Source organism: Phocoena phocoena, chromosome 17, assembly GCF_963924675.1.
Source record: "Phocoena phocoena chromosome 17, mPhoPho1.1, whole genome shotgun sequence".
Classification (NCBI taxonomy): Eukaryota; Metazoa; Chordata; class Mammalia; order Artiodactyla; family Phocoenidae; genus Phocoena; species Phocoena phocoena.
In genome coordinates, this window is record NC_089235.1 from 38,134,184 (window position 1) to 38,278,362 (window position 144,179).

General features: G+C 34.7%; 1 protein-coding gene across 1 annotated transcript; it reads right to left on the reverse strand.

Moving 5' to 3' along the window:
• Positions 1–37,199: 37,199 nt before the first annotated feature.
• TRIQK (triple QxxK/R motif containing) lies at positions 37,200–76,060 on the reverse strand. Its single transcript, XM_065895672.1, has 3 exons — positions 76,000–76,060; positions 42,500–42,585; positions 37,200–37,313 (listed from the first exon to the last, which is right to left on the reverse strand). Exons 1-3 carry the CDS (start codon positions 76,058–76,060, stop codon positions 37,200–37,202), a joined length of 261 nt encoding a protein of 86 aa, XP_065751744.1.
• Positions 76,061–144,179: the final 68,119 nt, after the last annotated feature.

Here is a 144,179-nt window from a genome sequence, read left to right on the forward strand (position 1 = left end):
GGTGTTGCATGCTGATATAAGCTTTTTAATGAAGAAAGGGAATTAACATTCATTGTGCCAGGTCTTTTGCAGGAATTTGCTTTCGTGATCCTAAAAGAACTTTATGGGAGGGTATAGTAGGTCCATTTTATGGATGAGGAATTAAAATCTCACAGAGGACATGTCAGTTGCCATAGAACATAGAGAAAGACAGTAGTCCAGCTCTCTTGAACACAGAATAGTGATAACACAGACACAGAAGGAATGAGACAGACCTAGGGTCCAGTCCTGGCAGAGTTCCTAACAATAACCTTGCCAGCCTCTGGACTAGGCATAGGGATATCAAGAAAGAATAAATTTCTCTCATTTATTTTGCTTATGGGTAGCAGTCTCTTCAATGACCTAGTTCTGCAGTGTGGCTTTTCAGAGTCATTCTTGAGAGCTCTACTGAGTGTATATTTCCTAAACTCTCAGGATGACTTTTTAACCCATCTAATTTCCTGTAGAAAGTCCCTCCCTGCTTAAAGAAAGTGTAGTGGGTTGGTGCTCTGTTAGATAATTCTTATTGATACCCTTGCGAATACAATGGGTTAGTGGAATTTATGAATCAGCCCGCATCATTTATACCTTAGTATTCATTAATATTTTAGACTTTAGGCATTACAATTCAGGAAAATGTGGACCCTTATAGTTTGTTTACTGGAGTGCCTCATCTCTTTGCCCTGTGTGTGAAAGAGAAAGTGAAAAGAGAAAGACTAAGGAAGAAAGTGGGGAAGTCTTTCTTTAAACAGAATAAAAATAAAGAATAACCACCAAGAGCTTCCCTGGTGGCGCAGTGGCTGAGTCCGCCTGCCGATGCAGGGGACACGGGTTCCTGCCCCAGTCCGGGAAGATCCCACATGCTGCGGAGCGGCTGGGCCCGTGAGCCATGGCCGCTGAGCCTGCACGTCCGGAGCCTGTGCTCCACAACGGGAGAGGCCACAACAGTGAGAGGCCCGCGTACAGCAAAAAATATATATAAATAAAATAAATAAAAATAAAATTTAAAAAGAATAACCACCACGAAGTATTAGAGAGCAGATCACACAGAAAGATTAAATAGTGTTTAAAAGTTATTTCTTGATATCAGTTCAAGACTTACAAATGGATTATGAAGTTTGGAACATGCTGGTCTAAAGAGGTTGTGTCCTAAGGGGTTCTAATTCCTCCACCATCTTTGAGAGACGTTTCTCTTCCCCGCCCCCAACTTTCTAGTCTTCCACGTTTTTTCCAGAGGAAGTTTTAAGTGTGTCTTAGTAGTTGGAGTTTTGCCACTAAAATCAACCCTTATTTCTAGCCCTATCCCCAACTACCCAACCATTTAAACTTGTTGACTTTGACTTACCTCCAAGATGTCGAGAAACCAAATTATTAAAATAAATCGAGTCGAAACTCAACAAAGCAGCAATTCTTTTTACAATATCCCTGAAGTACAGACATTAAACCTCTGTCTGAATAGTTATGTTAATACTTTTGTTGCCTAATTAATTAAGAGAAGGAATTCAGGTCAGATGTGAAGAAAAGTCAGGTATTCTTCCCTAAAAGCAATAAGCCACTTGGTTTTAACATTAATGTTCCTTGAAAACATTATGGTTATTTACATTGTGTTTCCTCCCCTACCACCCCAATTCAGGTGTAAACAAAATGATAAAGTGCTAGCCTTTTCTGGTGCATCTGTTAACACAATATAAGCTTCTAACATCTGAGGATGGCTGGACTTTCACCTCTACTTTATTTCCTCAATTGTCAGATGAATACATACAGGCATGACTATATAAGTAAAACCTCAGAAATAAACATATTCAGAGACTCATATGCTCAAACTAAAATATCTTAACACCACTCAATCAACTGATGTTTTAGTCTTTTCAAGTTCAAGTGATGATCAAAGATTTAATCTGATGCAGGTTGGTGTGGTCATCCACATGCAACTACAACATTGCTGGGAGCCCTTGAGTGTTAAGGTATGCTAAAAAGACGTAAAATCGTTTGTCTAGATTTGGAACAGGAGTCACAAACTCAAAAGCCTACAGCAACCTAAATGTCCATCGACAGACGAATGGATAAAGAAGATGTGGTACATATATACAATGGAATATTACTCAGCCATAAGAAGGAATGAAATTGGGTCATTTGTTGAGACATGGATGGATCTAGAGACTGTCATACAGAGTGAAGTAAGTCAGAAAGAGAAAAACAATATCATATATTAACGCATATATGTGGAACCTAGAAAAATGGTACAGATGAACTGGTTTGCAGGGCAGAAATAGAGACACAGATGTAGAGAACAAATGTATGGACACCAAGGGGGAAAAGCCACGGAGAGGTGGGGGTGGTGCCATGATGAATTGGGCAATTGGGATTGACATGTATACACTGATGTGTATAAAATTGATGACTAATAAGAAGTTGCTGTATAAAAAAAATAAATAAAATAAAATTCAAAAAAAAAAAAAAGAAAAGAAAAGCCTACAGAGACCAGGCAGATGACAGAAATGCCTGAAGTTGTGAAAAAACTCAACCTCTTGGAGAACCTGTGCCCACCTTAAGGAAGTCCCCACTAATCAGCACTAGCAAAGGTTTTCCGCCAAAAGTGTTGGCTCAGTGTTCTAGATTTTTCTATCTTTTAAGAGAATCCAGACAATTTTTTTAAAAAGATAATCTCTTTATTTTTAAACGTTGGACACTAGTACAATTAAAAATACAAAAGCAAACTATAGACTGGCCAAACAAAATATATCTGTAGGTTCACATGTCTCCAGTTTGGTAAATTTGTTTTAGGCAGGTGGGCTATTTTCAGCTCCTTTCCTAAAATTCAATATTTATATTAATTTATTTATATACTCAGACATGACTAAGTTATTTCTCTAATGTTTTTAAAGTGCTTAAGGTAAACCAGATAGAAAATATCTTTGAGACAAATCATCTTAGATCAATGGCTATTAGTAAGGTAGAGGCAGTTCTGCAAGACTAGGGTGTAAGGGGGGAGCCAGAAAGAAAAGAAATATTTCCTTGTAGAAATTATTGTTAAAGATAGTCTTAGGGTCACTGTGCCATAGAAGTTTCTGCAATGATGGAAATGTTCTATACCTGCTCTGTCCAATATGTTAGCTACTTGCTGCCATGATATGATAGACACTTGCCACTAGCACTTGAAATGTGGCTAGTACAAGAAGAGAATTTTAAATTTTATTTAACTTAATTTAAATTTAAACTTAAATAGCTGCATGTGGTTAGTGGCTACTGTATTGCACAGCACGGATCTAGATGTACATGTCAGAATAGAACATCTGTTTCAAAAGCTACCAATCCTATGTACATCCTTATTAGATATTCAACAGTTAAATTGTCAAAATTTTAAATTGGAGTAGTCAGATAAATAATAATGGTAGCTCTTGATTAGTTTACTATTAATCTTCCTGCTTATTAGTGACATTTATCATCTTATAACATTAAACATTTGAATTTCCATTTTAAGTATCCTGTTCATGTACTTTGATAATTTTTCTATTGAGTTGCTTTTCTTTCTCCCTCTCTCTTTCTGTCTCTACCTCTTCTTCCCTTCTTTCCTTCCTTCCTTCTTTCCTTCCTCCCTCCCTTCTTTTTTTCCTCCCTCCCTCCCTGCCTTCCTTCTTTCCTTCATAATTTGTAGAAGTAATTTATAAGTTCTCAGTTTTAATCTTTTGCATTTTATATGAATCACGAATATCTTCTCCCAATCTATGCATTGTGTCTTCACTTTGTTTATAGTGTCTTATTTGATCTGAAGTTTAAAAATTTTAATGTAGTTGATGTATCTAGCACTTTATTGTTTATGCAGTTTGTGCTTTATTGAAGAAATTCTTTTGGAACTAAAGTGTATTTTATCTGATATTAATATGGCTAGATTAACATTCTTTTCATTTAGGTTTGCCAGATTTAGTAAATGAAATTATAGGACACACCATTAAATTTGACGTCCAGATAAACAATGAACTTTTTTTCACCTTGGTATAAGTTTGCCCATGCGATATTGGGACATATTTGTCATAATAAAAAATATTCATTGTTTATCTGAAATCAAAATTTAACTGGTCATCTTGTATTTATTTCATCAGGCAACTCTATTTTGTTTCGAAAATACCTAGTATATAATTTTCTCCCATTTTTCTTCCAAACTTTCAAGATCCTTGTGCATTAGGTGCGTTTTCCATAAATAGCATTTAAATGACATTTGGTTCCTTACCCAACATGAGGATCTGCCTTTCAAAAGGCAAATTAAATCCATTTACATTTATTATAATTATTTTCTTTTAATATTTACCATGGTTTTACTATGCTTATTTTTTCTCTTTCTCTGCTTTTTCCTATATTGACTGGGTTTTCTTTATTCCTGGTTTCACACTCTACTAACTTGAATGATATGACTCTGTTATTTTAATTGTTGACTTTAATATTTATTTATTTATTGGCTGCATTGGGTATTAGTTGCAGCACACAGGCTCTTTGTGGTGTGCAGGCTTCTCCCTAGTTGTGGCGTGCAGGCTCCAGAGTGTGTGAGTTCTGTAGTTGTGGCATGTGTGCTCTCCAGTTGCGGCACACAGGCTCTCTACTTGTGGCACACGGGCTTAGTTGTCCCGCAGCATGTGGGATCTTAGTTCCCCTACCAGGGATCAAACTGACATCCCCTGCAATGCAAGACGGATTCTTAACCACTGGACCACCAGGGAAGTTTTGATTAAAGCTGAGAAGTTTTGATTAAAGCTGAGAAAATGAAGACAGGTGATGAGAAAAGCAAATGAGAGGAAGAGAGAGAAGGAAGGAAGAGGAGGAGAAGGTGAAGGAGAAGGAGAAGAGAGAAAAGAGAAGAGAAAAATGGTGAGATTGGAGCTCAAGGATCCAATTTTTCCCTGGAAATTTAACTATATCCCTAATCATCCCTCAATTTTGTGAGGAAATAAATTGTTCTTGTTGCCCAAGTTAATATGAATGCTTATTACTTTCAGTCCAGATCCCTAACTGATACTAATAGTAAACTGTAGCTGGACAGAGCTGCTAGATAATTATTATCTACCTACCTCTATCCAGCTGAATGGGCTCCACCACCTACTCTGAGAATCCCATAGCTGACTGGTGTCTGCATCGTAATCCTTACATGCCTTTGGACATCAAGTCTTGCCTTCAGCTGTGAGCTTCTGTTGTTCTATCTGTCCCAATCCAGCACCTTTACTTGGTGTTATCACACTCCAAGCTCCAATGACCCCTCAGTTATGTTCACAGAAGTTGCACAAGGTCTTTTTTGCTTTTCACTAATATGCTCCGATCCTTTTATTTTTAGCAAAGTTTTTGAAGCAAGGCAATATAATGGTTACTTCTGTGCTTTAAAAAGATAACATCACAACAGTGTGAAGAATAAGTGATGGACAAGGGCTGCACTTGAGGGCAAGGAGACAAGAAACTAATGAGAGTGGAGGAAGGTCTGATGAGAGGAAGAAGCAATAAGCATAAGAGGATGTGAAATGCACAGTAGAGGAACTGAAGAGAGTGTATCACCCAATTTACTGAGTTATTAGTGTAAGGAACAGGACCAAGAAACGGGGGAGAGCTTAAACAAGCATTATTTGGGAACGCTCCCGGGCGAGGTTCACTGGTCCGAGAGAAAGGGACCAGAGAAGTCGTGCCCAAGTGAGGGTTTGGGCAGAATTTATAGGGGAAGAAGGGAAAGGGGTGTGGTGAATCCGGGAGGGCGCAGGGTATTCCTTATTTGGTGGTCTCTTCAGGTATCGTGGCAATATCTGGTGCCGGTCGCATCAGTCTTGGGACTGTTAGTCCCACCCCTCGAAAGGCGGGAAGGCTGGGCCGGGTGGAAAGTCCCCAGGTCAGTTCCTGGAACTGGGTGGTCCAGAAAGTTTCCGTCTGATGCAACCTGTGAGTCTGATTGCGTTCCCCTGCCTCGGGCCAGTTGGCCTTACAATTAGATGTGAAATTCTAGATTTCGTCACTTGTATAATTATTCAAATGAGAGTTTTAAGGAAATAGCACCTTACATATTTTTTTAAAAATAAACAACAGAAAATTCAAGATTTAACAATGCAAAAATAGTTTGGAGAAAATGAAAATGGTAAGGGGTGGATTGCAAAGTAAACAGTTTTGGCTATAGCTGATGTCATGAGGAAAAAGTTATCATTGGCTAGGTTTGCGGGGAGGGGGTGGTGGTGGTCATGTAGAGAGTGGTGGTAGGTTCAGAGCAGAGTGAGAAGGCTTCTAGGGCGCAATGTTGGAAGTAACTTTTCTTACACTGAAAACAAATAAAACAACAATGATAAATATTTTTTTTCCCATTCTGAGGGTTGTCTTTTTGTTTTGTTTATGGTTTCCTTTGCAGTGTAAAAGCTTTCAAGTTTCATTAGGTCCCATTTGTTTATTTTTGTTTTTATTTTCATTACTCTAGAAGGTGGATCAGAAAAGATCTTGCTGTGATTTATGTCAAAGAGTGTTCTGCCTATGTTTTCCTCTAAGAGTTTTATAGTATCCGGCCTTACATTTAGGTCTTTAATCCATTTTGAGTTTATTTGTGTGTATGGTGTTAGGGAGTGTTCTAATTTCATTCTTTTACATGTAGCTCTCCAGTTTTCCCAGCACCACTTATTGAAGAGACTGCCTTTTCTCTGTTGTATATTCTTGCCTCCTATTTCATAGATTAGGTGACCATAGGTGTGTGGGTTTATCTCTGGAATTTCTATCCTGTTCCATTGAGTTATATTTCTGTTTTTGTGCCAGTGCCATACTGTTTTGATTACTGTAGCTTTGTAGTATAGTATGAAGTCAGGGAGCCTGATTCCTCTATCTCTGTTTTTCTTTCTCAAGATTGTTTGGCTCTTCATGGTCTTTTATGTCTTCATACAAAATGTAAACATTTTTATTCTAATACTGTGAAAAATGTCATTGGTATTTGTTGGGGATTGCATTGAATCTGTAGATTGCTTTGGGTAGTATAGTCATTTTGACAATATTCCAACCAAGAAAATGGTATATCTCTCCATCTGTTTGTGTCATCTTTGATTTTTTTCATCAGTATCTTATAGTTTTCTGAGTACCAGTCTTAAGCAACCAACAAGGATTAATCTCCAAAATATACAAACAGTTCATACAGCTCAATATCAAAAAAATGAAAAAAAATCAAAAAATGGGCAGAAGATCTAAATAGACATTTCTCCAAAGAATACATACAGATGGCTAAAAAGTACATGGAATGATGCCCAACATCACTAATTATTAGAGAAATGTAAATCAAAACTACAATGAGTATAACCTCACACTGGTCAGAATGGCCATCATCAAAAAATCTACAAACAATAAATGCTGGAGAGGGTGTGTAGAAAAAGGAACCCTCCTACAGTGTTGGTGGCACAGCACCAACTGTACCAGCACCAACTGGTACAGCCACTATGGAGAACAGTATGGAGGTTCCTTGAAAAGCTAAAAATAGAGCTACCATATGATCTAGCAATCCCACTCCTAGGCATATATCTGGAGAAAACCATAATTTGAACATATACATGCACCCCAATGTTCATTGCAGCACTATTTACAATAGCCAGAACATGGAAGCAACCTAAATGTCCATCAACAGAAGAATGGATAAAGAAGATGTGGTACATATATACAATGGAATATTACTCAGCCATAAAAAAGAGTGAAAAATGCCATTTGCAGCAACACATATGTGCCTAGCGATTGTCATACTGAGTGAAGTAAGTCAGATAGAGAAAGACAAATATCATATGATATCATTTATATGTGGAATCTGAAAAAAAAAGGGTACAAATGAACTTATCTACAAAACAGAAATAGAGTTACAGACGTAGAAAACAAACTTATGGTTACTAGGAGGTAAGGGGGTGGGGAGGGATAAATTGGAAGATTGGGATTGAAATATACACACTACTATGTATAAAATAGATAATTAATAAGGACCTACTGTATAGCACAGGGAACTCTACTCAATACTCTGTAATGGCCTATAAGGAAAAGGAATATAAAAAAGAGTGGACATATGTATATGTATAACTGATTCACTTTGCTGTACACCTGAAAGTAACACAACATTGTAAATCAACTATACTCCAATAAAAATTAAAAATAACAACAGCAAAAATCAACAATGACAAAAATCCTCATGGGGAGAGTTAAATATATGGCCAACAGAAGAGGCTTATCTCTGAAAAATCACTTGGTCCTCTACCAAGAGCAGTAGTGATAAAGAGAACTGAGAAGAAAAAAGAGAAACTGAGAAGCCCAGAAAAGAGAACTGAGAAGCTTGCACTTCAAGGCCAAATGTGAAGTCCTGATCTCCATCTCTATCTTCCTCTCCCTTTGGACTTTGCCTTCACACCTATTTATTATTTGTTAAGTATTTATATGTAATCTTCATATCTAGAACCAGTTGTATCTATATTGTCTTGAGGACCTAGTGTTTAGAACCCATGCTTCTTCTTTATAGCAGATCAACTGAGAAATTTTGAAAAAGAGAATGAATTGCAAGAAGAAAATGTTTTAGTTAACAATCTCAGGAATCTCAAGCAAAGGATATGACTGACATGAACCAAGAGGGATAGTCTTTTACAGTAATGCCTTTGACCAAAATACAGAATGAAGGAAGAGAAGTAGACACTTCCTGTTGCACAGAGCAAGATAATATAAGCTTTTTGAGGAGACCTACATCACATTCTTTTGGTACTATCTTCACTGCTTCATATCAAACAAGTTTTTAATAAAAGGTGTTAGTTTTCAATATTTGCTTATTTTTGAATTTCTATTGCTAGAATTAGAAGAATGATGAGATAGAGTTGTCTCTCTTTCTCATTATACAGCCCAGAGTTTACTTTGATATGAATTTGTGCAGGCACTAAATACATCTAGGGAAATGATGGTAACCCAGTATCTATTGGTCCTCTGATCCATCCCTCTTGTCCTTTTCTGGAATGAAGAACAGGGACAGCTGCTTTTAGCACAAACTTGGCAGTTCCCCCAGAAGAGGTTCAATTAGCAAAGGTGATTTTCTCTGCTGAGCTGCTGCTCCCCCAAGAGCAATGGCAGCATTTCAGCTGATTTAGGTTATGACTGATGGGGACTGTCAGGTTCTGTCAGTTCATTGTATCAATAAGACTGAGCTTTCATTTGGGGTATCCAAGACAGTGGGTGTAGCATGGATCTTCCATCCTTTTCTATGAAGAAGAAACACCACATCCAAATTCCAGATTTCCTTGTTCCATTTTTTCATGGTCCTCAGAGATCTGGGAATCCAAATGTAAGTTTATTCTGCACACTGAAAGTAGAAAGCCAACACAATGAATATAAGCTGATTCCTTCCTTAAAAATTGGTGTATCTTTTTAACAAGACAGTGAAAATAAAAACCTTACTAACAGAAAAATAAACCTATGTGTAGGCTATAATCTAGATAGAAATCAAAGTTTAAGTTTATATCAGCTACATATTTTTAAATAGGAAAAGTGACTGATCAGGAGGCTGTAAACTTCTGAAACATCCTGAAGAAGCCAAACTATAACTTGCCAAAGACACAGTAGTTAGTTTTGCTGGAGCTTCACCTGCTTTGCTTCCGCAACGTAGCCAACTGTGTCAACTTCCCTGCAGGCTGATGTCCTTTTACTGCAAACACCTGCATCTCCTTGCCCTAGGGCTTTCTTTGACCTCAGGAGAATTCTCATATCACAGACAGGGCAGGTTGGATGTGCTGGGTAATGATAATGGGCAGCAGTTGGAGGATGAATAACCCCACTTTCTCAGCCCTCAGGTGGGATAGCCCTGAGGAATGCTCTGTGTAGTTTTCTAACCGTCCCCAGGAGGATTGAGTCCCAGTTGCCCACAATGGTAATTTGTTCATGAACACCCTTTGTGGGCACCAGTCTCTTTCCTGTCTCCTTTCTGCCTTCCCTACTAGTGTTTCCAGTGGTTACCTCCCAAATAAACTACTTGTGCTCAAATCCTTATTTAAAGTTTACTGCTGGGAGAACCAACCAGTGAAAAATAAGAATATTTTTATGTTGTTACTGTTTACTGATTGTAAAAATAACACCCACTGAAGGTAATTTGGAAAATATGAGGTACAAAGAAAAAGACAAAAACTGTCAGAACATAACTATAGTAGATATTATTAAAATTATTAAAATTTTTATGTATTTCAGTCCATATAAATAAAGTATTTGAGTTGTGTTAACTATCTAAGTTTGTATCCTGACACCACCACCAAGATGCATAATTTAGTAATAGACATTTCACTTTTAGTAGTCCCAATTTTCTTATTGGTAAAATGTGTACACACACACACACACACACACACACACACACACACACACACACCAGGATTGTTACAAAGATTATATGCAGTAAAACATGTCAAAGCGTCTGGTGCTAAGCCAGTGCCCAATATCGTCATTATTGTTGTTCTCCATTTCAGGGATTTTCAGTGAAATAGACGGTCTACCTCTGCTTCTCCCAGCCTACTTGATAAGTGCTCCTCAGATCCAAACTTTCTAATAGTTAGAAATATATAAATCAATGTTTCCCAAAGTGTGATTGAAAAAAATCCTTGAGCACCAGAATTACCTAGGGAGCTTGTTGGAAAGGGAAATTCCTAGAGTCTACCAAGTCAAACTTTGCAAAAAGGTCCAGGAATATGCATTTCAATAAAGCACCTCATGTGATTCTTGTTCCTGTTAAAGCACAAGAAGCAATTATTTAGGTGAAGCTAGTGAAAATGACCTGGGAGGCCTGAGACAGTGCTATGGGCTTTCCCCTTTGTAGGAGACAAACACACTGGTGAACAGACCTGGATTGAGACTTTGCCTACTCTGAAAGATCATAGCTGTTAAGAGTCTGGGCTTTGAAGCCAGAAAGACTTGAACTCAAATCTGGGCTTTGCCCCTTACTTACTGTTGCATCTTGAGCTGGTGACTTGGTCACTGTGAACCTCAGTTTCTTCCTATGTAAAATATGGGTAATGATGGTAACCACCTCAGAGGGCTTGGGGATGATTAAAAGAAATAATAATGCAAGTAAAGTACAAAACATAGCACCTGGCACAGAGCAAGTGCTCAGTGAATGGTTGCCTTCTTGACAACTATTATCTACTCCTGGGAAAGCATGGGAAGTATACGACTAATAAAACGTTTCCTGTAAACTTCCAACCGCTAAGCTGTGGAAGTATTGGTTCCTCAATGGGACAATATAACTAGAAGATAAATCTTTGACTTAAAATTGGGGTGCCATAAAATTTACAATCAAGCTGGGTCATTTTTGTCCAGAACAAATGCTAAAACTAATCGAATGCCTAGATAGCAGCTGAAAACTGGGATCTGCTCAGGTAAATCAGAAGACTACACAGTCACCCTGCTTATAATCCAATATTCATACTACAAAGAGCCTGTCTTTGGAATGGAAAATCCCAATACTGCACAGAGTCTGTAATTTTCTGCTGGTATCTAAAAAAATTATGATCCTTATATCTCCCCAATTGTAGAATAAATCAGGGCTAACACTATGCTTTCCAATTTTGGATTAAATAAATTATTTCATTGTTTAGCAGGCTGTATTTGCCAGGAGTTACCTTTTAGGTTTGACTCCTATGCATATGTAACAGATAAAATTACAAAAATCATTTGTCAGCAGTTCATAATTTAATTTCTGTGACTGTAGAGTGAAGTATGATGCAATGGAGAACCATTATAAAAATTTAGGATAGCTAGATTATTTGGGTTGTCATCCTGGTGCCATCACAGCTGGCTGTGTGGTCACAGGGAAATTGCTAAACTCTGCTGTGTCACACAATTCCATCAGCTGCAAACTGAGAAAAATGCCACCTGCCCTAAGTCCATCAGAGATTGGTCATAAGATCAAATGAGATGTCAGAATAAGTGCTTTGAAAACGTATGACAAAAGAACACTTATTTTTAGTAAAGGATGGAGTCTCACTTCTTCAGCAGAAAACACCCATATCTCCTTTTAAGCCACCAAATTGAATCGAAAAAAGCAATGTATAATTATAATAGAGCTCAAAAGATCTGGTCTCATGGGCCTCATCTTCTTTTCCCTCCTATTGTTGTGGCAGATGATTAATCATCAGGTTCTTGACTTCCCTCTTTGCTGCCTGGCCACCCTAGGGTCATAGCTACTTTTCAAATCCGTCTTTGGGCTTTACAGCTATGCAGGGCAAAAAGCCTTCCCTAATGTTAGGGCATGCCAAAGCTGAACCCGGAACCCCCATTAGCCTAATTGACAGCATGACTTTCCCCTGGGGAGAAGAGTGATAATCTAGCTATTTATCTTGTCTGTAGGTTTATCACCACTGTGCTCAGGCAGAGATGTTTAAATATAAAAATGAGGTAAGGCATATTCTTGCCAGACTATGTGCCATTAAAGCCAGGTTGGGGGGTCAGAGCATGAAAGGGGAGCATCTGGGATTGTGGTCCTTTCTGTTGTTGCTTAATGTCTCAAGTGGCCTTGGAGTAAGGGGCTGCACATGAGGGCACTAAAGGACATCTCTTTGTAATTGGGAGCAGGCTGGAGCTGTGTGGCCAATGCTACCCATGGAGCTGCTGCCTGCAAGCAGCTGGACTGCTGCTTTACTGCGAGGCAGGAGAGGCCCATTAGAAACATGGAGGGGTGGTTGAATTCTGCCACGAGATGTGTACAAATGTGTGCCTCCTATTGAAACCCATGCAACAGCTTCCAAAATTAATTAAAAGCTAATTTTCTAATGAGGTGGCAACACTGGCAACAACATGCTATCAGTATGAGAGCTGCAGCCAGCAACCAGTGAGGGAACAGGCAACCTCCCTCTTACAGGATGGAACATCCTACATGTACCCATTAATTAGCCTCCAGCAGTATTGCTTTAATACTAGACACCAGTATAGACTGTCATAAAATCATAAATTGCTTTGGCATTGCCAAGATATTGTTGATATTTATTTTACAGTAGGACTCCTTCCAGCAGTAAGGTCACAAGCAATGAAATCCATTCCTGGAAATATTAAATCCAGGGGTCAGTGCCACAAACACTTTATTATGTCACATGACATGGACATTTTAATCCTTTGGGCAATTGTTAATTGTAAACCAGACTTGAAATTAACTTTAACAAATAGAAAGTATCTTAAATTAACTGTACTTATGTTGGTTTTGCCTCACATTTTGATTTCAGACACATAGCCAAGCAGGATGACTTGTGGTCATTATCCTAATGATATGGGTCTCTTGGCCATAGTCAGAATGTGCCAGACACCTGTGGCCATTCCTTGGCATTCTTCACAAGGAGTGTATAATGACATCATGCAAATAGATGCTGAGAACAACCAAAGAAAGTTTCTATAGAAACTCCAGGATATTGGATATTTAAGGTGTAAATGTTGGTTAAATTCTATCAATAAATAATTTGAAGACATACTTAGGGTCTCTAAGATAATCTAATAAATTGAATAAAATTTATTATATATTCATTCAATGCTAAGCAGCAGGTACAAAAATCTACTTCAGATATATTGCTTCTACAGGAAGCTTCTTGCTGCCAACTCAACGGAGACTAATTTTTTATTATTTGTTTATCCTCTTGGAAAATAGTATAGAGACAAGTCTTTTCAGTTAACTAGTCTTTATGTACACACTTCTTTTCCTTATTGCTGGACTCATTTTTTCTCTCTCATAGTCTCTCTTTTAGCTTCAGTCTCATTCTCTCATTAATTTCTTATTTTCTTTGTCTCTTATATTTCCATTGTTTCTCTTTCTCTTACATTCTTAGCAGATAGTATGTCCTTAGTAATGATTTTTTAATTTCAGAATTAAATCATCATCAGGCAAGTCAAATATTATATACTTTATTGATTCTTTCAATAAATATTCATTAAGCAACAACTATGTGCCCGGTGCTGTTCTGGACCAGTGCTGAGGAACCACAATTAACAAAACCAATGACATTTCTTCTGTTGGGGAGCTGACATCCCCATCTAATTCTCACCCATTAAAAAGCAAACAATCAATGAAATAAATCATAATCATATTTAGCACAGGGAAATACTGTAACAGAGATATTAAATACCTTGATTAATGTTATATACCAAAACCTTGTATTTTTCTATTATACACACTGCCTTAGTTGAATCAATAATACAAAATAGCTGTGGTGGAAAATGAAGGTGGTAAGCAAATCTTATGAAGACAGTCTTCAAAATATTCAGAGTAAAGACATGTATAAACCTGTGGTGTGAGACCCTAAAATAAATATTTTTATAATTAAATTATCTAAAAAGGACAAGTTACATCTGACACCACAGAAATACAAAGGACCATATGAGACTAATATGAACAGTTAAATACCAATAAAACAGACAACCTAGGAAAAATGACTGATTCCTAGATATGTACAATCTCCTAAGACTGAATCAGGAAGAAATAGAAAATATGAACAGACTGATTACCAGTAATGAAATTGAATCAATAATTTTTAAAACTCCCAACAAACAAAAGTCCAGGACCAGACAGTTTCACAGGTGAATTCTACCAAATATTTAGAGAAGAGTTAAAATCTATCCTTCTCAAACCATACCAAAAAATTGCAGAGGAAGGAACACTTCCTAATTCATTCTACAAGACCAGCATCACCCTGATACCCAAACCAGACAAAGATATTGCAAAAAAAGAAAAATTATAGGCCAATATCACTGATGAACATAGATGCAAAAATCCTCAAGAAAACATTAGCAGACCAAATTCAACAATACATTAAAAGGATCATACACCATAAACAAGTGGTATTTATCCCATGGATGCAAGGATGGTTCAATATCTGCAAATCAATCAATGTGATACACCACATTAAAAAAGTGAAGAATAAAAATTATATGAGTATCTCAATAGATTTGGAAAAAGATTTTGACAAAATTCAACATCTATTTGTGATAAAAACTCTCAACTAAATGAATATAGAGGGAACATACATCAACATAATAAAGGCCATATATGACAGATCCACAGCTAACATCATACTCAATGGCAAAAAGGTGAAAGAATTTCCTCTAAGATCAGGAACAAGACAATGATGCCTACTCTTGCCACTTTTATTTAATATACTATTGGAAGTCCTAGCAACAACAAGCAGACAAAGAAAAGAAATAAAAGTGTCAACTACAAATTGACACTTGCCATCTACCATCTAAGGATCAAATCACAAGCTGCTGTGACCGCTGGCCTTCAACACACCCTGAAAGGAGTCCAGGGTGGAGATCAGGAATGAGGCACTCTGTGCTCTGAAAAAACTAGCAGAACAGGCCTTCAGATAGTTAGATATTTTTAGGAGAAGATTTTATGAGCCCAATTCTTGTATATTCTCATATCTAGAAAAGAACTAAAAACTTTCATGATGACATCTGCTCCTTGTGACTAGCAGTAACCTTCACAAGACTAGCAGAAACCTTCTGCAAAAAATATGTGCCTGATTGCCTGTACTCCCCCTTCACCAAAATCACATATATACTGACCTTCCCGCCTCCCTCTTTGGAGCAGTTTCTCAGAGCTATCTGGAATGCTGTCTCCTGGGCTATAGTCCTCATTTTGCCTCAAATAAAATTTAACTCACAACTATTATCTTGTGCATTTTTTTCAGTCAAAAAAAGAAATCCAAATTGGAAAGGAAGAAGTAAAACTGTCATTGTTTGCAGGTGACATGATACTTTATATAGAAAATCCTAATGAAGCTGTCAAAAAAACAGAACTCATCAATGAATTCAGAAAAGGTTGCAGGATACAAAATTTATATACATAAATCTGTTGCATTTCTATACACTGGCAACAAAAGGAAAGAGAAATTAAGAAAATAATTCTATTTACAACTGCATCAAAAAGTACACAGGAATAAATCTAACTGAGGAGGAGGAGAACTGTATTTGGAAAACTATTAAGACACTGATGAAAGATGTTGAAGATGACACAAACAAATAGAACAATATACCCTGCTCATGAATTGGAAGAATTAATATTGTTTAAATGACCATATTCCCCAAGGCAATCTACAGATTCAGTGTAATCTCTATCAAAATACCAAGGGCATTTTCCACAGGACCTGAACAAATAATTCTAAAATTTGTATGGAAACACAAAAGACCCTCAACAACCAAAACAATCTTTAGTAAGAAGGATAAAGCTGAATGTATCATGCTCCCTGATTTCAAACTATACTACAAAGCTACAGTAATCAAAACATTATGGTACTAGCACAAAAATAGACACATAGATCAATGGAACAGAATACAGAGCCCAGAAGAAAATCTAAAAATTTATGGTCAATTAACCTAAAACAAAGGATGCAAAAATATACAGTGGGGAGAAGACAGTCGCTTCAATAATGGTGCTGGGTAAACTGGACAGCTACATGCAAAAGAATCAAACTGGATTACTTTTTCACACCATATACAAACATAAAATCAAAGTGGATGAAAAACTCAAATGTTAGTCCTGAAACCTTAAAACTCCTAGAAGAAAACACAGGCAGTATACTCTTTGACATTTCTTCAGCAATATTATTTTTGTATCTGTCTCCTCAGGCATGAGAAATGAAAGCAAAAATAAACAAATGAGACTACATCAAACTAAAAATATTCTGAAGAGCAAAGGAAACTACTGACAGAACCAAAAGGCCATCTACTGAATGGGGAAAGATATACGTAAATGACTTATCTGATAAAGGGTTAATATCCAGTTATACAAAGAATGTGTACAATTCAATATCAAACAAAAACCTGATTAAAAAATGGGCAGAGGGCCTGAATAGACATTTTCCCTGAAGGCATACAGATGACAACAGGCACAGGAAAAGATGCTCAACATCGCAAATCAAAACCACCATAAGATATCACCTCACACCTATCAGAAGGGCTATTATCAAAAAGATAAATAGCAAGTGTTGGTGAGGATGTGAAGAAAAGGGGACACTGGTGCACTCTTGGTGGGTATAAAAACTGGTGCAGCCACTATGGAAAACAGTATGGAGGTTCCTCAGAAAATTAAAAATAGACCTACCATATGATTCAGCAATGCTACTCCTGGGCATTGATCTGAAGAAAACAAAAAACATTAATTTGAAAAGATACATGCATCCCTATGTTTATAGCACTATTTACAATAGGCAAGATATGGAAGCAACCAAAGTGCCAATTGATAGATAAATGGATAAAGAAGATGTGGCATATGGATAAAGAAGATGTGTCATATATATATATATATATATATATATATATATATATATATATATGTATATTATGCACACATACATACACATGCACAGATATACAGACAGACACAATGGGATATTTCTCAGGCATAAAAAAATAATGAAATCTTGCTATTTGTGACAACATGCATGGACCTAGAGGATGTTATGCTAAGTAAAGTAAGTCAGACAGAGAAAGACAAATACTGAATAATTTCACTTATATGTGGGATCTAAAAAATAAAACAAATGAACAAACCCCTGGATACAGAGAACAGGTGGTTGCCAGGTGGGGAGGGGCTGAAGGAGATGAGAGAAATAAGTGAGGGAGATTAAGAGGTACAAACTTCCAGTTACAAAATAAATAAGTCAGGGGTAGGAAATATACAGTGTGGGAAATATAGCCAATAATAAAGTAATATCTTTGTATGGTAACAGATGGTAACTAGACTTAACATGGTTATCATTTGTAATGTATAGAAATATTGAATCACTATGTTATGTACCAGGAACTAACATAGTGTTGTAGGCCAATTATATTTCAAAATCAAACAAACTCTTATAAAAAAAGATCAGATTTGGGGTAACTGGAGGTGGGGTGGGGGAAGGGGGAATTGGAATAAGATGGTCAAAAGGTACAAACTTCTAGTTATAAGATAAATAAGTACTAGAGGTGTAATGTACAACATGATTAATATAATTTACACTGCTGTATGTTATTTGTGAAAGTTGTTAAGAGAGAAAACCCTGGGTTCTCATCACTAGAAAACATTTTTTTCTTTTTCTTTAATTTTGTATCTATCTGGGATGATAGGTGTTCACTAAACTTACTGTGATAATTATTTCATGATGTATGTAAGTTAAATCATTATGCTGTACACCTTAAACTTATACAGTGTTGTATGTCAATTAGAAGGAAAAACGTGAAAAAAGAAAAAAATTAAATTATTTATATTAAAATTTTAATTGCCTCAATACAACTGTGATAATACTAATGAAAGTAAGAATGAGAAAGTCTTTAATAATGGTGGCTCTAATCAGAATTTTTTCTATAAGGGTCCATAGATGAAAGCCATTGGTTTATAAATTCCCTGAACTTATAAGAAATTTGAATCTGTAGGTGCATTATTCAGGGGAGGGGTGCCCCGAGCTTTCATCAGATTCCCAAAGCTTGTTCAGTCAAATGGTCTAGAACCATCAACTTTAGAAGTTACATATACCCCTAAAGGGAGCTTTCTAATGGATTTCAATGTGTAAAAGGTGTATTAAAGAAGAACAAATACCAAAAATGTAGCAGAGATTTTAAAGAATTCCATCAGGAAGTCTTAGCCCCTAAATGAATTGAAGTGAGAGAAAATGATAAGGAAAAATACAAAAAAAGTTTCACTTACTTATATTCCAGATAAGAGCAGGGAAGGTCCAGGTTGCCTATTGCTCAGGTCTAACTGTACCGTACTGACAGATGACAAGTAGAGAACAGATCTGGTAAGGGCTGATGATTTTTCTGTCTTGGTTGTCAAAGGAGAGTGATCCTCAGATAGGAAAGCCAGGACAAATGCTGGTAAGAGGAAATCGAAGCCTGAAATCCATAAGAAGACTGGAAGAATTTCTGTCTCAACTACATTTGTCTCTTAGCTTTCAAACACCACTTATTTAGAACATTAAGGAAACAGTATCATTTCATCAATTTAATTGGATGTCCTAGGGAATCATGAAGATTTGAAATTTTGGAGGCTGGATTGGGCAAACTTAGCTCTGCTCTTCCAAAGCAGGTCAGAGAACTTGACTCTAGTCAAGAGTCTAGAAAGGGTTGTTTAAAAATACATTTTGTGAGCACTTAAAATGAAGCCAACATTGTATAATAAGAACCTGTTTCAGGTTCATTTTCTTTTCAGTTAATGTTTCTCAAAAAATTATGGAAATGCAGTAACCATACCTCATAGCATAATGTGTTTAACAAGTTCCCTATCTGGGAACATTTGGTTTTTCCTAGAGCAAAATACAGCATGACCTTACAGATGTTGAACACGAAAACTGGCAAACTCAGTAGAAGTGGTATTGTTTATACAATTATATGTCTTACTGAGAGCAAAGAGATTTAGAAGGTAAATAAGCTTGGGTTAAAGACTGGCTCTTAAATCAGACACTTTTATTATGAAAACTTAGATCCATTACTTCCAGTTAATGACCTCGAAAGTCACTTCACTTTCCTAAGCTTCAGTTTCAATGTAAAATGGGGATAACAATACGGTTTCCCTCTGAGGTTTCGTCAGGATCAAAGAAAATGATGCACATAAAGTGCTTACCAGTAGGCCTACACTGGCACAGTGCTCAGTAAATGGTAGCTTTTGTTGCTATTATTATTACTAGCTAATAAATGTCATAGTTTTGGGGCTTCCCTGGTGGTGCAGTGGTTGAGAGTCCGCCTGTCAATGCAGGGAAAATGGATTTGTGCCCCGGTCCGGGAAGATACCACATGCCGTGGAGCGGCTGGGCCTGTGAGCCATGGCCGCTGAGCCTGCGCGTCCGGAGCCTGTGCTCCGCATGGGAGAGGCCACAATAGTAAGAGGCCCGCGTACCGCAAAAAAAAAAAAAAAATGTCATAGTTTTGGTAGTTGTAAGCCCAAGCAATGCTTAAGGAAAAGGGGCCAATATAATGACATGACAAATTTTAAAACTGTTAAAGAAATTATCATATGAGGAATATTAATAATAAGTTGTAATAAGCCCTAATCTTCGTACATGTTAATATAATGCCCCATTAAATTGTTATTAATAATCATTACTGTTAATTTTATTTCAGAGTGAGCTCTGCCAAGGTACTCAGAGAACTGTGAAGTCATACATAATAAATGTCTAAAACATTATAAAAACATGAAATAGCAGTATTGATGTACATATAAATGATTCACTGAAAGTAAATGAAGAAAAGATAACCACTGTAATTTGCATATTTGTAAATGTGTTTCTATATTTTAATGTCCAGTTATTCAGAACTATGAAAAAGTTATCTACTGCTCAGTGAATCTGTGCCAAACCCACCGCTCATTGAGATGCTTTGTCAAGCACAGTAATTTCAACAGGACAGGAATTAGTTTGCTCACTTCTTAATTCACAGTGTGCTAGGTAATTCAGGAAGTTGCTAACTAAATGGCCTTTTCCTGGATACCATTATCATGTCATTGTAATATCAGCCCATTTATTGAGTTTCAGCTGTCTAAGGCCAATGTAGGAAAGGATGAATTAGACATGTAGCCAGCCTGCAGGGGGATGATAGGATACATGAATAATGCTAATGCTTGTTGGGCTGTGGAAAGCGCCTTATTAAAGGTACAGCTGAGGTGCTCTGGGGAGGAAAGGACAAGGTTATTTCAGTTAAGTCGTGAAGGATCAGTACTACAGATCTGATAGTGGGTTGATGGTGAAAGTAGGAAGAAAAATCTAGGAAGTAGGGACAGTGTGACCAAAGAGCAGAGAAGAAAAACGTAGGTGAGCATTGGGGAATGAATGAATTTAGTTCAATTTAATTAGATTGGAACAAGGGACTCATGTAGATTAAAGGCAGAGGTGTGCTGAGAGGACCACAGATTGACTTCTGAGGAACACTGACATTTTAAGGCTAGAGAGAGAAAAGGGAGGCTGCAAAGAATCAGAAGTGAAAAAGTAGGATATAATGTAGTATGACAGAAGCCATGAGAAGAAAAGGTGTCAAGTGGAAGAAAGCTTCCAACAATGTCTAGTGCCACAAATAGGCAAAGTAAGAACTGAAAAAGTTCACTTAAGTGGATAGTTAGGTGGTTGTTAGTAATACCAGCTGAAGCAGATGTGACAGAGATGTGAGAACAGTACAGTTAAAGTACAGTAGGTGAGGAATGAAAGGGGGTGACAAGGGGAGTTAGTGAATGCAGATGAACCTTAAGAGAGACAGCTTTGATGACACTTGGTTATGAAGAGAAGACAGAAACTGTAGTGTTAAGGGCCTGAAAGAAGATGCCCTTAGTAAGGAAGGAGCAAACAGGATGCAGTGAGAGCAACAGAGGCAACATAGGCAGGATACAAAACCAACACAGCTGGTCCCTTGGCTGGAAGGGAGGGAAGAGGAATCATGTAGAACAGTGAAGCTTTTACAGAAAGATGTGCCACATATGGGAGAAGAAATCATTAGAGGAGGAAGGGAACTGAGAAAGCAGGTGATGAGCCTCATTTGAATAAGCTCAACCTTAGGTCCCTTGGAGTGTTATTTTGCAGATGAATGGATTTCTAAAGGGAAGCCTGTGCATCTTAAGAGATTCAGGATACTTGCTGTTCGTTTACTGGGCCACCCTGCAGTTTATGTGCACGTATTGCCAGCAGCTAATTTTATAAAAACCAGAATATTTATAATACTTTGTAATGAAATTGAAGTGACAAAAAATTGTTTTTACTACTCAGAAATACAGAGCTTATCTTGCAGTGTAGTAGTTAAAAGAGTGGTAAAGATTAAGGTATATTGCATATATATCTTTTACAAAAAGACAAATATTCTAAATTTGTTGACGTTTTCTTTATTGAAGCATTTTCTTCCCTCATATGACAGGAAGCCAAGCACAAGTGGTTTTCCCCCTGCCTTACTACCCTCTTTTCTCAGCCTTCCTCCCTAGAGTGCCCCCATCTTGTTGATTCCTTAACATTTCTAAGGGCCTCTTCTCTATTGTTACTTATTCCCTAGGAGGTCTCATACAATGTTATGACTTAAAATGTCACCCTATATGACTCCCAAATTTGTATTTCTAGGCTGGATTTCTCTCCCCAGAATTGAGTCTTAGATATTCAACTGCTTATTCAACATCTCCACTTTAATCATCCAACAAATTTTTTTTTTTTTGCAGTACGTGGGCCTCTTACTGGTGTGGCCTCTCCCGTTGCGGAGCACAGGCTCCGGACGCGCAGGCTCAGCGGCCATGGCTCACAGGCCCAGCCGCTCCGCGGCATGTGGGATCTTCCCGGACCGGGGCATGAACCCGTGTTCCCCCGCATCGGCAGGCGGACTCTCAACCACTGCGCCACCAGGGAAGCCCCAACAAATATTTTTTGAACATTTATTTTGTACCAGATGCTAGTTTCAGCACCTGGAATACATTAGTGATCAGGCAAAAATCTCTACTCTTATGGACCTTCCATTCCAGTGGAGAGAGACTGAAAATAGACAATATGCTTAATAACTAAGTAAACTATGCAGAATGTTCATAAGTGATAAGCCTTAGGTAGTGACAAAATACGATGATGGCTTAGGAGTGCTGGTGAGGGCAGATGGCATCAGGTTGCAATTTTAAGTAGACTAGTTAGGGTTGGCCTCATTGAGAATGTATCATTTGAGCAAAGATTAGAAAGAGATGAAAGAGTGAGTCCAATAGAAAAAACAGTCAGTGCAAAGGCCCTCAGGTCAAAGCATGTCTGGTCAAATCAAGAACAGTCTGGGACTTCCCTGGTGGCACAGTGGTTCAGAATCCACCTGCCAATGCAGGGGACACAGGTTCAAGCCCTGGTCCACGAAGATCCCACATGGCACGGAGCAACTAAGCCTGAGCGCCACAACTACTGAGCCCATGTGTCACAATTACTGAAGCCCAGGCACCTAGAGACTGTGCTCTATAACAAGAGACCCATGCACCGCAACAAAGAGTGGCCCCCACTCACCACAATTAGAGAAAGTCCGTGCGCAGCAACGAAGACCCAACACAGCCATAAATAAATAAATAAATTAATTAATTTAAAAAAATAGTCTGAATTGTCTGGTAGAGCAAGCGGGGTGAAGAGACATTCATTTTCCACCTCCCTTACCTTCTTTTTCTCCATAGCACTTCTCATCACCTGGCATATTATGTTTATATATTTGTATTTTTTCATTTGTTTATTTTATATCTCTGCTCAGCTATTCTTCCAGAATACGAGCTCTGTGTGGACAGATTTCATTATTTTTGGTTCACTGCTATATTTCTAGTTGCTAAAAAGTGCCTTGCTTCTAGTGGAAATACAGTAAATATTTGTTGAGTGAATAAATAAATAAGAATATGACAATATGGTAGGCCTATATATGCCTACATTTGTGCATTTTTTGATTAAAGACAGCAAAAATTTGGGTATTACAGTAGTCACAGGCTATTGAGGCCTGGGAACAAATAAATTGCATACTTTTATAATAACATGAAAGTATAAAGTCTAGAAGGCTGAAAGCAAAATAATTAATGTATAAACATTATTAGGGAATATTTCTGGATAATATGATTTTGGTTATTTTTAATTCATTTTTGTATTTATTCTATAATTTTTTTCCTCTCTCTCTCTATATATATATCCTAAAGCTGTGGTATTTGCTGAATTAACTTGAACTTTTGAAATAGAGAGAGGAGGTCTGTGTATATTAAAGCTTTGCTTTGGGATCTTATTATAATTTTTGGTTCAATGGACTATAATTGTAGTATACCTCCAAAAGCTACAATTTAATGAAACTGGGGCTTCATTTCTAGGACCAAAGAGAATTGGGAAACCTGGAGCTCGATAATGCTGTTTTGTTTCATTAAATGTTCTCACTGTCTGTGTGGAAATAAATGTGACTCATCCCTGACAGATGATAAAAGGCAGCAGACATCATTAGTGTCCATCATATGACTCCTGACACCTTCTGGAGAGAGGGCTTCTGTTCGTTCATGATCAGAGGTAAAATCTTTCTACAGATTGATTTGAAATTACTTCTTAACTTTGGTGTTCAGATCTAGCCATGAAGCCAAGAGTAGCTTCCTATTCCAACATTCGAAACCTTCTTCTGAGGTTTTAAATCATTTTAGCTCTGTATTTCAGGATGTTTCAAGGGGCAACCATGCTCACAAAGAATGAGGGCTCTGTGGAATGCTTTATTAGAATTTCAAAAAAGTGCCATCTCTTGAACTGCTCATTACTAGGAACAACCTGGTACCAAGCAATTTATGATTAAAACATATAATTTGCATTTAAATTAAATGAATTAATAAATAGCAGAGATTACAATAATGTATTATATTTTCTTATTGTTTGCTGATTTAATTTTTACACATGTTAAAATGAACAAAGGTTATGGGTTTCCATTTTTTTTTTGCAGAGAAATTACTGAGAAAAATATGAATTGGAGAAACTACTTAGTCTATTATTTCCAGTTTTATCATGAGAACATGTTCTCATATTGGTGCTTCTCTTAAAATGTGGATTCTTTTTAAGAAACTGGACTACATTTTAATGGTTTTAGGAGATATTTCTCAATATTTATCTAAGTATGAAATCTTTTTAAAAAGATATATAAAGAACCCAAATATTTTGCTTACAATTTCTTACATAAAAAGTTTTAATAACTAATTAATATGTATTGAGAAGCTATTCTGTGTATGTTAGTATACCAGGTACTATGGTGAATATCAAAATTACAAGATCTCTCCCATCAAAGTGTGGAGTCCATTTAGGGATATACAAGTTAAAGACAAAAAACATTTTAAAGTTCAAAATATAATAAGGTCTATAGAAGGCAAATCCAAAGCAGCTTTATACATTTAACCTAGAAAATAAGCAATTTCAAAATCTATTTTAAAATTGTGGGACTGGAGATAACGATATCCTCCTGAACTTGAATCTCTCAAGTCCTCCACCCAATGATAATATCAAAATAAGAATGCAAATATAATCACAAATGGCTCAAGTGTTTAGCCTCATTAGGAAGTAGAAAACACCAAAATCAAGTTACCTGTAAATAGAGATATAAACACCACATTCCAACAAACATCTTAAGCCTGTAGGTGCCAAAATTAGGAAAGGGGACACTTAAGACACACCATTAAAAAGTGGAACACATCAACAAGTCAAAGACCCCAGAAAAAGGAAGTACAATACTAAGTGGCAAAATTTGAGGTCTGGTATTTGGCACTTCACAGTACCAGCTATAGGAAAAATATTTGAAAATGATTAATACTGAGGAAGTCAGCAGCCTCAAAGAGCATTGCTTCTTAGTGAGAATCATAAAAGTAGAGAAAAGAGTATGCTCTTGAGAATGTAGCAGAAATGAGAAAGAAGGTAAGGGAAAAACTGAGGATCTTTCAGAAATGAAAGAGACAAGGCATGCAATCCTTTGTGTCTCCCCTACCACTGAAAGCATTCATTAAAGAAACTGACTTCACTAAGCTTTTATAAGGGAGTAATCCTGAACTAGAGACTCAACCCCCAAAATGACTAGGAATAGAAAAAAATCAAACCAACTACATACAAAGTTAATGGAAGAAGAAAACAGAAAATTCAAATCAAAATACTTCAGCTGATGAAATGGTCCGTACCAAAAAGCAACAACAAAAACAAACAAACAAAAAAACCAAAAACCACAAACCAGAAGAATATGCTTACACAATTTTTAACTGAATTAAAAATCCTCAAATGAGCGTTTGAAAATTAGATATAGGTACATAGAGACACAGATATAGATACAGATATAAACTAGAAACAGAAATTTTAAAACTAAGGCCACAATGGGAAAAAAAAAAGCGGGAGTGATGGAGTAGAAGTTGATTGATCTCAGCAAAGAAACTGTTGAAAAAAACTAGCCCATCTCAGAAATAAAGAATAAATTGAGAGGTACCCAAGGTATAATAGATTCTAGTGAAATTTACTAAGGAACTTTGAAGGAAAGCATGATAAAAGGATAAAATGAGATAAAGTAGTAAGTAAAAGGGTCAAAGAGAAAATGGTTGAAATTGAAGACATGAAAAGAAAATTCAAAATACATATAATTGAAGTCTCTAAAGAAGGAAAACAAAATGTGCTATAACTGATATGTAAAAGTATAATCAAAGAAAACTTTTCAGAAGTAAGAAAAACCTTTTTTTACATATTCAAAGGGCCCACTGTGTGCCTAGAAAACTCAAAAATAATCAACTTAGAGACATGTTCTAGAAAAACAATTAGAATTCAGGGTATACTGGCAATAACATCAAGTTGCTTATGCAGAGAGGGGGTCTAGGAAAGACTGGCCATCAAGCTTTTCAAAGGCAACACAAAAACAAAAAAATTGCAGGCCAAGTATTCTGTAATCACCCAACTGTCCCTCAAGTGTCAAGGCAATAGAAAAACTATTTTAAAGGTTCATGAATCAAGGGAATAGTTTACACATGAGCTCTTCCTTGGTTGGATGACCTTCATTCAACTAGGAGATAACCTGGAAAATTTTGGCAAAATAAATGATGATAAGCATTTTATATATTTTTAATTTTTGAGTTTAATTTAAGTTTAATTTTTGAGAATTTTAAGAGTTAAATACCTAAAAGAAGGGTAGTGGCATGAGTAGAAGAATATACTCTAGAAAAGTAGAAAGAAAACAACTAGAAATGGAAGAAGGGAAAGACAAAGGAGAAAGCAGACTAAGATCATTGACTGTTTTATAGGTAATAGACGAAAGTCAAGGATATCATGTAAGACTGACAGTCTACTGAATAAAAGGTTATTTAAGAAAAGGTATATTAAGTGCACAAAAAAGGTATAAGTGAAATCTCTAAATAAAGATACCAATGTTCAAAAATACCAAAATAATTTTTTAGAAGCAAAGCCACATCAAATACAGAAACATAGTATATATAACTAAATATATTTGGTGACTGTAAAATAAAATTATAAAATTATATGCAGAGTTGATACCAATATATCAGCCACATTGGAAAATGTGAATAGGCTTAACTCATCTATTACAAAAAAAATCCAAATTGGCTCATAAAGCAAATCTGAACTCTGTGATTCTATGTAAGGGACACACCTAACATACAGTGTTTCAAAATGTTGAAATCATAGGTATGGGAAAGGACATATCAAAAAAGTGAAACTGGGCTTCCCTGGTGGCGCAGCGGTTGAGAGTCTGCCTGCCGATGCAAGGGACCCGGGTTCGTGACCCGGACAGGAAAGATCTCACATGCCGCGTAGCGGCTGGGCCCGTGAGCCATGGTCACTGAGCTTGCGCATCCGGAGCCTGTGCTCCGCAATGGGAGAGGCCACAACAGTGAGAGCCCTGTGTACAGCCAAAAAAAAAAAAGTGAAACTATAAGACAGCAGGAATTGTGATATTGATATAAAAAAGGTAGAATTCAGGCCTAAAAGCATCAAGGACACTCTATAATGCTAAAATCCAAAACTTATAATCAAGATATAATAACTATGAATATCAATACACCAAATAACAAGATACCAGATAACAAAGCAGCCATGTTCAAAATGCAAAAACCACAGAAGATATGAAAAAAAAAATACTAATAAAAGACTTTAACACACCAATCTCAGTAAAAGGCAAGTCAAATGAATGAAAAATTAGTAAGAGATGAGTAGATCTCTGCACCTGCTGTCAGAATCATAACATTTATATAGAGGCCTTAACAGTCACGTACACAGTCCAAATGATTTCCACAACACATTGCCTTCCAAAGGCTGTGTCCTTGAAAACGGTTCCCACTGTGGAAACAGTGGGCAGAATATACATCCCAGGGAAGGGGCAAGGAGCCTCCCATTGCCCTGGTCCAACTCATGGGTCAACCAGTTGTCACATCCTCTTGATGACCTCCTCCAACAATAACTGGGGCAGGAGGAGGTTCTACTGGCATCTAGTTGCATACTAGCATCTAAGTATGCTGCTAAGCATCCTCCAATGCACAGGACAGGGCCCCACAACAGAATTATCTAGCCCAAGGTGTCAATAGTGCCAATGTTGAGAAACCCTGTTCTAGGGAATGAGGTGTAGTATTTATTCACGCAAAAATATTTACTGTGGCAAATGCCATGGGTCTAGAGGAGTGCTTGACATTTGAGTTACGGCAATGAAACCCAGAGTTCTTTCCTGAAGGACCTCAGAGTCCAGTTGAAGAATTATATAAATGAATAATTGTCATGGAGTAAATTCTAGTCTTGGGTTGGAGGTGTTGGTGGCTGGAGTGGGGGAAGTCCAGGAAAATCTGAGAACAGATGGGTCTTAAAGGATAGATATGTAGGCATTTTCCAGATTAAATATAAGGAAATGGTTTTAGGCAAAGGAAAGAAAGGTGACAATAAGTACAAAGGGACATTAACAAACAACCTTCTCACTCCACTTTACCACATACACTCTGTGTTCCAGCCACTCTTGGCTGCAACAGGCCAAGCACTCAAGCACTAATATGTATTTGTACTCTTGTATTGGTTTTCTCTCACTTCAGAATACGCTTTTCATGCTTTTTTTCTGTTTGATGAAACCATCACCATCTTCATCTCTCAAGATCATATGTCATGAGAGCAAGGGTATTGTTTTTGTTTTTTAATGTTTATGGATATGTTGCAAGCACAAAAACAGTTCTGGCATGTAGTAAATGTTCAATTAAGTTATTTTTGAATGAACAAATGAATAAACCCAAATACTGTTACTGAGTCTAAGCTTATACCACTTGACATGTGACAGGCCAATAATTGAGCGATGAGTTGTTGGGACAAGGAATAATGATTTTATTTGGAAAGCTGGCAAACTAAAAAGATGGTGGGCATGCCCCAAAGAACCACATTGCCTGAGTTAGAATTCAGGCTTCTTTTATACTAAAAGGGGAGGGAGTAAAGTCAAACATTTTCTGATTCCCATCAGCCTCCAGAAGGGATGTGTTAATTTCTTCCTCCCTGCAGTCATTCACATGTGGGCCTGGTCAGGATGTTTCCTGTGAGCTAAACAAAGGTATTTTAGCTTAATGCTCATTACCTGGGAGTCAGGGTTCCCAGAGATGAGCCATTATGTATAATTTAAGCTCATAGGCAACATGCCTTGAGTTATTAGCTTGTAATAGGATACAAAAGTTCTTCCCTATTACAATATCAGTTCTTTTCTGAAGGATTCTTCAATTTCTCACTGTAAAACAAACAAAGAACCCAGAACTGCCTTTTCCCATACTTCTTACATTGAATATAGATGGGTAAATGTAAAAGATGACATTATAATACCTAATAGGTGCTTAATATTTATTAACTGAATGAAAAATGAAGAACATAATGGGAAAAAAAAAAACAAAACCCAAAACAGATAGATCTGCCAGGTGTCTGGACCCATGATGTAGCTCAGTAAAACATTTCCTTTCTAGTCTTTCCTGAAGAGCAGAGACTGAAGAATTCTCTCAATATAGAGAAGTAAAAATCACTTATAACTTAATATCCAAAGATAAATACTCTTTAATTCTTGCTAAATATTCTTCCAACACACTCATATAAACACACACATATACAACACATAGACATGTATATACATTCGAACAAAAGAGAACTGCATTACATGTAATCCTTTATGACTGATTTTTCACCTCTCTCCATGTCAGTTAAGTATAAATATGTTATTTTTATAAATACATCACATTTTACTTTATAGATGTAACATGACTCATTTAAAAAGACTCCTACATTGGGCATTTACATTGCTTTCATTTTGTTTGCTTGCTTGTTTGTTTTGATGTTACGAAGAATGCTGTGGTTAACTTTGTGTATTTACACACTATAGGCATTATTATCTTGAGATAAATTTCTAAAGTATATATGAAATTTAAGACTTTTATAGTACACTGCAAAAGTCCCTTCCATAAAGTGTGTAAGATTACCATTCCCCCAAGCAGTATATGAAAGAGACTGTTTTCTCACATCTTTAATTAACACTGGGTACCGGGTTATGTGTTAGATTTTAATTTAATGTGTTATAAACCAACAGTATTTCCTTTATGGTTTCTGACTCATGAATCAATGCCTAGAAATAATTTCCCTACTACAATTTTCTTAAAATGTCTACAATTTCTTCTAATACTTTTTATGGTTTCATATATTTTCATACAGAAATCAAATTCCATCAGAAATTAATCTTGTTTTCCGTCATGGTAGGCATCTTTTAATTTCAAAATGGACACTCAGTTGTTTCAATACATTTAATAAATAACCTATCTTTCCATCTTCATGACTTATAGGATACATTAAATGAATATCTACATTTGAATATATTTCTGGACATTGCACTTTTTCTATTTGTTTGTCTACTTTTCCTTGACAATGATATTATTTTCTGTATTATAACTTTATAATACACTTTAATATCTGATAAAGGTTCTATTTCCAGATTAGAAGAAAATTTATATTTGTACAATACTGAATCATCTCATTCAGGGAAATAGTTGGTCCCTTTTTATTAAAGTTTTATTACGTTCCTCTGTAAAGTTCTTTTTCCAATGAAGACTCTTCATATTTCTTGCTGATTTTTTCTAGATAATTCTATAGTTTTGATTGCAATTGTAAAAATATTTTTATGTTATGATATTTAGCTAATTATTGTATAGGTAGATAGATATTGATTTTCACAGATATTTTTCTAAAAGAGCATGTTATATAAAACTTACTCAGTATTTTCTTAGTTTTCTAGTCGATCATATAATATGAAAATATTATACATTTTCCCATATTTACTACTTATTTCTGTTGTTTTTAAAATCTGATAGGACTGGCTGTCACTTTCAGAATAACTTAAAATAGTGTAAAAGCATAAAATTTTCACAATTTTAATAATGTAAAGCATGATAATGGAATTCTCCTTTCAGTACTGAAAAGAACAAAGATTACAAAGGATTGAGCCACACCACATAGGTAAAATCTATGTCTTTATAATGATAATAAAAGAAACAACAGGAACAACAATGACACATCTTTATTGGCCACAGTTAGAGAGTGCTAAGCCATTACTCTGAAATTTGGATTTCAAGTATTTATGCTTCCTTCTTGTTATGAGCTGTGTAAGCTAACCAAATAGTTGATAAAATTGTTTTTAATAATTTCACTTAATATATGGTAAAGGAATGATGGAAAATCACGTTTGAAATGTCTAATGAGATAATGAACCGAGGAAACAATTATGGATGGATGCTAAAAGCTTTAGGTAAAATGTTGATGTAAAACCTTATTTTGGAGGGAATCAGGTTACTAGCACATGAATCCACTATTAAATTTCAGCACCACCATAAGTGAGACAACCAGATATCATGTGTCTCACTATGAAATACTCTTGCCTTAAAAACAAACAAATGACAACAACAAAACTGTCTGGATCTAATCTAACTTAAAAGTTAACTCCTAGTTTACAGAAAATAGGGAAAATAGAGGAATAAAATGAATAACAAAATGAAAAAGCCAAATCTAGAATGTTGAACATCCAAAAGGACAAACAACTTGGTTTCTTCAACAATCAATGGCATGAAAGAAAAAGGTTTGTTGCAGAATACAGTTGACTCCTGAACAACATGGGTTTGAACTGCATGGGTCCACTCATACGCAGATATCTTTCGATAGTAAATACTACAGTACTACTACATGATCGTGGTTGGTTGCATCTGCGGATGTGGAGCAACCAGGGATATGGAGGGCTGACTGAGTTATAAGGAGATTAATTCCCACATTGTTCAAGGGTCAACTTTAAAAGAAATTTAAGAGACATACAACCAAATGCAGTACAGATCTTGATTCAAAACTTATCTTAAATAGGTATCTTGGAGGCAGTTAAGGACATCTGAATATTGACTTGGTATTAAGTGATAACAAGAAATAATTAATTCTATTAGCTGTAATAGTAGCTTCCTAGTAACTCAAAAAATAATACTTAACAAATAACAAACAAACAAATATGAAATTTCCTTCAGGGATGCATAATGAGATATTTACAGGTAAAATGTCAGCATATTTGAGTTTTGCTTTAAAATACCTCAGGTTACAGAAAATGCATGGAGTATATAAAGCAGTGGCAACATATTGGTAATTGTTGAAACTAGGTGGTGGGTAGATTGAGGTTCATTGTACTATTCTCTCTAGTTTTGCGTAATGCCTGTGGTTAGTGACAGATTAAAAAGAAAGCAGGTAAGAAGTAAGAGACAGTAGAAAAAATAGGTGAGGATCAATGATGATTCTAAGTAAAACAGTAGATAGAGGCAGTTAATATAGTAAGCACAAAGTTAAGTATTACAAAGTACAAGTGAGGTTCACACAAACAGAGAAGGAATGTTCGAGATTGCTGAGAATTTAGAATTGAGGCACGTGGGTGAAGAGCAGAAGTGAGCAAGAGAACTCAAATAAGATGCCTAGAAGGGCACTCACCATCTGCATCACAAATGTTTAGGAACTAGTGTAATAGATGAGTTTTTAATGTCTGGATTATTTCTCTTTGGTTCACCAACTTCTTCCACACGTTTGTTTTATGTAAAGCATACTGATAAGGGCTAAGACTATGACCTCCATCTCATGGTCATTATAGCAAGAGTTATATTTGGCCATGTTTATCTATAAAATCTTCTTTTAAAAAACTGCAATTAAAGAGACTTTTAAAAATGTTTTTAACCTCACTTTATAAATATGAGAACAACAACAAAAAAACCCTCTGAATTTTGTATTATCCTAGGATGTACAGAGAAGGCAATCCAATAAGACCTGCCTTGTCACATTCAATAGAGCAACTGCAGTAGCAATTTGTTACAAGCAGATGGATAGTTGAACACTGAAAAGGATGATAAACTAGAACAAAATTAGATATTGAAATCAATTTCTTTTAGGCTCACCATGAAACTTCAGATTTACACAAACAATTGTATTTGAAGAAGTCAGAAAAAAATGCCATACTAAGATGGGTGCCCGTGAAAACAGAACTTTACACATGCTATAGCCTTTATAGCCATCATTTACTTGGTTGGTCCAAATATTTATAGTTCATTGTTATGACTGCCAAAACTGGCAACCACAAGGATTGTTGTCTCAATTAGGACAGTAAACAGATTGTCTCTTTTTTTAATGAAAAAATCTAAAATGTAATACTTCACAGTTTAACATGTTTATTCATCTAAACGAGCTAAAAAATAATGGTGCGACATCTGTTCGAGAGGCATTGGTACCTCAAATTTTGGCTGCCTCCCCACCATTTTGGTTGTTGTTTTAAAAAATGAAGAATAGGAGGGGGTACTGTCATCAAAAAATCTTCTGGCATGTAAAGTATCTTATTTTTCTTGAAATAAGGATCTCATGTCTGTTGCTAGGGATAAAAAAAAAATTGTCTAACAAAGAGGCACAATGCTGAACATGACAGCAGTTCAATTGTTTTAAATACATTTACTGACCCACTATAGATATTTCCACACGGATATAGTTCTTGAAGCGACTCTCCCAGTTCCCTCTATACTTACCTGTATAGCTAAAACCTATACAAAATAGTAAAGGGTTTCTGTAGGCACTGAATTCATCTGCTACAATTTTTACTGTAGGTTACACTGATTTTAGATATGGTGTCAGTGGAACAAAATCTAGCAAACATTCTATCCAGGCTGCATTGGAGCAATTCTAATAAAAGAAGGCAGTGCTGCTAAGGGAAAAGTGGTGAGAATCTCCCCAGAGAAGCCTCAGGTAAGTGTCTTCACCTAATTGTTGGTAAGAAAAAAATAAAAGTTTATCTTAGATAGTCTCTGACACAATAACCTTATGTTATGGATGAAATACATTAAAATTTAAGTTTAATTTCTAGAAGTTTATTTCTGAAGCTTATCTAAAGCATAACTTGATCTACTGAATTATCAATGACTATATAATTTAGATTCTGGAAAATATAACACTTTAGTTTTCACATAAATATAGCATTATAATGAAAATTTAGTTTTATTAACAATGGGAGTGAAGATTTAGACTAAGTTAAATTTAAAACAATGAGTCTGATTTTTAACAATACTAAGGTGAAAATAGCATATTTGATTTCCTAGAAAAGAGCAACGTTTCTGTTGTGTAGCAAATTTAATGCTAGTTGTCTTGATCTTAAAGAGAACCAGGATTAAATATATATGTGTCCCAATACTACCAAAGACCATAAATGCTAAATGCTGAGTTGATCAATATTGTGATTTTTAAGTTTTATTTATTAAATGCAAATAATTTTTGATCATCTGTTACATGCAAGAACTGTGCCAGGCTCTGAGAGGACTGAAAGAGATTAACTTAAATTCTAACATGCATTTATTAAAAATGTGCAGACCACTACACTACTGCAATTACAGAAATGAATAAGAACATATTCTCAGGATTTTGTAATCCTTGGTTGGAGTGGGAGTATTTCACCTACATTTACAAAAAATTGAAAAAGATTGGAAAATCTTCAAGTATTTTGCCACCTTAAAACAACAACAAAACCTCATTCTGGTACTAAAATAGGATTTTAGCACATTTGTTTTAAAAGAAATTATAGATGAGGTTATATTTTTACAACATCGCCTCTCAAATGAATTTACATATTCTGTATTTTTCATGCAATATAAGAACCAGCAACCATTCAAGCTTCATTCAAAGTGTTCTATAGGCTGTACGTTAAGTCCAGCTGCATTAGTTGAAATTTCTTCTGCAGAAAGAGTATGTTAACAGATAGATTCTAACATTCTGAAAAGTCATTATTTTTTTTTTTTTTTTTGTCTTCTGAATTACTCTGAGCAGTGAATTATTGGAGGGGAAAAACCCATGCCTAAAATTTGTATGGTGCCAGTCTCAGATTTATGCCAAATACCACTCACTATTTAAAAGTGTAGTCCCCTGAAACTGCAGACCGGATATCACCTCTCTGTCTTCAAAGATTCAAACCAGACTTCAACTTGGGATTTCTCTACAGAGGATTGGCTGCTTCCCAGTTAATGTGAGTTTGAAAATGTGCATTTCACGAAAACATTATTTTGTAAACATACATTGTCTCACTTTACCTGCTATTTATTAAAATCAGAGTTTAGCCTTTGGGACTTACCATAAGTTAATCAGCTAAGTTAGTTATGCTGTGTCTAGGCTAATATTCATTACTATCAGAAACAACAGTTTTCCTCCAAAGAATACCTCAAGAGTAGAACAGGATAATAAAGTTGTTTTTCTCCTTTTTTTCAGGGTAATGAATTTTCAAACATTTCCAAGAGTACAATCATCTATTTTAAATACTGTAAATTCTGTAATATCTCACTTGGATAGGTATCTAATAGACAATTATTACATATCCTTGCATTTAAATTACCACTGAAATTAGAAATAATCTTTATTTTATATGACTGTATTTAACACCAGATGGGAGGGGAAATAACTAAATGAAGATTGTTCACATAAATGTGATAGGAGTGGGGGAAAGCAGTATTTCTTGACATGTGGCATGTCACTCAGGAAAGTAAAAGACCCATCATATCCAAAATGCCAGCTTGGATATTCTCTTGCCACCCACTTCACAAACAGACATACCACATGGCATTAAATGCTGCAACCTTTCCTAAAAATGCCACTTGGATTTGTCCACTGTGGTGAATGTATAGGAACTCTTGGTCTGTCTCTTAAGTTTGTGATTTCAATGGGAAGAATCCAGGAAACAGCACTGGCTAAATTTTGCCCTCAGATGTTTGGCATAAATGATCTGTGAGGATACTGGAACTTTTGGCTGTTTTCACACTGATGAAATAAGTTATGCTACTTGAAAAAATTCTACAGAACATAATGCTACACAACCACATTCAACTATCTGCAAAAGTCTCAAAGACTATCTAGGATATTTACCAATACTTTCTTCTCTTGAAGAGTATGGAAACAATCTTAACATTTTATTTACTCTTTATAAATACAATGTATTTACTATGAAACACCTTATGCACATGTTGCAAGCTATTCATTTTCTATACATATTTATGTAAGGTAGTAACTAACAACTCTGCTGTGGACACATATTTTTCCATTTTCTAATCTTTATGTATTCATGTGTTATAAAATTATTTTAAAATTCCATTACCAGTAAAAAATACTGACTACATTAGTCATTATACTCCAACAAATGTAAAATACCTTGAAAAATCATATAAACAAAAAACTCCATATGTGAGTAATATAAGACATATATTTTCTTCTATTACTTTTCATGAAAGGGTTCTAATTGATTTAATTCCCAAGAGACAAAATACAATTTTGTAAAACAAGTTTGTATTGTTCAGATATAAGAGACAACCCAAGAAAATGACTCTGAGTAGGTAGGACTTCTGCTATTACCGTTGTGTGAAAAACACTGCACAATTAGACAACAGGTTGCTACATATCTCCTTAACAAGAGGGGCAAACTGATACTGCAAGCAGCCAGGACAACATAATTAAAATAGAATTCCAAGTTTATATTAATAGAGTAATAAGTTAATTAAAATCAAGATCAACTGAACTTTCTATTTACACCAGTTCAGACAGCCCAAGAGGAAAGCAACTCTATTTTAGAGACATATGTGACTCTTTGAGCTTCTGTCATCCAGGTGCCATTTCTGATGGAGCACATGTGCACTGAACAGTTGGCAAAGAAGGAAAAAGATTACTGTAGATGTATGTGCAGATTGTCTCTCTAATGATATAAACTACGTCTGGAAAGAAAGCAGGGCTTCTCTGTAAAATGAAAAATTTCCCATGAGTTTTCATTCCTTCTTAGGCTCTGAATGTGACTAGAGAATGTTTCTGTAAATGAGGATATATACTTTTACTTAGAATGTATATGGAACAAAAATAGATTTAGTAATCTGTAAGTGATGGAGTTATACACATAAATTGCCTAAGACATCTGAAGAATTTAGGATCTGTTTTTCACTTTATCTAAATGCACCATGAATAGGTTGCCTGTCAAAGTAGAAAGATTTATAAAAGTATCTGGTAGCACACATACTACATTACTAGGTAAGGTTCTTTTCTTGATATCCTATGCAACATTTTAAAAGATATTTTTGCAAACTGAAAATACCAGCAGAAAAAATTCAAGATCTTGCTGTCTCAGTACTTCAGAAAGTATTGGTCCCTAGAGGTGCTTTTATAAAATTATATCCTTTTCATGCATTGATTGCTGCTCAACTAATCTTCATCTGGTTCCAGATCAGGGTCAACATCTGTGGACAGTCTGAGATAAAAGAAAGCATAGAAAGCCAGTAGGAGGGCCAATATAGCTGCAAGTAGAAGGCCAACTTCCTGAGGAAGGAAAAAAAAAGTAGATTTGAAATTCATGAAATGAGGTTGGTTAACGTTATCAGCTTCATGAGATAAAAAAACACAGTCTAGAATTAATAATCACATTCTTTTTGTTTAACACTTTCTGTCATTAAGCAAAGAAACTTTTGTGCTTGACAATACCTAATATAATGGCAGGTACATCAGTGGGTATAATAATAGATGTGTATTATTATTGTTATTTAAATTTATGTTTTTCTAATAGTAAAATTAACATTTATAATTTTAATATATTTTCGTAGTTTGGATATCAAACTGTTGGATGTAAGCAATGTAGTTTGTGCCTACACAGTTTATCTTTCTCTATCTGAGAAAGAAATAACATTTGAGAAAGAAATAACATTATTTCTTGCTTCAATACGTTTATTATTAGCTATAGCATTTGGACACAGATTCTTTTTTAAATTATCATTCCTTTTCTAATAGGAAGAAACTATTATAACCAGTTTCTACATTATGTCTCTGTAAACATCCTTATTAAATATTATTTTTTAAAACTCATTTTTAAATTCTAAATTCTATAGTTTACAATGTGGTAGAACAAAACTAAGTACTCTTGGCTCATAAAGCATGATATGATATAATTAACACAACTATGAAGGATGGTCCTGGATACTTCATTTGGTGATTTGATATGGATTATATTAATCAATTATGCTGAAATAATAGCCAAAAAATTACCATATATACAATGGCAAAAATCATATTATTTTTCAAAAAGTCTATAAACTTATATATATATATATATACACACACACACACACACACACACACACACACACATATACCATGAAGGAATTTTCTCAATATTAACATATCATTTGGCTAAACAGAAAGAAGAATAAATAGTGCTAGTACAGTATCCTAAGGGGCTTAAATATTCCCTTGTAATTCTCACTTGCATATCACACCCCTTCCTGACATTATTTTATGGAGAAGCAATTTATTTGCACTTACACAAATGTAGTTTACATTTCAAAAGAATGCAAAATTAATAATTCAACATATGCCACCTAATAAACTTTAAAAACATTAAAATAAATTTGGTTTATAATCAACATGTAATTTTTACCTGGATGTTGCAATTACAAATGGACATTTTATACAGATTTTTAGCTTTATTATTAGATTTTTTTAGATTTGCAAACTATAAAAATAAATATTAATAAAATACATGGGGTTGAAAGATTTAGTGTCAACTATTTTTGTAAGATTTGATTTCTCAATCTACTCTATCAATATAATGTCAAATTAAAGTGAATTTTTCTCTGCTGCAGTTGGAATACTTTGGCATCTCAAAAGGGCATGGCAGCATCAGACAGGTTTCATTTATTTTCTTGTATCCACAGCTGTGCTCCCAGACCCATCTGGTTACACAGCTACTAATTTTAAGAGGATGTAATAAACAAGTGACACACAACTGCAAACTCCATCTGTTCTGTACAGTGGACAAAAAACTGTCCAACAGCAGTCACCATTCCCATAAGTTTAACACAAGACTAAAGTTTTTACTCTTGATTAGAGTCTGTGATTCTCATCTCATTGATAATCACCTCTAATTGCTGTTTTTCAACTCCTTCTTATCCTTTCAAACAGCTCTGTAACATCTTCATTGTACATTTTCAGAATATCCAGAGGCATGAAAAAGGGGTTTAAGGGTAGGAAGCAGAGAACATTCATAGAATACAACTTCAGAAGATCCATTAATTCAATTAAGTCTATTCAACATACTATGGTGTAGGGGGTGAGGCTTCCGAAGTATTGGACGAGGAGGTACAGCAAATCATTTGTTTCAGAATGTCCTTATTCTGCTAAGGAGATAAGTATTGTGGGGACTGCATGCTTGGAGGGTTAAAACTATGGTAAAATTTGAAAATACTGCTTTCAGAATTCTGGTCACACTAACCATAACTTAGAGACCTGCAGGCATTTATGACTCTCCCCACCCTTGGCCATTTTTAGTTTTAGATCAGGAATAACAAAGAGAACAAAAATAATGCTTCCAGCTGGCTCATCCCAAGGGGTTGTTAGCAGGATCTGGTTGCCATTTGAGTATTTTATTTATGTAACAGATAAATCAAATTTCTGATCCTTATTTTTTATTATAATTACTTGTTTCAAATAAACTACTTAATAAACAAATACAGATTATCTTTTTCCTTCTAAATACTAGGAAACACAGGTTATTTGCATTCTAAAAAAATTTTCCCTGATGTTGCAACTCTTGAAAAATAATCTTAAAATTGAACAGCAACCAAATAACAAATATTAGTTGTGCAAATAATTTTTAGGTGGTACTCATTACTGGGTCATAAATTATGACATTTGTTTATATTGGTAAAATACACAAACTAAAAATAGCTTCTCAATAGAAATAATTCCACATTTTGAAGAAGTGATATTCATATCTTATTCTGAATCATTACTGTTCCCTGAAATTTTCTATCACTAAACATACATTTATAAAAAAGCACTAGAAGCCCCTGAGGGTAAGTACCCTATTGTGTAATTTTTATATCTCTAATCCATGATTTCTCAATCATGTGATTTCTTGTAGAAATTCCTCCAAGATAATTGTGTCTTATTCATCTTTTTTTCCACAGGTTCTACAACATTGTAATGCTCATAGCAATTTCTAAATAAATGAAGGATTAAGTCAGATTTATATAATTTATGTACAAGGTATATTAAAATTATGTAATGTTTTGAAAACTTTACAGCAATAATATCTATAATACTATCTTCACAGCAACACTGAAAACATTTTGTAATATGTAGTATAGTAACACAAAGCAGACTTAGTTGAGTAGGGGATCTTTAGGCCAATGACAAACATCCAAGGACAGTCTTATTTACGCAAACCAGTAATAGCTAATTCAAAGAAATATTTATGTTAAGTGTATTATTTAACTCTTCTGACTATACTGTGAAGTAAATGGCATAAAATCCATTTTACAAATGTGCCAGTTTAGACTCAGCTAGATCATTTTAACAGTAAGAGGAGTCATGTGATTCTAGGCCTCTTTCGTGTTCAGTTTTATCATTGCTGTTATTTTTCTATTCCTTGCAGCTGTTCATATTTTCTGTAGATTTAAATTATTTTGAAAGCATAGCAATGATTCATTCTAAAAACTAAGTAGTAAAGTGATAAAATATTATAACATTATGGTCATCCTGTATTAACTAGATAAGAGTCAAACATGTTTGATGTTCATTAATCCTTAGTTGCTTCTCTGACATTATCAACATGGATAAAATCACTCACTGGGGAAATTAAATAGCATTAAATGGCAATTGCTGAAAGAAATTTCGTTATTTAAAATACTATGCTAAAATGACAAGGCAATCAAAGTTTGACAGGGCAAACTAATTAGTATGCCAGATTTGAAATGTAAAACACCTCCATGGTTCTGATTCTAAAAAGTTTCCTATTATTTTAATGGGCTCTTTACATAAATTTTCAAGCAAAGTAAACAGTGTTTAAAGATAAGGTTTTTGTTTTTCACAGGTTTACAGATCAAAATGATATGCTAGTTTATTAAAAAGGAGCTGTTTTTGATGTCAGAAACTTTTCTGTACATACTTTAAATCATAAATGAAACCTAAGAACAATTTTTTTCTCATAAAAGATAAACAAATTCTATATTGTTTTTAAAAAGACATTCGATTGCACTATAAGGTAGACTTATACTAGGAATATGGTTATTTCCTCAAGTTAAAACCATAGCAAAATGATAAGAGCAAATGAAATAGAGGATATATACAGGAAAGTGGTATATATCAATAAATGCATGGCTGCACTATTTTTCAAATTCTAATTTGCAGCTGCTCATTATACTGTGCCACAAGTGGATTGTGCTACCCCAATATTCTTCTAACAAGACAAAAACAAAGCCCTGTATTGTGAAAGATAAAAATAAGTGACATATTGCTTTCCTGGAAAATGACAGACAGTGCTCTCATTACAAGAGACAATCATCAGGTAACTAACTGCAAAATAAGAAACTAACCACTGGTTTTAGAAAGTTTGTGTCATGGAAATAATTTTAAAGATGAATGAAACTTCACATGAAATTAGAAGAAAACTTCAAAAGATTAATCATCTCTCTTTCAAACAAAAAGGCAATTCACTTTTTTTTTTTTTCTTCCGTTAAAAACTGACACACAGCACTAACTGAGGAGATTGTGCTGTGAAAACATACTGCAGCACACAGCAATGCTTGATCAAAATCAGTATCAGGAGTAAAAAGAAGGCAGTGTTTTGTGATCATAATAGCAAATTCTGGAAGACAACCAAATATATCATCTGGCAGTTCAACAGCTGTTACAGCTTGGTAGTAATACCTTGGCATTTGCTATAAGCTATAACTTAGAAAAATTGATTTTTCATCTGCCAGATAAAACCCAAAATCTCCTTTTAACATTTTAATATTTAAATAAAATATAGTTACTAGTCACTTTACTTTTGCACATTTGACAGTAGAGCCGTCAAATTAATTTTTCTATTTATAGTTTAATTTTACTCTAAACACTTGGCAGAGTTGACATGGGTAATAATGTAAATGTAATTTTGTTGAACTTCATTGTGCTAGCACATTGGATTAGCATCTGCTAACATCATTCTCAGCTGCTTTTATCCCTCTTAAGCAGTTAAAACACTGGTTTTCTAAAAGAACAAGTTTGGGAACATCATTAGAATTTCATCATAGAAAGTACTGACAACAAAAATAATACACGTGTAAAATTACATATATTAACGATCTAAGTATATACATTTATAATTAAAAGTTAAACAACCATAAAATGAAACTTATTGCAAGTGAGAAAAGTTTTTGATCCAGGCCACGTATATCGCTGAAGTGTTTGAACAATAAATACAGTAGCTAGAGAAAAAGTAAATTGCAACTTTAAGTGTAACTGTCTCTCTTAAGTGACATTAGGTCTTATTCTAAGACCTAATAAAATCTTAGAATGGGAAGGATGTTTCTCATTAAGTAAATTCTCTTTAAAAAAGCCTTTAATCCTGGCATTTGACTTATATTTTGAAATGTCATAAAACATTTAGAATTCAACATTTATGCAATCCAGTTTTAGAAAATGAGATGGCATGCAATATATCAAATTTTAAAGTTGTCAAATACAGGTACCTTTATGCCTATTGCTGTTTTCTTTGCTTCTGCTTTTAATTTGGTTGCTCGTAAAATAGGTTTGGTTTTTTTATAATCCTGTTTACCTAGAAAGAGATAATTTCAGACAATGAGCTATAATTTAAGTTTAACGGCCATCTGAAATGTCAGAGAACCTTTAAATAGAGTAAAACTGGGAGACAAAGTTGCAAAGTAATTCTCAGTTATGGAAACCATAAACTGGTCACCCTAAGGTCAATTTTTCCTTCTCTCTTACTTTTTCAGGAAGAAGATTTGACAGACATCTTTCATTTGGTGTGAGGTGAATATCAACAAAGATAAAAAATTCTTTTAGAGAATAAGATGTTTAAAGCAAAGAGAGTAAACTTTTAGAAGCATTTGGAGACAAATGCGGAAATAAATGAAATTACATAAGATCCCTTTAAACAAGTAAGGTTAACTCTGTCTTCATAATTGAAGAATAACAGTTCATTAGAAATTTATTTTATTATCGATATATTAAGTATTCAATAATCAATCTGTGAAGTATCTTCAAAGTAAGAAACTAAAGACTGATCTGTAAATATCTTTCAGTTGCTGAATTCTTTAGAAAAAAGTATTTAACTTTTGTTTGCTCTCTGTGGAGGACAGAATAAATATGGCTAGATAAATGATGAAGGATAGCTATATTTAGACATTAGTTTCAATGTTCTTTACCACATTTAACAACCAAAAATGAACAAAACTGAGCTAGTGTCACCAAATTTGTTTTTTGTGTGTGTGTATACCACCTGGTGACCCCACTAATGGGTAACAAAAGAGCTATTACACACTCTGTGAGGAAAACAGATTTAACAATAACAACAACAAAAGCACTGACTAGAATAATATACTCTTTTTGTTAACCAACCTGTTAGCTAAGAATTGGGTCCAATTAGTCTCAAATATAATCATATGTCATTCTGAGTGGGAGTTAACATTTGACCATATAATCTCTTCAACTATTTTATATTCTTCTATTTGGCCTTGTTGTTTCCATTTTATTCCCTTTCCTTTCAAAGATCAATTACTTTCCAAAACTTACCCCTGTAGTCTATCAAAATAATACAACTGCTAACTTTAATTTCCACATCTTCCTCACACTGAAATAAATCTGAAAGCAGTTTATCTAAAGTATACCATCAAAATTTAATGTGCAATATATTTTTTAATGTGTTTGCTAATGATTCAAAAGTACCTTTAAAATTCTATATAGATTTTTAGAATTAGAAATGCCAGGGAGAAGTGAGACAAATGAATGGGAGGATGAAGAAATGCTATATCTGTGTTCATTAGACACATAAAAGTATTTATTTGGCTGAAGATCTTTTTTTTTTTTTAAGAAGTCTGTATGCTATTTCCTTAACTGCAATGGTATAGCAGTCATTCTGGATCTATGAGCATGCAGCAGCTTAATAAATATTATTTGATGATGGGGTTTAATGATCCAGAAATGAGCCAATTGTAAAAATGTATATCAAATGATCTAAATTTAAATTATGGAATGAACAAATACAGAAAAATATTACTCTGACCCATTTTAAATTAGCAACATTTAATTTTGCTGAAAAAATCTTGACAAGTGTTCACTCTGATTTCACATGTCAACAGTCAAACTATTCATGTCATTATTCCTGCTGAGATATAAACAGTTCAGAGCAATGAAACTGGTGACACATCAAATGTTTCCACTCAGGGTTACAAAGCAAGTTTCTAATGAGAACCTAAAAAGAAATTTCAATATTATAGATTTGAAGCCAAGAAGTCATTTCTTATGTTATATATGCCCTATAATAAACTCTGGGTGCAACGGGGACAAAATAAACAACAAAAAAAAGATTATCTTAACCAATCTGCTTTTTGTAGACATATGCAGTATTCTGGATGATGTGTCTGTCATAAAGCAGATTCAAATATGCTTAAAAGAGTCAATGTTAAAGTGAGATTTTATCATTCTACTTCACTTGCCATTGGTTAAGTAATGTGTTCTATTTCAATTCAAGTCCTATAATCTCTTAAAAATAATACTTCTAAATTTATATTAAAGTTGATATGAACATTTGAAGCAGTATTTATAATAAATAGACAGTTTTAAAAATTATTACACACCTCATACTTCTCCAAAAAGTGCATCTGTCATTAATGTAGCATTCTCCTTGCTGACTGTGATATCCAAAAGTATATATTGCAAAACGTGGTTTCAGTCTACTAAGTGAAAACGTTTACAGGGGCGTTTGTTAAGTTCTTTATAACTAAAACCAGATCTCTCCATTATACCCAAAAAGATATTTAACATTTTAATTTTTTATGGCTTCATGAAAAATACCTATGCGCACATGATTGTAAAAAAAATATAAAATAAGAAGCTCCTGCCTTCTGAGTACTTACACCCAGGAAAAAACACATTTATGTAATCTAGATTTTATATGCAGACAGCTTTTAAAATACAATTGGATCTGATTTTGGTATATCAATAATACAATAACAAAAGTGGCAATTTAGCAATTGCTCATTACATTTTATATGAGAGAAATTCGAGCCTACAAAGCCAATATGGGACCTCAATCATCTCGTTTCTCTCTTCTCAATTACACCATTCATCACAGTTCTGTATTTTAATTTCCTATGACATAGTTTAAGTAACAAAAGCTTTCTCCCCCATCTCCACACTTTCTGCTGGACTGATTTATGCTTCTTCCCTCCAATATGATCCTATTATATTATTTCATTATATTTTATCTTTTACTTATCATACAGTGAATATAACATTTTTTTTCCTTTTGGTATACAGTTCTATGAATTTTAATGCCTATGTATATATCATGTAATTACTACTATAATCAGGATATAGAAAAGTTACATTATTTCAAAAAACTCCCTGGCACTAACTTTCTAAACTCATCCTCCTTCCTACCATAATTCCTGGCAACCACTGATATATTGTCCATTTCTATAGCTTTGTCTTTTCAATAATGCAGCAAAAATGTGACAAGGGCTCCTTTTATTCAGCTTAAGGCCTTTAAATTTCACCCAAGTTGTATGTATCAGCATTTTATTCTTCTCTATTGCTGGTTAGTATTCCATTATAGGAAGGTACCAGAACTTGTTTATCCATTCACTCATTGAAGTACATTTGGGTTATGTCCAGTGTTTGGCAAGTATGACAAGAGCTACTATAAACACAGGTATGCAGGTCTTTATGTGAACATAAGTTTTCATTTATCTAGGGTAAGATTGCTGAGTCATATGGTAAGTATATATTTAACTTTGTAAGAAATTGTCAAACCATTTGTCAGAGTGTTTGCATTCTCACCAGCAATGAATAAGAGTTCTGATAGCTTTGCATCATCACTAGCATTTGGTATTATTGTATCTAGATTATCTAATTTTTTAGTGTACAATTAATTATTCATAGTATTCTCTTATAATCCATGTTATATGTGTAAGGTTGATAGTAGTTACACTGTTTTGTTACTGGTATTAGTAATTTGTTCTTTTTTTTTCTTAGTCTTAACTACAGGTTTTTTCAATTTCATTGATCTTTCTAAATAACAAATTTTGGGTTTTGTCGATTTTTTTCTACCATTTTTCTGTTTTGTATTTTATTTGTTTCCACTCTAATCTTTCTTATTTCCTTCCCTCAGATAGCTTTGAGTTTAGTTTCCACTTTTTTTTCTAATTTTTTAGATAGAAATTTAAGTTATTGATTTGAAACCTTTCTTCTTTATTAATATAGTCATTAACAAGTATAAATCTCCATGTAAGTACTGCTTTATCATCATTTCATAAGTCAGCAAGGAGAAGAAGAAAGTTGTACACAAAAACACTTGTAGATATATTTACCTATGCAGTTATTTTTACTCGTGTTAACTTATTTTTTCTGTTTGTGGATTCTAGTAACTGCCTTATGTACTTTCATTTTAGCCTGGAGGACTTCTTTTAGTGTTTCTTATAGGGCAGGTGTACTACTGACAAATTTTCTGGTTTTGTTTATCCAAGAACATCTTGATTTCTCACTTTTTTGAAGGACAGTTGTGCTAGATGTAGAATTTTTGGTTGACGCTCTTTTGCTTTCATCACATCATATATAATGAATTACTTTTTACTTTCTGCTTTCAAGATTTACTCTTTATGTTTGACTTTCAGCAGTTTGACTATGATGTGGCCAGGTGTGGATCTCTGAGTTTATCCTCCTCAAAATTTTGTGAGGCTCTTGGATATACAAATTAAATTTTTTCATCATATTTCAAGAAGGTTTTTATCTTTTGAATATTCTTTTTGACACTCTCTCTTCCTCTTCTCATTCTGGAACTATTATTATGCATAGACTGGTATGCTAGATAGATTCCTATAGTATCTATGGCTGTGTTCATTTTTTGTCATATCTCATTCTTTATTTTTTATTCATGTTCCTCAGACTGGATAATCTCAATTAACCTCTCTTCATGTTCCCTGTTTCTCCTATAAGTTCAAATCTACTGCGAAGCCCCTCTAGTGAAATTTTTATATTGGTTATTATATTTTTTCAAGTCCAGAATTTCTATCTTTTATATACATAATTTACATTTATATAATAATATTTTCTATTTGTTGGTACATCATTCTCATACTTTAATTCTTTAGACATGGTTTTCTTTATTTTTTGAACATATTTTAAATGGCTGATTTAAAGTCTTTGTCTAGTAAGTCCAAGGTCTGAACTTGTCTAGGGATGCTTTCTATTCTTTCTCTGTGTATGGACCATAATTTGCTGATTTTTTTGTGTGTTTCATAATTTTTGTAGAGTACAGTTTTCTACAAAATAGTGTTATGTAGCAACAGTTAAATAACGTAATGTGGCAACTCTGCCAATCAGATCTCCCCTAGGGTTTGTTGTTGCTGCTCTTTGTTCTTCTTTTGTTGGTGTTACTGTTTGTTTGTTTAGTGACTTTTATGGTCTAATTCTGTAGAGTCTGTATTCTTTGTTATATGGAGTCACTTAGCTTAATGTTCATCTAATAACTAGACAGGTATTTTCTTAAATGTCTTTAACCAAGAAATCTTCCAGGTTTGTTGAACAGGTGTTCCATACTTTGACAGGACTTTATAGTTCTGAATTAGCCTTCACTTCCTGCTAGCTTCCTCAAGGTCAGCAAAAAGTGAGAGCTTATGACCTTTCCAGGTCTTTACTGGACATGGCATAGTCCTGCACAGGTTCATGACTTTCTAGATTCCCAAGAATCTATGTCAGGGATTTAAAAAGACACTATGAACATCTCATTGCCCAGTTTTAAAAACAATTTTAGGTCAGCCTTATGCTAGCCCCAACTAGTAATGCTGCCTCAGGTAGTCGTGATGTTAAATGCTTGCCACTGATTGTTTTTGCCAAATGCCATCAGGAAAGGACTCTTCACACAGAATGAGCTCTAAGTCAGGTCAAATAAAGACAACTTCTGAGAATGGGGATTTTCAGTAAGCTCCCAGGCATGCCAAATAGTGATAGTTCTCAGAGGATGGGATTTGGGGTAGCTCCAAACACATTTGGCCTCTCCAGTGACTGCAGGCTGCTGTTTTTCATGACTACTATTGTTGCAAAGCTGAGGAGAGGAAGATGGGATTAAGGCAAGTTGAACAAAACAAAGCTTGATGTTCTTACTCAGAGTTAGTTGTTTTTCTCAAATAAACACTCTTTGCACTGTTTTAAATATTTGAAAATTTGTAGATTTCTGAAAAATTTGATTTTGACAATTTTTTTGTCATTGTTCTTGCTTTTATAGAAGAGCAGACTTTTGAGGTCCTTACTTTCCATTCAAGAAGTGCTTCTCTTCCATCCTTTTACCTTTAATCTCATTATATTTGAAGTGAATTTCTTATCTACAGCCTATATTTACATCAGTTTATAAAATTTCAACCTGAAAATCCTCTGTCCTTTCATTGGTATGTTTACACATATACATTTAATGAAACTATTAATGTATTTTTATTTAGGTCTACCATTTTATCTTTGTTTCTTTTGATTTGTTTCTGTTTCACTTTTCATGCCTTTTTAAGTTATTTGCAAATTTTTTAATATTTTGTTTAAATCATATATTGTATTTTGATATATTTCTTAGAATAATGTTTCAATAGTTTCCCAAGAGATTACAAAATATACATTTAACTTTTAAGAGTCTAATTCAAATCAATATTTTATTCAATTTCCTGTTTTTAAAGATATTCTACATTAAAAAAAAATTTAACATGCACAATACAATACATTTCACATTCTAATATAATGGAAACAAGCAGTACATTGCTTTGTAGTGCTAGTTTTACTAGTTGTTGTTTATCTCTTTTGACTTTGCTGTACTTATATTTGATCTTCTTGGACATGTGTCATAGGTTAGGAAAGTTGTTTCTATACAGTTGACTTTTAATAATTCAGGACTTTAAGTGTCCACAGACAAAGAATTATACAAGTGAATATACTATTGTAGCACAGATGCATTTTCCTTAAAAATGATAGACAAGACACTGGTGTTCCTATTTGATGCATGTTCTTATTATAGCTTAACTGTTTTGCAATAAAAAGTGAGAGGCACATGCATAGTTAGAAGGACTATTATACTTTGGTTACTGAAACTTTATATTCATGATAAAAACTGCAGGTTGTCCTTAGATAATACCTGTGTTTTAGTTATGGAATAAAATTTCTAACTACTCATCTCTATTAGAGTTTTGTGTTCAGTTTAGTTGAAGAGTATCCTTAAATTGCTAGATCTGTACTATTAAAAAGTTACATTAATATTGTAACTATTTATTTGTATTAATAGAATTTTCTTGATACTGTAAAACCAAAACAAAGTACAGGAATAAAACAAAGTTCAGGTTGATAAATGATGACAAATGTCACTCTTAATCCTCAATCTCAATTATCTTCATCAAAACAGCCATAACATTCTGTTTCATTTTCTCTAAAATAACTACATATTATATCTTAAACTTATGAGACATATTTATAATAATGAAATGCCACCTTTTGTATGTTTAAAATAAAGTTGCAAAATTATTATTCTAGTAAAAATTCCATGATATGGAAAACTGTTTTTATGGCTTAGTAAGAATATGGATTCTATTATCCATTATGTATAGGACTTAACAATAAATATATATTTAGATGACTGCATTATTAATATTGCCAATACAAATAGAAAATTTCTCTGAAATCATGACATTGAAAGTTAAAATTCCTTCAATACAATCTGAGATTCTTAATAGAGAGTGTGTGTTTCTGTCAATATCTCATTATAAAGCTTCTCCCTTTGCATGTAAAATCCAAGATCATTTTGGGGAAGAAATATAAAAGGCCTTCCCCAAATATGCTAATGATACAGCTAACTAATGCACTTGGAACAATAAAACATATTAACTTTCATGTTAATGCCTGGACTTACCATAACTTATATAAGGGAAAAATACACTTAGAATGTATGAGCTTTGCTATTTATTCTATAATAGAATTTAGTAATTTTTTTGTTCAAAATTAATCTGGACTTAATGCTGAAAACTGGGCATTTCAAAATAAGAAACATTAAAGCTTGCATTTTCACACAGGAAACCTGTACTATAAAATTGCTCTTTGAACAAATATTAGCAACTGATTATCAAACCTCTATGAGTATATACACATAGCTATTGAGTACCTTGTGAAATGTACTCAATATATCTCTGACATAAGGTTACTTTGGCTAGCAAGTATCAAAATATTGTTATCCATAAGGAAACAAAAAAGTTATACCTATGTGTTTATATATCTATATATGGATATATTATTACTACTATTATTATTATTATTTTCACCTGTATCCAAGCTCTTAATTGCATGAGACATTATTATTATTATTTTTTTTTAAACATCTTTATTGGGGTATAATTGCTTTACAATGGTGTGTTAGTTTCTGCTTTATAACAAAGTGAATCAGCTACACATATACATATGTTCCCATATGTCTTCCCTCTTGCATCTCCCTCCCTCCCACTCTCCCCATCCCATCCTTCCAGGCTGTCACAAAGCACCGAGCTAATATCCCTGTGCCTTGCGGCTGCTTCCCCCCAGCTATCTACCTTACTACGTTTGTTAGTGTGTATATGTCCATGACTCTCTCTCGCCCTGTCAAAACTCACCCTTCCCCCTCCCCATATCTTCAAGTCCGTTCTCCAGTAGGTCTGCGTCTTTATTCCTGTCTTACCCCTAGGTTCTTCATGACATTTTTTTCCCTTAAATTCCATATATATGTGTTAGCATACGGTATTTGTCTTTTTCTTTCTGACTTACTTCACTCTGTATGACAGACTCTAGGTCTAACCATCTCATTACAAATAGCTCAATTTCATTTCTTTTTAAGGCTGAGTAATATTCCATTGTGTATATGTGCCACATCTTCTTTATCCATTCATCTGATGATGGGCGCTTAGGTTGTTTCCATGTCCTGGCTATTGTAAATAGAGCTGCAATGAACATTTTGGTACATGACTCTTTTTGAATTTTGGTTTTCTCAGGGTATATGCCCAGTAGTGGGATTGCTGGGTCATATGGTAATTCTATTTGTAGTTTCTTAAGGAACCTCCATATTGTTCTCCATAGTGGCTGAACCAATTCACATGCCCACCAGCAGTGCAAGAGTGTCCCCTTTTCTCCACACCCTCTCCAGCATTTATTGTTTATAGATTTTTTGATGATGGCCATTCTGACTGGTGTGAGATGATATCTCATTGTAGTTTTGATTTGCATTTCTCTAATGATTAATGATGTTGAGCATTCTTTCATGTGTTTGTTGGCATTCTGTATATCTTCTTTGGAGAAATGTCTATTTAGGTCTTCTGCCCATTTTTGGATGGGGTTGTTTGTTTTTTTGTTATTGAGCTGCATGAGCTGCTTGTAAATTTTGGGGGTTAATCCTTTGTCAGTTGCTTCATTTGCAAATGTTTTCTCCCATTCTGAGGGTTGTCTTTTGGTCTTGGTTATGGTTTCCTTTGCTGTGCAAAAGCTTTGAAGTTTCATTAGGTCCCATTTGTTTATTTTTGTTTTTATTTCCATTACTCTAGGAGGTGGGTCAGAAAGGATCTTGCTGTGATTTATGTCATAGAGTGTTCTTCCTATGTTTTCTTCTAAGAGTTTGATAGTTTCTGGCCTTACATTTAGGTCTTTAATCCATTTTGAGCTTATTTTTGTGTATGGTGTTAGGGAGTGATCTAATCTCATACTTTTACATGTACCTGTCCAGTTTTCCCAGCACCATTTATTGAAGAGGCTGTCCTTTCTCCACTGTACATTCCTGCCTCCTTTATCAAAGATAAGGTGTCCATATGTGCGTGGGTTTATCTCTGGGCTTTCTATCCTGTTCCACTGATCTATCTTTCTGTTTTTGTGCCAGTACCATACTGTCTTGATTACTGTTGCTTTGTAATATAGTCTGAAGTCAGGGAGCCTGATTCCTCCAGCTCCTTTTTTCGTTCTCAAGATTGCTTTGGCTATTCGGGGTCTTTTGTGTTTCCATACAAATTGCGAAATTTTTTGTTCTAGTTCTGTGAAAAATGCCAGTGGTAGTTTGATAGGGATTGCATTGAATCTGTAGATTGCTTTGGGTAGTAGAGTCATTTTCACAATGTTGATTCTTCCCATCCAAGAACATGGTATATCTCTCCATCTATTTGTATCATCTTTAATTTCTTTCATCAGTGTCTTATAATTTTCTGCATACAGGTCTTTCGTCTCCTTAGGTAGGTTTATTCCTAGATAGTTTATTCTTTTGGTTGCAATGGTAAATGGGAGTGTTTTCTTGATTTCACTTTCAGATTTTTCATCATTAGTATATAGGAATGCCAGAGATTTCTGTGCATTAATTTTGTATCCTGCTACTTTACCAAATTCATTGATTAGCTCTAGACATTATTTTTTATGGTTAGCAGATAGAGTTGCTAGAATCTCTGAGAATAGTATTGCAAATAGTGTAACATCAGGACATATCACCAATTATAATTTTTCTTAGTTAACCTTGTACCTAAGCATAACTGAAAATGTTCACTTATGGTCATAAGAATTTTTATATCTTATTTTCTTAAGCAGTGCTTTCATTCATTCATTAAAAATTATTGAGCACTTACACTATATAGAAACAGTGTTCAAGGTACTGAAAATAAAATAGTTTGGCAAAACAGACCAAATGCCTATTATCCTGAACCTTGTAAAAAGATGGATAATAAGCAAACAAAAATAATGGTTCAATTTGCTAGGTAATGAAAAGCACTAAAAAGAAGAATACATTTGGCAAGCAGCAGAAAACAAAGGAGGGAGATGTATTGTTTCAGATAGAGTGGTTAGGGAAGGGCTTCTTGGTAATATCACTTGACATTATCATTTGATGTCACTTAACCAGATACTTGAATGATGTCAGGGAGGAAGTCATGTGGATAACTGGTGGAAGCAATTCCAAATACTGGGAACATATTAAGTATAAAGATTCAGAAAACACTAACTTCCGGAGGAGGCCAAAATGTCACTGAAGTCTCCCAAGTCAGAAAGAGAGCTTAATAGGTAATAAAAGTAAAAAGTTCAATTTCTGATGTCAGGCTCAGTGGTCCAGAACCAACTGTCAATATCTGAGTATATAGGCTCAAATGATAACCTTGGAAATAGGCAGGATATTCAGCTTGGTTCCCTGATATGTGATGTAAGAGCTTTTGAAAGTAAGAGTGAAGTAGAAATATTAATCCCCTTGCTTACTAAAATGGTAAATCAAAGGGAATGCAAATTCCTGGAGAAGCTTCAGAAACTGAGTATATCATCAAAAACAAAATATGTGGGCTTCCCTGGTGGCACAGTGGTTGAGAATCTGCCTGATAATGCAGGGGACACAGGTTCAAGCCCTAGTCTGGGAAGATCCCACATGCCGCGGAGCAACTAGGCCCATGAGCCACAACTACTGAGCCTGTGCATCTGGAGCCTGTGCTCCACAAGAAGAGAGGCCACAATAGTGAAGCGACCTGCACACCGCAATGAAGAGTGGTCCCCACTTGCCACAACTAGAGAAAGCCCTCACACAGAAATGAAGACCTAACACAGCCAAAAATAAATATAAAAATAAATAAATAAAAGATTACTATAAAAAAAACACCAAAAAAACCCCAAAATATGCAGTTACACTGATTATTTTCACAGATCTATTTATTTCCTCACTGTGGCTAGTTGGTCTTGGAGACTGAGTACAACTAAATATTAACTTAATGTAGAATTTTTTTACTGTACTTACCGTAGCAGAATATAAATGTCCTTTGCACATGGTCACAACTAGCTAATTAATCTAGCCAATGCATTTTTCTAAATTCTGATCACAGATACCACAAGAGACTATCTGCCTTTACTGGAAGGGACAGCAGTATACTTACAAACCTGCTTTTAAACTATATCAACTCTCTATCTAATGCTATAATCTGATTCCAATAGACTAACTGCCTCACCAACCTGCAATATATCACAAGGACAATAAGACATAAGCCCTGGAGAAGATATGAAAACTGCCTGAGATGCCTCATTCATATCTATATCTATATCTATATCTATATCTATATCTATATCTATATCTATCTATATCTATCTATGTCTGTATCTGGGAGAAGAAAGAACATTGTGTCAAAAATACAGAGACTTATAAACTAAATCTGATTCATGGAAGTCCACTGATTTAGAGCATGTCAACATTATCTCCAAGAAGAAAAGGTCAACTTGCTGCGCTTTGTGCTCTATCTACCATTAAGAAGGGAACATAGGTACAACTTCTTAAGAAACTGGCATTACTTGATAATGTCACATATCCATACCTATAATCCAACATTTTTCTACTGGGTATATATTGTAGAGAAAAACTCTTGCACATGTGAACCAAAGAACAGACATGTCTGAAAATATTTATAGAATCGTCATAATAGCATTCATAGGAAAAAAACTGAGAATCATGCAATTGTCAAAATGAGTAGGATAGAAAAATATTGGTATAGTCATATAATGGAATGCTATAATGCATAGAAAATGAATGAACTATATCAACATTCATCAATAAGAATAAAACAAAAATATGTTCAATAAGAGCAAGATACATAACAACATATACAGCATGATTTCATTTATATAAAATTCATAAACTAAAAAATATATTGCTTAACACATATCTAGGTAGAAAATTCATAAAACGGAATTAATACAAAATCAAGATAGTGGTTATCTCTCACAGGTATAGAGGCATAGAGGGTGTAGCAATTGGGAAGATGCATAAAGAGGCATCTAAGCTACTGGTATATGTCTAATATTTAACCTAGATGATGGATACATGGTTGCTCATGTTGTTAATTTTTTTAATCTACATGCATATTTTATATATGTAAAGAACCTGAAAAGCTGCTAAGACATGGTACAATAAAAGGTTCTCCAGTAGATTGCTGTACAAGCTCTTCTACTTCTTAGAACTTATGACATGGCATAGTCAATGGAGCCTGCAGCGCTTTAAGCTAACTGAGACACAGAAACAAGTCTTTAGCAGGTCCCAATTAAAAAGAAGTGGCAGTCTCTAGGGTTTTGGAACAACACCATACATCCTTCAACAGGTAACAGCTGCTAAGAAACAACTCCTGGATTGCTACCAAGCTCTGATGAAGATGGACTACCTGGTCATGAGACTCAGGGACCATCTGGCCTGAGCTAGCAGTCATGAATTGGGGGTTATCTAATTCAACAAATCATAAAATAGTGTGTACTGTTTTAGTAGTTAAAAAATAATGTATGTGGATGGTTCATTATAATATGCTGCACCAGCTGGAAGTACACTGCTATCTTTGGAGGTGGTCCTAAAACACAATTTATAAGGGAAATCCTCCCAGTGCCCAAAGTTTAAGTAGTACATTTTGTTGTGTACTTTACCTAGAAAGAGAGGTAACCTAAAAAAAATACACAATATTAGTTTTCCTGAATTGGAAGCTGAGTCTGCTACCCAGTCAGTTTGGATTATTCATGCCTACGAGTAAACAGTAAAATGGGGACTCACAGTGTTGGCTGGGATAATTGATGTTGGCTATCAAGGAGAAAATGGTTTGTTAATACACAGTGAGGGCCAAAAGGAATATGGAAAGATGTGAAGGAACTCCTTGGTTAATCCCATGTACTACCATGACCAATGGTAGAATTTAATGAAATTTATATACAGTCAACTGTAATCTAGAAATGATTTAAAGTATACAGGAAGATGTGTGTAGGTTATACACAAATACCCTTGAAAATGCAGGGGTTGGGGCACTGACCCTCTGCACAGTCAAAAATCTAGTACAGGGCTTCCCTGGTGGCGCAGTGGTTGAGAGTCCGCCTGCCGATGCAGGGGACGCGGGTTCGTGCCCCGGTCCGGGAGGATCCCACATGCCGCGGAGCGGCTGGGCCCGTGAGCCATGGCCGCTGGGCCTGCGCGTCCGGAGCCTGTGCTCCGCGGCGGGAGAGGCCACAGCATTGAGAGGCCCGCGTAACGCAAAAAAAAAAAAAAAAAAAAAAAATCTAGTACAACTTTATAGTCAGCCTGCTGTATCTCCAGTTCCACATCCATGGATTCAGCTAACCCAGGATCTTGTAGTACTCTAGTATATATTTATTGGGAAAAAAAAGTGTGTATATAAGTGGGCCCGAGCAGTTCAAACTTATGTTGTTCAAGTGTCAACTGTATTTCACCATTTTACTTATATAAGGGACTTGAGAATCAGGATTTTGGTATCCATGGGGGTCCTGGAACCAATCTCCCATGGATATCAAGGGTCAACTGTGTGGTATGTAAATATACATCTAGAAGAAGCCCCATTGGAAGATGGCGGAAGAATAAGACATGGAGATCACCTTCCTACCCACAAATACATCAGAAATACATCTACATGTGGAACAACTCCTACAGAACACCTACTGAATGCTGGCAGAAGACCTCAGACTTCCCAAAAGGCAAGAAACTCCCCGTGTACCTGAGAAGGGCAAAAGAAAAAAGAAAAAACAGAGACAAAAGAATAGGGGAGGGACCTGCACCAGTGGGAGGGAGCTGTGAAGGAGGAAAGGTTTCCACACGCTAGGAAGCCCCTTCGTGGGCGGAGATTGCAGGTGGCGGAGGGGGGAAGCTTCGGAGCCGAGGAGGAAAGCACAGCAACAGGGGTGCAGAGGACAAAGCAGAGAGATTCCCGCACAGAGGATTGGTGCAGACCAGCACTCACCAGCCCGAGAGGCTTGTCTGCTCACTTGCCAGGACAGGTGGGGGCTGGGAGCTGAGGCTCCGGCTTCAGTTGGATCCCAGGGAGAGGACTGGGGTTGGCTGCATGAACACAGCCTGAAGGGGGCTAGTGTGCTACGGCTAGCTGGGAGGGAGTCCAGGAAAATGTCTGGAATGGCTGAAGAGGCAAGAGACTTTTTCTTGCCTCTTTGTTTCCTGGTGCACAAATAGAGGGGATTAAGAGCGCTGCTTAAAAGAACTCCAGAGACGGGTGTGTGCCACGGCTATCAACGCGGACCCCAGAGATGGGCATGAGATGCTAAAGCTGCTGCTGCCACCACCAAGAAGCCTGTGTGCAAGCACAGGTCACTATCCACACCTCCCCTACCGGGAGCCTGTGCAGCCCGCCACTGCCAGGGTCCCGTGATCCAAGAACAACTTCCCCAGGAGAACACACGGCACGCCTCAGGCTGGTGCAACGCCATGCTGGCCTCTGCCACCGCAGACTCACCCCGAACTCCGTACCACTGCCTCCCCCCCACCACTGGCCTCAGTGAGCCTGAGCCGCCGAAGCAGCTGCTCCTTTAACCCCTTCCTGTCTGAGTGAAGAACAGACACCCTCAGGCGACCTACACACAGAGGCAGGGCCAAATCCAAAGCTGAATCCCAGGAGCTGTGCAAACAAAGTAGAGAAAGGGAAATCTCTCCCAGCAGCCTCATTAAATCCAAGCAGTGGATTAAATCACCACACCCAACTTGATGTGCCCTGCATCTGAGGAATACCTGAATACACAACGAATCATCCCAAATTGAGGAGGTGGACTTTGGGAGCAATGATATATATATACTTTTTTTCCCCATTTTCTCTTTTTGTGAATATGTAGGCGTATGCTTCTGTGTTTGATTTTCTCTGTATAGCTTTGCTTTTCCCATTTGTCCTGGATTCTGTCTGTTTATTTTTGTTTGTTTGTTTCTTTTTTTGGTATAGTTTTCAGTGCTTGTTATCGTTGGTGGATTTGTTTTTTGGTTTGGTTGTTCTTTCTTTCTTTTTAATTACTTAAAAAATTTTTAATAATTAATTTTTGTTTTTATTTTAATAACATTTTTATTTATTCTACCTTATATTATTTTATTTTATTTATTTGATTTTATCTTTTTCTTTCTTTCTTTCTTTTTTTCTCCCTTTTATTCTGAGCCATGTGGAGGACAGGCTCTTGGTGCTCCAGCCAGGTGTCAGGGCTGTGCCTCTGAGGTGGGAGAGCCAAGTTCAGGACATTGGTCCACCAGAGACCTCTCAGCTCCACGTAATATCAAACAGTGGAAATCTCCCAGAGATGTCCATCTCAACGCCAAGACCCAGCTCCACTCTACGAACAGCAACCTACAGTGCTGGACACCCTATGCCAAACAACTAGTAAGACAGGAACACAAACCCACCTACTAGCAGAAAGGCTGCCTAAAATCATAATAAGGTCACAGACAGGCCAAAACACACCACCAGACGTGGACCTGCCCACCAGAAAGACGAGATCCAGCCTCATCCACCAGAACACAGGCACTAGTCCCCTCCACCAGGAAGCCTACACAACCCACTGAACCAACCTTAGCCACTGGGGGCAGACACCAAAAACAACGGGAACTATGAAACCTGCAGCCTGTGAAAAGGAGACCCCAAACACAGTAAGTGAAGCAAAATGAGAAGACAAAGAAACACACAGCAGATGAAGGAGCAAGGTAAAAACACATCAGGCCTAACAAATGAAGAGGAAATAGGCAGTCTACCTGAAAAAGAATTCAGAATAATGATAGCAAAGATGATCCAAAATCTTGGAAATAGAATGGGGAAAATATACAAAACGTTTAACAAGGACTTAGAAGAACTAAACAGCAAACAAACATTCATTAACAACACAATAAATGAAATTAAAAATTCTCTGGAAGGGATAAATAGCAGAATAACTGAGGCAGAAGAATGGATAAGTGACCTGAATGATAAAATAGTGGAAATAACTACTGCAGAGCAGAATAAAGAAAAAAGAAGGAAAAGAATTGAGGATAGCCTCAGATACCTCTGGGACAATACTAAATGCACCAACATTCGAATTAGGGGTCCAAGAAGGAGAAGAGAAAAAGAAAGGGACTGAGAAATATTTGAAGAGATTATAGTTGAAAACTTTCCTAATGTGGATCAGGAAATAGTTAATCAAGTCCAGGAAGCACAGAGAGTCCAATACAGGTTAAATCCAAGGAGAAACACGACAAGACACATATTAATCAAACTATCAAAAATTAAATACAAAGAACAAATATTAAAAGCAGCAAGGGAAAAGCAACAAATAACAAACAAAGGAATCCCCATAAGTTTAACAGCTGATCTTTCAGCAGAAACTCTGCAAGCCAGAAGTGGGTGGCAGGACATATTTAAAGTGATGAACGGGAAAAACCTACAACCAAGGTTACTCTATCCAGCAAGGATCTCATTCAGATTTGATGGAGAAATTAAAAACTATACAGACAAGCAAAAGCTAAGAGAATTCAGCACAACCAAACCAGCATTACAACAAATGCTAAATGAACTTCAATAGGCAGGAAACACAAGAGAAGGAAAAGACCTACAATAACAAACCCAAAACAACATACAGATCAATAATTACCTTAAATGTAAATGGATTAAATGCTCCAACCAAAAGACATAGACTGGCTGAATGGATACAAAAACAAGACCCATATATATGTTGTCTACAAGAGACCCACTTCAGACCTAGGGACACATACAGACTGAAAGTGAGGGGATGCAAAAAGATACTCAATGCAAATGGAAATCAAAACAAAGCTGGAGTAGCAATTCCCATATGAGACAAAATAGACTTTAAAATTGGGCTTCCCTGGTGGTGCAGTGGTTCAGCATCCACCTGCTGATGCAGGGGACACGGGTTCGTGCCCTGGTCCGGGAAGATCCCACATACTGCGGAGTGGCTGGGCCCGTGAGCCATGGATGCTGAGCCTGCACGTCCAGAGCCTGTTCTCTGCAATGGGAGAGGCCACAGCAGTGAGAGGCCTGCGTACCACAAAAAAATAAATAAATAAATAAAATAAAATAAAAATAAAGACTATTACAAGAGACAAAGAAGGACACTACATAACGATCAAGGGATCAATCCAAAAGAGGAAGAAGACTCAAATCAATATCATTAGAAATGAAAAAGGGGAAGTAACAACTGTCACTGCAGAAATATAAAGGATCATGAGAGATTACTACAAGCAAGTATAGGCCAATAAAATGGACAACCTGGAAGAAATGGACAAATTCTTAGAGAAGCACACGCTTCTGAGACGGAACCAGGAAGAAATAGAAAATATCAACAGACCAATCACAAGCAATGAAATTGAAAATGTGACTAAAAATCTTCCAACAAACAAAAGTCCAGGACCAGATGGCTTCACAGGTGAATTCTATCAAACATTTAGAGAAGCACTAACATCTATCCTTCTCAAACTCTCCCAAAATATAGCAGAGGGAGGAACACTCCCAAAATCATACTACATGGCCACTGTCACTCTGATACCAAAATCAGAAAAAGATGTCACAAAGAAAGAAAACTATAGGCCAATATCACTGATGAACATAAATGCAAAAATCCTCAACAGAATACTACCAAACAGATTCCAACAGCACATTAAAAGGATCATACACCATAATCAAGAGGGGTTTATCCTGGGATGCAACAATTCTTCAATATATGCAAATCAATCAATGATATACCATATTAACAAACTGAAGGAGAAAAAACATATGATCATCTCAATAGATGCAAAGTAAGTTTTCAACAAAATTCAACTCCCATTTATGATAAAAACCCTCCAGAAAGTAGGCATAGAGGGAACTTACCTCAACATAATAAAGGCCATATATGACAAACCCACAGCCAACATCGTCCTCAATGGTGAAAAACAAACTATTTCTACTAAGATCAGGAACAAGACAAGGTTGCCCACTCTCACCACTATTATTTAACATAGTTTTGGAAGTCTTAGCCACAGCAATCAGAGAAGAAAAAGAAATAAAAGGAATCCAAATCGGAAAAGAAGAAGTAAAGCTGTCACAGTTTGCAGATGACATGATACCCTAAATAGAGAATCCTAAAGATGCTACCAGAAAACTACTAGAGCTCATCAATGAATTTGGTAAAGTAGCAGGATACAAAATTAATTCAGAGAAATCTCTTTCATTCCTCTACACTAACAATGAAAAATCTGAAAGTAAAATTAAGAAAACACTCCCATTTACCATTGCAACAAAAAGAATAAAATACCTAGGAATTAATCAACCTAAGGAGACAAAAGACCTGTATGCAGAAAACTATAAGACACTGATGAAAGAAATTAAAGATGATACATATAGATGGAGAGATATACCATGTCCTTGGATTAGAAGAATCAACACTGTGAAAATTACTATACTACCTAAAGCAGTCTATAGATTCAATGCAATCCCTATCAAACTACCACTGGCATTTTTCACAGAACTAGAAAAAAAAATTTCACAATTTGTATGGAAACACAAAAGACCCTGAATAGTCAAAGCAATCTTGAGAAAGAAAAATAGAGCTGAAGGAATCAGGCTCCCAGACTTCAGACTATATGACAAAGCTAAAGTAATCAAGACAGTGTGGTACTGGCACCAAAATAGAAATATAGATCAATGGAGCAGGATAGAAAGCCCAGAGATAAACGCATATGCATATGTTCACCTTATCTTTGATAAAGGAGGCAAGAATATGCAATGGAGAAAAGCAGCCTCTTCAATAAGTGGTTCTCAGAAAACCAGACATCTACATGTAAAAGAATGAAATTAGAACACTATCCAGCACCACACACAAAAATAATCTCAAAATGGATTAAAGACCTAAATGTAAGGCCAGACACTATCAAACTCTTAGAGGAAAACCTAGGCAGAACACTCTATGAGAGAGTTCCACCTCCTAGAGAAATGAAAATAAAAATAAACAAATGGGACCGAATGAAACTTAAAAGCTTTTGCACACAAATGGAAACCATAAGACGAAAAGACAACCCTCAGAATGTGAGAAAATATTTGCAAATGAAGCAACTGACAAAGGATTTATCTCCAAAGTATACAAGCAACTCATGCAGCTCAATATCAAGAAAACAAACAACCCAATCCAAAAATGGGCAGAAGACCTAAATAGACATTTCTCCAAAGAAGATATACAGATTGCCAACAAACACATGAAAGAACGTTCAACATCATTAATCATTAGAGAAATGCAAATCAAAACTACAATGTGATATTACCTCACACCAGTCAGAATGGCCATCATGAAAAAATCTACAAACAATAAATGTTGGAGAGGTCGGGGAGAAGAGGGAACCCTCATACACTGTTGGTGGGAATGTAAATTGATACAGTTACTATTGAGAACAGTATGGAGGTTCCATAAAATACTAAAAATAGAACTACCATAGGACCCAGCAATCCCACTACTGGGCATATACCTTGAGAAAACCATAATTCAAAAAGAGTCATGTATCACAGTGTTCACTGCAGCTCTATTTACAATAACCAGGTCAGGGAAGCAACCTAAGTGTCCATCGACAGATGAATGGATAAAAAAGATGTGGCACATATATACAATGATATATTACTAGCCATAAAAATAAATGAAATTGAGTTATTTGTAGTGAGGTGGATGGACCTTGAGCCTGTCATACAGAGTGAAGTAAGTCAGAAAGAGGAAAACTGTATGCTAACACACATATATGGAATCTAAAAAAAAAAAAAAGGTCATGAAGAACCTAGGGGCAAGATGGGTATATAGATGCAGACCTACTAGACTTGAGGGCACGGGGATGGGGAAGGGTAAGCTGGGACAAAGTGAGAGAGTGGTAGTGTATATATGGACATATATACACTACCAGATGTAAAATAGATAGCTAGTGGGAAGCAGCCACATAGCACAGGGAGATCAGCTCGTTGCTTTGTGACCAGCTAGAAGGGTGGAACAGGGAGTTTGGGAGGGAGGGAGATGCAAGAGGGAAGAGATATGGGGATATATGTATATGTATAACTGATTCACTTTGTTGTAAAGCAGAAACTAACACACCATTGCAAAGTAATTAGACTCCAATAAAAATGTTAAAAATAAACAAATAAACACATATATCTATTTAAAATATTGGTCAACTGTGTGATTTTATAACAAGAATCACTTAGAAACTTCAGGAACGAAGATTTGTGTTACCCACTAATGGCAAAGGGCTCATCAAACTGATTCTTGCTAGAGATAAGATCTGGAATGAATACTGGAGAATGAAGGTCATAAATTATAACTACTATGACCAGCTAGAATACTGACCATGATAACCTGAACCTATAGTTCTTCGCTTTGCCCTAGAGTGTACTGTCCATCCTCTCTACACAACCAATTTCTCCTTTAAAGAACATTATAAAAATTTAAATATTTCTTTCTCATCTTTTAGGCTGGATCACAATAGAAAAAAGAAGAAAGAATAAAAAGACTAAATATTAATTTATATCCTAGACTTGGAGAGTAACAGTCCCTGGCTTGGTTAGAAAATATCTGTGTAGTTGTTGAGGATCTTCTGAGATACTCCTCAGAATTGTTTTCATGATAAAGGACAGAAAGCCAACTTGAAATAACATGAAAATGAGAGAGAGAGGTTAATTGATTACTTCTTGATTCCAGGAGATAAGAGAAGAATAAGAGTTTATTTCTTGTTTCACTCTGGATTCACAGCTATTTCCAGCCCTGGCTCACACTTTATAAAACTAAGAGCAAAGTGGAATGTATACTTTTCTTTGGGATCATTTTAATCATCCTTATGCCCCAGAAGATTATCTCTCAAGTTACTTCTAATGACAGAAAACTAAGATTCACCTAATAATGTGTTTAGTTCCCAATTCAAGCAACTTTAACAAAACAAACTAGTCTGTCTCTGATTTCTCCTGTTAAATATAAATTGAAAACATATACTTGACAACTCATTGTACATAATCACCAGAATTTCCTGTTTCAAGTCTTAAAGAGGGATTATAAATATCAACTAAGAGCAAAATAATAACTAAAAAGAAAACATTGATGCAAAAGAATTTTTGAATTATGCCTGAATTTTTTGATAGCAAAGATACTACCTACATTCTCATAATTTTTATTTATATATACTTTGCAAACAATTGTGTATTGTCTGCTTTTTTAAACAGAATACTTTAAAAAGCCATTTTCATTTATAATTTCTAATCAGTACGTTATATATGTTAAAAATTCCTTTCTTATTCAGTATAATTAAAATATATTTAACTTTAGCATTGGCACTGTTTCTATAAAGAATCATGGGTAGATATAAGAACATATGTTTAATAAAGATCATATTTTGTTACCTCAATATTATCATTTTCCATTCCTCATATTACATTAATTTAGGAAAGAATAGAGTAATTTATATGCTCTATTTAATTCAACATAAAAACCTACATTTATGCCATGAATTATTTTATATTTAAAGTAATAGTCTGTGTTAACTGTGCCACAGTTTTACTGACAGTTTCCTTAGTTTAATAAAAGAATAGATTACTTAACTGCTTTTGGCTTTTGGCTTTTTAATTCCTTAGCTTTGCCCAGAAACAAGACTGCATCTTTGCCTTTTGTTGATATTGTGGCCTAAGCTCATTATCATGTGAATATCTGGTTATTGTTTTATAAATGTTCATTTTTCAGAAGCTCACTTTTTTTTTTCTTTCTTAGAACAGTAGACTTTACAGTAGCCACACTCATTATCATCATGTGGCAGTACTGCTCTTCCTCTGCTTCTGCTGCTTTAAAAATTAATGCACTGTTATTTTCTGAATACTGCATAAGCTGCTTATGAGTACATTATGCTATCAAGCAACCACATGCAGAAAAGCTTCCTCAACTGTTATTCTTTCAATGAAAATACAGCTGGTTCTGCTTCAAAGGCACATCTTTTCACCTGCAAATGGACTTGCTCCTACACTTATTCCTCAATTCATTGTCTTTTATTTGTGTCTGGAAATCTTTAATTGCCTTTAATTAGAGAAAAGTAAATTCAGTGCTTTAATCTTGCAAACACATTCAATCATAATTCTGTCTGGGATGAATACCAAGTTCTATTCACTGTCTGATCTCTATAACAAAGATATATAATTTATTGTCCATTTATATAGACCACACCAATTAAGATACAATAGAAAAGTGAAGAGATAAGAGTCAAAATATTTGAAAAGAAAAATTTGCAATCTAAATTTAATTACTCAACTGAATTATTGGAAGATGAGTTATTTACAACATGCCAAAAATACTGACAAATAATAAAATTTGCTAATCAACAATAAAGACTTTTATATTTCCTACGTCTTTAGAATAATTTCTCAACTGCTTCAAATCCCTCCTCCATTCCTTAGAAAGCAAAATGCTATTTGAAATCTTACTTTTCTCATATTACCATAATTACATGTAAAAGAACAATATTATTTGGCATATAAAGTAATTTTCCAACTACTATATGAACACAATTTTTAGTTACTATATTACAAACTACAAATAACTATAGAAAACACTTTGCAAGAGCAAGGGTTCAATAGTCTTTCTTATGGAACTCTATAGCATGCTCCAGTAGCTATGCCAGTAAACAAAAAGTCTGCATTTTGATAGCTGCAAGATGAATAAAATCACAAATTGTGTGGTCACAGGCAAAATATAATTAAAATTTTAATCCATCAAGTTGATAAAAAGAAATTTATTACAAAACCAGAAACACAATAAAAAATACAGATCTAATGGATTCTCATCAGCATTGTACACTTTTATACTTAGTTAGTCATACAAAATGATGCCATATATTTACTTAGAAAAAGGAGGTATCTATAAAAGTAAATTTGAAAATAGTATTTTTCTTAAAATTATTGAGGGATATCTGGGCTATAGAGAGGAAGCTGGTAAATTAATTCTCAGAAACAAAAATCTCACACAAACTTTTAAAATCATGTTATAGAGGCAACTCAAACAATGATAATTTTTCAGTGCTTGCACAGAACAACTTAACATTAATCACACATTGTAAAGGACACATCACCATTTAACAGCACATTAAGTCATTAAGTACTAAGAAACAAATACTTTACTTTGGGTTTCTACAAAGATAATGCAACAAGTTGCTTATGAGATATAAATTAACTTCCCAGAAAAATACATTAAAAAATGTTAACCAAGCAACAATTTAATATATGGAGAGCAACTTATACATGTAGGGGAGCAAAATTTGCCACCCCAAAATGTCTCTTTGGCATGCAGATTATTTTGAGCTTAAAACAATCAAGGCCCAAAAAGACTCAGGAAGAAACTTTGACCTTCTCCTGTTTAAAAAATTTAGGTAGCTTGTTCTAAAAATAGAGCTATCACCAGAGATATCTGCAAGAATAGGGGCTGGGTGTGGTGGGTGAAACTCATCAGTGCCTACAGATCACAGTGAACTCTGTGTTTAATTATCTCTGCAGGGCCCAGCAAACATTTGCTTACCAAAAGTTTGCTTTCCATCTGCATGTGAATTACCTTCTTTTCCTTTAAAATTCCAAACTACTACCCCCAAGTCCTCCTTTATTTTTAGCTGAAGATGGTATTTAAGGTGAGGGTTTCAGCCATTTTGGTGAGTTAATCAGTTTTTCCTGGGTCTCTCCTATGTATACATGTTATTTCAACTTTTGTTTGATTTTTCTCCTATTAATTTGTCTCATATCAAGTTAATTCTTAGACTAGCCAGAAGAACCTAGAAGGATAAAGGAAAGTTTCTTCCTCCCCAACAGAGGGAAATGTAGTTAAGTAAAAGGTATTATAAAGTATCTCAATCTTTAGTTTGTATTTAACCACCACTCCCCCACCCTCAAAAAAATCAACATACATTTTTTTTAAGTAGCTGCTATGTGTAAAGTGGCCTTGGGGATACAGAGATAAAATTAAAGGAAAACAACAAAAAGTATCACACAGAAGATAAAAAACAAACTCCAGAAAAATTACATAACAGTATATATCAATAAGTTTTCAAGTTAGTTAAAGATACTGCTTATTATTTCAAGAGAGATTACAAAATAATAAATAATATAAACAGTAGGTTAAACAAAGGGCATATAGAATTTTAATTACCTAAGAATTAGGGAGATTGTTTTATTGATTATTTTAACAAATAATTATTAAGTACCTTCTATCATGAGGGATGATCATTAAGGATGCAAAAATTAGATAGAGCTTCTGCCTGCAAAAATGTTTAAGTCCTAGTAGGTACAAATAAAAATATAAATACTTAAACAAGGTAGAAAGGAAGTGGTATGTGCAATCAGCAAAGTTAAATGTTAAAAGGACTTCCAGTTCTGAAAACATGGTAGAGTGGGCTGAGATGGACCCTTCTCTGATATAAGTACATAGAAACAGTAGGAAAAAACAAACAAACAGACAAACATTCTATAAAGCTCTTAATATTAGATGTACACATATTTACATACACACATACATACATATATTTATAATAAAATAAAGGAAATAGAGAAAATGATCAAATGCCAGAAACAAGGAAAAAACTCAAAGCAAGACAGCTAGTTCCAGCTGATGTCCTAGTGACCCTGGTTGCAGAAGTCGGGGTGGTCATATTAGTGCCTGTATTAGACGTCAAGAGGCTTGCATATTAGATTTTAAAGGCCCAGGTCTGTATAGTGCCACTGTGAGATATATGGATAAAGTTGAGGTTCTCAAAGGACTGACCAAAACATACAAAAAATAATTCTGTGCTTGTTTGGAGAAATAGCAAGGGATCTTTCTGCTTCCTATAAGCTCTGGGTGTGGAAGAGAGATGTGTCTCCTGTGAGAAATACAAATCTTAATACTGTTAGACCCAGAACAAGGTATGAGGTCCAAATTGCAGGAAACCTAGGCCAAGAAATAAGTCCAAAATAATAGTCCAAAATCTACAAAATCCCCATTGTCAATAAATAAATAGAACACTGGTCCATAAGAATATTTCATAATTCAGACTGCTGGGACTCTCACAGAGGGAGAAAACAGAAACAAAAACAAACCTCTGTTGAAGCTGAATACATACACAAAAACTCAGAACCATAAAGCACAGAGAGATCAAAAAAAAAAGAAAGAAAAAGAAGAAAACAGCATGACCTAGAATAAATAAGCCAATACAACAAATGGGGTAGTTGGTACCATAAGAAGAAGGAAAAATTTTAAAAACCTGAAAGAATATATAAAATTGCTATTTAAAATAATTAAAGAGGAAAAAATTAAGGAACAGAATAAAAACAGAATGAGTTTTTAAATGATTAAACAGACTTTTTACCCAGGACAAAAAAAAGGTCACTGAAATGATACATCTATGGGTGCAAGATAAACATAGTAATAAATAAATGAGAGAGAGAAAAAGAATTTGTGAATGCTAGTCAAAGGGAAGGTAGATCTGAGAAGTAACCCAGAATAGGACAGAGATATGAAATATAAAAGTGATTTTAAGAGATATGGATGCTATAATGTGAAGACTGAACTTATATATAATAGGAATTCCAGAAGGAGAGATTAGAGAGGAGGAGAGTCATTATCAAAAAAAATCAGAGATTGAAGTCCTTCTGAAACTTAAGAAAGACGAGAATCCACAGAATGAAGAATCACAGCAATTCTGAAGCCCACCCCCTTTTTTTCTTTTTACCAATAAAAATAAATATTTGCATTAAATTAAAGTTGAAAATATGTTAAAAAATTCTTAATGACAGGAAAAAAAATACACCAAAAAGAAATGACAATTAGACTAATGGATGAGTTCTCATCAGAAACACCTGAAACAATAATTCAAGTGTGAGTACAATGTAACAACAATATTGTCTTTTAAGCAGAGACAGAGGAATTTTTCCCTAATAGATATTTGCATTCAGGCAAAAGGAACAAGGAAACTTCACCAGGAGGAAGATGTAAAATATAAGAGGTAGTGGTTAGTAAAGAGAGCAAACATAAAGTTAGATCTAAGTAATTATTGGTGATTAAAAAGTTAAAAATAATAATTATTATCCTGTTGAAAACAAGAGAGAAAGTAATACACACAACAACAAGAACAACAGGAAAAAGTAATCAGATATAAAGAGTTAAAAATCTTTATATTGCTTAGGATAAATAAAAGTATTGATACACTTTAGTTTTCACTAGGTCAAATATACCAGATAACATTTGATGGAAGAAAAAATAAACAAAAAAGAAAATAGAGGAAGAAATGAAAAGTAAAACTAAAATTTGAAAGAAAAAGATACAATCCAATTTTTTTTGGAAAGAAGGTTAGGGTAGAGATTAGCAAGGAAAAACCGCCACAGATAAAAAATACAAAATAAAATTGTGGAAATATATTTAGATTTTTTTTCACAGTAAATAATATACGATTAAATTTGCTTGCCCCAAAACAAAGATTCTTAGGCTGTATCAAAATCATAAAATATAACATTAAAGTCTAAATGAAGTAAAAGGGTAGGAACAAAAATGTCAATCAGAATACTAAACAAAAGAAAGGTCATTACCAATATTAATTTAAGACAAAAAAAGATTTTCTGAAGAAAAATAATAGCACTTTATAAAGGCCAGGATTTAATAGAAAAGGGGGAATAATTATCAGAAATATATACCAATTTAGAAATGCTATGCAACAAAAACATAACCTCAAAATATACACAGTAAAAAATGACAGAATTACAAAACTTGACAGCTTCATGGAATTAGTGAGAATATTTCAATTATTCTTTCTCACAGAATGACAGCTCATACATTCATATTAAGTACAAAAGACCACAATTAATATAAGCAGTACTGCATCCCAATATTAGAGGATACCTATCCCTTGTAAGCACAGAGAGAATGTTAACAAAATTGACCATATATATAGTAAGCAACAGAGAAGAGCTTAATATCAAAAACTAACATTATTCTAAAAACATTTTCTGAACAGAAAATAATAGGTTAAAAATCAATTTGAAATATATATATATATATATATATATATATATATATATATATATATAGTTGACCCTTGAACAACATGGGTTTGAACCATGCAGGTCCACTTTTAGAAAGACTTTTTTCCAGTAAATACAGACAGTACCACACAATTCAAGGTTGGTTGAATCCATAGATGCAGAGCCATTAATACAAAGGTCAACTATGGGACTTGAACATCCATGGATTTTGGTACCTTCAGAGGGTCCTGGAACCAATCCCTGGCAGATACTGAGGGATAACTGTATATAACTCAAGAAAGCTCTAAAATAATATAATAGAGCCAATAATGTAGTGAAGAAAACGGATCCATTAAATGAATACATTAGTAAAAAAAAATGTTTGTAAAGCAAATAGCAAAGAATTCAACTCAAATAATTATAAAAGAAAGAGACAAGTTAAAGAATTACAATGAAGGAAATCAGAGACAACACTAGAATTATGGAAAAGGAAATAATAAAATCTAGTAACAAAAGCTAATTCTTTAAGATGTCTAAAAAATTTAAACAAATCTCAAGTGATGAAAAAAGAGATAGAGTAAAATTAAATAACATCAATTAAAAATAGAAATTACAGTTATAATTTTAAAATATTAAAAGAATTTTATGCATAACTGTTTATGAATATATTCTATATTTTCCATTCAACTTCATCACTGAATATGTTACCCAAATTGGCTGAAAATATAGATCTATTAACTGATGGGAAAAAAAGGTAGTTAAAAGTCTACTCACCTAAAAAGCTTCAGACAGGGGTTTTGCTAGGGAGTTTTATAAACATTCCAGAAAGTCATATTTCCAAGTTTATATAACCTATCCTGGAGCATATAAAAAAGATATTTCTCCAATTCATTATAGAAATCTTATATGACTCTGAAACTAAAACTGAACAAAGACGGTAAGAGAATGGAAAGTTGGTGCCAATTTCATGCATGAAGAAGGATGTTAAAAAGATCTTAAATTATTAGTAAACTAAATTCAGCTGTGTATTAAAAAATATCAAGACAAAGTAGGATATATATCAGTATATATCAGTAATGCAAGGATAGTTTAACATTTGAAAATCTATAAATACAATTTGCCAAAATAACAAAAATATCCTTCCAACATATACAGAAAAACTTCAATAAAATTCAACATACTTTATTATTTTAAAAAAGAAAAACAAACTCTTAGCAAACTAAGAACAAAGGGGAATTTCCTTAGTCCAACAAGTATGTACCAAAATCCTAGAGCTGTATTACACATAATGGCAAAACGATTGAAGTGTTTTCTTAAAGTCAGTAATTTATATCCAATACTTGAAAAACACAACATAACAAGATATGAAAGATAAAATACAAAGGTTAAAAAAATTTTAATTATGCCTATTAGAAAATCAAGAGAAATTACAAATTATTATTACTCTAATAAAATGCAGTCAGGTTGCTTAGTACAAGATTAATAATTAAAATTCATTACCATGTTTATATAGCAGCAAGAACCAATTACAAAATATAATTTTATATTAGCAAAAAAATATGCAATAATAGCAAATAAATTATGTATCACTTCTGTTTAGCTCAAAAATACTCAATAACTTTATAAAGAAAATAATAAAAATTTATTGAATTTACCAGCCATATGATAATTTCAAAAGATAAAATTGATATGAATTTTCACATATAAAGACATAAATTCTCCACGAAGTAATCTACAAATCCCATGGAATTCAAATTTGACTACCAGTGGCCTTTTTCATGACTATTTAATTTTAAAATTCACACGAGCAGATAGAGGACCAAGAGTAGTTGAGACAAGTTTTAAAAACAACAAATAAGGGTGAGGATTTGTCCTACCATTTTAAAGACTATAAAAATAAAGTAGAAAAGTAGAAAAGCTATAGTAACTAAACAAGTAAGGTATTTCCAAAGCAAGAAGCAAATTGGATAATGGAATAAAGTAACAGAGAATTATTATCAGTATAAATAAAGAAATGAAACAATGCAATGAGAGAAAAACAACTCAGTAGATTTCATTCAGCTTCATCCCAGGATGTTAAACAAATTGGTTCAAGAAAATATAGATCTATTAACAGATGAAAAAAAAAGAATGAAAGAAAAGAATAGTAGTTAAAAGTCTACTCACACACAAAAAAAGAAAAATAGCAGCAATAGATTTGTCAAAGAGAGAAATCAAAAGATCAACAAATATATTAAATGATTAATCTTAGTAAGTAATAAAATGAAAACTAAAATAAGAATGAATACAATTTCATGTGTATGAGATTGGCAAAATTTTAAGTCTAAAAAGTAATGAAGAATATGGAGAAATAGACAACATTTTACATTGTTTCTGTGACTGTAAAATAGTGAGTGCATCCACTTTAGAGAGTATAATTTACCAGCATTTAGTAAAGCTGAAAATGCACCTTTCTATTGTACAGCAATAGAATATCTGGTATTTGCCAAAAATGAGAGAAAAAAAATGAAACTGGGGTAATATTTTCAGGAAACAATGGATAAAAATTTTCAAGAACATATTTTAAAAAATGAATCTACAACAGGAAGCCCAGTAAACCCCAAATAGAATGAATGAAGTCAAACCTACACTTAGACTCATCTTAGTGAAACGGCAGAAATCCAAAGACATAGAAAATCTTAAAAGGAGGTTAAAAAAAAGATTGATTATTTTTAAAGAAGTAACATTTAGATTGAGTTCCTAGGAGTAAAAGTAATAGACAAAATGCAAAGGAGTGATATTTTCATATATTGAAAGAACACACAATGAAATAAAAACAAAACCTTACAAATTCAAATTCTATAGCTAGAGATAACATATTTCAGAAATAATGGTATATCAATATCATTTTTTAAAAAAAGAAACTGAGAAATTGCCACAAGCAGGCATATATTCTAGGAAATTCTAAAAAATGATGTCTACCAGGCACAAAAGAAAATGATTTTAGATAGAAGGTCTGGGACATAAAACAGAATTAGGAATAGAGGAAAAAGTAAATACGTATACCATTATATATGAATTTTTAGTGAATAAACTAGAATAATAACATTAGGATTTTTAAAAATATAGAGAGAATTAAGAAATACCAGAATTTATTTTGGACATTGTATCTCTAAATTATGAGCAGAGTTTCCTCAGACAGTCATAATAGCCATAGTGCTATTATACTGCCAATTCCATGAACTCATATCTTATGACTTAATTATTTTTGCATCTGCCAGTACCTAATATAGTCTTTGGCCCCAGGGAAGCAGTATAGTGAAGGGATTCTGTGGTCAGTTTCTTGGAATGGAGTCCTGGCTCTACCTCTTACCAAATGTAGCACCTTGAGAAATTTCTTTAACCCATCTGTGCTGTATTTTCCTGATCTGTAAAAAATGAAGCTCCTATAGGACTACTATGAGGATGAAATAAGATGTGCGTGGCACAAGATGCCTATAATACCTCTGTTATATAAGAAAATAGGAATTTATAAGTAAATCAGTTATAATTTTTTTTTTTTTTTTTTTGCGGTATGCAGGCCTCTCACTGTTGTGGCCTCTCCCGTTGCGGAGCACAGGCTCCGGACGCCCAGGCTTAGCGGCCACGGCTCACGGGCCCAGCCGCTCTGTGCATGTGGGATCTTCCCAGACCGGGGCACGAACCCGCGTCCCCTGCACCGGCAGGCGGACTCTCAACCACTGCGCCACCAGGGAAGCCCAGTTATAATTTTTATATGATTTACCTAGCACATGTATTATTTGGCCTCATATATTTAATAATATCTATCTATAAAATATCTTAATTATGTTAGAAGTTTTAAAAATTCTATTATTTTCCAATTTTGAAATAATTTATCTCTAGAATAATACATGTAATATTAGCCAGTCTCACACTATCTATTTTTAAAACATTATTTCTGAAGAAATGTAAGGCCCAAACCAATTTATTTCCCTTTGCAGTCAGCAATATTTCAGAATATTCAGTTTTTCTTAGTATACTGCCTTAAAAGTGAGAAGGGTATTCCATCTCAGTTCTCTACACATTTCAAGATCATGATACAGTAATTAACGCAGTGTCCATTTAATGTGAAAATTCTCTATCTACGAGGCGTTTCCAGTCACAGTGTCAGCTCATTTGATTCTTACCTGAGCAAAGACTATTATAAGAAAGGCTTTTTGTGAAAGCCATTAATCACTGTCATTTACTACATAATTTAAAAGGCAAAACTTTTAGTGGAAGACAAATATTAAACAGTGATATTGAAATCATCATTCAAAAATGGCACTGGTTTTGCCATGTACAGTTACTGACTGACCATACAAAAATTACATAAATAAATGAGATTTAGTAACAAGTGAACACTGAACACATACAACGCCTCTATTCATTGTGAAACTTTATTAGCAATCTAAATTAGCTTACTAACAGCTTGAATACTAAAAGAAAAACACTGTGATACTCAGTTTATTTACTATTTGTACTTTGTGTTTTACCATCAATACTGAAATATCTTCTTAAAATAATTCTAGTTGCTTTATTCCCTCCTCACATTTTGGATCATATCTGGGAAAATGTCTACATAGAACTCCATGTAAGGAAGACAGTGTCGGTGATAGACCATCTATCATCATTAGTATGAGTTGAGGCTTCTGGTACTTTCTAACTCTGACGCATTAAGTGAGAAAAGAAAATCCTTGAGAAAATTCTCGCATTAGTTAATATCCTAATTAATTAATTAATATTTTTTCTATTTCATTTTTTTCTCTGTCTTTACAAAATCTTACATATTATTATTATTACTTACATAATATTACTATATTATTCTATAGTATATACATGAAAATCTAAACACTGCAGTGCATTATCCTTAAAAAGAGTAAACAAAAGTATACCCTCGCTATTTTAATTTTAGTATATTTTGTTTGATCATGATTACTGTATTTGCAAAGTTTACCCAGGATAACTCATGTCCATGCAACACTCTACTTTATAAATTGCTCTAACACTTTTTATGGATCTCACAAGCATCCTGTGAGAAGGGTAGATCTTGTGCCTGCTTATATTTTCAAGAGGAAGTGAAACAGGAAAGAGAACTCTATACGGGAACATAATGCATAACACAGAATCCTCAGAACAATTTAGTATAAGAGGGCTGAGACTTTACAATTATATTACTTTCTCTGTCTCATTCTTTCTTGGCTCTTATATATATGAATGGAACTAAATCAAAGGAAAGATATGCAATGTTTATAGAACAAATACTTTAGATTTTTAGGGTGTCTATTCTCAAAAATTGATCATTAGATGTAATTCAATTTCAATAAAAATCTTAGCTGATGCTTTATTTTATTTTTCTGTCATCAGTGATGATAGAAATCAGAACAGTGGTTGCATATGGGGGGTGTGGGTAAGGACTGACTAGAACTATCTGAGAAGATGGAAATGTTCTATATTTTGATTGGCATATGTGGTTACATGGATATATACACTTGTCAAAATTCTAAGAATTGTTTATTTAAGAGTTGGATGTGGATTGATCCCCAATATGGTTATTCTTTATTTATGTGGTTTAGCACATCCCATCTGATCAAACTTCAATCTGGTAAGTCAGTCCTTCTGTTTAAACACATAAATAATATAACAACCCACACTATTTACTCATGCTGCATCCTATAAGTGACGCATTAAGTGACAAAGCTACATAAGGAAGCTTCCTGTTATCTTCCTTTGCTGTTTACTGGACTTCCCTCTAGTCCACCATTTTACTAAGTTAAAATTTTAATAGAGAATTTTGAGGTTATCACATTATTGCCACTAAGAGTCAAAATAATTGAAAGATTTTATAAGGATAAAAATAAATAATTAAACAGATGTTAATATTAAAAATACTGATTATACACAAGCACCTTGCCTTAAGAATAACAATAAAAGTATTTTTGCTTTACCAAATTAATAAAATCTAAAAGAGCTTTGAAAAATCATAAGTACAAAAAAGGTATTTCTTCAGAGGTAAACAGGGCTGCACTGATTTTTGTTCCTTAAAAATTCTGTGCAGTCCTTTGTTATTCATATTCTGTGCATCATATGTATTAGGGAAAAGTTATTTTCTTAATATCACACATAATTGCTTTTTATCTTCATCTGAATTCACAAGAATGTATCAAAAGGAATTCATTGCTTACCAATTTGCTTTCTGTACTGATCAACAGGAAGTTTTATAGTGGAGGCATCTTTTCTTCCCATCTTTGATCTCCAAAGTGACTGCTGCAAAGAAAGAAAATAATTATGATGAAGTCCTAAAATATCAAAAGAACTATCTACAAACTTCAGAAATAATTTATTTTACAAAATCCATTTTTAAAGCAACAGGTAAAAATGCATTTGACTTATTCCCATTAGATATTGGTAAAGAATATAAAATTCGAGAGATCTTCAAGATGGCAGAGGAGTAAGACGTGGAGATCACCTTCCTCCCAACAAATACATCAGAAATACATCTACATGTGGAACAACTCCTACAGAACACCTACTGAATGCCGGCAGAAGACCTCAGACTTCCCAAAAGGCAAGAAACTTCCCACGTACCTGAGTAGGGCAAAAGAAAAAAGTAAAAACAGAGACAAAAGGATAGGGATGGGACCTGCATCAGTGGGAGGGAGCTGTGAAGGAGGAAAGGTTTCCACACACTAGGAAGGCCCTTCATGGGTGGAGACTGCGGGTGGCAGAGGGGGGAAGCTTTGGAGCCATGGAGGACAGCACAGCAACAGGGGTGCAGAGGACAAAGCAGAGAGATTCCCACACAGAGGATCATTCCCGACCAGCACTCACCAGCCCCAGAGACTTGTCTGCTCACCTACAGGGGCAGGTGGCGGCTGGGAGCTGACGCTCAGGCTTCAGAGGTCAGATCCCAGGGAGAGGACTGGGGTTGGCTGCATGAACACAGCCTGAAAGGGGCTAATGCACCACAGCTAGCCAGGAGGGAGTCCAGGAAAAAGTCTGGAACTGCCTAAGAGGCAAGAGACCAATGTTCTGGCATGAGCAAGGAGAGGGGAATCAGAGCACAGCCTAAATGAGATCCAGAGATGGGCACAAGCCGTGGCTATCAGCACAGACACCAGAGTTGGGCATGAGATGCTAAGGCTGCTGCTACGGCCACCAAGAAGTCTGTGTGCAAGCAGAGGTCACTATCCACCCCTCCCCTTCTGGTAGCCTGTGCAGCCCGCCACTGCCAGGGTCCCATGATCCAGGGACAACTTCCCTGGGAGAACACACAGTGAACCTCAGGCTGTTGCAATGTCACATTGGCCTCTGCCCCACATTACATACCCCTCCCTCTCCCTGGCCTGAATGAGCCAGATCCCCCAAATAAGCTGCTACTTTAACCCCGTCCTGTCTAAGGGAACAACAGATGCCCTCAGGCAGCCTACACACAGAGGCAGGGCCAAATCCAAAGCTAAAGCCAGGAGCTGTGCGAACAAAGAAGAGAAAGGGAAATTTCTCCCAGCAGCCTCAGGAGCAGCTGATTAAAACTCCACAGTCAACTTGATGTACCCTGCATCTCTGGAATACCTGAATAGAGAACGAATCATCCCAAAATTGAGGCGGTAAACTTTGGGAGCAACTGTAGACTTGGGATTTGATTTCTGCATCTAATTTGTTTCTGATTTTATGTTTATCTTAGCTTAGCATTTTATGTTTATCTTAGTTTAGTATTTAGAGTTTATTGTCATTGGTAGATTTGTTTATTGATTTGGTTGCTCGCTTCCTATTTCTTTATATATATTTTTTTTTTTTCCCCCTTTTTCTCTTTTTTTCAGTGTGTATGTGTATGCTTCTTTGTGTGATTTTGTCTGTATAACTTGGCTTTTAACATTGTCCTAGGGTTCTGCCTGTCTGGATCTTTTTGATTGTTTTCTTTTTTTTTTTGTATAATGTTTGTAGTGCTTATTAACATTGGTGGATTTGTTTTTGGGTTTGGTTGCTCTCTTCTTTCTTTCTTTCTTTTTATTACTTTTAATTTTTATTTTACTTTTAATAATTTTTAAAATTTATTTTATTTTATTCAGTTTTCTTTATTTTTTACTCCCTTTTCTTCAGAGCTCTGTGGCTGACAAGGTCTTGGTGCTCTGGCTGGGTGTCAGGGCTGTGTCTCTGAGGTGGGAGTGCTGAGATCAGGACATTGGTCCACCAGAGACCTCCCAGCACATAAAATCAAATGGCAAAAGCTCTCCCTGAGATCTCCGTCTCAATGCTAAGATCCAGCTCCACTCAACAAACAGCAAGCTGGACATGCTATGCCAAACAATCAGCAAGACAGGAACAAAATCACACCCATTAGCAGAGAGGTTTAGTAAAATCATAAGGTCAAAGACACTTCTTAACACACCACTGGACATGGTACTGCCCACCAGAAAGACAAGATCCAGCCTCAACCACCAAACACAGGCACTAGCCCCCTCCACCAGGAAGCCTACACAACCCACTGAAACAACCTTAGCCACTGCAGGCAGACACTAAAAACAATGGAAACAACGAATGTGCACCTGTGAAAAGGAGACCCCAAACACAGTAAGTGAAGCAAAATGAGAAGACAGAGAAACACACAACAGATGAAGGAGCAAGTTAAAAACCCACCAGAGCAAACAAATGAAGAGGAAACAGGCAGTTTACCTGAAAAAGAATTCAGAGTAATGAAGTAAAGATGATCCAAAATTTTGGAAATAGAATGGAGAAACAAGAAACGTTTAACAAGTACCTAGAAGAACTAAAGAGCAAACAAATAAGATGAACAACACAATGAATGAAATAAAAAATTCTCTAGAAGGAATCAATAGCAGAATAACTGAGGCAGAAGAACGGATAAGTGACCTGAAAGATAAAATAGTGGAAATAACTACCACAGAGCAGAATAAAGAAAAAAGAATGAAAAGAATTGAGGTCAATCTCAGAGACCTCTGGGACAACATTAAACGTACCAACATTTGAATTATAGAGATCCCAGAAGAAGAAGAGAAAAAGAAAGGGACTGAGAAAATATTTGAAAAGATTATAGTTGAAAACTTTCCTAATATGGGAAAGGAAATAGTCAATAAGGTGCACTTCACACAGAGAGTCCCATACGGGATAAATCAAAGGAGAAAAGGGCCAAGACAAATATTAATCAAACTATCAAAAATTAAATACAAAGAAAAAATATTAAAACCAGCAAGGAAAAACAACAAATAGCATACAAGGGAATCCACATAAGATTAACAGCTGATATTTCAGCAGAAACTCTGCAAAGCAGAAGGATGTGGCAGGACATATTTAAAGTGATGAGAGGGAAAAAACCTACAATGAAGATTACTCTATCCAGCAAGGATCTCATTCAGATTTGAGGGGGAAATTAAAATATTTACAGAAAAGCAAAAACAAAGAGAATTCAGCATCACCAAACCAGGTTAACAACAAATGCTAAAGGAGCTTCTCTAGGCAGGAAACATAAGAGAAGGAAAAGACCTACAATAACAAACCCAGAACAATTAAGAATATGGTAATGGGAACATACATATCAATAATTACCTTAAAAGTAAATGGATTAAATGCTCCAAACAAAAAACATAGACTGGCTGAATGGATACAAAAACAAATACGCATATATATGCTGTCTACAAGAGACCCACTTCACACCTAGGGACACATACAAATTGAAAGTGATGGGATGGAAAAAGATATTCCATGCAAATAGAAATCAAAAGAATCTAGAGTAGCAATTCTCATATCAAACAAAATAGACTTTAAAATAAGGGCTATTACAAGATAAAAAGAAGGACACTACATAATGATCAAGGGATCAATCCAAGAAGATATAACAATTGTAAATATTTATGCACCCAACATAGGAGCACCTCAATACATAAGGCAAATGCTAACAGGCAAAAAAGGGGAAATTGACAGTAACACAATCATAGTAGGGGACTTTAACACCCCTCTTTCACCAATGGACAGATCATCCAAAATGAAAATAAATAAGGAAACACAAGCTTTAAATGATACATTAAACAAGATGGACTTAATTGATATTTATAGGACATTCCAACCAAAAACAACAGAATACAATTTCTTCTCAAGTGCTCATGGAACATTCTCCAGGATAGGTCATATCTTCGTTCACAAATCAAGCCTTGGTAAATTTAAGAAAACTGAAATCATATCAAGTATCTTTTCTGACCACAACACTGTGAGACTAGATATCAATTACAGAAAAAAAAACTGTAAAAAATACAAACACATGGAGGCTAAACAATACACCATTCAATAACCAAGAGATCACTGAAGAAAACAAACAGGAAATCAAAAAATACCTAGAAACAAATGACAATGAAAAGATGATGACCTAAATCCTATGGGATGCAGCAAAAGCAATTTTAAGAGGGAAGTTTATAGCAATATAATCTGACCTCAAAAAACAAGAAACATCTCAAATAAACAACCTAACCTTACGCCTAAAGCAATTAGAGAAAGAAGAAAAAAATAACTCCAAAGTTAGCAGAAAGGAAGAAATAATAAAGATCATACCAGAAATGAAAGAAGAAATGAAGGAAATCATAGCAAAGCTCAGTAAAACAAAAAGCTATTTTTTTGAGAAGATAAACAAAGTTGATAAGCCATTAGCCAGACTCATCAAGAAAAAAAGGGAGAAGACTCAAATCAATAGAATTAGAAATGAAAAAGGAGAAGTAACAATCGACACTGCAGAAATAAAAAAGATCATGAGAGACTACTATAAGCAACTATATCACAATGAAATGGACAACCTGGAAGAAATGGAGAAATTCTTAGAAAAGTACAACATTCTGAGACTGTACCAGGAAAAAAATAGAAAATATGAACAGACCAATCACAAGCAATGAAATTGAGACTGTGATTAAAAATCTTTCAACAAACAAAAGCCCAGGATGAGATGACTTCACAGGCGAATTCTACCCATCATTTAGAGAAGAGGTAACACCTATCCTTCTCAAAGTCTTCCAAAGTATTGCAGAGGGAGGAACACTCCCAAACTCATTCTATGAGGCCACCATCACCCTGATACCAAAACCCGACAAAGCAGTCACAAAAAAAAAAATCTACAGGCCAATATCACTGATGAACATAGATGCAAAAATCCTCAACAAAATACTAGCAAACAGAATCCAACAGCACATTAAAAAGCTCATACACCAGGATCAAGTGGGGTTTATCCCAGGAATGCAAGGATTATTCAATACACACAAATCAATGTGATAAACCATATTAACAAATTGAAGGAGAAAAACCACATGATCATTTCTATAGATGCAGAAAAAGCTTTCGACAAAATTCAACACCCATTTATGATAAATACCCTCCAGAAAGTAAGCATAGAGGGAACCCACCTCAACATAATAAAGGCCACATATGACAAACCAACAGCCAACATCATTCTCAATGGTGAAAAACTGAAACCATTTCCTCTAAGATCTGGAACAAGACAAGGTTGTCCACTCTCACTACTATTATTCAACATAGTTTTGGAGGTTTTAGCCACAGCAATTAGAGAAGAAAAAGAAATAAAAGGAATCCAAATCAGAAAAGAAGAAGTAAAGCTGTCACTGTTTGCAGATGACATGATACTATGCATAGAGAATCCTAAAGATGCTCCCAGGAAACTATTAGAGCTAATCAATGAATTTGGTAAAGTCTCAGGATACAAAATTAATGCACAAAAATTTCTTGCTTCCTATACACTAATGATGAAAAATCTGAATGAGAAATTAAGGAAACACTCCCATTTACCACTGCAACAAAGAGAATAAATTACCTAGGTGTAAACCCACCTAAGGAGACAAAAGACCTGTGTGCAGAAATTATAAGAGACTAATGAAAGAAATTAAAGATGATAAAAACAGATGGAGAGATATACCATGTTTTTTTGATTGGAGGAATCAACATTGTGAAAATGACTATACTATCCAAAGCAATCTACAGATTCAGTGCAATCCTTATCAAACTACCACTGGCATTTTTCACAGAACTAGAACAAAAAAATTCACAATTTGTATGGAAACACTGAAGACCCTGAAGAGCCAAAGCAATCTTGAGATAGAAATACAGAGCTGGAGGAATCAGGGTCCCTGACGTCAGACTATACTACAAAGCTACAGTAATCAAGACAGTATGGTACTGGCACAAAAACAGAAATATAGATCAATGGAACAGGATAGGAAGCCCAGAGATAAACCCACACACTGATGTTCAGCTAATCTATGACAAAGGAGGCAAGGATAAACTATGGAGAAAGGCAGCCTCTTCAGTAAGTGGTGCTGGGAAAACTGAACAGCTACATGTAAAAGAATGAAATTAGAACATTCCCTAACACAAAAATAAACTCAAAATGGATTAAAGATCTAAATGTAAGGCCAGACACTATAAAACCCTCAGAGGAAAACATAGGCAGAACACTCTATGACATAAACCACAGCAAGATCCTTTTTGACCCACCTCCTAGAGAAAAGGAAATAAAAACAAAAATAAACAAATGGGACCTATTGAAAATTAAAACCTATTGCATAGCAAAGAAAACCATAAACAAGATGAAAAGACAACACTCAGAATGGGAGAAATTTTTTGCAAATGAAGCAACTGACAAAGGATTAATCTCCAAAACTTACAAGCAGCTCATGCTGCTCAATACCAAATAAACAGACAACCCAATTCAAAAATGAGCAGAAGACCTAAACAGACAATTCTCCAAAGAAGATATACAGATTGCCAACAAACACATGAAAGGATGCTCAACATCACTAATCATTGGAGAAATGCAAATCAAAACTACAATGAGGTATCACCTCACACCCGTCAGAATGGCCATCATCCAAAAATCGACCAACAGTAAATGCTGGAGAGGGTGTGGAGAAAGGAGAACCCTCTTGCACTCTTGGTGGGAATGTAAATTGATAGAGCCACTATGGAGAACAGTATGGAGGTTCCTTAAAAAACTAAAGATAGAGCTACCATATGACCCAGCAATCCCACTACTGGGCATATACCCTGAGAAAACCATAATTCAAAAAGAGTCATGTATTACAATGTTCACTGCAGCTCTATTTACAATAGCCAGGACATGGAAGCAACCTAAGTGTCCATCAACAGATGAATGTATAAAGAAGATATGGCATATATATATATATATATGTATATATATATATATACACACACACACACACACACACACACACACACACAATGGAATATTACTCAGACATAAAAAGAAATGAAATTGAGTTATTTGTAGTGAGGTAGATGGACCTAGAGTCTGTCATACAGAATGAAGTAAGTCAGAAAGAGAAAAACAAATACCATATGCCAGCACTTATATATGGAATCAAAAAAAAAAAAAAGTTCTGAAGAACCTAAGCGTATGACAGGAATAAAGATGCAGACATAATGGACATGAGGACAAGGAAAAGGGGTAGGGTAAGCTGGGACAAGGTGAGAGAGTGGCATGGACATATATACACTACCAAATGTAACATAGCTAGTGGGAAGCCGCCACATAGCACAGGGAGATCAGCTCAGTGCTTTGTGACCACCTAGAGGGGTGGGATAGGGACGGTGGGAGGGAGACACAAGAGGGAGGAGATATGGGGATATATGTATATGTATAGCTGATTCACTTTGTTAGAAAGCAGAAACTAACACACCATTGTAAAACAATTATACTCCAATAAAGATGTAAAGAAAAAGAAAATATAAAATTATTTCAAATAAATTATCAAGAATACAATTGTTGGTGCAAATAAATACAATTAAATACAATTAAATTTCCCAATTATTCATTCTTGGTAACATTCATGTTATCAAGTACTATTAATGCTCAATGAAACCACACTGTTACAGAGCTGGAGATCAGGGTATTTAAGGTGAGGGTTTCAGCCATTTTGATGAGTCACTCTGTTTTCCTGGGTCTCTCCCATGTATACATGTTATTAAAGTTCTGTTTGATTTTCTCCTGTTAATCTGTCTCATGTCAATTTAATTCTTAGACCAGCCAGAAGAACCTAGAAGGGTAGAAGAAAATTTCTTCCCCCCTGTACACTACATTATATGCACTGTTTGTTTTAATCCACAACATATCTTTCAAATCCTATTCTTTTTACTGAATTTAGATATTGTAGCAGAGACTGCAACCTACTAACCAAAATCCATGTTGTCCTTTTCTTGGCACTATTTCTCCTAGCCTGAAATCAAACATTTAATTGAATTCTTATCAACAGAATATGAATTGAAGTCATGTGTGCCACTTCCAGACCTGAACACTAAAAATCTCCAGTGTTGAATCCTGTGTTCTTTTTCCCCTTCCAATTGGCTAGAATGGAAATAATCTCCAGAGAAACCATAAGGGTATCTTTGTAAGAACACAGAATCTTGATCTTCCTGGGATGCAGGAGGGTATTCTGTAACTTATTTACTATTGTCGACTGAAAAACTGCACAACCTAAAAGTTGAGAGTTATGTTTTATTCAGCAAACATTCTTAGGACTTCAAGCCTGGGAGGAAGCATCTCAGATGACTCTGAGAGACTGCTCAAAGAGGCAAGGGGGGAAGCCAGGATATACAGGAGTTTCTGCAACAAAGACCAGGTAGTTGGAACATCAAAAGATTACTATTAATTAAAGAAAACCAGATAGCTCAGATTAAGGAATTTAGCTCTTTTCTATGTATGGGAAGATGCAAGAGTCTGGGCTCACTGAAATCATTCCTTTGATATGCCCTTCAGCTACCTGGGGCCAGTATCCTGTGTTTTCTCATCCTGAGTTTCCTCTGGTGTACTATCACAGGTGGCTACAGTGGCTGACTGCTAGATGGGCTTGGCAGTGGGCAGCCTGTTTGTCTCCATCCTGAGTTCCCTCAGGGCTCACCATCCAGTGGCTGTAATGTGATGGCTTGATGGCTGCCACATCCTTTGTTTACTGACACGGCAGGCAATATTTTAGTTCAAACTATCATTGTACTCTACTGAAAAAGAAATGAAATTGTATTGTGATTGAATCATGTATGTTGGTGGGGACTATTACAGACTTAAGTGTTCCCCAGAGGGTGCCTGGAAGCATTCCTCAATGCTTCGAGGAAGGAGCTACAGGATAAAGATGAAGTCAGGCAAGAACTGGCCAGTTCACAAGCAAAACTATGAGGGAATAGAGAGCCCAGTAATTTGGGAACAAGATTGGAAATGCCAGCTTCTAAACACCAAAAAGCAGTAAATAAAAGTTAAAGAGAAGCATTAAATCTATAGATTGCTTTGGGTAGTATAGTCATTTTCACAATATTGATTTTTCCAGTCCAAGAACATGGTATATCTCTCCATCTGTTTGTGTCGTCTTTGATTTCTTTCATCAGTATCTTATAGTTTTCTGCATACAGGTCTTTTGCCTCCTTAGGTAGGTTTATTCCTAGATATTTTATTATTTTTGTTGCAGTAGTGAATGGGATTGTTTCCTTAATTTCTCTTTCTGATCTTTCATTGTTAGTGTATGGGAATGTAAGAGATTTCTGTGTATTAATTTTGTATCCTGCAACTTTACTAAATTCATTGATTAGCTCTTGTAGTTTTCTGGTAGCATCTTTAGGATTTTCTACATATAGTATCATGTCATCTGCAAACAGTGACAATTTTACTCTTCTTTGACAATTTGGATTCCTTTTATTTATTTTTCTTCTCTGATCACCATGGCTAGTACTTCCAAATCTTTGTTGAATAATAGTAGTGAGAGTGGGCACCCTTGCCTTGTTCCTGATTTTAGAGGAAATGCCTTCAGTTTTCCACCATTGAGAATAATGTTTGCTGTGGGTTTGTCATATATGGCCTTTTTTATGTTGAGGTAGGTTCCCTCCATGCCCACTTTCAATAAAAAATATAATTTAAAAAAATGCAATGCAGTACCACCTCACACCAGTCAGAATGGCCATCATTAAAAAGTCTACAAATACCAGATGCTGGAGAAGATGTGGAGAAAAAGGAAACCTCCTATATGTTGGTGGGAGTGTAAGTTGGTACACCCACTTTGCAAAACAGTATGGAGCTTCCTCAGAAAACTAAAGATAGAATTACCATATGATCCAGCAATCCTACTCCTGGGCATATACCCAGACAAAACTATAATTCAAAAAGATACGTGCACCCCTATGTTCATAGCAACACTATTCACAATAGTCAAGACATGTTAACAACCTAAATGTCCATCGATAGATGAATAGATAAAGAAGATGATGAGCTATCTAAATATCTATCTATCTATCTATCTATACACACACACAAAGTGGAACATTACCCACCCATAAGAAAAGAATGAAATAATACCATTTGCAGCAACATGGATGCAACTAGAGATAATCACATTAAGGGAAGTCAGAAAGAGAAAGACAAATACCATATGATATCACTTACATGTTGAATTTAGAATATGACACAAATGAACCTATCTACGAAACAGAAACAGACTCAGAGGGGGTTGGGGGAGGGATGGAGTGGGAGGTTGGGGTTAGCAGATGTAGACTATTATATATAGAATGGCTAAAACAACAAGGTCCTACTGTAGAGTACAGAGAACTATATTCGATATCCTATGATAAACCATAATGGAAAAATATTTTAAAAAATTAATGTATATATATGTATAAGAGAATCACTTTGCTGTATAGCAGAAATTAACACAGCATTGTAAATCAACTATACTTCAATAGAACTTTAAAAAAATTTTTGAAGACAGTTAAACAGATTTTGAAAAACAAGTGCTCATTAAGACCTCTCAGTTAAAAAAGAGAGAGAGGGGGGTGCAAAGAGATCAAGGATGTTCCTTTCTCACCTGAACGTAATGTTCCAGATCACCTGGAGGCAGCCACTATAGAAAGAGAGGCGTGGGAGATCTGATGTTTATAAAGAAAGCAGGCTTGAGAACCATGTCTAAGAAAGAAATTGCAGTGTGATTACTGGCACATGGAACTAACTAGAAATGGTAAAAATGTTACTAAAATATGAGGGAACTATATTTACAGGGAAACCAGAAATTTTGTTTAAAAAGTTCTGTGAATGAAAACCAATCCTTGGGCCTCTAAACTTAAACCAGCAGAGGGCTGCCCCCAAAGAAGGCAAACTTTGTGGATTTGTAACACTCACTTCATATGTGACCAGGAAGGAGAACCATCCAGAAGGCAGAGCCATGACAAGGGAATTTCTCTAAAAAAGACCATAACTAGGGTCTAAGCAAGAAACTTCTACTGTCAGTATAATGGGCCTTCTCAGCGGTATCCTGCACAGCATGGATCAATGATCCCTGTGTGTTTCCCATTCTTCCCTTTCTAAATGGGAGTGATTATTGGAGCTATGAAGCAGCTATCCTTTGCTTTGCTGTTACTTATTAGGGGCCTGGTGAGGCTGGGAAACAGTAGGTAAACTTCATAATCTGTAAACCTCTAGGAACCAGACTGTGCATTGGATTGAGATCCTTGACTTTGTGCGGGATTCAGTAAGTGGGGAACTTTAGGATCTCCCTACTAGGGAGGCAGGAAAAAGGATGTGCATGGCTATATCATGACCAGAAAGGTGGAATGTAGGAAAAGCTGCTTCCTAAATTACATGTTCTCCTTTTTTTTTTCCTGGTCACACTCAATTACATGTTCCAGCCTCCTTTGCTGTTAGTTGTGGGAATGTGACTGAGTTTCAATTAATGAAATATGAATAAATTAATGTCTGCTACTTCTATAACTAACCTATAAAAACTTTTCACATGTACTCATTCATCTGGCTGAAATGGAGATGACCTCCAGAATGACCCTGTTAATAATGTAATGAAGATGGCAGAGCCCATGACATCCTGGATCCTGAATGACTGCATGGAGGACAGCTATTCAACCAACTTATTTTCCCTTTCATACTGCTATGAGCACAAGAAATAAACGTGTAGCATTTGAGCCTCTATATGTTTTGCATCTATTTGTCACAGTAGGTAGTATCACCCTAACTAAAGCAAATAGATGTATAGATGTCTCCATATAAACTGATGCAATTATCTAACTGTAAATGAGCATTATTAACAATGCCAAATGCCAAACACATTTGAAATCTGTTCAGACCAAATTGTATTGTTTATTTATATTTATGGTCACTCAGAGCAATGAAAACAATGACCCCACTTTATACAGTAAAAGGCATTTCCAAAGTAATAATGTCTACTTATATATAGGAAAATTATAAATTCAGCTAAAAATTTATTTTTATATTCATAATAATCTTCAGATTTAATATTATGGTAATATCTAGGAATGTACAAAGCAAGACAAAAAGTCAAATAAATTGTCTTAATCTCTCATAAACCATGTAGTTATTACATCTAAGATAACACATGCTTAAAAGTTCAGAATTGAAACCAAGACATCACCTAATCCTATATTCTCACTTGTTGTAATTCAGAATATCAAAAATAATTCTGATAAAGAAGTACCATAAATAATGTCAACAGATATATTATAATTTATTCATACAGCAATTTCATTTGCATACTGTTTTGCATTTGTTAATTGTAGAGAGGAGTCAAGTTATTTTAATCTTGATTGTGTGGGACTAGAGAAGATATCACTACATTTTAGGGGAGAAGTTAGTTTAAATGAATAAATACACAAGATATTATTCTCTCTTCAATTTAGTTTTGTTTTTTTTTGCCTTTATGGAATAGCTTAAATGTTTAAAAAGCAAGTTACGAAGGCAATCTACCAAAACAGTCACTAACTATGTTTCCCCCAATTCCTTCCTGGTCATTTAAACAAACATCCAAACAGAGATAACACTTTAGAGGCCAGTATTTTATTCATTCATTATCTGTAGTAAGTAAAAAAGTCAGGAACTCATAGAGTATCTTTTCACCAAAGTAAACTGGATTTTATTTACTTTAAAATGTATTTTAAATACACAAAATTATATCAAAAAAAAAAGCTAAAGAACCTAAAGGTTTATAAGGGCCTACTCTATAAATGACACATTTTATGTGTATAATAACCTGTGAATATAAAAACTTTAAGAGAATTTCAACCTGGGAGATACATTAAAGAGGAACTAGTTTTAAATGTTTGTTCCTAATTATTTTGGTGATTGATAACCCTTATGCAAAATTTCAAAAATTTAAACTTTATTCTTATTTTTGAAATTATTATATTCTATTTTTTAAGCAAGGTTACATTTGAACAAATGTTGAAACAAATAAAAAAATGCCTAGAGAGCACACACATGCACAAATGACTCACATTTTATTAGTTGCAACAAACACAAGAAGGTGGAAAATATTTTACTTTCCTAATAAACACATTGGGGCTATTTTAAATGATCTAAAGAGAAACCCATTCATGTGTATGGTGCAAACTGTCAATGCCTCAGACATCTAGAACCTCTAAAATGCTCTGTCTTTTCTTTGTTCTTCAAAGCCTTGCAGTAATCATCATTCATTTACTATTGCTTTGATGGTTAGATAGCAAACCCCCTAGAAATCCAGAGAGACATTAGCACATACAGCCACAATTTCTAATAAGACAGCTATTTGCATACAAGATCAGCCACAATTTAAAGTGTGTTGTGATAGATGCAAAAAGGGAATAACAGATTTATATTAGCATGTACAATACCAAGATTGTTTTCACAATTTAATTCCTTGGAGATTGCATCTCATCACCTTCTTTTATAAAGGAGACTACGTTCCCTGAGGAACTAACTTGCTCTGAGACCCAGCTAAACTAAAATATGGATTAATAAGATATTTATTATTTATGAATTTTGCTGTAAGAATTATTTTAGATTAAATCATCAGAGAAGTTTTTAACATTCTTGAAACTTGATAACACATTTTTAAGGAAGAAAAAAAGTTAATTTTATTTAATACCTAAATTGCATATTAAAATAATTCATAATTAATTTTTACTCCATTAAAACTGTACACTCTTTAGGACTTTTAAAATTAAAGAGAATACTTTTGTTTTTAATATCCTTTCTTAATGTGAATTTTGCACAGCAATTTCCCATATATATTTTTAAGCATAATATGTGACCTTTAAAAAAAAACAAAGGTAGTGTTATATTTAATCACATTACAACCAACTTATTTTATTGCTCCTTTATACCTTTTTTATGAAATCCAGAAAGAACATGTAAAGAAATAAGAAACCTGAAGCCTTCACATATGTCTCTGCTTCCAGAAAAAGCATTCAATCCAGACTGTGACATTTAAATACAGATCGAAACAAAGGTTATTAAAAAAATTCAACCCATGACCACAAAAAATTAACCATCTCAGTTTTTAAGGCTACAAGATAGACCCTCACTTAAAAAAAAAAACAAAAAAAAAACCCTCTAACCTAAGTATTAAGTTATAAACAGGCAAAAAAGATGTTTGGCTATGGCTTGATCAGAATTGAGAATCAATCATGAAATACAATCTTATGCTAGAAGCTGAATTGAAGAAAGTAGTAAATGAAGAAGATAAGGGTCCCTGATCTAATATTCCAGAGTAATGTTTTAAAATTTCAAAGCTGATCATGTAATTAACATACTTAAGTCATCCAAATTATGGCCTTTTTCCTATATAAAGCAAAAATCCTTGGTATAAAGAAGCATTAATGATCCAACTTTGTCATTTGTTCCCTACTCATGTTCCAGTGCACTATCAAATTCAGCTTTTAGGTCCATGATTTTGAAACTCTGCAATTTACTTTAAATGTCACTTCCGTACCCCTCCCCCACTCATGGAATCTATATTTTAATATTTCAAGCAAGGGTACATGATTCAGATCTCCTGAGATAATTCTCCACACTTGAGGAAGAGAAAAATAGGTAATTAAAAGACTATCAAAATGTGACACAGCATCCAAGTAGACAATGTATACCTTGACATAAGTGTAATAGTGAGATAAGTCTGTAATAGGAACAAATTCCTATGGTATAAAACTGGAGAGCTAAACAGTGGTCTTCCTTATATTTTCAAGGATCAAAGTGACCATTTCATCTTTACTTTGCCAAATTAATTTCCTTTGTAGCTGCAGAAAGAGTATGTAAAAACTCGAATGTGTGAAAATGTGCTTTCCAAAATCCTGATCACTTGCCAACATTGATATAAAAGTTCATTAGAAAAGTAACTACAAGACAGTAATCTGTATGACGCCAAAAAGTCATGTTCCAAAAGAGGAATCTTAGTGATTGGGACTACCCTTCATCTATACTTAGAACTAAAGTAATTACAGTATCAACAAATAGTGCTGGAACAACTCTATGTTCTTATGGGGGAAAAAAAAAAAACAACAGACCCCTATCTCATACCACACACAAAACTCAATTGAGGATAGACCATAAACCTAAACAAAAGAGAAAAACAACAAAACAATGAAGCTGCTAGGAAAAAAGATTATTTTCATGACCTTGGGGTAGGCAAATAACACTTAGAGAGAACACAGATGGTATGCACCATAAAAGCAAAAAGAAGAGGATGTACTGAACTTTATCAAGTAAGAAAATAAGTAGGTGAGTTATCTATAGGAAGTAAATATTCATAATACCCGTATCTGACAAAAAGAACTTGCATCCAGAATGTATAAAGAGCTACTCAATAATATAAGACATACAGCTCAACAAAAAATGGGTAAAAGACTTGAACAGAAACTTCGCCAAAGAAGATATGCAAATAACAAACAAGCACATGAAAAAGTTCTCAACACCATTAGTAATCAGCAAAATGCATATTAAAATTAGAATTGAAATATCACTATACACCCACTAGAATGATTCAAATAAAGATTTACTCTACAAAATATTGGGAGGATGTGGAGCAACTGAAACTCTCATGTATATAAGTTGTAAAATCATACAACCACTTTGGAAAATTGTATAGCAATTTCTTACAAAATTAACTACCAACAATTCTACTCCTATGTATTTATCTAAGAGAGATAAATATATACGTCTACAAAAAAAGCTTTGTACAAGGATGTTCATAGCATTTTTATTCATAGTAGCCAAAAAGTGGAAACAGCTCCAATGCTGATCAATAGAAAAACTGATAAACTGCGGTTTATTCATATAATGAGATACTACCCAGCAAAAAACTACTGATAGTATTCAACAATGGAAATAAATCTCAAAAATAGTATGCTGAGCAAAAGAAGCAATGGCTCCTTTGGTCCTAAACTGAATGGGCATTCATCAGTTTCATTATAAGTGGCCTTATAATATGATTTAACAATGGTTATCCCTGCTTCTTCCCTGACACATACACTGAAACACTTAATTCCTATGGTCTAAGGAATATGTACAAGGTGAGAAAGCAGAGATGGAAAGCCTAGACAAATCTATTACAAAATAAGTAAAAGGAAGGAGAGATATAAGATAGTAAGTAGAGAGGAACTGAGGTTGAGGGAGATTTTTTTGTTATGCTTTGCTTTGTTTTACTCTTGAGGGCATGTGTTTTTGAATACAGATGGAAATTTGAGCTGGTCTAAATAGTAAGTAGAAGTAACCAGCATAAAGTGAGGAGGTGAAAACACAGGAAAAAAAAAAAAAAAACAAACAGAAAATGATTGAGGTTTCCAAGTAGATAGGAAGGGACAGAATTCAGTGTACACTTGAAGGAATAATCATAGCAGACTACCTATTTCACTTCAGCAGGAAAGAGGAAAAACGATGAGTAAAAATATATGTAAGTTTTGAGGCTTGGCTGCTGAAAGCAGAGGGAGCTCTAAGTGGTAGCTCTCCTTTCACCATGAATTAGGAAGCAAGGTTATTTCCTAAGAGTGAAACGGAAGGTGGGAAGTTTGGAAATTTGAGAGTGCAGAGGCTGGAATTTCTGTTTTGGAGAAATGGAAAGAGGTGTCTAGGGAAAACTGGATTAATGAGAAACACTAAGAGACCACATTAATTTGGTAACCATGAATCCACAGTAGCAGCAAGCTACATGATTGCAAATAATATATTTCTGAGTGTTCAGCTGTGCATTGCTAGTTTAGGGAAGGGGTAGAGGCTGGATTAAGCAAAGTTTTTTTTTTTTTTTTTTTTCCTGGACAGGCATAACAGAAGGGCAGTAGGGCAAGAAGATTAGGGTACTATAAAAAGTGGGTGAAATGATGAACCATGGAGTTTAAAGATAGAGAAAGAAGTGGAGACAGTGAGGATTTAAGAGTTAAGCAGAAAATAGATTGATTTTTGGACTTAAGGATTTATATGAGGTCCAATAACCAAAGCCTTCTTTTACTCTAGAAGAACTAAAGGTTATTAATAGCAAGTGTGAGGTGATTGGTGTTATTATCGGGATGAAGCACGTTAGTCACCCATCACGGAGGGTGACTAAAATGACAGAAAAACAATATGGCAGATAAGGAAATGAGAGACCAGAATAATATATACTTCATACATATGAATAGTGAAGGTACTCAGGAGGGTGGAAGATTTGGGGTAGGATGGAAAGAAAACTCTAAGTTAGGGAGACTCTGTGACCTGAATGTCCACAGATAACAGCAAAGAAGAGAGGTAAAGGGCACTACAGTCTAATGGAATGAACCACAAAGGAGCTGTTTTTTTTTGTTTCATTTGTCATTCTATATGCATGGAAAAAGAAATGATCTGGAAGTGCTAATAAGGAAATGAAAAGATAACAACCAAAATCTTGATCCATGGGTATGTGGAGGGTTAAAGAAAGAACAGTTTCCACTGAAGAAAGCTTCAGGGAAATGGTGTCTCTGAGAAGAATAAGGTTTCAATTAATGCCAAGAGGTAAAAGTAATAATCAATTGCTTGAGAATGGATGGGGTTCAAGAGGGACATAAAGAAAAATGTAGGAACATAAGGGAACAGCAAAAGAGTGGTCCATGAAAAACAAAAACAAAAACAAAATGGGGAGCATAAGTGTTAAGGGGAGGAAAAATGGCCAAATAGGTCATCTTAAAAAGTGAATGAATATAACACGAAGTGTGTAATACCTCGAACCAGCTTAACTCATAACTGCATGGGGTCCTCAGGCCTCCCTCTCAGGAGGCAGCTGTGGCCTGGGTAAAATGGGGAGATCCCAGTCCCTGTGGAAAGGGTCAGCTACCCAGAACTGAGCATCTCAGTTCCAGAGGAAAAGGCTCGGGTTTCCTGTTTTCAACAGGAAACCATAAAAGGGTATTGTGCAGTGAGGTAACCAAATCAGACACTTTCTAATGATATTAGAAAGACTGGAAGGTTTGAACATAATTAATAAGTTTTAAAAAAAATTTAGTTATGTTCAAAGGCAATCCACTAAGGAAGGAATGCAGCAAATAGAAAGGAAGTGATGTTTTGGTGTTTGACTTTTAGAATTTGGGAACATGCTGGATGGGGGTATGAGGCAAAGGAAGAGCTGAAGACGACTATGCTTTTAAACTGAGTCATAACTAAAATACAAAGTCCCAGGCCTTATTCTTCAGAGACACCCGGTCAGAAATGTCGGGGTGGGTCCAAGGAAGCTGCATTTTAAACAAGCACCAGCTCCCTGCCGCAGTTTTCAAACTCAGGTGGTTCATGGCCTATACTTGCAAAATACTGGGTTAGCGAGATGGTAATGTCATTAACAGAAATAGGTAATATAGCGGGAGAAGAAGGTATGGGCTAGGCGATGAGGATAGAGTAGTAGTATAAATCCACACCATAAAAGGTTTAAAATTGCTGTAAGAAAACAATGCACTTGTTTTTCCTAAAACCTAATAGAATTAGTTAATCCAAACATAATTGTATCACAAATTCCCAGGTCTTCAAAAAAAAATACCTACAAATATTTTACTTACTTTTATTTTAATGCCTTTTTAATTCACAGATTGTTGTGGCATCTGGACACATGGCATACTTGAAAACAACACATTAAATTTATACTGCCCAGAATAGACAAAAAGCTGCCTGCATGTACCATCAGCAACGCTCATCATTTGGGGGTGGGGGAGTTACATTAGCTGGGTCCCATGGAATTATTTTTTAAAATTCTGAACCTCGCATAAATATCGAAGGAATAGGCACTTCAAATCTGACAGGGAGAGAATTTCTCTCTGGACCATGTTCCTAAGCAGAAAAATGATCATTATGATTTGCAGGGTTTAAATTCAGCAAAACGGGAAATGCACTTCAGTTAATTTCTCGTATTACATTTGCAAAAGATAATTAAGCTAGGATTGGCCTATGATATAACTTTTAATAGTTAATTAAAAAGTCATAAACTACACTCTTTCAAATAAGGTTTTTTTTTTATTGTAAACTGCACTTTCAAAAAGTTTTTATAGGTTACAATAATATGGTACCAAATAAATAAAACTCCAGACCCTGTTTTTACTACTACAAAATGCTGATAAAAGAAGAGACACATATCCAACCATGTAAAAAGAGCAAAGACACCTACAGTTCTAGTATAAAATCAGTAAGTCAGGCAACGTGTACACTGCATGCTAAGAGCTACTAACAGTCAAGAGGAATGAGAGGAACCAAGGCTATGTTTGGCTTCAGGGACTCAAGCAGAGAAAAGGCAGTTTCATATCTTTGACCTTTGACCAACACAGCTTCAGACTATTTTTCTTGAAGAGACAAAGAGTAATTAAAAATAGGGTTCTAGCTCTAAAGCTCATAAGGTCAATACTTATAATCCCTTTAAATGAGGGCTTATTTTAAGGGAATTTTATGAAACCCAAGATTGTTTCAATTATCATATCAATAACAAAAAAACTGTATTCCAACCAGATGCTACCAAAAACTGGTAGCTAAAAGATGAGGGAAAACAATAAGCTCTAAATGCAAACATCTCAGATGGCAGCTATTCTCATCTCTGAAATTCCTAAGTAAACAGATGTATATCTATTTTATCATAATTCCTCAATATGAACTCCCTTACCTTGGTTCTGAAGTAACATTAGCAAATTCTTATTCAGAGCTTTCAGTAAGTTACCTGAGACAAAGGTTTACTAGCAAAAAGTACATTTTTTATGTTTAGCCCAAAATAATATATATTTGTGTAGATGAAGTATTCTGATTCACTCTTAATCTATCAAAATCACTATTTATAACCAAGCTTGGCTTATTTTAAAGTTAAAATTTTTATTTTTCTTAATTTACATGTATTTTACATTGAAGTAAACGTGAACCAAGTTCCCAAAATGTGGTAGTTTTAGGACAAGTTTTCTGCAAAGCTTTAATGAATCTCCACATGTGTCTTGTCAATCTCTGAGAGGACTTGAAACTATGTTTCCAATGTTACTTGTCCAACTTTTCAAATTTTGCACATTATCATCCCATAAAACCTCAGTTTCATGTAAAGTTTGTTGAATTAAAGGGATTATTGGAAAGCTGATTTAGAAGGATTATAAGGGAAGGGAATAAGCATCTGGTTAATGAATAAAAGATATCAAGAACTGGTTAAGAGACATGCTTATCAATCAGCTCCCCAGCTTCAGATGTGAAAGGAATATTCGAGGAAAAGAAAATCCTTAACAAGCTAGATCAGATATATAATAAGCTATTTTGAAAAATACAAATACACACTATAAGGACATTATGAGAGTGAAAAATCATAAGCCAATCACAATTATGAAGAGAAATATAAAAATCCTAAATATAATATTATAAACTAAATCCAGTATGTATAATCATAATAACAAAATCCACCATGAAGAAGCCGGACCAATAACAAAAATGGAAGGATAGTTTAATATTAGATAACACATTAATAATATTCTGCATGTAACTGTTTAAAGAAGAGAAAAAAATGAAAGTCCTCAATCAATAGATGCAAAAATAAAAGTTACATCTACTACCCATTGATTCTTAAAGAGGAGAGAGAAAGAAAATAAGGAAGAGTTGGGTGGGAGCAGGGGAGAAAGGGAGGGAGGAAACAGGAATAGAAAAGAACTTTCTCACTCTGCTTTATAAACAGGCAAACAGATAAAGATTATCCTTAATAGTGAAAATCATAAACAAGACAAATATAGTCATTGTACTGAGAAATCCAGGTAATATAGTGAGACAAGGGGAGAAAGGATGCAGGGATTGGAAAGAAAAAAAAAAAAAACAAAATTTATTATTCACAAATAACATGACTGGGGAGACAGAAAGGAAACTACAGGCAAATTATTAGAATGTGTGCAACATTCTTTACAAGGGCTCAGCAAGGCTACTGTATATTAAAACTAGGTACAAAGATCATAATTACTATAACAGCAAAATCTATAAAATACCTATAAATACTATGAATACCTCTAAAATGCATGCAAGATCACTTACAGAACTTTTCAAAGAGAATATATTACTGTAATAAAATAAGAGCAGTAACTAATGAGTATTTTGGGGAGTGATGCAGCAATATCTAGTAAAATTTAAGATATGCATTCACCAGAATCATCAATTCCTCTGCTAGTTATATGAATTAGAAAACCAATTCTATATTTACATGCACAAAAACACTAGAAAGAATGTTCAGTGCAACATTTTTAATAACATCAAAAAAAAGAAAAAAGCCCTGCATGTACATCACAATTTATTCATCAATGAAATATTAGGCAGTAAAACATATGGACAAAATACATGTGTTAATACATTTATATAACATTTTAAAACATTCAAATCAATAGCTAATATTATTTAGGTAAAATATATACAATATTATATATATGTATATTCATGCTTCCTAATAATAAACACCAAAACACCAAATTCTTTAGTTATTTAGTGGGAACGAGGAAGAAAGATAAAAATTGAGATAGTTTGCACAGAGGTATTTAATTATATCTGTTGATAGCATATAGTTGCGGCTTGTCTTTTTACCCAGGCTGAAAATACCTGTTTCAAATGGAGTTTTAAGATAATTTTGTTTATTGGACTTATGATATATTTCTGTTTATATCTACTATCATGCAATTTGTTCTTTATTTGTTCCATCTGTTCTTTTCCTTGTTCTTCTTTACCTGCCTCTTTGGGATTAATTGAACATTTTTTTAATATTCTATCTTCACTTTTAATTTATTAGTTATTCCTCTTTGTTTTACATTTTCAGTGGTTACTCCAGAATTTATAACCCACATATATAACTAATCACAGTCTATCTTCAAATAACATTCTACTACTTAACATAGTATAAGGCCTTGCAACAGTACACTCCAAGTCATAGTTAATATGTTTGCTTTAAACAAGCATCTTTTAAAAAATTTATGAAATGAGAAAAATACATTTTATACTTATCAGCATATTTACTATTTCCAGTTATCCTTATTCCTTGTATAGATTGAGGTTTCATTTTCATTTTTCCTAAAGAACTATCTTTAATATTGCTTGTAATGCAAGTGTTTGGGCAACAAATTCTCTAAGATTTTTTTAAAGTATTTTTTTGTGTTTCACTTTTGAAGAATATTTTTGCTGGGTATAGAATTCTAGGGTCACAATATTTTCTTTCAGTCTTCTGGCTGGCATAGTTTTGATGAACACTCTTCAAATTCACCATTTTTTCTTTGTTTCATATTCCTCCCCTGATCTAGCTAATTTAGAAGATTTCTTAAATCCTTGTTTTCAGCAATTTGATGTGTTTTGGTGTCTAATTTTTTTTTTTTATCCTTGTTAGGATTCCTTGAGTTCTTAGATCTGTGAGTTTAAAGTTTTCATCAAATTTTAAAATTTTTCTGCTATGATTTCTACAAATATTTTTCTGCCCCCCACTTTCTAGGTCTTAAGCTACATATATATTTGGCTACTTCATATTGTCTCATAAGTCACTGAGACTGTGGGTTTTTGGTTGTTTGTTTTAATTTTAAGCAATCATTTTCTCTCTATTTTCCATTTGGGGCTGATTTTCTTACAATACGTCCAAACTGATCTTGTCTTCTACAGTGTCTAATCTATTAATATCATACAGTAAAATTTTTAATTCATAAACTGTATTTTCTATCACTAGAACTTCCTTTGATTCTTTCTAATACCTTCCATTTTGTTCATGTTTTATCTATGTTCTAATACCTTCCATTTTGTTCATGTTTTGTCTATTTTCATGTTTCCCACCAAAAATTTAAAAATATTCATAATAACTAATTAAATTCCTTGCTGGTAGGTCCACCAAATCTGTCATTTATGAGTCTCTTTCTATTGACTATTTTTTATCCTGGTTGTGGATAACATTTTCCTGCACTTTGACAAGTCTAGTAATTTTTATTGGATGATGAACATTATAAATGTTACATTGTTGAGTGTCTGGATGTCATTTTCTTCCTTTGAAACATTTTGTTTTTTTTTTTTAGGGGGAGGGGAGGGTGGGAAAGCAGTTAAGTTACAAATCAGTTTGATCAGGGTTTTGTTTTTGTTTTTGTTTTTTTGTGGTATGCAGGCCTCTCTGTTGTGGCCTCTCCCGTGTGGACCACAGGCTCCAGACGCACAGGCTCAGCAGCCATGGCTCACAGGCCTAGCTGCCCCACGGCATGTGGGATCTTCCTGGACCGGGGCACAAACCTGTGTCCCCTGCATCGGCAGGCGGACTCTCAACCACTGCACCACCAGGGAAGCTCTGATCAGGTTTTATTTAAGGTTTTCTAGCCTGGGTCTGGACAGCCTTCACTCAGATCAGTCCTACTTCTAAGGCATTATAATCTCTAGGGTCCCACTAAATGCCCTACTTGACCATGAAGTCCCTCCATTCTGACTGGCCAAAGCTCTAATCTCCCCACTCTGTGTAGGCTCTCATAATTGTTCAATTTAACACACCCTTCCCATGCTATGCCCAGCCAAATAGAGTTACATACTACACATGTATGGCATAGCACACAATAAAGATGCAAGGGAACCCCTATGTAGATTTCTGAAATGCTCTGACTGCATAGCTCCCTCCAGAATTCTGCCCCACCATATATAGCCCACTCAGCTTCTCCAAACTCCAATCCATGTCAGCCAAATTCAGTGAGGTGGCTGGGTTCTGTTTGGGTTCCTCCTCTCTACACCCACAAGCAGGAAATTAATTCCAGGAAGAAATCCAGTGCTCACCGTTTTCCTTCTCTTAGGAATCACAATTCTACTGTCTGTTGTCCAATGTTTAAAATTGTTGAAATATACCAGTTTGTTATTGATAGTTGTTTAAAGCAGGCAAAGTGTGGCCCATATTCCTCCACCATGGCCATAAGATGAAGCTTTCAATTTGTAATTTTATTTCTTACTCTTGGGGGTGAGACATAGATATTTATAACATTGTTATATAACATTTCATTTGATAATGAAATATTTCATTATAAAACAGATAATATGCTTTTCATGTACAATTGACAATGAAAATGTACTTGAATTATACAAACTTAGATTGGTTTGTTTGTTCACTCAATCAACCACAAAATTTAGAGAGCTATTATTTTCTTCATAGTTAGAATTTTCCAAAAGTCAATCAAAATATAGTCCCAGAGATTAATATTTGAGGTTAGTTTGAAAGAAAAAAAAATCTGGGACAAACATGGTAGTTAAAACCACAGAACTTAACTAAAACACATATGAATATACCTCAATTTTTGAATGAGAATGGTAGTATTAAAGCCATGGAACTTACCTTAAATATATAAAAGGAAGGATCTGAGTATAAACAATAGTTTATTTAGTACAAGAGAATCAGAAGAAACCTCAGAGATTAAATACATCTATTTGTTCTTAACCTTTATACCTTGGGCAGTCCAACAAGCCTTATCAGAGAACCTGGGTTCAATCCTACCCTAATCCTAATAATAATAATAACAAAAAATAAATAATAACAAAATCTTTGTATAAGAAGACCATGTAAATGTTAATCTGAATTCTGCTGTTACAGTAATGGTGTGAAAATTAGACAATTGGCTTTTGTAAAGAATATTGACCTGGTTGAATACTCATATTTGAAAGGTAACACATCCACAAGATCAATGCCTTTCGGTATAACTCTAGGACTCAATTAACAATGGATATCCAAAGGAATGATATCTATTGCTTCTCACATTAATTATGCTTGAGTATTTCACCATCTATTAACAAATAAACTATCTAAATTTTGAAAAGACTATCTGATGACCAAGGAGATGATGTTATCTAAAAATTAAACTTCATAAACATTTAGTGAGCTTTAACTGTGACATAGGTACTATTAAAGGCCCATTTACATATTATAAGGAATCTTTAAAGAAATTGACCAGATACAATCACTACATGTCATTCTATGTTAGACTCAATTTATGTACTTCCGCAGATTCACTGCCTCCTGGATCTTCAATCACTTACCCAATAGCACCAGCCATTAACCTCAACTAATCTTCAAATACCACTGGCTGACTTGGCTTCCTCTGGGGGTGAAGATGAAGGTACAGCTTCCAACACTACCTCCACAGCTACAGCAATACCTACACCTAGACCCATAGGAAGCTTGGCTCCTCCTGCCACTTCCAAATCCCAAGCCCCATAGCACAACAACAATCTGAAAAGTACAGGGATAGTAACAAACCATGAGGTGAGCTTTGACCAATGAAAAATAAGAGATAGGCAGATGCTGGCAGATAAATTACTTTCTTCTGCTCAACCCAACTAATTTGTTCTATACAGCCAGCCTGGAGAAGTCCCACATGACCACACAAAAGTCTACATTTTCTCTTGCACCTATGGCCAGCTTAGTAAACACCTTGTATTTGTTTTTCCTCCTTATCTAAAGTTTTTCTTTCTTCCATTTTTCACTCACTCTTGTCCCCCTAGTATTGCACTCAAGGTTAAGCTGTGCCTCAGAATCTGTTGTCTGGGGAACGTGTGATAATATATATATAATTCATTACTCTATTTCTGCCCCATCAATTCCTAAATACATTACAGCTTTTTGCAATTAACTGTGTTTTCTCAAAACAGTTTTGAATGTCCAAAAGAGACCCAGAATAATTCTCCCTAGGAATTCATTAGCTGCTTTTTAAAAGTAGAAATCTCAATGTGTGGTCCTATGTCTCACCTGTTCTAAACACAGATAAGAAGAAAACTATGATAATGCAGTAGAGATGTAGGAAGTAAAATGTTAGATGTAAATACAAAAATTTTAAGTGAGCAGAGCAAGAAAGACCTGGTATTAGCTACAAAAATAATGAGGTAATCCTAGAGCACACCGTCGATTAAAAGTTATCCATACACTCATATTGATAAGTAATGACTACATCAAATGTGATTGGTAGAATTCTAAGATGACCTCCAATATGGTCTTCTTTGTAAATCTCTTCCCCTCCTTAAGTGTGGGTGGAATCTGTGAATATGATAAAATATAACTCCTGTGATTATGCTACATTAACAGCAAAGGGGTTTCACATATGAGCATTTTAAATCTTGGTCTAGAGGTCAAAGCCAGAGAAGTCAGAGAAATTCAAAGTCAAAGGAATTCTGTGTATAAGAAATTCTCCATTGATGGAGGGGGCTATGTGGCAAAAAATAAGGCTGACCTGAAATAGATCAGTTAGCTGAGAAGGAAATGAGGACTTCAGTCCTACAACCAGAAGAAACTAAATCCTGCCAAGAACATATAAGAGGTTAAAAGTGGATTCTTTCACAGAGCCTTGAACAGCCTGGTTGGCATTTGATTTCAGGTTTGTAAGACCCTGAGCAGAAAATCCATTCAGGTCATGTTGGACTTCTGACCCACAAAATTGTGAGCTAATAAATGGTTGTTGTTGCAAGACACTAAGTTTATGGTAATTTGTTATGCATCAATAGAAAACTAATACATACCTGGAAATTAATTATCTAATATCTAGTTTATTGAATCAGTTAAACATAGCCATGTTGGTTATTATTAGTAATTATTTTATTTATTGTTTGTTTGTTTTTTGTTTTTATGGCTGTGCCACACAGCTTACAGGATCTTAGTTCCCCAACCAGTGGTCGAACCTGGTCCCCACAGTGAAAACGCCAAGTCCTAACCATTGGACCACCAGGGAATTCCCAGTAATTATTTTTAAAGATAAAAGAATGTGTAGGGCTTCCCTGGTGGTGCAGTGGTTGAGAGTCCGCCTGCCGATGCAGGGGACACGGGTTCGTGCCCTGGTTCGGGAAGATCCCACATGCCGCGGAGTGGCTGGGCCCGTGAGCCATGGCCGCTGAGCCTGCGCATCTGGAGCCTGTGCTCCGCAACGGGAGAGGCCACAACAGTGAGAGGCCCACATACCGCAAAAATAAATAAATAAATAATGTGTCACGTTTGTTAGATCCTTCCTAAACTACATTCTTATTAAGAAATTAAAGTGTCATTATATTTAGAATCAATTTTTATTCACTATAAAATGGCATTACTACTCTACAAGTTTTCTCTCTCTCCCACTGGTCAATTTTCAAGTGTTTATTAAATCCTCCTTCACATAAGCTAACATTTTACCTTGGAATCAGGTCCTCTAGAAGGATATTTCAAAAAAAGAGGGTGATTATTGTGAGCAGTTTGCTATTTTCCTCATAAACTAATAGAATAATGATCACTGATGTTCAAAATGAAAGGCTGCAAGCCTGGGAAACACATAAATACTTTCTGAATTAAAATTTCAATTATTTTAATATAGTTTATAAATATATTTTATTTCACTTTTTTTATACACTACTACTTCTATATGACTAAACACAACATCTCCTTCAGCCATATCATATAATCAAAGAATGTATTTTATTTCTGCCCTAGCTCTTTGTATTTGAACTTATGTGAGATTTAGATGTATAAGGTACTGATTGAAAGAACACCCTTTATTATTTTTATTTATAAATAAATTATTTATTTTATTATATTTATTTATTTTATTATTTTCAAAGAATTTGAGAAATATATACTTTGGATCTCCTGGCTAAAGAAATAGAAAATGAATATAGACAACCCCAGGTCACAGGATCCTTAAATGCTCACTCATACGGTATCCATTGGGAACATGCAGCAATAATAATAAAACCAGGAATAGTAAGGTGAAAGACTTTTGCTTGCAGTTTCATACCTTTTGTAGAACCACTTGCTTTGTTACATGGTGAGAGTACAGAATAATAGAATGCTGGCAGCTTTCACTAAGTGTTTCAAGTCAATTTGTTTATTTTGAGAATTCCATTTAAATTTTTACTAAACCCACATTAGGCAAACACTCATGCAAGGAAAAAATGGCATTTGTACAATGAACTAACATACTAGAGTGAAAAGCATTCCTTACAAAAAGATAGGGAGAGAGGTGACACACCAACAAAGAGTTCACATATTCTTCACTTAACATTTTTAACTGTGATTATCATTATAAAGAATAAAGGGAGGTGTGGAATAAACTGAACTGATAAAATCTATTAAAGTTACTCATGTTCTATGTGGTTAAAGAGAGAGATTGATTATTTTATGAATCAAAGATTGAAGTTTAAAGGGTTTATTCAGAAAACAGCCAGAAACTCTCTGGAAATAAACTGTTTACTACTAATAATGGTTGGGGTTTTGTAAATTTAAGCAATATGCTGGTTTTCATGATATTAAATTAAATAGTTTAATTGTGAGTGCTGATAAACACTAAAAACTTTTAAATAAAAGTTTCAGCTTTAATTATTAAAAATGAAAAATATGTTTGACATAATCATAATTTGCATAATATTTCATATTCAAGAAGGTAATCTTTATGAAAATAGTGGGGCTTGCTTTAACTTGACAAGCAAGCTGTGTAAGTTATGTCCACTTAAATCAATAATCACATTTATTCACAATAAGTCAATATACCTATTGATAAAATATCCTTCTTTATGGAAAATTTTGTACATGTGGGTACATAATAAGAACACATATGAACAAAGATTATGTGTGTGTACAAGCTTAGATATTCATTCTATGTCAACACATGCCCAAAAAGATAGCTCTAAGTATTAAGTTTAGAGAATAAAATATAATTAATTTTCTATTAACTTATAAAAGAAAGTTTCTAAAACATGTTCAGAGAAAAACAGCAGCATTTATAATTGAAAATAGAAACAAAGAATAGAAAATAAGAAAGAAAAACATATCTTACAAAAAATAATATAACTATAAAAAAGAACAGAAAAAGTTGATTTCCTAGTAAAACATATACTCACTCTGGGCAGAAAGAAAATCACTAACATATCAAAATGGACAGTTAGAAAATAGTTTGTTTAATAATAAAGGCTAACTCAGTGAAAATCTACTATACTTCCTAGAATACTTTGATCATAGGAAAAAGATGAGTAAATTATTTCTCAAGTGTGATGTATCTAGGAAATAGATCAGTGAAACAAAAAGAGTAATATCATCACAGCATACAAACAGAAAATTCACATATAGAAGCAAAAAATCACAGTTTACATTGCATTCATGTTTAAAATCAAACATCACTTTTTCACATTCTGAAGATTACCCTCCCCCCCCAATATGGAAAGAAAAACAAGCCAGGGCTTTAATATAATATTTTTTTCAACCTGGAACAGCTGCAAAAAACAAATCTTGCTGGAGATAAGCTTGGTTATAAATATCAACATTCCCTTTAAATAAGGGAGTCCAGTTTTCATACCATCTGCCTCTTTCTAAAAGGGAAAAAGATATGAAAATCATAAACCAGGGCATTCTCTTTCAAATAAGGCATTTAGAAATGAATGTAGTGAAAAGGCTGTGAACTGTTCTGAGTCCCTGCCTTTAAACTTGCCTTGTTTAGTTCAGATCAGAAAATGGGATTTTATGAAAGTAAACAACTCTTAGTGCATGAATAAACTGATGAAGCAATTAAAAAAGAAAAATATAGTTTTCCAAATTTTTCACATTATTGGCCATAATCACAGTCTCTGGTTGGTCCAAAATTCTCCCTAATGAATCATATTCCTTACTGCTTATTTTTTAACTACATTTGTCACTTTTGTTACCTTTACTTTTTCCAAAACTTTTTTACAGCTTGTTCCAAAGACTTTCATGTTATCTCATTCAGTACAAAAGTCTAGTTCCTAACAGAACTGGACTTTTAATACAGATTATATCCTCTGCAAAAATCTTTCCTATGCCTCTCTCAACACAGTGGTCTTTTCATACTTGAGTTTCGATTTTATCTTAAAACCTTTATTCATCTTTTGCCCTTAATTATTTTTCATTCTTTGTTAATGACCTTGTGATTAAACATTTTAATTTTTCACTGTACCACATCATTACTACCTCAATAATGAAGCTCATAAACTATATCCATTTTTTAACTCCTTAAAGCATACACAAGAAAGAATAGATGTAAGATGGTCTACCAAGTAGTTACGGAGTGGTATACTAGAGACAGCTACATAAAAGAATATCCAGTATAGTAATACTGAGACCACTTGAGAGAAAATAGAAGAAACATAGAACAGAGAAAATGGCATCCTTTACTTTAACAATATATGTAAATGTTTAGTCAATTCCCTGAATTATAGAGGTAGAATTCTGAGAAGCTACTAAAACAAAAGCACCTAGGGAGCTTTGGCATTATTCATTCTCATTCTCATGTTTATTCTTTCCCTTCCTCTTTTTCTCATACACACATAAACATACCCCTATATATTGCAAACAAAAAGACGACGACTGAATCTTTAATCATGGCATCTGCAGTTATTTTGGTGCTAAAATGCACTTAAATGCACTTAAATGTGTTCTTCATAGGAAAAATATGTCCTAAGACTTTTCACTTTCATTCTGTTTAAGCCATGGAGCACTTAGTTCTGTAATTAAATAAAATAAAGTTATTTTACAAATGACATTTAATTGTTTTCTTGGAATGCTGCATCTTCAGTGTGTAAGGAGGGAGGAAAGGGACAGATTTCTTCAAAGTAATGGTCAATAACATTTAAAATAAATAACCATATTATAGTAATCAATATTCAACTTTTTTATGAACAAGTATATGATCAGTGTTGCAAAAGTTATTTTTACCTTAGACCTATCAACTATTACTTTTAAAATGTTAAAAAGCTCTTTTCATATTAAATTTAGTTTATTGCTTATTTTCTGACTTCCCTCCACTAGAATGTAGTACCACAATTGTTTGTACACTAAATAATCTCAAACAATTAGAACACTGTGGACATAGTAGACACTCAGTATATTTTTGAGTAGATATATTTTTCAGAAGACTGTTACGTTAACTTAAAACATCCACATTTTATGCTTAATTATTATAAACTTAATTTAAAAATGCTTTAAGTTTTAAAATATTACTATAAGTTCTCTATCTTTTATAAGAATATGAGCCTGATAAAGTATGGGTTAACTCTTCCCTGCTTTAACACGTTTCCTTTCTGGTTCTGTTACTTTTTAGTTGTTTACGAAGCTAAGCTCATTTATCATTTTTTTAAATCAGTACAGTAAGAATTCCTATCCCATGTGGCTGCTGTAAGCATTAAATTAAATAGCTAGTTCATTTAAAGTGCTTGACATGGTGCTTCTCACATAGTAAGCGCTCAATAAATGTTGTTAGTATTATTACATCATTCTGGCTTAATCAGTTACTCATTGTTGAGGCACCATACAGTCCAAATAGGTTTTTTTAGACAAAAAAATAATAATAACCTGAACTTGATGACCTCACATTCATTTAAAAAGTCAATGGGGGGCTTCCCTGGTGGCGCAGTGGTTGAGAGTCCGCCTGCCAATGCAGGGGACACGAGTTCGTGCCCCGGTCCGGGAAGATCCCACATGCCGTGGAGTGGCTGGGCCCCTAAGCCATGGCCATTGAGCCTGCGCGTCCGGAGCCTGTGCTCCGCAACGGGAGAGGCCACGACAGTGAGAGGCCCGCGTACCGCAAAAAAAAAAAAAAAAAAAAAAAAAGAAAAAAAAAAAGTCAATGGGATACAAAAAGAAAAGAATGGTCTCATAATATGTATCTTATGTGTAACTTAATTACATATAAATTGTACCCTAACCATCTTCTATAATCAGCTAAGTGGTTTCAGCAAAAGTATCTTTGGATAACTTTTAAAATGCCAAATTACATATGCTGTCTTCTTGTTAGTGTGTTGAAAACTTTGAATAAATAGATTATCACTTATATGTTTACAGTATATGTACATAATCAGTATGCAAAAATACTTTCTAAAATGGAAGGCTTCTGAACAACAACAAAATTCTTAAACAATAGTCCCTATTTTTTAAACTAACAACTGAATCTCTTATCTTTGTCAGAAATCTCCAATTATTCTCCACTAAGAAAAGAATCTTCTCAGTTCAACACTTCCACGACTTCTTTGATATTCTCTTATCAGGAGTTCAGGAGTTGTAAACTCTTGATGTTATTTCTAAGTCAATATGTCACAATTTCTCTCATATATCCACCATGTGCATTGGGCAGGTCGGTATGGTTCTTTCTACTAGAGCAGTAGTCTGACATTAGATAAAACTGGTTCTGTCAATGACCAGACTTGAATTTGCAGTAATAAATTTAGCATCCCAAATATTTAAAATGACCATGGGTCTAACGTACAATGGCAAACAAGAAATGCAATTTCAGAATATCTTTATAGTACATTCCAATGTCTTCCAAAAAACTTTAAGAAAAATATAATAAGTATTCCAATCACTTCTCTATTTTCTTTTTGAAAATTAAACTTCACTATAACATTATAGTATTTTATTTCAGTCTATCATAAAAAATGATTTTATAAAAGCACTGGATAACTACCTCACTAATTTTAGAAAATTTTCCTCTATTATAAAATGATTGGGTCTTCATTATCACATTAACCAAAATTTGGGAGCAGGGGATAGGTTATATATCATGGGCCCCTCTAATGGAAATAGCATACACAAATTCATTTAAAATGTTTATTTTCAAATTATTGCTGAACTCTAAACAATTTAAAGAAAAACGCAATTGAACTTCCCAAAGCAATTTTTGCTGTAAAATGTGTAATCTGATATTTTACAAGTACAGAACACTACCCAGCAATTTCTCAGCCCCAAGGTGATCCCATCTCCCATTTGACTCAGTAGCCATTCCAGCTTGCAGGGCTCTCCTGAAACCCATCTTCGTTTCAGTTTGGGCACATGAGCTTGTTTACCAAATCACAAAGAAAACATAGATCTTTAGGTAATGCCAACTGACTTTGCAAGCTTACTCTCACTCTCTCACACACAGCAACATACACATTTACACACACACTAAACAAAAATCCACATACACATGCTCACGCACAAACACTGCCAGTGTAAGAAGTATCCTACTTCCTCTGTGCCCTGGAGTCCGCCCCATAAACACTTTCCTGCCTTTTTACCTTTTGTTCCCCTCCTTTTCATCTCCTCTGTCATTGTCTTTATCCAGGGTCTCACCAGCATTACTGCATTAGTATCATAATTGGTCTTACTGTCTCCAGTTTTTCCTCCCCTCAAAGCCATCCCCCACACTGATTCCAGAATAATATCTCACATGAAAACTCTAATTCAAAAAGATACCTGCACCCCAATGTTCATAGCAGCACTATTTACAATAGCCAAGACATGGAAGCAACCTAAATGTCCATCGACACATGAATAAAGAAGATGTAGTATACATATACAATGGAATAATACTTAGCCATAAAAAGAATGAAATAATGTCATTTGTAGCAACATGGATGGACCTAGAGATTACCATACTAAGTGAAGCAAGTCAGACAGAGAAAGACAAATATCATATGATATCACTTACATGTGGAATCTAATAAAAATGATACAAATATGGGATTAACATATACTATACTACCACATGTATATACTACTATATATAAAATAAACAACAAGGACCTACTATATAGCACAGGGAACTATATTAATATCTTGTTATAATCTTTAATGGAAAAAAAATCTGAAAAAGTATATATATATATATACACACACATATATATGTATATATACATATATATATAAAATCACTTTGCTGTACACCTGAAACTAACACAACATTGTAAATCAACTATACTTCAATAAAAACAAAAACAAAAACAGGAATAATCTCTCACAAATTAAATTTAATCAAGAAATTCCTCTGAGGTATATTATATCATTCAATGCTCCCTAAGTCCTTTAGGATAGAGCTCTAATTCCATAGTATGCTATAATCTAACCCCTGTTTTCCCACTAATCTCTTTATCTGTCTTTATCCCATGCATGCACTATACCCCTTTTAACTACGTGTAGTTTTCTGAAATGATCATAATATATAACAGTTTACTGGGTTTGCCCATGCCCTTCCTTTCTCTGAAAATGCTTTCAAATACTTCTTTACGTGGGTATCTTATACTCCTTTAAAACAGTAGAAAGGATGGTAGTCATTAATTCTGTTCACATATCTTCCAATTTTCCTATACTCCTTTAAAACAGTAGAAAGGCATGGTAGTCATTAATTCTGTTCACATATCTTCCAATTTTCCTTTCCCTTTGCGTAGAGGCCAGTATTGTACTTCACAGTCCCCCATTTGAAATAAAGCAATTTGCTTTGACCAGTGAAACTCTATATGCCAGTGCATAACTAGCCACTCTTTCTTCTCACTTCTGCAGTGATCATGGAAATACATTCAGATGAAGTCTTCAATGTCTTTGGTCACTGTGAGTCCCTACCAATCCAATCTGGACATGTAGTCTGGGTGAGAAATAAATATTTGTTGTGTTAAGATTGGGAGAATGGGATTGACTTGTACACTGCTATATTAAAAATAGATAACCAACAAGGACCTACTGTATAGTGGAAGGGAACTCTGCTCAGTATTCTGTAATAACCTAAATGGGAAAAGAATTTGAAAAAGAATAGATACATGTACATGTATAACTGAAGCACTTTGCTGTACACCTGAAACTAACACAACATTATTAATCAACTATGCTCCAATATAAAATAAAAATTTAAAAAAGAAAGATACTGAGCTTTGGGCTTCTTTGTTCCTACAGCATAACCTAGGCTATTTGAGTGATTCAAAGGGTTACATTTTTCAGGAAGACTTTCATGAGCCCAACACAGTCTGATTAAATGTTGCTTCCCCAAGTAATGATAATGTTCTGTTCATACCGCTGCAATTTCTACCTCCCTTCAAAGTGTACTTCTGAGGGCAGGAACTGTGTATTTCATTCCTTATCCTCACCAACTAGCACTGCTCATGGTAAGTCCTTAAAAAATATTTGCTAAATTAAGCATTCATTCATTCACTCATCAAAGGCCAGGGACTACTCTGGTGGCTAGAATAAAACCAGAGTAAACAAAACCCCTTGCCCTCATAGGAATAACTAATATTCTTGCAAATGATAATGACAGTAAGCAAGACAAATAAGTATAAAATACACAGTTTATTAGATAAGATAAATGCTAAGTAGAAAACACAGAGCAGGGATATTTTGGATGGTGACCACGTAAGACCTCATTTAGAAAGTGACCTTTTAATAACAACCCAAAAGAAAGTAAATAAATTGGTCATGCAGATATCAGGGAGAAAGCAATTCAGTAGAGAAAATAATGGAAAAACCCTGAGATGGGAACACGCCTGTCATGTTCAAATAACAACAAGGGAGACAGTATGGCTAAGCAAGTGAGTAGTTAGGGATGAGATTAGAGAGGTAACAAGGAGCCAGGTCTTGCAGAGACATACAGGCCAGTTTCAAAGCTTTAGCTTTTGTCTTGAGTGAAATGGGGAGCTATTGAAGAGTTCTAATTAGAATGAGGGGTGGAAGAAGAGAGTAGAAGATAGGGTCACAGATATAATGGGGGCCCATTTTCTTCCATTTATAACATATTTCCTCTCTCCACAAAACATGTGAGACATAGATATACCAATTAATCAAGAAAGATTTAAAATAATGTTGAATAATAGATATTTTATGATGATCTTAATTTGTTCATTACTTACTATGCAGGGACATTGATTTTAACCAATATATAATTATCAACATATAGTTATGTATCAAAGTATCATAGTGTATCAAACATCAAGAGAGATCAAATATTTAATGTGGCAACAAATTCTCATAGACAATTAATAATACTAAATGATTTAACAAATTAATCAGATAAAATTTTATAGTTTTATGGATCTTGCTTCATTTTCTTGGATTTACCCAAAATCATAAAATAAATCCAAGTAAAAACATTTCCCCATTGTAATCTTGCCTCCCATAAAAAAGAACTAATTCCAAACTCAAGTTCATTGCCAAAAACAAACAAACCAAAACAAGAAAAACAAAGTGAAAGAAAACAAACCACAAGTCAAAACACCTTTTGCCAAATGTTAAATCAAATAAACACACCTTGTGCTGTGTCCTTGAGGCTGCCAAGTCTTAACTCTGGAGAGATGTCAAGGGGTAAGATGTTTCCAAAGGCAAGATCTTTACTGAGGAAGCTGCGCTCGCATTCCTGGAAAATTCAACTCCAGATACCAATAATAATACTCTTGGTTGTTTTTTCTTACTGGAATCCAAAACAGAGTATATGGAAATATTAAATGGATGATCTCCAGTTCCTTAACGTCCACAAAATAAAATCACTGTGGTAGCATTTTCCAAGTTGTGGTTTGTGGTTTGCTAACTCTGTTATATGTTCATTCAAATTAAGTTTCTATGGCCATGTATACTTGAAAAACATTGCATACTATTCCCCCTTTACACAAGGTACACTTTCATAAAAAAGCTCTGAGAAGTCCTATAATAGAAAAGCCTATTTAAATTTACTTGACCCAATGTGTCCTAAATTTATTAAAGTAAAGACCCCCTTCCACTGTAATAAATAGTAACACTATTTCCGCAGATCACACTTGAAGAATGGTTCATTGTATAGTGATTATCTGAAAAGTACTAAGAGATGTTTCCACTATATTTTAGACTTAAATATGAATGTAGAGACTAATTTTAATTTATTTTCTGTTATTGCAATTTGTAGAGTTGACCTATAAATATATTTATTCAACCATAATTGTTAAGTACATGTTACTTTCTAAACCAAATGCCAATTAAAAAGCAACACGGAAAACATTCAAATAATGTATGGTTTATTCATTTTTGTTCAATGAATATTTATTAAATACTTATTATGTGCCAGGCACTGAACTTATCTCTAGCTTTATGCCACAATTGCTCTCACATAGATAAGAGTATCAAATTTAAGTGGTTCCAAACTGCTGTCTAACAATAATAATCAACATAAAATCTAACTCAAAGTATTTGAGAATACAAGTTTTACTAATTGTAATTATATCATTAAAAATAGCTTGCAGAGGTGGCCAAGATGGTGGAGTAGGAAGACCATGAACTCACCTGGAGTTCAACGGACACACCAAAATTACAACTACTTACAGAGCAATTCTCCATGAGAACAACATGAAGACTAGCATATAGGATTTTTCACAACTAAACATATAAAGAAGGGACCACAAGAAGATGAATAGGAGAGGCAGAGATGTGGTATAGTCAGCACACTTCCTCAGGTTGTCAAACGACAAATGAAAAAATATCAAAATCTTAGAGTTCCTCCCCAAGGAATAAGAGGCCTGAGCCCCACACTAAGCTCCCTAGCCTAGGGGTCCTGCACCAGGAAGACAAATCCTCAAATGTCTGGCTTTGAAAACCAGCAAGTCTTATGTTTGGGAGAGCCAGACAGCTATAGGAAACAAACTCTCTGCTCTGAAAGGGCATGTACAAAACTTCACATGTTCTGAATCCCAGCACAGAAGCAGTAGTCTAAGAGGAACCTGGGTCAAACCCACTTGCTGATCTTGGAGAGCCTCCCAGAGAGGCAGGAGGTAACTGGGACTCCCCATGGGGATGGAGAAGCTGGCAACAACCATTTCTGGGAGCTCATTCTACAGTAATACCACCAGCATTGTCAATCCCCATTTTGGAATCCTCCCTCAAGCCATCAGTGGGATACCAAGAGACCCATGCCTCCCTGGACTGTGTGGACAGCCGCCCAGAGACTTGGCCATGCTCTCTAGCAGGCCAGTGCCAGCTCAGTGCCCACCTGGACCAGGCAAACAACCATGCTAGTACTCAGCCCCACACATCAGCAGGCGAGCAGCAGTCCTATTTTCCCCAGGCTGTACAACCAACTGCATGGGGAGCTCATTCCATCCCCTAGCAGGCCTGCAGCTACCACACAACATGTGGCTTCTCAGCCAACTGGGTTGGGGCCAGCCTCACCTACCAGCATGACCATGGTAGTCAGCCCTGCCACAACAGAGGGTACATGCAGCCCATGTATGGGACACCCCTAAGACATATAGTTCTGGTGACCAGAGGGAAACATGCTGCTGGACTACATAGGATATCTCTTACATAAGGCCACTTCTCCGAGATGAAGAAACATAATTGACTGATCTAACATGTAGAAATAAACACAGAGAACTGGGAAAAATGAGGCAACAGAGAAATATGTCCCAAATGAAGGAACAAGTTGAATCTCAGAAAAAGACCTAAACAAAGGGGAGATAAGTAATCTACCCAATAAAGAGTTCAAGGTAATGATTATAAATATGCTCACCAAATGCAGGAGGAGAATGGATGAACACAATGAGAAGTTCAACAAAGAGCTAGAAAATATAAAGAAGAAACAGAGCAAAGATTACAATAACTGCAATAAAAAAAATTTACTAGAAGAAATCAATAGTAGATTAGATACAGAGGAACAGATCAGCAATCTGGAAGATAGACTACTAGAAATTACCCAAGCTGAACAGAAAAAAAAAAAATTTTTTTTAAATTAGGATAGTCTAACAGATCTCTTGGACAACATCAAGCAAACTGACATTCACATTATAGGAGTCACAGAATAAAGAGAAGAAAGAGCAGATAACTTATTTAAAGAAATAATAGCTGAAAAGTCCCTAACTTGGGGAAGGAAGCAGACATCCAAGTCCAGGAAGCACAGAGATTCCAAAACAAGATGAACACAAGAAGGTTCATGCCAAGACACTTTATAAATAAAATAGCAAAAATTAATGACAACAAAGGATATTAAAAGCAGCAAGTTAAAAGCAACAAGTTATATATAAGGGAACTCCCATAAGGTTATTAAAAGCAGCAAGTTATGTATAAGGGAACTCCCATAAGGCTATCAGCTGACTTTTAGCAGAAACTCTGAAGGCAAGAAGGTAGTGGCACAATATATTTTAAATGATGAAAGGGAAAAACCTACAACTAAAAATACTCTGGCATGGCTTTCATTCGGATTTCATAGAGAGATCAAAAGTTTTACAGACAAGCAAAAGCTAAAAGACTTCAGCACCACCAAACCAGTTCTAAAAGATATATTAAAGGGACTCCTTTAATCAGAAAAGAAAAGGCCACAACTAGAAATATAAAACTTATGAAAGGAAAAAAAAATCTCACTGATAAAGGCAAACATACAGTAAATCAACCACTTATAAAGTAGGAAGATTAAAAGACAAAAGTAGTAAAATCATCAATATCCACAATAGTTAAGGGACACAAAAACAAAAATATAATATCAAAAACATTAAACATGGTGGTGGGGGAATAAAAATACAAGGCAGTTAGAATGCCTTCAAACTTAAGAGATCATCAACTTAAAATAATCACACACATACATACACAATACATATGTGTATATATATGTATATAGGTTGTTATATACGAACCACAGGGTAACCACAAATCAAAAACCTAAAATAGATACCAACACAAAAAAAGAGAAAGGAATCTAAACATAACACTAAGATAGCCATCAAATCAACAGGGAAGCAAAAGAAGAAAGGAGAAAAAAAAAAAAAAACTACAGAAACAACCCCAAAACAATTAATAAAATGGCAATAAGTACATGCATATCAAGAATTGCTTTAAATTTAAATGGACTTAATGCTCCAATCAAAAGACATAGAGTAACTGAATGGATTAAAAAATTAAGATTCATACATATGCTTTCTACTAGAGTCATTACAGTTCTAAAGACACACAGAGACTGAAAGTAAGGAAATGAATAAAAAGTACTCTATGAAAATTGAAACAAAAAAGACTGAGGTAGCACTGATAGACAAAATAGATTTTAAAACAAAAACTGTAATAAGAAACAAAGTATGATATGACATAATGATAACGGGATCAACCCAACAGGAAGATATAACAATTGTAAATATAAATGTACCCAATATGGGAGCACCTAAATAAATAAAGCAAGTATTAACCACTATGAAGGGTGAAACTTACAGTAATACAATAGTAGAAGACTTTAACACCTCACTTATATTAAAGGACAGAGCATTCAGACAGAAAATCATTAAAAAAAAAACACTGGCCTTAAATGACACATTAGAGCAGATGAAATTAATAGATACATATAAAATATTCCATCCCCAAACGATGGAATACACATTTTTTTTCAAGTGCACATGGGTCATTCTCAATAATAGATCACATCCTAGGCCACAAAATAAGTCTTCATAAATTTAAGAAGACTAAAATCATATCAAGCATCTTTTTCCATCAAACACTATGAGACTAGAAATCAATTACAAGAAAAAAAAAACTACAGAAAACACAAGCATGGTGGAAGCTAAACAATATGTTACTTAAATAACCAATCAGTAATAGAGGAAATCAAATGAAGTAAAAAAATACTTGAAGACAAACAAAAATGGAAACACAGCAATCCAAAATCTGTGGGATGCAGAAAAAGTAGTTCTAAGATGGGAGTTGACAGTGATACAAGCCTACCTCAGGAAACAAAAAAATCTGAAAGAAACAATCTGGTCTTGCACCTAAAGTGATAGAAAATAAAGAACTAAGAAAATCCAAAGTTAGTAGAAGGAAAGAAATAACAAAGATCAGAGCAGACACAAATAAAACAGAGACTTAACAGAATAAAAAGAGGGAGAGAGAGAAAAGTTCAATAAAACTAAGGGTTGGTTTTTTGAAAAGATCAACGAAATGGATGAACCATTAGACAGACTCATCAAGGAAAACAGAGAGGGCCCAAATAAATTGAAAAATGAAAAAGGAGATGTTACAACTGACACCACAGAAATACAAAGGCTCATAAGAGATTACTACAACCAATTATGTGCCAACCTAGAAGAAATGAATAAATTTCTAGAAATGTACAATCTCCCAAGACTTATCAGGAAGAATTTAGAAAATATTGGGTTGGCCAAAAAGTTCGTTTGGGTTTTTCTGTAAGACGTATGGGAAAGCATACATCTTTTTCTGCAAGATGTAATGGAAAAAGCTGAATGAACTTTTTGGCCAATGGAATATGAAGACCCCAATTACAAGTAATGACATTCAGTCATTAATAAATAAATTAATATTTACTCAATCATTAATTAACAAATTCAATCAGTAATAAAAAAAAGTATTCTTAACAAAGTCCAGGCCCAGATGGCTTCATAGATGAATTCTACCAAATATTTAAAGAGTTAACATTGATCCTTCTCAAACTATTTGTAAAACTGAAGAGGAAGGAACACTTCCAAACTCATCTTACATGGCTAACATCACCCTGAATACCAAAACCAGAAAAAGAGACCACAAAAAAGAAAATTACAGGCCGACACCACTGATAAACATATATGCAAAAATCCTCAAAAAAATATTAACAAATCAAACAATACATTAAAAGAATCATACACCATGATCGAGTGGGATTTATCACAGTGACACAAGATGATTCAATACTCACAAATCAATCAATGTGATACATTACATTATCAAATTTAAAAAAAAATGATCATCTCAATAGATGTAGAAAAATCTTTTGACAAAATTCAACATCTGTTTGTGATAAAAACTCTCGACAAAAATGGGTATAGAGGGAACGTACCTCAACATAATAAAGGCCATGTATAACAAACCTATAGCCAACATTATACTCAATGGTGGAAAGCTGAAATCATTTACTCTGAGACCAGGAACAAGATAAAGATGCCCACTCTTGCCACTTTTATTCAACCTAGTATCAGAAGTCATAGCCACAGCAATGAGAAAAGAAAAAGAAATAAAAGAAATCCAAATTGGAAAGGAGGAAGTAAAACTGTCCCTGTTTACAGATGACATGAATATATATAAATATATATAAAATATGTATATACTATATAATTTATATACATATATAAATACATAGAATATCCTAAAGACACCACCGCAAAACTATTAGAACTCACCAATGAATTCAATAAAGTTAATATACAAAAACTGTTGCATAGCTATATACTACCAATGAACTATCAAAAAGAGAAATTAAGAAAACAATCCCATTTATAATTGCATTTAAAAGGATAACATACCTAGAAATAAATCTAACCAAGGTGGTAAAAGTCCTGTACTCAGAAAACTATAAGACATTGATGAAAGAAACTGAAGCCACACAAACAATTGAAAAATATACTGTGCTCATGGATTGAAATAGTTAATATTGTTGAAATGACCATACTACTCAAGGCAATCAACAGAGTCAATGCAATTCCTATCAAACCCCAAAGGATTCTTTACCAAACTAGAACAAGCAATTCTAAAATTTGTATGGAAAAACAAAAAGACCCAGAATAGTCAAAAGCAATCTTGAGAAAGAAGAACAAACCTGGAGGTATCACCCTCCCTGATTTCAAACTACACTACAAACTACAGTAATCAAAACAGTATGATACTGGCACAAAAAAAGACACACAGATCAATGGAATAGAACAGAGTCCAGAAAGAAATGCACACTTATACGATCAATAAATCTATGACAAAAGAGGTAAAAGAGGTAAGAATACGTAATGGGGAAAAGACAGCCTCTTCAATAAATGGTGTTGGGGAAACTGGATAGCTATATGCAAAAGAATCAAGAGGGTATTATGCTAAGTTAAATAAATCAGGTGAAGAAAAAGACCAATACTGCATGATCTCACTTACATGTAGAATCTAAGAAAACAAACAAACAAAACAAAATGAAAAGAGACTCATAGATGCAAAGAACAAATGGGTGGTTACTAGAAGGGAGAGAGGTGGGGAGGTGGGTGAAATAGGTGAAGGGAATTAAGAGATACAAACTCCAGTTATACAATAAATAAGTTACAGCATAAGGAATACAGTCAATAATATTTTTGTATGGGGACAGATGGTTACTAGACTTATTGTGGTGATCATTTCATAATGTATTTCAATATATACTGTACTGTATGTATTCAATACATACTGTACATACATACGTACTGTATTTCAATTAAAAAATAGCTTGCAATTTTTAGACTATTTGAAAATAATGATGATAATTCAGGTCAAGCGTCACAATATGAAAGCATAGTTTTTAAAAAAAAATGATGCTGCAAAAGAATAAAGTTGAACTCCTACTTCATACCATACACAAAAATTAAGTCAAACCAAGTCACAGACCTAAATGTAAAGGCTGAAATTATAAAATGCTTGGAAGAAAACACAGAAGTAAAACTTCATGACCTTGTGTTAGGCAATAGTTTCTTAGAAACAACATGAAAAGCACAAGCAACAAAATAAAAGATAGGTAAATCGGACGTCATCAGAATAAAACAACTTTTGTATTCCAAAAGACATGATCAAGAAAATGAAAAGACAACCCACAGAATGGGAGAAAATATTTTCAATTTGTATAACTGATAAGGGTCATATACAGAGAATATATGAAGAACGCTTACAAAAGTAAAAACACAAATAACAATTTTAAAATGTGCAAGGGATTTGAATAGATATTTCCTCAAAGAATAAATACAAATTGCCAATAAGCACATGAAAAGATACCCAGTATCATCAGTTATTAGGGAAATTCAAATCAAAATCACAATTCAAATCATACCCACTAGGATGGCTATACCAAAAGACAGATAATAAGAAGTGTTGCTGTGGATGTGGAGAAACTAGAACCTTCATACATTGTTTGTGGGAAAGCAAAATGGTGCAGCCATTTTGGAAAACAGTTTGGTTGTTCCTCAAAAAACTAAATGGAATGGCCATGTGACCCAGTAATTCCACTCCCAGGTATATATGTGAAAGAAATGAAAATGTATGTTCCCATTAAAATGTGTACACAAATGTAAATAGCAGCATTATCCTTATAGCCAGAAAGTGAAAACAATCCATGATAAATAGATAAACAAAATGTGGTATAACCATATGATTGAATATTATTTCAACATAAAAAGTAATGAAATATTGATACATGGTACAACATGGATGAACTTTGAAAACATTATGCTAAATGAAAGAAACCATTCACAAAAGTCCAATTAATTCATCATTCCTATTGTTCTCTTTATATTAAATGTTCATAATGAGAAAATCTATAGAGACAGAAAAAGTTTGATTAACGGTGAGGGTGAGAGCAGAACAGATGGGGAGTGACTGATAGTGGGTACTTTCTGAGGTGATGAAAATATTCTAAAATTAGATAGTAGTGATTGCACAACTCTGTGAATATGCTAAAACTCACTGAATTGTACACTTTAAAATGATAAATTTTATGATTGTGAATCATATCTCAATGAAGCTATTATTAAAATAAAAGAATCACAATAATATAGATTTGTAGTCCTTATCTAAAATGTTTGAGGGACTTCCCTGGTGATCCACTGGTTAAGACTTTGCCTTCCAATGCAGGGGGTGCGGGTTCGATCTCTGGTCAGGAAGCTAAGATCCCACATGCCTCGCAGCCAAAAAACCAAAACGTAAAACAGAAGTAATATTGTAACAAATTCAATAAAGACTTTAAGGATGGTCCAGATTTTTTAAAGTCTTTTTAAAAGACTTTAAATATTTTTTTAATTTAAAAAAAATTTTTTTTAGAAATTCTAATAAATAAATAATAAAATAAAAATAAAATAAAATGGGCGAGATGTGTTTTGGAGACTACAGAAAGGTAATATGTCCCATGTCTACCATAATTACATGACACTCTTAGAGGACTATAGGGGCAGCACATCAATACTTCACAGCAAAATCTTATCAATATTGACACTGACTAGAAAAATAAATACTATGTAAGTAGTACCTTGTCATTTCAAAGATGGTTTGCCTCCAATTAGTTTGTGAAAACTTAGAAAAAAATAATTTTTCAAAACTTTTGTGTTTTGAAAATGTGAATAATGGGTGTTGAAGCCTTATAAAGATGATGATTAATATTAGTAATAATAATAATATCAGCAGTTTCCATTTACTGTGTTAAGCATAGCGCATGCATTATCAGAAATTCTCATAATATTCCTGTGGGATAAGTACAATTAACCCCAACTGGGAAAACTAGGTTTTCTAATGATTAGGTGACTTTTCCAAGCATGCAGTTAACAAGGTAAGGGTGGAGATTTGAAATCAAATCTGTCTAATCACAGAGCACACTCACTTTCCTCTACAAGGAAGAGTGTGTTCAGATCATTTATCTGAGATATAGACTTTACATCTGTAAAATGGAGAAAAGAAATTGGGGGATTGTTTATATATCCCCCTCAGAGGAAAAACTGTTATAAATATAACATAAATGGGTATATACCAAGGCAACTTTTGCTTCATGAAGTTATAAGTCATAACATTAAAGAATTTTAGGGAGTGCTATACTTGAAAAATTTAAGAACCATTATTCTAAATACTAATCTGATCATGTTGCTCTACAGTTCAAAAATCTGAAATGGATCCTCATTGCCCACAAGATGAGAATTGCTTTGCACTGACATTTAATAGCCTTCTTGGCCTGGGCTAGCAGGTCTTATTGCCTCAACTCCAGCCACTTTTTTTTCCAAATTCTGTTCCAGCTACTGAATTTCTTACATTTCCCAATCACATGACCCTACTGACAGCTTAGTGGCTTTACAAATCTTATTCTCCATGTTACCTTAGCCCCAGACTTAACTACCTTAAATTTACAAATATCCTTCAAAACCTTGTTTCAATGTCACTACTTCTGAAATAATTCACCTATACTTGCCAAACAAATATTTGATTATTAAATGATTGACATACAACCTACTTATTAAATGTAGTACATGCTTATCTATCTCTATAAGCACATAGAATTTTGGCATACAATAGTAAAGTATTCATTTTTTCTTCTTACAGTATTGCAGTATTAACTGATTTTTGTCTTTGGAAGTGATATTCTAAAATCTTTACATGAATTTTCTAAAGCACAGAGGTGAAAAAGAGAAAATTTGGATTATTAAATATAAAGAACAATAGATTCTTGGTTTTAACCCAAGTCCATATAAGACCAAAGAGTTGCTAGGGTAAGTAGAACATTGAAGGGCAATAACAGTAAATCTGGGTACCGTGAATTGAAAAGAAAGTTTCAGTCTTATACACTAAAGTCCATATATACAGTTTAGGTTAGGAGTTGCAAAGTTTTTCTGTAAAGGGCCAGATCATAAATATTTTAGGCTCTGCAGGTCAAGAGAAAAAATTAAGTTATAACTCAATTTTGTCACTGTGATTTGTAGTGCTCTGAGAAGCAATGCAAAGCTACTATGAGAGCACCACATTTACATCTCTGTTGCAATTACTCAACACTGCTGTTTTAACACAAAAGCAGCTATAGGCAATATGTAAATAAATGAGTGTAGCTGTGTTCCAATAACTTTAATTATAAACAATAAAGTTGGAATTTCATATAATTTTCACTTTGCAAAATATCATTGTTTTGATTCTTTTCAACCATTTAAAAACATAAAAACTATTCTTGGTTCATGGGTCCTACAAAAACAAGCCAGATGTGGGTGGGCTCCAGGTCATAGTTTGCTGAGCTATGGTTTATTTTTTAATCTATTCATACTCTTGAATTACCACGTTTCAGCTCTGGCATAAATAAATCAAAAAATCACAATGTTTTATTTAAATTTACGTTGCTGTTGCTGAATTAATTTTTACATTATGTATCTTCTCATGCAGTTTTTTTTGTTACATTTGAATTTTTAACTAGACTTAACGTAATTATTAAAGCCACCTCTATATTCTAGGGCTCTGAGATATATCATCAATTTTGTTTGTTTTTTAATATACCATCACTTTTGTATTTATATTGTATCAGCTTCTTATAAATTATTGTCCTTTTCCCCCCCAAAGCAAAAAGTATGTAGTTTAGAGTTCTTTATATACTTAAGAGTGGTTTTCTGTCGCTGTGTGTGAACAAAACAGATTGCATGGAATTTTGTTTTAAACTCTAAAAATGTTGCTCTGTTGTCATCTCGTATTTAATACTACAGAAAAGAAGTCTGAGACCAGCTTAATTTTTGTTTCCTGATAATAATATACAATTTTTTCTCTCTTTCTATATATATGAAAATTTTTTTCCTTTATCATTATAATTTGAAAAAAATTTTGATATTGTGTCTCTGAGTTGTTACATCTCATATAAGAAATATCCTTTCTGCATACATTGGTCATTTTTTAGTTAATAAAACTTTTATTTCCTGTTATCCCTTTCTTTGTTACTTTTTTTCAAATGTTCTGTTCTCTTGTTTAGGAACAATTAGCTATTTTCTAGTCTCTCCTTCAGAAATTCCAAATGTTCATATAATGGACTTCATCTTTCTCTCTTTTCATGCATTCAGTATTTCAGCTAGGACATTTTTTCAAGTCTATTCTCCACACATTAGATTTTCTACTGTAACATCAGTTCTGCTCTTTACTACCTCAAATATGAACTTTTAATATGTTATTGTGATAGGCAGAAATGTCCCTCCTCAAAGATGTCCAAGTTCTAATTCTTAGAACTTGTGAATATGTTACCTTACATTGCAAAAGGAACTTTGCAGATGTGATTAAATGAAGAACCTCCTGGATTATCCAGCTGAGTCTTTAAATGTTGTTAAGTTTTCCTAGTTGTGGTCATAATGTATTTGACTACAAAAGAATAGTCAGAGAGATGCAATGTTGCTGGCTTTGAAGATGGAGGACGGGAGCCATAAACCAAAGAATGTGGGTAGCCTCCAGAAGCTGGAAAAGGCAAGGAAACAGTCTCTCCCAGAGCCCCCAGAAAGGAATGCATCCCTGCCAATACCTTGATTTCAGCCCAGTAAAACCTATATCAGACTTTGAAATACAGAAATTATACAGCATGAATATAAAACTAATACAGTTCTCACATTTTTCAGTTTTTTTGTCCTCTTTTTATCTTATTCTCTTCCTAGTGTCACTTAATTGTTGCTCTTTTTATATGAAGTTCTCCTATCCATAGAGGCTATGCATTCTTGCATGTGTTAGATATTAAAAAATTCCTTCAAATATTCTTCCTTAGCTTAAAATTCTTCTCAGATTTTCACAGGTATGCCTATGAGTATTCTGCCAATTTCCTTTTCCCTGGTTTTGTGGGAATTTTTTGTTCTACTTTATTCATTTCAAATGCTGAATTTATCCAGAAAGTCCTGGCATTGAAAGAGCCTGTATAGATCATTTCTACATAGCCCAGTGTTTTCCAAGTGTGTGCATGTGTGGAGGGTGAGGGGGATGTTGAGGGAAGGAGAAGAGACAGAGAATAGACCTCTATGAACAGACAAAATGAAATCAGGAACTGGGATATTCTTTTTTAAAATTATACCTAAAAAATATCTAATACACTCCTGCCCAGAAAGATTCAGTGCTATAAACTGCTATAAGTGAATCACTGTGAATAATGAGAATTTTCACAATACTCAAGCATATTCTTCAGAAAAAACTGGTAGAAAACAATAAATCTTCAACTCTTTCTATTCACAAATAAGGAACTTGATGCCTGGAGACATTATAAAACCCAACAAATGATATATCTATTGCTGGAGCCAAGTCTAAAACTTTCAGTCCAGCGTACTTTCTAGCTGGTGTAGGTTATAAACTGTAATCTACAATTAGGATTTTGTCACAGGTATCCATATAATTTCTTATTCCATATCTTGCAATATTTGAATATTTTAAAATTCAAAGTATGTAAAAAATGCTTTTTGTATTAAACTATCTTCCCTTCATCTTCCCCAAAATTTTAAGTTGTTCAATCTAATTGGTCTGCTGTTTTTGCACTTTGTCCTACATAATACTACTATAGAAGAACTAAGCTACTTTATTCCTGCTTCATTCTCCATGTTTAATGGCTTGAAAACCATGAAATTGAAAAGATCCTCTCATTTACAGAACTGTCTCCACCTTCTGATTCAACACAACAGAGTTTGTTAAACCACTGAGTACAGAGTATTTATCTTTCTATTGTTAACATTTCAAAACTAAAAAGTAAGCTAAGAAGTCATCTTTTCTTTTTGATGAAAATATATACCTAATCACTATATTGTTGCAAAGATACTTAACACTTGTACCATATAAGAAAGAATTAAATGTATATAATAGGGATGAAAAAAATTTAGCTCTAGGAGCCTATGATTCTTATATGTTCAGTAAGGATATATTCAGTCTTAAGGATATTAAATATGATGAACTATGTATTGCTATTTTCCATTAATGTAATTTTAGTCATTCTGAGAGAATACCAAAAAATAACTACATTCTAAGCAGTGTTTTTATTAAGACCTTCACATTTGGAGTCAAATCTATTGATATCAAAAACATGGTAGATACTCAATAGATGAATGGATAAAGAAGATGTGGTGTGCATATATACAATGGAATATTACTCAGCCATAAAAAGAATGAAATCTTTCCATTTGTGACAACATGAATGGGCCTAGAGGGTATTATGCTTAGTGAAATAAGTCAGACAGAGAAAGACAAATACTGTAAATTACCACTTACATGTGGAGTCAAAAAAATAAAACAAACAAATGAATATAATGAAACAGAAACAGATTCACAGAGAACAAACTAGTGGTTACCAGTGGGGAGATTGGAAGAGGTAGGGGCATGATAGGGATAGAGGACTAAGTGGTATAAACTACTATGTATAAAATAAATATGACACAAGGATATATTGTACAACACAGGAAATATAGCTAATATTTTATAATAACATTAAGTGGAGTATAATCTATAAAAATTTTGAATCACTCTGTTGTAAACCTAAAACTAATATTGTAAATCAACTACACTTCAATTAAAAAAAATAAAAAGAAAGAAAAAACATGGCACATATGAACAAAGACTAGGGTGAAATTTGGCCTAGTTTCATGTTTCTATATGGAGGAACTTCCACTGGAATAGTCTGGAGATGATTTTGGCATTGGAGTAGGGGAAGGAAAGCTTTCATTGAGCTGGTGGACCTCTACATTATACAATATTCAGCATCCTTAAATGTCAGGGTCCTAAAAGTCAGTAGCTTTTAAAGATATCATAATAATTTAATAACACCTCCACATATTTCAAATGGCCCAGAGGTACACTCCAGGATGAAAAACCAGAGCACTAGATTAACAGTCCTGGCCTCAGATCCCACTCTGTATTCACAGCTTCCCAACAGGGGAGTTACATGATCCGTAGCTGAAATCCTTTGGCCCATATTATTCCAATGGGTAGAGATAACCTGTTATAAACCTGTAAACACTAGGGGTTTATCTTCTTTTTCTTCCCTCTCTGCCCTGGATCATACAGACCAGCAATTCTGAGTAAGTGCATCTGTTCTTTAAACTGAAGTTTTCTCTCACTGGACTAAAGTCTAGGTTCTGAGAAAGGGAGTGGAGCTAAAAAGGGGAAGGAAGTTCTAGTACTCATTTTTGGTCTCCCACTGAAAGCACTATGTCCAATCAGCTCTGTAGTAAGGAAGCAGATCTTGCCAACTCCACCTGTCTGTTTACAAATTCGAGAGAAGAGCTATTATTTATTGAGGCCCTAAAACTTTAATTCCATTAGAATTCTTGCTATAATCAGTTTGTCTTTATTCTAGTTTCTCCACTAGAAATGAAGTGAGTTGAGTAAACAAAGGAATAAATATTAAACAGTTCGAATAAAATTATAAGTGCTAAACAAACAATCAGTGCTCCTAAATACTCTTATGTTTATTACAAAAGCTATATATTTTTCCTTTTCATTGTTTTCTCTGTCTAATGATAGTATCTACTACTGATGCCCACTTTTACCGATCAAGCTAGATAAAGGTACATTAACAAACAAAATATCTCTATTTCTAGCCTTCCATTTTAATACAGAAAACAGGAAAAGAGCCAAAGTGGAGTCAAACACAATATTTTTTAGACACGGGAAATTATAATGTTATAAAAGATCATTCATTTAAATTAAATAATTCTAGTAGCATACACTAAAAGTAATCAGCTTTTCTTTGTCCAAAATGGACTTTCATAGAAGAGAGAATTACATAAATAAAATTTTATATTTTCCCAAAATATTTGACAATAATTTATCTTTTACTTGCTTAAATATAAAAATATTCTTTAAGAGGATGATCAAAGGGCATCTGGAATAAAATACAATTTACATGTTTTTGAAAGACAGCAACAGTTTATTGATCATTGGTAGCTCATGTTTGTTAAATACTAAATACAGAAAAGAAAAGAAAAGAAAAAGGATTCACTGAAGACCATGAACTAAGGTAAGCTACAGTGAGATGCACTGTGTAAGAAAGGAAAGAGACCCAATTCTGCTCCCAGCCAAGTAGTTTTGGATATAAATTACTCACTCTTTGGAGTGAGGTAAGGTGGGAGAGTAATTTCCTTAACCCTCAAGAAGTTGATCAAAAACAGATGTTCTTTATCCAAGGTCCACTTATGCTTGTAATTGTGTTTTTTTCTAAGGGGAGAGTCAATGGTATATGACACCAAAAAGCTCACTCATCGTTGAATTAGAAAGTACTCTTTACCAATTCTTTCAGACTATGAATATACTTGAAAAAAATCTAGTGGTGTCAATGGAAAGAAATATATATCATGCAAGACATTTCAGGTACTAACAAGAACTAATACAGAATCAACAACAGAGATCATAGAGACAAAAAGATAGATTAAAAGTGTAATCAATAGCAGTTTACATTCGTGTAGATCATTACTTTAATAACACTTTCACAACCAATTATTCCTCCTTACTTTTTAGAAATAAAGGGCACATAAGTATCTCCACTTTCCAGATGAGAAAACAGTTATGAGGGTTACTGCCCAAGGGCAAATATTTCCAGACTCTGCTACATTCCTGACTTTTAGGCCAGTCTTCTTCCCAGTGGTAACAAGTAGTACAAGCTTCCTTCTTGGGGATTTATACAGTAAACCTAGCAGAAGGAAGTAAAAGCAGACTCTTAGCTCCTTTGTATTTTCTCTCTGGAATGTTTGTTCTGCTGTAATCATTAAATATGGGACAGTGACGCAAAAGAGGGCTTTATAGGGTTAGTACCACCCTTCTCCATAATAGGGTCCGAAAGGGAGATCATATATTAGGGCATGTCCAATAATGAACTGCCTCAACTTCCTGAGAAGCTCATTGAGCTCAAACAGCAGCACCAATTAAAAAGAATTCCAGGTGGAAGATATCAGATCTTCTATCTCCCTTTTCCTAGTCATCCACATGGACACCATGTGGGTTCAAGGATTCACCAAACACCAGGAAAAGACCCATCCCGCCCCACCATCCTGGCAATAAAGCCACCTAAGGCTGCCTGAAGCCCTTCTCTGCACATGTTTTGGTCTGCAGATACTTGTTCATTTTAGAAGGGGAGGTGAGAAAAAATGTTGAGAGGAGTAACACGAGAGAGGGAGGCCTGAGCGGGAACTATAGACGCAGAGATCAGGACAGTGAAATTAACAGACGCGAACTAACTGACAGCATACGTGAGCCAGCCCCTACCCTAGTGGAAGGCCTTGGGATGTGGGTGGGGCTACGGTTCTAGGGCCCAGCAGCCAGCGCCAGACACGCTGGCAGGGCGGGAACCGCGCGTTCCTTAGCAACCACGGCGGCCACGCCCACCCACCGCACTAATCCCGCGCCCGCCATCCCCACCCCCACCGCGATCTCCCTGCTCTCTGGGAAGGGTCCTTAAGTTATTACCGTACCTACTGGGTTTCCCGGGCTCTGGGTTCCTCCTCTTCCAGAGCACCCCCTCCGCCCAGCCCGCCCAAGTGCCGCTCCCAGGGGCGGATCGAACGTCTCCTAAACGCATTGGGGGCCCACTAAGGAGGTGCGCCTGCTTTCAGTCCCCGACCCCGAGCTTCCCGGGCAGGGCCTCCCCAATCCCCTCGCCCTCGCGGGACACACACACCTTAGCTCAGCCAACGCAAGGGCCAACAAACTATGTGTCCGGCTGGAAATGTTGCTGTCCACGGTCCTGTCACTCAGAGGAGGGGGCGGGACGAGCCTGCTGCACACCCCTACTCCTAGAGGGCGGTACGGAAAAGAGGCGGGGCTCGGCGGAAAGGGGCGGGAGTAGCCTAAACTTGCGCTCCGATTGGTCATTCTCTCTCCCGCCTCTGCGCGGGTCCTGGAAGGAAATGCACGGAACCTGTGGCATTTCCTTTTGACGCGATTCCCAGGCTCTGATACCTGTTTCGCAAAGTGACCGTGGAAACTGAAAATAAGGACTGCGACTTGTTTTTCAATATAAAGCACAGAAATACGTTCTTTTGATTCTTGAACTTTTCTCACGTAACACACATACACATATCCCCATCCACACTCTGGGGGGGGCATCCCTGGATGGAAGAATGAACTGTCTGAAAACGATGTTGTTTGCTGATTCAAGCTTTTAACAGATTAATCAGTTTAGGAAAGGTGATTCCTGAAATCTGACCAACAACTAAGATTTGGAGATATGACCAGGTACCCAGTCTTAACACCTACAAAATTGGAATGAAATATTGTTATTAGTTATTATTTGCAAAGCATCTGACAATTGAATGATTTATATCTTATATAATCCTCAAAACACCCATTGCGAGATGTTATTATCCACAGCTTAAGAACGAAGAAACTGAGGCTGTGAGTGACGTTTATTCAGTCGTTCAACACATGAAAAAGTGCCTGCAGTCATTATTTTTATACTGTGATAAATTGAACTCAAATTTCTTTAAAAAAAATTATGTGACTTCCAATATAATTTTTCTCTTGCTGAAATATAAGTCACTTTTCTCTAGGACAGCACATCAAATCTTTAAAAACAAACGAACAAACAAAAGAAAACCTTGAGAAAGGAAATAGCATGCAAAAGAACTGGACAAGTATAAACAGACTAACTGGAAGATCCTCTGAAATCTCCCAAGATATCAGGGCCAGGAATTGAGTCTAAAAAGGTACTTTTATTTTCTGTCCTTCTAAATCCTTTGTTGGTCTCCAGTTCCTCTTCCAGAAATAAAGGTAGAGTTAAATGAGACTAATACTCTTGACCAGATTTGCATGTGTGCAGCTTTAAAATAATAAAATCCTTTTTTGTTCTATATTGTACCAATACCCAGAAGTGTTTGTCTTGTCAGATAAGGTAGTAAGAAAGAAAATAAAAACAAACAAACAAAAACAATGCCTCTGGATAAGTGCTTTGAGATTCAATTAAAATGGCCACTATACTATGATAAAATTGTTAGAATAAAAGAAACACATTCCAATTGCAAATGCTTTTATTCTCCTCCTGCTGAATTTCCAAATTCTTCTGAAAGTTTGCTAGCTATGAATACCTCTGTACAAAAAATTTCTTCATTTGTATGACTCATGATCCCGATTGTTACTTCAATCTTTTAAAAATATTTGGTTTTACACTAAAAAGTGCTCTGATTGTATATTAATAAGTACCTTATACAAATAAATACTGTAAGATTTAAATGAAAATGGTGAATTATTTATTTGAATCCTTTTTCAATTGCATATTCAAATAAGTACAACAAATGTGTTTGAATATTCTCACATATATAAGAAATTATACATTTAAATAAATGTATTATATGCATGTAAATGTGTAATCACTGAAATAAACACAGCTGTATACTCCCCATATGTATAACTCCAGATGTTTGAAGCATATATTCAAATTTCTGGAACTCTACACCTTGGTATCTATTTAAACATCTCGTAGAAAATAGTGTGTTACACATACACAGGAATAAATTTTCAAACTGTATCCACAGTGAGGAAATAAGGTTAGAACAGTGAGTAATGAGTCTCTGCCAATGAATTTCTTACCTTGAACATATCCTTATGAGATAGCTTTTCCTTGCAAATTATCTGCAAGTAGTTTACTGATCTATAAGGTGGGCACTAGCGAACTTACCTTCCATGAATATGGCTATTGCAAAGTAGTTTTGGAAGCATCTTTTAAAATAATTAAACTCCAAAAAATCATGTTTCAAATTAACTTTTAATACTTTACACTTTTGGTGTGGGAGAGTCTCATGTTATCCAGGCCTCAATTATTTATTTTTCAACTCATGCTTGTTCTCCAATACTTGGAACATGTATAATTTAAAATTCCCTCCTAGGCACAAATATATATTAGAAGAAATTCTGAGGAATACACTAACCAAATATCAAATAAAATATATCTAGGGACATTGAACAAGAAATAAATGGCTTTACATAAAATTAAACATCCAGATACATGTTATGAATATGCCTATTTCTTTATTATATAGTGGCAGATATGTCATTTAGTTAAATTTGTGGTAAGTTGAATTGTAAACTAGAATCTAATAATTATATGTGCCATCATCTTTCGTCTAGATAAATGTGCATATAGATTGAAATTTGGGAGAATCATTTTGGATCAATTTGCAGAAATTATAATCCTGTCAAAATGTATGAAATTCATTGAATATATTAAAATAAGAAATAGCATATCAAATTACTTAATCTTGTTAAGCAGTCTTTTGCCTTAGATTTTAAAAGTTGAATTATCCAAATTTGCTTTCTCAGTAGCTGGAATCGGCTACTTACTAGGTCAAACACACATATTATTTCTGTGGGATTGTCCTAGAACAACATCAGGGAGGTGTTTAGGGTGAATTTTGTTTAAAAATTTAAACGAATGATTTCTCATGTAAGTTCATTTAAAAACTCTGTGATCCTCTAAGTCCGTACTTGAAAGTCTTGGTTTTAATCTATTGTACTATATTTAAATCACTTAACAAAACCTGGAAAATGGGTATGTTTTCTTAAAGAAAGCCTTCCTTTACAAAACTCAGAAAATTAATAAACTTTAAAAAAACATTTTTATTGATTTCTATATTTGAAATTACAGTTATATAGCACATATATAGAATGAACTCCATGAAGAGAACTGACATGTTATTAAACACATATTTCAGTGTTTGTTTGCTTTTTGAATAATTGAATGCAATATTGTCTCTGAAATCTAGAAGAAGATTACCTCAAAAAGTTCTTCAGATGATTAATAGTGAGAACATATATAGAGAATTATTTTATGTACACAGAAGAAATATGGACCATATATTACAAATATTTTGAGGATATAATTTCAAATGTAGAGTTGCCAGCTATTTCTTTAATCATCAAAAGGCATAACTTGTAGTGAGCTGAAAATGTTCACATTTACTTCTTTTTTTCTGCTTATTGAGCATTTAACCCAAAATGTCAATGACATATTTCACAAACATTTCTCAAATCAGGATGCAGCTCATAAATAATTCTCTGATAGCATTTTCTCCTTCTTAGTGGTACACATAATATTGATAATATACTCCCCTTATGTATTACTTCCTCAGTTTCTCCAACTCAAATTCAAGTGTCCCCTTACCATGCTTTACTGGTTCCTTTGTTAATAGTCATTCATCGCTTTTTAGTATAATTTATACATAATTTACTTATATATTATGTAAATTGTTTATTATCTTTCTTCACCTCAGAATGTAAGTTGCTTGAGAGTAGAGATCTATTCTGTCAGTTTTATTAATTGACGTATCCCAGGTGCCTAACACCTAATAGGTACACAAGAAAAGTTTTAATTAAATTAATTGCTGTAATCGATTTGTTTTAATTCCTTATACTATTCTAACTCATGAATATGCCACAATTCCTATATCTATTGTCCTGTGATAGTGCTTTAGGGCTGTTTTTAGGTTTGTTCTATAACAGGGTGCTTATAAGTATTTTTATATGATTTTCCTGGTGAAGATTCGCAAGAATTTCTCTTTGGCTTATAACCTGGAGTAAAATCACAGATTTCTAGAGCATGTGCACATTCTAAATGAAAATATAATACCAAAGTGTTTTTTCAAGGTGCTGTACTATTTTGCCCTCCTAACAGAAGTATTTCTGAGGTTCAAATGTATTTTCAGAAAACCAAATTTTGTCTCTGTTAATTTTCTCTAATGTCTGTTTAATATTTCATTGATTTCTGCTCTTTGTTATTTCTTTTTTTCTATTTAATTTTCTTATTTGTCTATGTCTTTAAGGTGGAAACTAAAAAAAATTGATTTAAACTTTTATTCTTTAATAATATAAGCATTTAAATCTAGAAAATTACCTCTAAGAACCGCTTTATTAATATCCCATAAATTTTAGTATGTTGCGTTTTAACTAGAAGTCATTTGAAATTATTTTTAAATTTCCCTTTCTGTGAGTTTTTCTTTTATCACTGTTATTTGTTTAGAATTCTGTTGTTTAGTTTTCAAGTATTTGGGTGTCTTATAAATATCTTATTGTTACTGACTTTTAATTTCATTACAATTTGTTAGACAACATACTGTATAAGATTTCAAACTTTTGAAAATTATTGAGACTCATTTTATAGTCCAGCATATGGTTTATCTCAATGATTGCTCTCAGTGTACTAGAAAAGAATGTGTATTCTGCAACTGTTAGATGTAGTGTTCTACAATTCTAGGATTAATAGTATGCATACTTAAATAATTGCTAAGATTCATCAATATTATATCCATTAATATTACATATTTAGGAGGGATCCCCCTATGCTCTTCTTTCATACTACCCTCAGTTTTCTCCCCAACTCCAGCATTCCAGAGCTGGAGTTCACAGTTTCACACACAGTGCTTCACACCTCCTGTTCATAAATGATACTTCACAAATGTACAAACCTTGTAAGAGTGTAATTCTATTTTTCACACTCCCACCCTATCTTTTGTATTATTGTTGTCATGTATGTTTCTTTTAAATGCATTGTAAAACCTCAACTTAAAATTTTTACTCTAATTTTACCATTTCTGGTGTTTCATTCTTTCCTACATCTCCAATGGAACCAATTCCCTTCATATTGCAGAATTAGCAACACCAAGTGTGTTGGTGATACTTTCTCTCAGCTTTAGTTATCTGAAAAGGGCTTTCTTCCCTCTCTTTTTTGATGGTTATTTAGAATTCTGGATCTTCTTGCCTCCATGTTTCTGATGTGAGGTTTGCCATTATTTACCTAACTAGTCCTCTGTTGCAATCTATCTTTTTTTTTCCACCTCACACTGCTTTCCACATGTTACCTTTGGTTTTCAGCAGTGTGACTATCACGTATCTAGGTGTGTAGGTGTAATTCTCTTTGTATTTATCCTACTTTGATTGTGCTGAACTTCTTGGATTTATAAGCCAATACTTTATATCACTTGGAAAGCTTTGGATATATATTTTTTAATAAATTTTCTAGCCCATCATAAGTGATCTTTCACTCTGGGATTCCAGTTATATGGTGATAATTGTGTCACCCTAAATCCCTGAGGCTCTGTTAGTTTCCAAGCTCTTATCCTCTGTTCTTCAGATTGGATTCCCACTTCAACTGTCTTTATTCTGCCCTGAAGCTTATTCAGTAATTTTTTAAAGTCATTTACTGTAGAATCACTAAATTTCCATTTAAGTGTTATATTTCTATTTCACTACTGAGATTCCTTGACTCTTCACTCATTGTGGCCATATTTCCCATTAAGCCCTTGAACATATTTACAATAGCTGTTTTAAACACTTCACCTTGAAATTAAACATTTCCACCTTCTCAACAACTATTTCTATTGACTGTTATTTTTCTTTGTTGTTGGTCATATTTTCCTGTTTCTTTGCAGATATGGTAACTTTCATTGTGTACTGGATGCTGTGGGTGATATGCTGTAAGGACACTGAATTCTGTTATATTCCTCTGAAAAGTGTCATTTTTTTTTTTCTTGCAGTCAGTTCAATATATCCAATCACCTTGCATTTATGTAGGCTTGGCTCTATACTCTGTTACAGTGGATCAGTGAAAATTCCAAAATGTTTTCCAAGACCCTCTACATTGGCTATCTTCAAATTCCCTCCTGTTCTTGTCCAGGCTTGATTTTGAGCTTTGTTAGTATAGGTCTCCAGTAAGCCTTAGTGGTCATTGCACCTAAGCTATGGCCTTTATGGTGTCTCAGTTTTATCCCTGAGTGTTTCTGAGGTTTCCTCACTCTACCTGGATGGGAATTTCATTTCCCATTTCTGGCCAACCTCTAATATCTTTATTACTCTCTCAATCTCACAACAACTAGTCTTTAGTAAGCCTTGTAAAGGTTTTCATTGTATATGCACAGCCTAATCCTTGAGTAAGGACTTATAGGGAACCCCCAAAGAGACTTTTGGTTCCTGCCTTATGTGCATCTTTCTTCTTTCCCGCCTGCCCTGCAGATTCCAGCTAATCTGACAGCCCCAAATTCTGAAATCTGTCTTCACAGGCAAGTGGAACTGATGTGCTTTGCTTGTTTTCCAGCTTTGTAAGCTGTAATCAGGAAATTGACTTCAGACAGAGAGCTGCAGTGAGCATGGGACTTTATATCATGTTTTTTACTTCTCTCAGGGATGACAGCTATATGCTGACTTATGCCCAAGGCCTGAAATCTTGCCTCACATATCTTGTCCAGTTATTTAAGTAGAAAGGCTAGTCTGTTACTAACTACTCTGCCATGGTTTAAAGCAGAAGTCTACATTGACATTTGTATTTTAATTCTGTATCTTGCAATTTTGCTAAACTTCTTTTTAAATTATCTGCATTATATTTTTTTCTACATAATTATGCCACCAGTAAATAATGACTATTTTATTTTTCTTTTTGAAATAATTTTTATGTCTTTTTCATGCTAAAATGTTGAATAGAAGTGATGATGGAAGGCATTCTTACATATTCTGTATTCTCAAAGGGAAAGCTTTAAATATTTTATCACTGAATGTTTGCTGGCTGTAAATTTTTTAATATTCTTTATTAGGTTAAGGAAGTTCCCTTTTATATCTAGATTTCAAAGACTTTTTTTTTAACAAAATCACAAGTGGATGTTAGTTTTATCAAATCTTTTTCTGCGCATTTTGAAATGATCATAAAGATTTTCAAATTTTCCTATTGACGTTATGGCTTAAATTAATACTTTTCAATGTTGAATTTAACCCCAGTGGCTCCCCCACCATCCTACCAGGTATAGCTGAATCCCGGACTGGTGGCCAAGGTGAACAGCTGCCAGTACACAGGGCTTCAGTGGGTCATTGGAAACCAGAAACTTTCTACATCTTTTGGCATCATGTTACATGGGATAACAAAACCAGGAGGGTGAAAACACTACCTCTGTACCTGGGCAAGTTATCAGGGAAGTGAACAGAAAAAGAGGCAATAAGGCCAATCCCACCAAGTGGAAGGCCAACCAGTGCTCAGCCCTTAACATAAACCAAGACTTTCACTCGATCTTTACTGAGTTCCTGGATGTATCGCTCAGGGCCAGATTTATGGCATGAGAACTGTGCAGGCACACAGAACCTGCAGAAGGGCCTCCTGTTTGGTTAATGCTGTCCTATTGCCTTCATGAAATTCTTAATAATAATTTTATCTTTGAACTTGTCCTTTGTTAAGGAAGTTGAATTGGATACAGGAGCATGTGCATGAGCAGAGGAGATAAGCACAGTACATTTGGCACCATTCCTGGGCATCCCATGTGCATACAGAGTTCTGGATGCCCCAGGAGCACAGAATTCTGTTGGATTCCAGATGTGTGGTAGTTCAGCAACACTAAAAATACAAGTAAGACAGACAGAAGGCACTGCTTCTTCCTACAGAAGCTGAGAGGGAAACAAAAAAGTCTTTGGTTTTGGAGTTCTATCCTCCTTTGAATCTACCTCTACTGGGCTATTACTAGCAAGCCTGACTCTTACAGACATCCACCCTCCATTGTATGTTCCCCTTCCCCAGTCAGCACCAGTGAGCATGAAAGGAACTCCCACAAAGAAGGATACCTGGTGTATAAGATGGTTTACCTGGGTGGCCTGCTCCTATGGCCACCTCAGTTTCTGCTGGTAAGAAATGAGTGATAGCATATCATTTACAGTAAAAGAGCCTTAAAACTGTGTACTTCCATTTATTCAGCCTTTGTGATACAGTTATCATGCATTTTATTTCTTCATTTGTTATGGCCTTGATAATACATGTTATTATTTTTCCCTTAACAATTTAATTTTCCTTCAGAAAGGTTTGAAAAATAAGCAGAGGTTTTTTTATATTCACCCACATATTTATCATTTTCAGTGTTCTTTATTTCTTTGTGTAGATGCATGTTTCCATCTGGTATTATTTTCTTTCTGCTTGAAGGACTTCCCTGAACATAACTCATGGTGCTAATGATGAATTATTTTACCTTTGGTATGCCTGAATAAGTCTCTATTTTGCCTTCATTTTTGAAAGATATTGTTGCTGGGTATAGAATTCCAGGTTCTCATTTTTCATTTCAGTATTTTAAATGTTATTCCACATTCTTCTGCCTTGCATTGATTGCAAAAAGAAGTTTTCTATCTGCAATCATCTTATATCTGTTCTTCTTTAAGTAATGATTCTTTTTTCTTTGGCTGTTTTTTAAAAATTTCCCTTTAGCAGTCACTTTAAGACATTTGATTGTATGTCATGGTATAGACTTCTTCATGTTGCTTCTGTTTGAAGTGTGTTGAGCTTCTTGCATTCTTGGTTTTATAATTTTCATCAGATTTGTAAAATTGTCAGTCATTATTGCTCCAAATATTTTTTCTATTCCTTACTCTTCTGTCTCCTTCAAGTACGCCAGACACATACATTGGACTACTTGATCTGTTAGTATGTTTTAATATTTTTTTCTCTCTATATATAATTTTGGATAGTTTTTATTGTTTTATGATAGTTTTATTGTTTATTGCTTTATATTTTAAATTCATTTATATCTTCTGCTGTTAATCCCACCCAGTGTATATTTTTACTATCAGATATTTTATGGAACTAGAAATTCAATTTGATACTTTTTTGATATCATTCATTGCTTTTCTTAATATATTCATCCTTCCCTCTACCTTATTGCACATTTGGAAGATAATTATATTAACTGTTTTATTATCCTTGTCTACTAATTCTATCATCTGTCACTTCTGAGTCTGTTACTGTTGATTGAATATTTTTTTTCTTTATATGGGTGATTTCTTTGCACATCTGGCAATTTTTTAACTGAATGCCAGATATTTTGAACTTTACCTTGCTGGATGCTAGATATTTTTATGTTCCTAAAATATACCTGAGGATTTTTTTTTTTTGTGGAAAGCAGGTATTACTAGACACAATTTAATCCTTTTCAGGGTTGTTTTAAGTTTTGTAGGAAGAAGCAGAGGAGAATTTGGTCTATTAATATTTCTCCACCACTGACCAAATACACTTTTGTTTATTCTAACCCTTTGAATTATGATGTTACTACTATTGAATTACTACTTTGGCTGGTAAGGACACAAACTTTTCCTGACCCTGTGTTAACCCTGCAAATATTTCTTTCTGTTTCTTCCAAATAGTACTTTTTAAAAATTCAGGTAGTTTCCTGACACTGATTCACTGATCAGTATTCAGTTGAAATTCAAGAAGTAATTCCTTTATCTATGCAGAGCTCTCACTCTATAGGACTCTCCTGTCTGCTATTTGACCCTGTGAACTGCAGCTGCCTTGACCTCACCAGTTCTCAACTTCATTATCTCAACTGAGCAACACCACCAGGCTCCACCTAGGTGTCTTCTCCCTGAACTATGGGCTGGAAACACTATCCAGGGTGCAAGTAAGGCAGTCATAGCCCTCAGTTAATATTTTTTTTCTCCCTCAGAAATGACTGTCCTGCTGTATAATGCCCAGTGTTTAAAACCATTATTTGAAACTAGGAAGAAATAGAAAACATGAACAGACCAATCACAAGCACTGAAATAGAAATTGTGATTAAAAATCTTCCAACAAAAAAAAAAGCCCAGGACCAGATGGTTTCACAGGTGAATTCTATCAAACATTTAGAGAAGAGCTAACACCTATCTTTCTCAAACTCTTACAAAATATAGCAGAGGGAAGAACACTCCCAAACTCATTCTACAAGGTCACCATCAACCTGATACCAAAACAAAAAGATGTCACAAAGAAAGAAAACTACAGGCCAATGTCACTGATGAACATAGACGCAAAAATCCTCAACAAAATACCAGCAAACAGAATCCAAAAGCACATTAAAAGGATCATATACCATGATCAAGTGGGGTTTATTCCAGGAATGCAAGGATTCCTCAATATGTGCAAATCAATCAATGTGATACACCATATTAACAAATTGAAGGAGAAAAACCATATGATCATCTCGAGAGACAGAGAAATCTTTCAACAAAATTCAACACTAATTTATGATAAAAACCCTGTAGAAAGTAGGCATAGAGGGAACTTTCCTCAACATAATAAAGGTCATATATGACAAACCCACAGACAACATTGTCCTCAATGGTGAAAAACTGAAACCATTTCCACTAAGATCAGGAACAAGACAAGGTTGCCCACTCTCACCACTCTTATTCAACATAGTTTAGGAAGTTTAGGCCACAGCAATCAGAGAAGAAAAATAAATAAAAGGAATCCAAATCGGAAAAGAAGTAAAGCTGTCACTGTTTGCAGATGACATGATACTATACATAGAGAATCCTAAAGATACCACCAGAAAACTACTATAGCTAATCCATGAATTTGGTAAAGTAGCAGGATACAAAATTAATGCACAGAAATCTCTTGCATTCCTATACATTAATGATGAAAAATCTGAAATGAAATTAAGAAAATACTCCCATTTACCATTGCAACAAAAAGAATAAAATATCTAGGAATAAACCTACATAAGGAGACAAAAGACCTCTATGCAGAAAATTATAAAACACTGATGAAAGAAATTAAAGATGATTCAAATAGATGGAGAGATATACCATGTTCTTGGATTGGAAGAATCAACATTGTGAAAATGACTCTACTACCCAAAACCATCTACAGATTCAATGCAATCCCTATCAAACTACCACTGGTATATTTCACAGAACCAGAACAAAAAAAATTCACAATTTGTATGGAAACACAAAAGACCCCGAATAGCCAAAGCAATCTTGAAAACGAAAAATGGAGCTGGAGGAATCAGACTCCCTGACTTCAGTCTATACTACAAAGCTACAGTAATCAAGACAGTATGGCACTGGCACAAAAACAGAAATATAGATCAACGGAACAGGATAGAAAGCCCAGAGATAAACGCATGTGCATATGGTCACCTTATCTTTGATAAAGGATGCAAGAATATACAGTGGAGAAAAGACAGCCTTTTCAATAAGTGGTGCTGAGTAAACTGGACAGGTATATGTAAAAGTATGAAATTAGAGCACTCCCTAACACCATACACAAAAATAAACTCAAAATGGATTAAAGACCTAAATGTAAGGCCAGATACTCTCAAACTCTTAGAGGAAAACGTAGGCAGAACACTCTATGACATAAATCACAGCAAGATCCTTTTTGACCCACCTCCTAGAGAAATGGAAATAGAAAGAAAAATTTTAAAATGGGACCTAATGAAACTTAAAACCTTTTTCACAGCAAAGGAAACCATAAACAAGACCAGAAAACAACCCTCGGAATGGGAGAAAATATTTGCAAATGAAACGACTGACAAAGGATTAATCTCCAAAATTTACAAGCAGCACATGCAGCTCAATAACAAAAAGACAAACAACCCAATCCAAAAATGGGCAGAAGACCTAAATAGACATTATTCCAAAGAAGATATACAGACTGCCAACAAACACATGAAAGAATACTCAACATTATTAATCATTAGAGAAATGCAAATCAAAACTACAATGAGATATCATCTCACACTGGTCAGAATGGCCACCATCAAAAAATCTAGAAGCAATAAATGCTGGAGAGGGTGTGGAGAAAAGGGAACACTCTTGCACTGTTGGTGGGAATGTAAATTGATACAGCCACTATGAAGAACAGTATGGAGTTTCCTTAAAAAACTACAAATAGAACTACCATATGACCCAGCAATCCCACTACTGGGCATATACCCTGAGAGAACCATAATTCAAACAGAGTCATGTACCAAAATGTTCATTGCAGCTCTATTTACAATAGCCAGGACATGGAAGCAACCTATATGTCCATTATAGGGTGAATGGATAAAGAAGGTGTGGCACATATATACAATGGAATATTACTCAGCCATAAAAAGAAACGAAATTGAGTTATTTGTAGTGAGGTGGATGTGCCCAGATCTGTCATACAGAGTGAAGTAAGTCAAAAGGAGAAAAACAAATACCGTATGCTAACACATCTATATGGAATCTAAGAAAAAAAAAAAAAGTCATGAAGAACATAGGGGTAAGACGGGAATAAAGACACAGACCTACTAGAGAATGGACTTGAGGATATGGGGAGGGGGAAGGGTAACCTGTGACAAAGTGAGAGAGTGGCATGCACATATATACACTACTAAACGTAAAATAGATAGCTAATGGGAAGCAGCTGCATAACACAGGGAGATCAGCTCGGTGGTTTGTGACCACCTAGAGGGGTGGGATAGGGAGGGTGGGAGGCAGGGTGATGCAAGAGAGAAGACATATGGGAACATATGTATATGTATAATTGATTCACTTTGTTGATAAAGCAGAAATTAACACACCATTGTAAAGCAATTATACTCCAATAAAGATGTTAAAAAAAAAACACATTATTTGAGATGTCCAATATTTGGTGAGAAAAAGGCCACCTCCAGTAGGGCTCACACCAATGAGTACTCCCCAAAACTACCACCACCAGTGACTTTGTTCTCACAATGAGGCACAGCTGGCCCCGCCTCCACTGGAGACCCTCCAATACTAGCAGGTAGGTCTGACCCAGGATCTTATGAGGTCACCGCTTTTTCCCCTGGGTCCTGGTGTGCCTGAGACTTTGTATGCACCCTCCAAGAGTGGAGTCTCTGTTTCCCCCAGTCCTGTAGAATTCCTGCTATCAAACCCCACTGGCCTTCAAAGCCAGATGGTCTGGGGATTCTGACCTGGGGCTCAGAACTTTCACTCCTGTAAGAGAACCTCTGTGATATCGTTATTTTCCAGTTTGTTGGTCACCCACCTGTCAGGTATAGGATTTGATTTTATCATGATTGCACCCCTCCTACCATCTCGTTGTGGCTTCTTCTTTGTCTTTGGATGTAGGATATCTTTTCTGGTAGGTTCCAGCATTTCTTTGTTGATGGTTATTCAGCAGTTTGCTGTGATTTTGGTGTTTTTGTGAGGGGGGGTAAGCTCAAGAGTTTCTACTCCACCAAGCTTGTAGTTGTTTTAGGTGAAGGTTAGATCTGATCTTTATTACTTAATCATAGCTGGGAACAGAAGTTTTGTGCTACTCCATTTTATTTGAAAATTAATTATCAGAATTTTTGGGTGTAGGAGGAAGGAGTATTATTCCAGAGAGGATTTGTATTACCACTGTAAGCACTTTAGGGCAGTAAGGATGTAGAATAATTTAAAACTTAATTGAAGCATAAGAGTCTCAACTTTTGACTGCAAATATATTCAAAGTCCACCTTGTGGGTACAACTTCCCAGGGATTTTTTCTTTTTCCTTTCTCTGCTCAGAGTCGGGACAACCATAGTCCTTTGAGGACAGAGGCATGCGTATATTTACTTTTGCTTCCTCCTTGCATCGACGTCCCCAACTCAAGGTTTGAGAGTTTCTTATTAGATTTCCTACCTTGGGTGCTCCCTGACTCATGAAGGCTGTGAAAACCACTGAAGTTTCCAGCTTCTGCATACACATTCAGGGCAAAAGCAGTTTCTGTATTCCTGCCACTTGCTGAAATATAGCTGTTTCAATTAACTGTTATTAGAAAACACACCACTAAAAATCTAGTGATATAAAACAATAGTAATTTTATTAGGATCAAAAATCCTGTGGGTCAGGAATTTGGACAGGACTCAACAGGAAGTGCTTGTCTCTTCCACAATGTCTGTGGTCTCAGCAGGGAAACCTAAACTCCTGGGGAATGACTCAAATGGCTGGCTATTGGAATCAATCATCTTTAAGTTCCTCTACACAAATGTCTGCTACTTGGGTTAGGATGTTTTGAAAGCTGGATTGCACTTAGCTGGGACTATTGACAAGAGGACCTGTACATAGCATTTCAGTGGCTTGGAATTCTCACAGCAGGTTAAGGTCACCTTGCAGATCTGTGAGATGGAAAATATTATTTTGTCCATCTTTGGAAAATACAACTGTCCATACCCTCTATTATATTTGTGATTGAAAAATGTTTTTGTTTCATTAGGTCTTTGGAGATATGTCTATATCTATCTATATCTATGTCTATATCTATATCTATATCTAGTCTTCAGCATTTTTATTTGTTTTCAGCATGAAGAATTCCAGAGGTCAATCGGGATATTTAGGTTCAATAAAATCTCACTAGTTAAGGAACTCTCAACTTTCATATATATTTGAGAAGCATTTTTTCAAGTTCCACAAAAATATTATCCGTTTTTTGATGGGTATTTCAGTGATATTCATTACAGGCATATTTTGGATATACTGTGGGTTTGGTTGCAGAATGCCACAATGTAGTGAGTATCACAGTAAAGTGAGTCACATAAATTTTTGGTTTCTCAGTGGATAAAAACGTTATGTTTACACTACAGTTTCTTAAGTGTGCAATAGCATTATGTCTAGAAAAACAATATGCATACCTTAATTTAAAATACTTTATTGTTAAAAAACGCTAACCATCATGTGAGCCTTCAGTGAGTCATATTGTTTTTGTTGATGGAGGGTCTGTCTTGATGTTGATGGCTGCTAACTGATCAAGATGGTGGTTGGTGAAGACTGGTGTGGCTCTAGCAATTTTTTTAAACACGACAATAATAAAGTTTGCTGCACTGATTGACTCTTCCTTTCATGGATGATTTCCCTGTAATATGCAATGCTTTTTGATAGCATTTTAGCCACAGAAGAACCTCTTTCAAAACTGGAGTCTTAACCTCTTGAATCCTGCCCCTGCTTATCAATTAAGTTTATGTAATGTTCTAAATACTTTGTTGTCATTTCAACAGTGTTCACATCTTCACCAAGGATAGATTTCATCCTAAGAAACCACTTTCTTTGCTCATCCACAAGAAGCAACTCCTCGTTCATTAAAGTTTTATCATGAGATTGCAGCATTTCAGTCACATCTTCAGGCTCCTCTTCTAATTCTGCTTCTCTTGCTATTTCCACCACATCTGCAGTTACATTAGTAACATCAAAGATCACTGATCACAGATCATCATAACAAATATAATAAT

Bases quoted from the DNA above. Each gene is read 5' to 3' on its own strand.
- TRIQK (XM_065895672.1), bottom strand. From the start codon at position 76,060: ATGGGAAGAAAAGATGCCTCCACTATAAAACTTCCTGTTGATCAGTAC. The intron at 42,586-75,999 runs GTAAGCAATGAA...ATCTCTTTCTAG, and splicing joins TCAGTACAGAAAGCAAATTG to GTAAACAGGATTATAAAAAA. The intron at 37,314-42,499 runs GTACCTGTATTT...TTCCTTCCTCAG, and splicing joins AAACAGCAATAGGCATAAAG to GAAGTTGGCCTTCTACTTGC.